At 42.2% G+C, this 117,664-nt stretch overlaps 4 protein-coding genes and 1 long non-coding RNA gene across 9 annotated transcripts; 2 read left to right on the top strand and 3 right to left on the bottom strand.

The window, feature by feature from the left end:
- The first annotated feature begins 2,467 nt into the window (after positions 1-2,467).
- Positions 2,468-5,079, top strand: LOC114843660 (uncharacterized). Of its 3 annotated transcripts, none has more exons than XM_055503470.1 (3): positions 2,468-2,898; positions 4,045-4,139; positions 4,955-5,079. In XM_055503470.1, exons 1-3 carry the CDS (start codon positions 2,745-2,747, stop codon positions 4,988-4,990), a joined length of 285 nt encoding a protein of 94 aa, XP_055359445.1. In that variant the 5' UTR covers positions 2,468-2,744; the 3' UTR covers positions 4,991-5,079. The 3 variants fall into 3 exon arrangements, with proteins under 3 accessions (XP_055359445.1, XP_028986289.1, XP_028986288.1); XM_029130456.3 differs by lacking the exon at positions 4,955-5,079 and adding an exon at positions 4,234-4,371; XM_029130455.3 differs by having other exon boundaries at positions 4,045-5,066.
- A 5,704-nt stretch (positions 5,080-10,783) lies between these two features.
- On the bottom strand, positions 10,784-40,638 carry snrka (SNF related kinase a). The gene is made up of 8 exons (XM_029128580.2): positions 40,409-40,638; positions 39,097-39,804; positions 30,263-30,404; positions 19,377-19,589; positions 16,569-16,703; positions 13,597-13,795; positions 13,412-13,512; positions 10,784-13,240 (listed from the first exon to the last, which is right to left on the bottom strand). The coding sequence occupies exons 2-8, from the start codon at positions 39,683-39,685 to the stop codon at positions 12,100-12,102; spliced, it is 2,520 nt and encodes an 839-aa protein (XP_028984413.1). The 5' UTR covers positions 39,686-39,804; positions 40,409-40,638; the 3' UTR covers positions 10,784-12,099.
- Positions 40,639-44,964: 4,326 nt separating this feature from the next.
- On the bottom strand, positions 44,965-46,238 carry LOC129603224 (uncharacterized). Its single transcript, XR_008692944.1, has 3 exons — positions 45,861-46,238; positions 45,349-45,444; positions 44,965-45,091 (listed from the first exon to the last, which is right to left on the bottom strand). It is a non-coding gene; the product is annotated as an uncharacterized LOC129603224 (long non-coding RNA).
- Positions 46,239-46,426: 188 nt separating this feature from the next.
- Positions 46,427-74,985, top strand: pomgnt2 (protein O-linked mannose N-acetylglucosaminyltransferase 2 (beta 1,4-)). The gene is made up of 2 exons (XM_029128662.3): positions 46,427-46,628; positions 71,790-74,985. Exon 2 carries the CDS (start codon positions 71,881-71,883, stop codon positions 73,687-73,689), a length of 1,809 nt encoding a protein of 602 aa, XP_028984495.1. The 5' UTR covers positions 46,427-46,628; positions 71,790-71,880; the 3' UTR covers positions 73,690-74,985.
- A 2,029-nt stretch (positions 74,986-77,014) lies between these two features.
- On the bottom strand, positions 77,015-117,257 carry gask1a (golgi associated kinase 1A). 3 transcript variants are annotated; one of them, XM_029128807.3, is made up of 8 exons: positions 116,823-117,236; positions 105,872-107,302; positions 105,715-105,777; positions 100,366-101,499; positions 99,257-99,673; positions 86,440-86,562; positions 86,227-86,330; positions 77,015-83,221 (listed from the first exon to the last, which is right to left on the bottom strand). In XM_029128807.3, exons 4-8 carry the CDS (start codon positions 101,407-101,409, stop codon positions 82,996-82,998), a joined length of 1,914 nt encoding a protein of 637 aa, XP_028984640.1. In that variant the 5' UTR covers positions 101,410-101,499; positions 105,715-105,777; positions 105,872-107,302; positions 116,823-117,236; the 3' UTR covers positions 77,015-82,995. The 3 variants fall into 3 exon arrangements, with proteins under 3 accessions (XP_028984640.1, XP_055359444.1, XP_055359443.1); XM_055503469.1 differs by lacking the exons at positions 105,715-105,777; positions 105,872-107,302 and having other exon boundaries at positions 99,257-99,670; positions 116,823-117,257; XM_055503468.1 differs by lacking the exons at positions 105,715-105,777; positions 105,872-107,302 and having other exon boundaries at positions 116,823-117,244.
- Between the last annotated feature and the right edge of the window lie 407 nt (positions 117,258-117,664).

Raw genomic sequence — 117,664 nt, forward strand, 5'->3', positions numbered from 1 at the left:
CAACCGTTCATGGGGACCCTAAAACCAGGGGGTGTCGGTGGCCAGCCCTAACCCTAACCAATTATTCATGGATTTAATTTGGGATAAAATACATATACATAAAAAGGGAAAAATAGAAAAAGGTCAAATAAATAAATAATTGGGATGGTAAAAATAATTAAATTTGGGTGGGGATGCCATTAAAATTACATTGTGGGAGCATTAAAAAGTAACGGGAGGTAAGGGTTAACAGAAGCGAAACTCAAGGGCAAAGACGAAATTAAATACAGGGAGCACATTTTTAAGCCGACAGGCGAGGTTATAAGCTCGGACGCACACAGAGAGCTCATTTCTGCTTTGACCATCGAAGGGACAACATCTATCCGGTCACTGCTCAAAGGGTTTTTTTTTCATTTGTGCCCATCCTGAAGAAGACCTTTATTGGTCGAACGTCGACTGGGCACTTTTTGTTTTTGGATTTAATTAAAGTTAATTAAAACTCTGGATAATTTTCACGGTTTTTATTTTGAGTTATTTTCATTACAAATTCATTAAATAACAATTAAAAACACATTAAAAACACAAACCTCGTGTACGTTTTGGAGTTTAGTTTATTTTTGTTTAAAAACTATTAAAAGCACAGACAGTGCACGCTTTGGATTTTATTTTATTTTCATTTAAAAACTATTAAAAGCACAAACGGTGCACGTTTTGGATTTTCATTCATTTCCATCATTGAATTTTTTTTGGGTTTATTAATATATATCAAAGGCGACACCAGTGATGAGCCACAGGGCTCAAAATGAGTGGACCGAGGTCCGATACGGGAAGAGGGGGCGCCGTCCTCCCATGACCTCGGGTGAACCACAGTGGGGGTACAGGAGGGGAACAGGAGCCCGGGGGATGGACTGTGCAGCTCCGGGGCCCTGGAAAAAACAGGGACCCCGTTCTCACCCTCCTCCTAGCCCGGGGGATGGACTGTGCAGCTCCGGGGCCCTGGAAAAAACAGGGACCCCGTTCTCACCCTCCTCCTAACCCTAACCCTAACCCTAACCCTAACCCTAACCCTAACCCCCTAACCCTAACCCTAACCCCCCTAACCCTAACCCTAACCCTAACCCCCTAACCCTAACCCTAACCCTTTTTGTTTTTGGATTTAATTAGAAGTTAATTAAAACTCTGGATAATTTTCACGGTTTTTATTTTGAGTTATTTTCATTATAAATTCATTAAATAACAATTAAAAACACATTAAAAACACAAACTTCGGGTACGTTTTGGAGTTTAGTTTATTTTTGTTTAAAAACTATTAAAAGCACAGACAGTGACGCTTTGGATTTTATTTTATTTCATTTAAAAACTATTAAAAGCACAAACGGTGCACGTTTTGGATTTTAATTCATTTCCATCATTGAATGTTTTGTTTGGGTTTATTAATATATATCAAAGGCGACACCAGTGATGAGCCACAGGGCTCAAAATGAGTGGACCGAGGTCCGATACGGGAAGAGGGGGCGCCGTCCTCCCATGACCTCGGGTGAACTACAGTGGGGGTACAGGAGGGGAACAGGAGCCCGGGGGATGGACTGTGCAGCTCCGGGGCCCTGGAAAAAACAGGGACCCCGTTCTCACCCTCCTCCTAACCCTAACCCTAACCCTCTCTCTTTCGAGGTCTCCTCTCCTTCTCATCCTATCCATTCTCTAACTTCCTCTCATCAACCTCACTTTCTCCATCCCTCCCTTACCTTACCCAACTTGCCTAATCCCAACCCTCCCCCCTTTTACTGCCTGACCCCAACCTTACTTATATCCTCCTACCTATCTCCCCACCCCCTCATCCCCTCCTAACCCTAATTACTCTCCCCCATCTCTTACCTCTCTCCCCATTCTGCCTAACCCTAAATAATTTACCCTCTTCTTGCTTCCTTCTTACAGAACAGAAACTGCAACTCAACTCCACATACATGACAGCCTCAAAAGAATAAAATAATAACAGCTACTATGGGCATACTGTCCCTGCGATATAAGACAGACTGCTAGAATAGCTTTGGTTCATTTCCCTATATCCTGTCAAAAAAGAACTGACCTCTGCTGCCCATCCAAAAGGGACCTGCTGAGAGGACCACAACCTGGGGGAGACCATCCCACTGCCCCACGGTCGATCTGAGCAGCACCTCTGGAGAAAGGTTTGGTGACTTCTTGGTGCTACCTGCAATGAGTAAAGCACAACAAGATACATGAAATGACCATACGGTTAATACTCACCTAGTTAGGCCTCATTCTCATCCTACTCTCCTTCTCAAACCTGAAAATGGAACACTCCATGACGGAGTATACCATTATTACCCTCAGTCAGAGAAACCTCCCCAACCCAAACAGGAAGTTGAACTACCCAGATCGTTTGGGGCGGGGACAACCATGTGGTCTCTCTCATATAGATGTGTGAGCCCTCACGCCACTTCCCTTAGTTCCCTCTGATGAAGCAGCATGCACTGCGAAACGTTAGGGAGTCTTAGATCATATTGAGTAAACTGCTCTCCTATTTAAGTTTTTTAAAAGTTTTTTAACTTTTTTATCTAAATAAAAGTGAGTTTTTAACACGCCGTCTTATGGAGGTTTTTAACCTTTAGTTACCTTTCACACTGAGTGGATTTTTATTCAACCACATTGTGGATTATGCGTTTAACCTTGGATTGGACATTTACCTGAGGACATTGAAACCCCCTTATGCCTCTGGGAGCGTTTTTTTCTGCTCCAGAAACCAGATGGACAGGAACGGGACCTGGAAGCACACCGACAGCCGGACAATGAGCCACAGGGAAGTGAGGCCTACAGACCTGAGGCCTAAGAAGCAGAGACTCCACGTCACCAGGCCCAGGACAAACCACATGGCGCAATCCTTCCACAACAAGGCTAAAGGTAGGACCTCCAATATGGACGGTGGGGCTCACTATGGGGAGACTGTTGCTCAATGTGACCTAGGCCACAGAGAGGAAAATCCAGAGGGCTCACACAATAACACTTACACCCACAACTCCTTACCTGAGGAGAGAGGTAGAGTTAAAAGACAAACTAAGATAAAACAGGTGCTAGATCCTAATACAAGAGACCTGGCTAAAAAGTATTTTAAACTCATCCAAGCCATTCATCATAAAAACATTACTGACCGGGCCATATCTACCGGCACTCCTCCCGCAGGCATGATGAGGCAGGTCAGAAGCTGTCCGGGTTCATCAAACCAGCAAGTCCTACAGAGGAAGTTAAAAACAAAATCACCACTAACACCAACAAGTGGATGGAGGAAAACCTGGTTATTTTACGGGATCACTACGCTAACATCATTTCTCAATATAGCCTAATAAATAGAAACAATTGCACTTCAAGTGGCAGTAAACTGGGCTGAAAAACGGTACAGGGGCAGGCTTGCTCCCACTACAGCCACGACAGTTGAGCGGGTACTGGCCGCAGCAGCAACAGCAGTGCAGAACCCAGATCCTCATTACACTCCTCCTTCTGTCTTATTGTCAAACCAGCCTTTGCTTTCCAACAGAGATTCAGAAGAGGAACCACCAACAGTCTCCAAGCCACTGGACGTAAAGAGCAGGGAGCAATTTCCACCGCTACCCAGGCCCAGTAGGAATTTACAAACTCTCTGTCTGGGCAATAGGCCCACTCTGCAGCAGCAGGTGATGGCAGCTCCACAAACTCAAATCCAGAACCAGCCACAAGCTGAATCAGCCACCACAAGCACGGACACACGGTCTAACCAGACCCACTATGTGCTGCAACAAACCTCCAAACTGACCAGGAGGAATTTCAAGTCTCATAATAGCTCAGCTTTAAAGACTCTCTCCCCTTTAAAGGTGCTGGAGTCTGCTCCCTGCTCTCGACTTCCTCCTCGTCATCACCGTCCTCCTCCACTTGCTGCCTCCTCCCCTTCGCCTGTCACCAACCTTTCTCCACAGGGCCCTGATCAGGACCAGTTTTCAATATCCCAGCTGACCCTTCACTTTTCATTAGACTCTCCTCCGGCACCGAGTGTAATTAATGATCCTTCCTTTACAGAACAGACGCCATACCACCCCATTAAGTCCAGTGTCTGTGATCCCGGAGGGGAAATTTACCAACCACAGGCAACGAATCGTAAACAGGGCTTACAGGTACGACAGGCCAGGGACTTAACAAATGTGGCAACACTCACCACAGGTGACATTGACCAGCTTTCCCCATCCTCTGCTGACCTCTGTCCTCCAGGTCACTCAGCCGTGCCATCCGCCCCCCTGCCAGGGAGCCAGCCGCCCAGACACCTTGATCGGTCCAGGCTAAAATTAAAAAACAAAGAGGTGGGAGGAAAAAGGACGAGAAAATGGAAAAACATCCAAGTTGAACAAACTGGACAAATCCACTCTGATACCTCCAAAAACACCTCGGTAGCAGTGCGGCTGGAGTCCTCACGGCAGGGGCACTTTGGGCGGGCTGAGGACGAGGAATGGGAGGATTTTACGTCAGGCAGTGAGAGAGAACAGAACCGTACCTTATTGTTTTTTCCCACCAGCCACAAGGCCCGGCCTTCACGCAAGCTGGAGGACTGGCACATTAGGGGTAAAAAACCTGTACTGATATTGGGGGACTCGAACCTTAACAGGATCCTTGAGTTTATGCACCCAGAGGTACAAATCGACAGCTACCCTGGTGCCAATTTCTACCACTTTTGGAAAGTGGTACAGAAAACTCCAGCACACCCCTCTGTCAAGGTTGTGGTCTTCTCAGTGGGACTCAATAATAGGGACCAGGACCCTCAGAAAACATCAATAAAACAACTTAGGGCGCTGTACAGGGCATCCAGAGTCGCATTTCCAAATGCCAGCATCTTTTTCCCCCTCATTAATTACTCACCATCCCTCACACAGATACAGAAACAGAACCTGGACACCATTAATACGTATATTACTAACTACTTACCTTCATTGCCTAGAATCCCACAGGACCGGTTCAGAACCAGAGCAGATAACATCCATTGGACCACGGCCACGGCACACAGCATCTTCGACCTCTGGTGTCAAAAGCTGAGCTTAAATTTACAGTAGGCCCCAACTCCAACCAGAGCACTGAGGTCAGGAGGCTCGAGCCTCCTGCCTCACACACGCACAACAGAAGGGAGGACAGTGGCTCTTCCCACTCAAATGTCCTCAACCTTTCTGAGCTCTTTTGGCCAACTGCCACACAGCTGAGCCTGCTGGAGAGGGGCCTGACATTTGTTCCACAAGACACACACACAGACATAGACAGACGGTGCTTGGCCTTAAATCGGCCACAAGAGGGCGCCATTAGCAACCTCTCAAAACACCTCACCGTTTCTGGCCTCGAATGGCAGGCCAACTGGACGGATGGGCAGCGGAAAAGAAGAGAGCAGCACTGGATACAAATGTTGGGCACCACAACGCCAACAGGCTTAAATGAAAAACAATAAAGCAACTTTGAATTCAGAATTAGACACAGAGTGGGGAGAGGAAGAGATACTCGAACTAGAAAAGCGTATAAGAAACAAAACAAAAAGTACCGTTTCTTGACAGATGAGAGGGTATAGCCAACTTCCATACAGCTTCCTGTGTGACAGAGAGGGAGAGGCATTACAAATTGAACATGAGCTTAATATTTGTTTTTTTCTTCTTTTTAATTATGGGATCACTTTACATATATATAATATATTGCATGAACCTTCTATTATCTATTGTCTATTAATAATGAATGTGGACTTTATTGCACATAGAGTGAATGAATGTTGACCAAAACATCTTAATGGTTGCCATTTGCATGACCCTACTGGCATTGTTATTCCTAAACAGAGGCCCAAGCACTTACCTTTTTGTTGGCACTTGATTGAGGATTACCCCCTCATCATATTTATTGTTATTTATTCCAAAGCATCTATGATCCAAAGGATAATAAATGATATTGCATGACCTCTCTTTTTCTATTAATAATGAATGTTGATTTTATTGCATGCAGAGTGAATTAATGAAGATAATGGCACTTAATAACTATTACTTTATTTGCATAGTCTATACTCTTAATTCTTAGACATAGTCTTTAAACACTTACCTCCTTTGGCACTTGCCATCATATGTATTTTATATTTATTAAAAAAAAAAAAAAAAAAAAAAAAATTCTATTTGTCTTGGTCAATCTCTAGGCTATTAGCTTGCTCCTGTTTTGGAAGATGGGTCGTCCGTCCGATCATAAGAAAAGGTATTCATCTTCCATGCCTCCTTCAGCCACCTGAGCCAGCGCACCTGAGATCCACACAGATAACAAATAACCCTGATCCAATCCTTCACCTAACCCTAACCCTTGCCACCAATACAAGACAAGGGAACCCACAATGGACCTCTATTCTCGGTTCTTAAATTTGTTAAAAACAGGGTGAACAACACAATATACAAAATTGATCAAGAATTCAAACCACAAACCAATAACTGCATTTACATGATCTCTTGTGCAAAATGCGGTATCCAATATGTCGGCGAGACTAGAAATTCAATCACAAAGAGGATGTGGCAACACACTTACAACATTAAACACAGAAAACGAACGGATACTCCAATAGTACAACACTTTATTAGACATGGGATACAGTCACTTCGAGTAGCAGGATTACAGAGTCACATATATTGGACAGACAAACAGAGGAAAACTTTGGAAAGACAATGGATTTATAAACTTAATACACGAGAACCAAATGGTCTCAATATTAAATATTAGTAAATAGTTACATAATAGGTTTAATGATCAGAGTAGAAATGACCAGCAGGATGGCAAATACAAGCTAAATTTAGGCCTTCACTCAAAACCACTGGGGTACGTCTGCTTTAGCCCTAACCGCAGACATAACAATTTTTTTTGCCTAAACCTAACCATTTATCTACTTTTTGCCTAACCCTAACCGTCATTATACTCTTTATTTAATCCCTAACCCCCCACCCATTCCATCACCCTAACCCTAACCGTCTTTGTATTTCTTGCCCTAACCCTAAACATTAATTTTTTTTAAACAGTATAATTAGGCAAATAAGACACCAAAATTTAGGTGGAACATAAATAGTTAATGAAAGTTAACAAAAGCAAATAATGCCAGCAAACAAAGTGGCACGGAATATAAGGGGTTAACACAAGGAAAATTTAAACAGTAAAAGGCAAATTAAGAATCACTAAAAAGTACAAGTACAGGGAATACAAGGGATTAATTGAAAATAAAACCTCAAGAGGCAAAGTAAAATCAAGTGGGAACAAACTTTTTTAAACAGCGTCAGGGGGCGGGCTATAAAAGGGGCACAGAACAGCCCAAGCTCTCATTTCTGCTCTGACCACCGCCCAGTGCAGATGGAAGCACAACAGCTCAACACTGCCTGAATATTGTGCCCAGCCTGAAGAAGACCTTGTTGGGGTCGAAACGTCGTTTTTGGGCACATTATAATTTCATATCACATTTTATTTAGTACTTTTATATAAAAACATTTTTTTTACAACACACATTTAAAAGAACTAAATATTATTGAAAAACAGAACTAAAAACAGTTGGAGTTCATTTTTTTATTTAGTAAAACACAAGTTGTGGCTTTATTTGGATTGTTTACACATGATTTACATTTGTTAAAAAAAACAACGGAGATTTATTTATTTGAAAACATAATTACCAATTCATTTATTTTTTATCAAATATATAACAAAGCAGAAAATATTGCGAATGAGCCACAACTGGACCGAGGTCCGCTATGGGCGGCGGGGACGTGGTCCAGAAGTGACCTTTGAGAACCCACGGTGGGGGGGCAGGAGGGGAGCAGGGGCCTGGGGGATGGACTGTGCAGCTCCGGGGCCCTGGAAAAAACAGGGACCCCGTTCTCACCCTCCTCCTAACCCTTTCCATATGTACCTCTATTACTCTTGCAGAGTGACTCAAGTATCAGGGAACATGAGTGACATGCGTCGGCCCGTGCATTGCCGCTGGCTCTCCACACCAAACTGCCTAGTCCACGGACGAAAGCGGGGAGAGTCATCTGTGTCTATTTCAATACTCCTAACCCTAACCATGGTGTCCCCATGCCTAAACCTCTAAGCTAACCAAACCTAGAGAGCCAACTCCAGAACCAACTCCGACCTGGTCTCTCTCCTACCCCAACAACCTCAGTTCATAATTTCACCTAAAGAGTTGATCAAACCTAGTCACCATTACAACCCAACCCATAGCTCCTTCTAAACTCAACCAATACAGGAACTAGTCTGAAACATCTAAGAGCATGTGTACATTTAATTTTTATCTGTGCCTTTCCATATGTACCTCTATTACTCTTGCAAAGTGACTCAAGTATCAGGGAACATGAGTGACATGCGTCGGCCCGTGCATTGCCGCTGGCTCTCCACACCAAACTGCCTAGTCCACGGACGAAAGCGGGGAGAGTCATCTGTGTCTATTTCAATACTCCTAACTCTCTGCAGAACACAGCTGTCCGTGTTGTGTCTGAAGTCTGACACTCTGACCTTCAGTGTGGGGGCCCCACAGGGGACTGTACTGGCCCCCTTCCTCTTCACCCTCTACACGTCAGGCTTCAGACACAACACAGACAGCTGTGTTCTGCAGAAGTTCTCTGATGACTCTGCAATTGTCGGACTGATCACCGATGATGACAATGCAGAGTACAGAGGACTCACTCAGAACTTTGTGGACTGGTGCCAGCAGAATCACCTCCTGACCAATGCAGGGAAAACGAAGGAGATGGTGGTGGATTTCCGCAGACAAAAGTCTGCTGTCATCCCACCAATGCACATCCAGGAAAGGGACATTGAAACATTGGTCTCTTACAAGTACCTGGGTGTGCATCTGAACAATAAACTGGACTGGACTCATAACACGGATGCACTGTACAGGAAGGGTCAGAGCAGACTCTACCTGTTGAGGAGACTGCGGTCTTTTGGAGTGAGGGGGCCACTCCTGAAGACCTAGAATGACTCTGTGGTGGCATCAGCCATCCTGTACGGTGTGGTCTGCTGGAGCAGTAGCATCATGGTGAGGGACAGGAAGAGACTGGACAGGATCATCAACAAGTCCAACTCTGTCCTGGGCTGCACTCTGGACACGGTGCAGGAGGTGGGTGAGAGAAGGGTCCTGGCTAAACTGACATCCATCATGGACCAGGTCTCTCACCCACTGGAGGACTCACTGTCTGCTCTGGAGAACAGCTTCAGTAGCAGACTGATCCACCCTCGCTGTGTGAAAGAGAGATATCGTAGATCTTTCCTACCTGCTGCTGTCAGACTGTAAAATGAGAACTGTTGACCACGTCCCACTACAGTCACTCACCTACTGCATCAGTGATTTTTATAGCAACCTGCTCTGCACCATATTTGTGCAAAATCTGTGAATAATCATTTATATTTTTAACGGTACAAATCCTATACTCATTACTGTGCAATAACGCTACAATGACCTCATACTCACTCCAACTGTACTGTACTGCTTTGTACTGTGCCAACACAAACTGTTCTGTAGCTGTACTCTCGCTTATCTGTACTGCTGTTGTGAGAAGTAATTTCCCCACTGCGGGACTATTGAAGGTTTTCTTATTCTTCTTAATAATAATAATAATACAATACAATATAATCAATATACACTTGAACCCTCCACTGAATTGCTCCTTCTGAGACACAGAAAGATGTTACAAGTGAAGTACTATTCTTTGAACCGTGGTAGCTAAATAATGAAGTTACACTGCAGCTACCCCTGTGACATTCAGCCTCTGCGCCGCTAGAGGCGCTCCTGGGACTTTTGGTGTGGGTCTGTGTTGAAGTTTAATTTCCTGTCTAATTAGTTGACCCACCTGTTTTTGGTTTGTTTTTAAGGCATGTCCTTGTGTTCCTACACCGTTGGTGTGTACGCGGTTGTAGCTGGATGCTACACCAAGTTACGTTTAAAGAGAGGAGAGTAAGGAGTGGAGTTCCTGTGTTTTGATTTGATGTCCTGTCACCACGTAAGGTTTGAGTGTCTTGTGTTTTATGTTTCATGTTTAGGATTTTCCCTGTGTTACGGAGCGTGTTTTCTTTAGCTTGTTGGACAGTGCAGTGTTTTTGATTTTAGTTGTCCTGTGTTATGTATTGTGTACATGTGTAGGGTTCTGCCCGTAGTGTACGGAGCATTAGTATTGATAGTGAGTTTAGGTTGTTAAATGTTTACCTTCATTGCAGTGACTTTTAGTTTTTCCCTTTTGTGTTGAACTGAGTCCTGCTGTGCAGAGAGTTTATGTTGTATTGAAATAAACCCTTTTATGTTAACTGTAAAGACACTGTGTTGGGTCGTGCATTTGGGGTTTTCCCTCTCCTGTGTTCCCTGCAACCTGGTCTGCCGATTGCGGCCAGGTGTCTGTAGGTTCCCTGTCGGTTCGGAACCGACGGGGCGAGTTCGTAACAGCCCCTTCTGTCACTCAGAGGCATGGGCCCTGACGAGACAGCCTGTAGTGTATGTTCTAGGATCCCGGATGGACACGGCCCGTGCTTTGTGAATACAAGATCAGGGAATGGTTGTGGCCTTAAGACAGCCACAGTAAGTGGCTCTGTCACTCTAATGCTGAATTATTTTAGTTTATTCATAGGTGTTTGGCCAAGAGGTATATGCTCCCTGTAGGTCAGCATCTGACCATCATTCTGAGGCCTTCTTTATGTTGTGTGCCAACAGAGGGGATCTGGTTTTTCACCATCCCCCTATGGGCCACACGTTCAGTCAGGCACAATAAGTCAAGAGCCAGAAGATCACGTGTCGAAGACAGTACTCCACATTTATTTTTTGGATATAATCATGGCTATATGTTACATCTGACAACAGGTAGCAACTACAGAATAATGAATGTTCCTGTCAGTTCCAATGCATGTCTTTCTCTTTTACTGCTTTTTGGTCGAGTAACATTTTTGCATTCACTCTTCAGAGTTGCTAAATGTCAAACACTGAAACACATGCACATCATTCACCTTGATAGAGCCAAGTAAGACAGTATGACCAGAATCATGTCACACACTAGATTACTGTACAGCTATGCACCAACAGCTTCTAGATATAAAGGAGGAGCACTGTATATACACACAAACCTCTGTACATTTGGTTTTCACAAAAATTCACACAAGAACCAAGATAAACTGAATCTAATGTAGCTTTCCTTTTTTCTGTGGCCACCATAAGGCTGCACACACTTGGAATAGAAAAAAATTTTTGAGATCAATAAAATTGTTTCTGTACAATTAGCTGCAACACACCGTTTAGCTTATTGCCCATTACCCTGTGTTCTCGAACGGCCAGCTGCTGAAAACCTATTCTTACCAGTGACACTCTACATGGGCTTTTTATCAACATTTAAAACAGAAGAGAATATTTTTTTAAAAATAAACTTTACTTTTCAACATACTTGTATATACATTCTCAGGACATGAGGAAACTCTAGGTGACAAAGAAAAAAGAGGCAGAGGTCAAATCAGAGCAAACTACCCTGATACAGCAACACAATGTCATGAATAGAAAAATAATAGCCCATATTTAAATATATGGTTAGCAGAAACACCTGCTGCTACAGCATAATCTTTTCTTGCTTTCCAATTTGAATTTTAAATTTAAAGAGTTTTGACAATGTAAAAATGGTTTTACCATATACACTAATAAAAGCAACGTAGATTGTCTGACTGCAGCATTGAGACTTAGAACAAACACCTGTCTACAGGTATAGCTGCTATGTGATCAGTGGTTCAGAGAAACTAAATGTCAGATGTGTTGTATGGTGTGTTGACAGACAAAGGTTGTGTAAAAGTGCTTGGTTTTCACTCTCAGTACAGCACAGTATTGGGGTTGTGTGAAAGGGAATAAACCCAAATATGTTTAATTCAAAAATGTTTACTGGCATTAAGTAAATCTGCTGAGGATCATCTCTGGTGGACTTCCCATTATGTAGCTACCATTAAGACAAACCTTCCAACAACAAACAAACAAACAACAAATGAAAGAGAAAACATGATAAGTTTTAACAGTGTGCGCAGCAGAAGGTGGAGCAATGTCCAGGTTTTCTTTTTGTCTGTGTGTGGAGGTGGGAGTTAAATGACCTGGCAGCAGCTGGCCGGAGCTGAGGTACAGAGCAGGCCGTCCCTGGAGTCCCCACCCCGCTGGATGTTGACAGAGATGGTTTTCTCACACAGAGGTAGTTGAAGCACGCCGTTTTTCAACGTGCTCAGGCTGCTGTGAGAATCTCTGGCCCCCGGCCCAGGGTAAAGTTTGGGGGGGGGGTGCGATGTGGTTTTGCGGTGGTTATAGTTCCGAGGCAGGGTGGTGGTGGGAAGAGTGATGGTGTCCAGGCTCCTATTGGAGCCAATGCACATTCTCCAGCTGGACCTTTCCTGGACCTTTTTCGCACTCCTTTCAGAAAGCTTGCAGGGGTCAATAAAGAACTTGCTGCCTCTTTGTCCAGCTTCTCGTACCCCCTGGCCCGCACGGATGTCCTGCAGCTGGGAGCTAAGGCAGAGACTCATGAGCTTTAGACTTTCCACCAGCTCTGTGCTGCAGCCTACTGTGCGGGATGGCCTAGACTGAGAGCTCATGGAGTTGTTACAACAGCTGGAGGGGCTGTCTTGTCCCTTATCACCACCTCCTCCCCCACTTCCCCCATTGTCCCTGCCCCCTCCACCTTCATTCCCTCCACCACCTGGAGGACTCCCCTTGTCTGGGCCAGAGGTGCCTCCCTCTCCAGGGGGCTTCCCTTGGCCTGAGCTGCTGCCTCCTCCATTGCCCCCTGAACTACCAGGTGGGCCCTCACTGCTGTCCCTTCTGTTCCAGCCATAAGTAAAGCCAGAGTCTTTGTCCAGACGTCTACGATGACTTTCTGAATCGTCGTCACTCGTCTCTGAGCTGGAACACGACGAGCCCCTTCCCTGGCTCTTTCGCCGATGGTAACGCTTTTGTGTGGATCCCGGGGACGAGGTGGAGCCAGCCCCAGAGCTCAGGCTGGTGGTGTTCCCTACCATTTTCATTTTGAGACGGCTGAGTTTAGGGGGCAGGCCTTCATCCATGTCAAAGTCATCATCTGACTCCCCCGCTTCCTCAAAGATCTGGTTAAGGACTGGGGCACTCTTCCTGGAAGTGAGGCGGTTGGTGATGGAAGGAGGCTTATGGCGTAGGATCACCTGGGTTGGGAGAGGAGAGGGGTCCTGCTCTTCTTCCTCCTCTTCATCCTCCTCCACCCTGAGAGGGACATTACATTGTTTTATTATGATCCTTAAAGAGCCACAACCAGTGACTTTAAAAAGAAATATAGATTTTTATCTAATAATCAATCAAAATGTTATGTTCAGCTTTGTCTGTCTTCTAAATATTTAACATCCATCAGGAACAGCCAGTAACACGACATCAGACCTGAACAAACAGGTGTGCTGCTTGGCAGCTGTTGAGTACAATGTGCTGATGGCCCCAGAGCCGGAACCAAAGTCAGAGGCTAAGGAAGCAGCACAGGCTCCCTGGAATGAGATCAGATGTAAACAGTGAGCACAGCTTCAGGAATGCAGACATCCTCCAGTGGGTGATAGTACAGATGTTTGTACCTGATCTGGTGGCCCTGTTAAGTCTGTCACCATCTCTTCTCGTCTGCTCAGCTCCATTCCACCTTTGGAGCGGTGTCCGTTGAGAAGGTTCTCAGCACTGCGGGCCGGAGACTGAGGGCCTCCAGCATGAGAGATGGAGGAAGCTGCCAAGCTGTCTTCCAAATCCTGATGCATGTCCACTCTAGAGGGCCATGACTGCCTGAGGAGAGACACAGAGAAGTCAAATAAGTCTAGTCACAAACCAGTGGTTAGCTGTAACCCCACCTTCTGTCAGATATGAAGATGCAAAAAAACCCCAGGAAGAAGAGACAGTAAGAAATAAAACACCCAACGTTTGAAAAGTACCACACATGGTAATAATGGTTTATTAATACAATAAATGAATTACAATGAATCAGCCCTCTGCTGTTGCTGAATCAGGTCAAAGCAGGAGTTAGATTATATGTTATTAAGGTTTGTAACTAAATATCATATACATGAAGACAATGCAAATGCTTATAGACAAAGGAATCGGCCAATTCTTTTGTAAGAATAAAAATAAATAAAATAGTAAAAAACATATGTATGTATGCTACTTGCATGTGCTATTTAATAAATGTACTGCACTGATAACAGTTAATATTATGTTATGCTGAGTCAGGAGCCTCCTGACAGCCTAGAAACTGTGCTTCAGTTATAGTGCGTGCAGTCAGGCTCCTGTAATAGTCTGCCGGAAGGTAGCAGGCGTTATAGTCTGTGTGCTGGGTGACTGTGGTCCTTAATGATGCTGCTTGCCTTTCGCAGGCACAGGTCTGTAAAAGATGTCCTCAATAGAGGGGGAGACTGCTTCCTGTGATGGTCTGTGCTGTCCACTCTCTGTAGTGTTTTCCGTGTCAGCAGGCTCTCAATCGTGGCCCTGTAGAAGTTGTTGAGGATGCTGATGTTAATGCCGAACCTCCTCAGTTCTCAGCTATTGGCCAGCTTTCCTGACCATGGTGTCTGTAAATGTATGTAAAGTCCTCTGTGATGTAGAGGCCGAGCAACTTAAAGCTGCTCTGTCCCAGCGTTGCCAATGTGGATCGTGGTGTATCTGACCCTCTGCTGTCTCTTGAAGTTCACTATTATCTCTTTGGTTTTTCTGACATTTAGGGAGAGGCTGTTGTCCTGACACCAGCTGGTCAGCGTTCTCCCCTCATCCCTGTAGACAGTTTCATCATTTTCCGTGGTGAGGCCCAGGGTGGTTGTGTCGTCAGCAAACTTAATGATAGAGTTTGAGCTGTGCCTGGCTGTACAGTCATGGGTGAACAGGGGCGAGCTAAGGACACCTGGTGTCCTGGTGTTGAAGTTCAGTATGGAAGAGATGTGAGAGCCGATTTTCACTGCCTGTGGCCTGTTGGTCAAGAAATCGACTATACATCTACAGATGGAATTTTCTAATCCCAGATTACTAAGATTCAAGATAAGCTTAGTAATAGTGTTAAATGCATATTTGTAATCAATGTGCAGCATTCTCACATGTGACATATCTTGTCCAGGTGGTTGAGAGCTGTGTGCGCTGCTAGAGCAATGGCGTCTTCTGTGGACCTCATAATGCATGAAGCCTGATCGTTTACTGTGAACGTAATTCTCCACTGTGATGTATTTAATAAATGAAGCAAGATCCTCCACTGATGACGGTAGCGTCTTTATTTTCCTGTGTCATATGAAAGCTTTTAGCCACCAGTATACATAAGCCTGAACAAAATCATAATTGGTAAAAAAACAACAGTTTAACAGTCTGTCCTTTGGCTCAGTAATTAGAGCCCTGGGTTCAAATCCCACCTTGGTCATGTGTTGGTAAAGCGTCCGGTACTACCACCACATCAAGTTTGAGCTACTCTACTCTTACTATAGAACATAATAGTTAAAGGTGATATACTGTCTAACAGTATACAAATAAAACCTTCTCTGCTCAGCAATGTTAATTCAAAAAATATCCTGAATTTAAGTTGTGTAAGTTCACGGCATAGATTGTCTAAATCTCTAGCTAGGGCAGAGAGAGTTAGAAAACCAGCAGGACAGTAGCTGTCGAGGACCAGGAATGAACGCCCCTGGTCTAAATGGTTAAGAGAGAGCTGCCTCATTTTAAAGCCAAGTCAGGTAAAGCACTGCAGGATTTATTGCTTTGGGGCAGAAGGAGAACGGTGTAAAAGGTCTTAGGTGAACACTCCCTCAGCCATATGTATGTATGTAACTGGTGCAGGCTGGTGGATGAGGGTCTGCTATTGGTCTTCTGGTCAGTTTAAATGTAATGAATAAAAGTAGGAAACACAATTTTTAAATAATTGTATTTTTTATTGACATTAGGCTCCTTAAAGCAAAACACCCACTTAGTGTGTGGGCGTCAAATGTCGTGCTGAAGGATACATGGTGACAGAGGCGGAGATCAAACTGGGTACTTTCTGGGCCAACACATTAATCAATCTGGTCTGCACAGTTCATTAATAACTATGCTACTTTAATTCCTTTCTCAATCATACAGAGCATAGGCAGTGTTCCAGCAGAAGCCTACTACTTATTCTAATATTCCACATTGCATGATTCTGTTTGTACGGTGCAAGAGCCACTAATTTGTTAATCTACGAAAGATATGTGGTTGCTTGTGTGGCTGCAGCAGGCACTTCTTTTTCTCATAGTTAGGCTGTAACAGATAATCTACATAATCTATTTTCTAGGCTTTCCATCTTTAGGAGAACTGGTCAAACACGCTTCATATACCTTACCAAGGAAATAAGAAACATGTAAACAAAAGAATTTAACAGTAAACATTACTTCCTTTGTTCTGTCTATGTTGAGCCCAGTCTGCAATGGCCTTTGGGGGTCTAAATCAGTCTTAAGAGATGGTTATGGTGATAAGCATTGACATTTATTAGTCATAAAAGGGTGACACTAAAATAAGAGCTGCAATGGTAACGTTTTCATGCTTCTTGAGTGAAGTTTGCACTTTTCGGTACCTGAAGTGCGCCTTGATGTTGCTGGGGCTAGACGACCGGGTCTGGACTTCCTTCTCCTGCTTTTCCCTCAAAATCCTCTCTGCTATTAAGTAGTATGTGGCTGTGATGTGGTTGTATTTATTGGTCTCCAGGGCTCTGAAACACAACCACATTAGTGACATGTATAAAGGTTATGCATATTGTACAAATCACAAGAAAAAGTACATGACATGTTTTAATCTCAATCTTTGTGATTACTCAACAAATACAACAGTGGATGAAAAATACCAAAACTTCAAAAATCTTAATCAATATTCATCTTACTTGTCCTACACATATATTTAGGGTATCTGTCATACATGTTAACAGAATAAAACATGAAAACAACAAAGTTTGGTATTTCTGCTAAACAAAATTTTATTTTATCAATACAAAAAATACTACATTTGACTACATAAAATTTGATAATTTTTGGGAAAAAATATGAATGTACAAGATCCAAGAAAATCCAAGAATAGATAGAAAGCAACATGACCTAGGTCAGGCACACAACTAGGTTCTACCCTAGTTGTGTGCCTGACGTGGGCCCTAAGTGAAGTTCATTTCCTGCAATAAATTTCATATAATTTGCCCTTCACGTACACCCTCGTTACGTTGCCCCACCCCGCTTGCCTACATGCCTCATGACACCGCCGGCCTCACAGCCTGTCCTCCTGCCCCTGAAGCCTCCATCCACCAGGTCCCGGTACTCTAAACAAAGAACAAGTGGATGGAGGGGTGCAAGAGGGTTCCACTACAGCAGTGGACTCCAACCTTTTTTGTGCCCACGGACCAGTTGAATCTCAAAATATTTTCGGACTGGTGGTAAATAAAGATAACACCCACACATCACAAACAGCTCAAAACTCATAAGTGTAGTTAAGCATCCACAAGAAAAAAAAATCTAATAGATTGTGATTGAAGATGAGCTTTGGGTTTTAATGTAGCTTTGAAAATTGGTACTCCTATCTACCCACCATGTGATGTTGCAGAGGTGTGTCAACCAACACAGAAACTAGACCATTCTCTGAAGCTCAAGGAAGTGACTCTAACCAGAGCTGTGTGTATGATGGATCTAAACCTTTATGCAGCTTATTTCTATTCAGGTGGTAACAAAGGGATTCATCACTTCTGGCATCACTTTACTGCTGGTTGGCTAGGTGCTGTCCTGCAAACGTGTGGGCTTCATGGATAATTGGGGCAGTTGTTGGGAAACCTTGGGTAATAAAAAAATGGCGTCCATCCCACAGTGGACAGAACCTCTCTACTTTCTAGCAACACGGCCAAGTTAGATTCCATACGCCGTAAAAGCTCAGAGTGGAGCGAAGGACACAGAGTCACAGTCTACACCCACTCTTAATTATCGCATAGAGACGTGCGTCTACTCCCCGACCCTAACATAAAAATAAAAGAGGAGTGACCTAATAATACTTAAAAGAATCAATAAACAACAATTAATAATCAACAAAAACAAGTTAATTAAACATACTTTATGTTTTTAACAATTTAAATATCAGCTCTCTCTAGTCTAAAAACCTGTTATTAAATGACTTCATAAGTGACCATCACATAGATCTGCTCTGTCTCAATGAAACCTGGCTGCAGCAGGATGAATGTTAGTTTGAATAAGTCGACTCTATCGACTCTACTATCATGTTCCTAGAAGTACAGGTCAAGGAGTAGCAGCAATTTCTAACTTAGTTATTAACTACTCCTAGACCTAAACATAGTGAGTGTGTGTGTGTGTGTGTGTGTGTGTGTGTGTGTGTGTGTGTGTGTGTGTGTGTGTGTGTGTGTGTGTGTGTGTCTGTGTGTGTGTGTGTGTGTGTATTGGGACATTAACAAGATGCGATTTAACTGCAGACTTTAATTTGAGGGTATTTACATCCAAATCAGGCGAACGGTGTAGGAATTCTAACAGTTTGCATGTGCCTCCCTGACTGTACAGAAATTACTGTATCTAGCGTAGAGCCTGTGGCCCTGCTTTAGTGTGATCTGGTGCCATGTCCTACTGAACAACCAAACCAGCATCTCTATAAGGCTTGTCCAGCAGAGGAAGCATGAATTTCTCTAGAAAAAAAACATGAACAAATGGCTCCCAAATCATCACTGAACGTAGACATTTCACACTGGACCTCAAGCAGCTTTGATTCTGTGCCTCCCCACTCTTCCTCCAGGCTCTAGGACCATGACTTTGAAATAAGGTGCAAAATGTTTTTTTTTCTGAAGAGAGCAACATTCAAGTTCTTTTTGTTTTTGTCACACAGTTTAACACAAGAAATGTGATATTTCCTGGATATGTCTATGTGTGGTGACTCCAGTCACAGTCCATTCCTTCGCTTTACAATTCTCTCTGGCTGCAATGTCAGCCCCGTGGCTTGTTGTGCCTTCCACTCAACTTTCGATTATTATGCTTGGATACTGTGTCTGTGAACAGATGCTTTAACAATAGCTTCTGTGTCCTCCCCTCATCGTGGAGGGGGACAACGTCGTCAGTCAACTGTGAGACTGTCAGTCTCCTCTGTGACAGTGAACTAAAGAGACAGATATTTTGAAACAAAGTAGCTGATTAGAGGCTGGGGTTTTTATTAGCTGGAAGCATACACATCAAAGTTAAATAAAATAACTGGTTAAAGTATGTCAGTGTGTGTAATGAATCAGTGTTATACGTGATTTACTTTTACTGATAATCATAGAAATAATTTAGATTAGAATATTGTGAAAATCTTAATGAAATGCAGCTTACCAGGACCTGTTTGTAACATCAGAAACTAGAGAGTCAAAACTTACTCCACTATGGCTTCTCGGTCGGCAATGTCTCCCATCACCATGCGCTGGATGATGTTATTGTGTTCTTCCTCAGACAGGTTCTTGTGAGAAACCAGGGGAGTGTTGTATTTGGTGGCTGGAGATGGGTCTACCCCCTGCAGCCAGGCATGGCTCTCAATTTCCTCCAGGGAAGCTCGCTGCTTGGGGTCCCTCTGAAGCATACGGTCTATCAGACTATAGCAATAAGGAAAATGAAGGGAAGAAAGAAAGAAAGAAAATTACAAGAGCACATATCTTAAATTGGACTGAATTTAAAAATCACTTAGATCATATTAATTATGACATTAAGGCATTATCTCACTATAACTAACTTTCAGTAATCAATGCAAAAATGTCATTACTTTAATAGATAATTTTGAACAATAATTAAAAAAATAAATAATAAAATAAAATTTGAAATACTAGTCTTTTCCTATTGCATTCAAAAAACAATTTTAGAACAGTCAGTGTGAATAAATAAATTTTGTATATATCCAGACGTGGGTATCCAGTTGAATGTCTCTGGAGAACTTCCCCTTTGTCATGGGCAGGCAAGGTGTAGAACCCAAAGCGCGAGGCAGGTGACAGTCTAAGGTTTATTGAAAACAGACTCGTCAATCAGGCAAAGGTCGGTACACAGGCTGCCAGCGTTAAACGGTACAGGCAGGGATGAGGCAAACAACAGACAGGATCAGGCAGTGGTTAGAGAGCACAGCAAACAGACTCCAAGGTGGCAAGGCAGGGCAGAGTCAAAAAAACAAGAACAAGATCTGATTCACAGGCTAGACTTACGGGGCATGCATGCGGGAGAGCTGACAAACAGGTAATAGGATTAAATACAGAGACTGACTACAGATTAAGTCAATTAAATAAAATTTTATTTATATAGCGCTAAATCACAAAAAGGTTATCTCAAGCCACTTTACAAGGTAAGGTTTAAGACCTCACACAACTACACCCAACAAATTCCACATACAGCAAGTCTTTAATTACAATTTGACAGCAAAAGTGGAGAGGAAAAACTCTTTAACGAGGACGAAACCTCCAGCAGAACCAGGCTGGATGCGGGAAAGCAACAAGCAACAAGAAGCACAACTACTGGAGAGAGAAAGAGAAAAGGTTAGTTAAACATGGAACAGTGATGGGAGATTATTAGATAGAAGGTAACAGAGGAGCTCTGTATAAATTAAGTCCCCATCCCAGCGGTCTGTGTCTATTGCAGCTTAACTAAGAGATGGTTTCTGTGACTAACAATCATTGCCAGTGACCTGAACCATCTCTAACTCTAAGTGTTATGAAAAAGTAAGGTTTTAAGCTTGGTCTTAAAGGTGGAGAGTGAGTCAGCTTCTACAGGGAGCTGGTTCCACAGCAGAGCTTGATAGCTAAAAGATTAGCAACAGCTGGAGAGATCACAAGACTGAGTGTAAAGCTAAGAACAACGCAAGCAGGAAATAAACCGGAAGTTATCTAAATAAAACAGGAAACTAGTGTTTGGGGACCTCATCTGTATAGTCTGTTATCAACAGAATTATTATTAAGGTCCCACATGCTCAGACAAAGGAAATACTGCGGCCTGCATGTAAAGTCCTCATCCTGATAGTAGTGAGTGAGAACAAAGAGATTTCAAATCTCAGCGCAAAAACCAGGCGCCAGGCTGGGGACCCATACCTGGCTCCCCCGCTGACACCCAACTCCCGCTGACACAAGCGACAAACGGCGGAGAAACTTGGACGTCAGCCGGAAGAACTTGGACGTCAGCCATCCTGATTGGACCAAACAATAGGACGGGCGTGACCAAAAACACGGTTATAAAAGTCGCCGTGACCGAAGACTCGTCCCTTGTTCTCTTAGATCTCGTCCTCCCTTGTTCTTTCCCTTGTTCTCTTCACACACCTGTGTGGAGAAAAGCTAATGGCTATCGGCATTCGAGCGGCTACAGGCAGGGAGCGATGGGTCTAGCTTTTAGCCTTTTTCTGCAATCACCTACACCCGGGGCGGGACTGCTGATAGCTCCAAGCCTTCGAGCGGCTACAGGCAAGGAGCGGTGGGTCTAGCTCGCTGTAGTAAGTACGTACTTGATATTTGTGATATCTAAATATGTTAGTTGGGTCTGTTTAAAATCTAGTAACCCACATGTGAGACAAGCTAATAGCTAGTTTTGCTAACGGCTATAGCCAGTCAACCGAGCCTTTGTCCCTTTTTAAATGTCCTATTCTGAGTTGTTGCAATCACACACCTGTGTGGGGAACAGCTAATAGCTATGGCCCTTGGATCGGCGACAGGCAGGAAGCCGTGGATCGAGCTTTTGTCCTGTTGACACGTGCTGCCGCTCCTATTTGTGTGTTGCATTAACATGCCGTTAGGCCTTTGCACCTTAGAGCTACAGCTGGTCGATCACTACAATAAGAAACTGCAGATGAACGCGGTTATGTTTGTTATTACCCCGTCCTGTGTCACAGCCTAAATCAACTTGTGATTTGGGGTTATGTTATTGTTCTATCAAATTCTAACATGATTAGTTGGAATGGTAACTGTGTTGTGTTGCAATCTTATTTGCTAATTAGTCACATCTCTACAATATTTGCTGCTTATCTGGTCAGTTACCTATAGCTTGTGTACCATAGCCATTATATTTGTAGGACCAATACAATTTACAATAAATGTAACGTTGTCTTTTCTATACTGTAGGGGGGCACATCCCAGTTACCCACATGCCAGGAGGTTTAAACAGAGAAATCACTGCAGACTGTTGGTAAACAGACATCTGCTGCCCAGCTCAGGAGTGAAGGTATGTACGTTTGTATGCACAAACAGTAAGATAGGCAATAGAAGATTATAATTTTAATTGGTATATACTGTTTAGATTTTATATTTGAATTGTAACAACTGTTTATCTGTTGTTTTAGCACAGGCAGTCCTGTCCTCTTGTTTGATTTATTTTTTTGTCTTATATTGTTACATTAGAGAAGGTTTTGACCTACATAATACTAAACATTTCACTAATCTACAATTCTGATTGCAGTACCTTTGTTTTGATGAGGTGATGGTGAGGACAGCCACAGCTTCCATCTGGTAGAGGACTGCTTCCGCTCAGTCTTCCAAATAGTGATAAGAACAAGGATCACCACATCTCCCTGGTCATCTGTCTACAACTATACCTGTCCTGCTGCAGAAACAAATCTCCAACATAACCAAGTGTACCCCCTACCCAGGACATGGACTGTTTACCCTACTTCCATCAAGCATTTCATCTGCAAGGCCCTGCAAAAGCTTTTGTCCTCAAACCCCCAGACTTCTTAATTAACTCAGTAACCTATACATTGCACATTGGAGTGTGAAGATAACAGTTTGTTATAGCTTTGGAGTAGTGGTGCATTTTTTTGGTTGACAATAAAGTTGGCTTTAACTATTACATATTTCACTGAACTCACAAAAAAACACTTTTATTCAGGAAATCATAGTATTGAAATTACATGCTTTTCTCTTTCTAATATGGTAAGCTATAAAGGTCAACCGTCCATAAATAAAAAGCATATAAATTATATATAAATAAAAAAAATCTAAATGGAGTATTGCACTCACAAAAAACACATTTCTACTCAAATGGTAAAAGAGTTATTCCACATACATCCATCATACAGTGATCATCATTTAGTGTTTTATATATCAGGAAACTGCCTTCATCTACAACCCAAGCATGAAGAGATGGCAACTCAGATTCTTCACCCCAGGAATCCCCAGCACCAGCTCACTAGCCTCTGTAGACTAGATACCTGTAACAACTTCAGATACAGAGACATATTACTGTCAGATTTATCAAGAGTGATCAAAAACACAATTAAAAGCAGTAAAAATACATCAGGTCAATATATAATTTGAACCAATGCTTTTTGTTCCCAGGTAGGTCATGCAGTGATTGCTCTGAATATTAATGCAAAATTATGTCAGAGCAGCAGCACAAGTAAGACAAAAACAGTGAAATGTGTAAATGTAAAATGTATTTATATTATTTCAGCTATGCTCGCAAACTTTTATTTATATAATGTAAGCTAAAGTAGTGATTTCTATTAGCGAGAGTTTTCCAGGTAAGTCATGTTGTAAATATTCAAGCCATTTAGCATAAGCATTAGCAACCGCTAGTTGCTTTGCAAATTACATAAATCAAATAAATTGAAGTAAATGCGACATTACCAATGACATACATCTGGCATCAGCCGAAATGTGGTCACAGCCTCCTCTTCAGCTTCTGGGTCAGCTTCGGGATCGTAGATGTATGGTTGTATTACGCTACCGAACCAGCTGGCTATTGTCGTGCAGTCCTCTAGTGGGTCGTCTACTGCCACCTATTGTATCCTAACCGTGCGGTGGCTCGTATCCAAGAAGCCAATTAAAAAAAAAAAAACAACAAAAAAGAGGTGTGGCGAGCTATGGGGTGCCGAATATAAAAGGAGCACCTATAACTAGTTTTCTCACATTTAACTAAATGACACAACATGTTTTCTCACATTTAGTTAAATGTGCAAAAATCTAAACGAAAATGTTAAATGTAAACGTTAAATGTAAATGTTAAATGTAAATGTAAATGCAAATGTTAAATGTAAATGTTAAATGTTCGCCGAGTGTAAACTGAATATTCATTAATGTGCAAGTAGACTCCACCCCTACCTTCAAACAGCGCTGGTCTAAGATCAGAGACGCAAACTCAATCACCTCAAACAGTGCGCGCAAACCCCGCCCACATCTGATCTGGAAACTTTTGTTTTTAGCCTGGACGTAACTTCGGCTAGCTAGTATAGTTAGCCGACTAATTCTCCACCGGCGCCACAGAAATATTCTATTCAAACCTACTTAACTCCCCATTAATGGTGTTTATGACAGAACAGCAGTTTGAAGCGGAGCCTCAGCCCGCACGTCGGCCGTTAAAGCCCGTTCAATCTCCCCCAACGGGAGGCCGTCGGAGCTGGCGGCCATGACGGCTTCGACTTCAGGCTTCTCTCCAGTATTTTCGTGCACCGATCCAGAGTCAGATGTGGGCGGGGCTATGCGTACTGTTTGACGTGTTGAGTCCGCGTCACTGATATAGGATAATAGGGGGTGGAATCCACTTAAATATTCAGTTCGATCATTTACCATTTACATTTATTAGCTTTGTGGCTAATTGGAGCACTTTTTGGGGAAAAACCTGGGCTGATTAGAAGAGACGGCGTCCATCCCAGGTTGAACGGAGCCTCTCTGCTTTCTAGTAACATGGCCATGTTGCTTAGCCTCCCCACTCCGTGACAACTCAGAGTGGAGCCCAGGAAGCAGAGTCACAGTCTTACACGCCTCTCTGCATGTTCTCTACAGCCGCCACCCACTCCTAGTCTTAGTTATCACATAGAGACTGTGTCTGCTTCTCGACCACCTAAACTATACAAGTCACAAACAAATCCAAGAGGAGTGACTTAGCAGAATTTAATAAACATCAAAACAGTTCCTCTTACGGAACAAAGTAACAGTAAGCTAATAAAGTGTGGTTTATTAAATATCAGATCTCTCTCATCTAAATCCTTTTTAATAAATGACTTGATAAGTGACCATCACATAGATCTGTTCTGTCTCACTGAAACCTGGCTGCAGCAGGATGAATATGTTACTTTAAATGAGTCGACTCCAATGAGTCATATCAACTATCATGTTTCAAGAAGTACAGGTAGAGGTGGAGGAGTAGCAGCAATTTATAAATCAGATTTATTAATTACTCCTAAACCTAAACATAGTTATAACTCATTTGAGAGCCTCACTCTGAGCCTTTCTCAGCCAGACTCTAAAACTCAGAAACCAGTTGTGTTTTGTATTGTTTACCGTCCTCCTACTCCAAATTCAGAGTTCTTAACTGAGTCTACTATCCCCTTAAATCTCAGCAGTAATGACTTTATGAACTACTTTACTAATAAAATTATCATCATTAGAAAAAACATTCAGCAGCGACTTCTTCCAAACGACAGAAAGCACTGTCTAGATCCATCAACTTTAAATTTATTAAATCCTCTGTCTTACCTAGACAGAGGAATCAGTGTAGTGAAGTGTTGTTTATAGAAGTATGACCGAGGCCGACCAAGATGTTTACATGCCAGTCCAACAGTTGTCCTTGAAGGTAGTCACAACAGGGGAAGAGGATAGATAGAGGCACAGCTGGTGAACTAGATTGGACCCGGGAAGAGAGGGGTGAGAGAGAATTTTAATGATCCATGACTAATTTGTCTAGATCAACACTCCAATCGGTCAGAACTCAGGGCTTCATCGCCTCTTGTGGGACCACCCGTGACATCTCCTCAAGCCTGTCAGACAAGGCTGTCACCATAGTAACCAAGTGTTCAGTCTGTCTGCAGATGTCATCCGTCTTTCTCTTGTCTTCCTCCGAACGGGCTGAGATCTTATTAGGCAGTCCTGCAATCTGGGCATCCGAACAGGCTGAGATGTTACTAATCAGTCCCTCCATCCGGGTCATCCTCTTATGCAAATCATCCGAACGAGCTGAGATGTTAATTGTCAGTCCTTCAATCTGGGCCATCCTCTGGTGTAATTCCGTCAGCCGAGTAACCATGGCCCCCATCGGCGTTTGCAGCTCCACGGCCAGTGGACACGCCGATGAGCCGGCCGCAGATCTTCCAATCTTCCAATAAAGCAGGGCACCACCAAAGCCAATCATGAGTAGCCCTGTTATCAAAGTCCAAAATATGAATAGATTCTCCGCATCCTCGATGGACAGAGGCTCCAGACACACGGGGCACCAGGAATCCCACGTGTCCCGCATGTAGCCGGAGGCAAAAGTCCCCAATGGGCAAAGTGGTTCTCCCGGAGATTCTTTTGAGAGAACATTTTGTCCAATGCGCTGAGTGACCGGGTGATTAGCTACATGTTCAAAAATGTTATTCCAGAATAGCAGATCAGGGTGCTCAGAAAAAGACAGGACAAGGACACTGCAAGCAAAAGCAGAGTGGGAGCAGAGAGAAAACACGTCTGCACTCCTCGAGAGGCGGAAGAAGAAAAGCTCTGCTAAAGGAGAAGAAGAGAGCATTTAAATCAGGGGACAGGAAGGAGCTGAGGAGAGTGCAGAAGGAGCTGAGGAGGAAAATCCGTGAGGGGAAGGCCAACTAAAGGAGGAAGATGGAGGAGCAGCTGCAGCAGAACAACGTCAGTGAGGTGTGGAGAAGCCTGAAAACCGTCCCTCCACACCCACAGGCTGAGGGGGACCTGAGCTGGGTCAATGAGCTGAACTCAAACTTCAATAGGTTTGACCAAGCACCCACTCACCCCCTACTGGCCCCCTGCCTCTTCACCCTCTATACGTCAGACTTCAGACACAACAGAGACAGCTACGTTCTGCAGAGGTTCTCTGACGACTCTGCGATAGTCGGACTGATCACCGATGATGACGATGCAGAGTACAGAGGACTCAACAAGAACTTGGAACCACCTCCTGATCAATGCAGGAAAAAGGAAGGAGATGGTGGTGGATTTCCTTAGACGGCAGCCTGCTATCATCCCACCGATGCACATCCAGGGAATGGACATTGAGAGAGTGGACTCTGGGTACCTGGGTTTGCATCTGAACAATAAACTGTACAGGAAGGGTAAGAGCAGATTCTACCTGCTGAGAAGACTGCGGTCTTTCGGAGTGAGGGGGCCACTCCTGATGACCTTCTATGACTCTGTGTTGGTATCAGCCATCCTGTACGGTGTGGTCTGCTGGAGCAGCAGCATCACAGTGAGGGTACAGGAAGAGACTGGACAGAGTCATCAAGAACTCCAGCCCTGTCCTGGGTTGCACTCTGGAAACGGTGCAGGAGGTGGGTGAGAGAAGGGTCCTGGCTAAACTCACATCCATACTGGACCAGGACTCTCACCCAATGAAGGATTAACTGTCTGCTCTGGATAGCATCTTCAGTGACAGACTGATCCACCCTCACTGTGTGAAAGAGAGATTCCGTAGATCATTCCTACCAGCTGCTATCAGACTGTATAACCAGAACTGTTAACCACGTCCCACTACAATCATTCACCCACTGCATCAGTGGTTTATATAGTAATCTGCTCTGCACAATATTTGTGCAAACTCTGAATTATCATTTATCTACTCTATATTTACACAATGTGCAACAAATAACAAATTTTCTGTGCAACATTTGCGCAAACCGGTACAAGACTTATATTCATTACTGTGCAATAACCCTTCAATGACCTCATCCTCATACTCACTCTACCTGCACTGTACTGCGTTTTACTGTGCCAACACAAACTGTTCTGTTGCTGTATTCTCTCTAATCTGTACTGCTGTTGTGAGAAGTAATTTCCCCACTGCGGGACTATTAAAGGTTTTATTATCTTATCTTATCTTCAGCCACAGCAATGAATAAGCTAATCAGCTGTGGGTCTCAGATGTATTGCTAGTATTTGATTGAGGATTTCCTGCCAGTTCTTGTGCAGTCTTCAGTTGTTGAGGCGACCAGATCTGACCCCAGAAGGCCGCAGGGTGGTGTTGAGTGGGGTCAGACGGGACCCCTAGAGAAGCTATGGGGTTTGAGTGATGTACTGGGGGGTAGGATTTAAGTCTTGTTTTGTTTATTGGTTTTGAAAAGTCTCTATCTGGTCTGACCACACACCTTTAGCAGCACTGCTTAAAAATGTACCATCTTAAAAACACCTTGAAGCTCGGGCAATTTCTTTGGCCACAATAAAGCTTCTATTATAATAAATTTCTGCAAAAATTTTCACTGCAGTTTTTGTGAGCACATTTTACTGCATTCCGCCTTCTTTGTTTGTCTTCTGTGTCACAACTGACACCGCCTTATAACACAAAAGACACCTTGAAGCACAAACATGAATTCATCTTCCCCATTGGTCCTGAAACTGCCTTACCTGTCAATTTTTCATTTCTTGGACTTTGCTGTAGTCTAGTGTTGAGATACTGTTACCTTGTCTGATAACAATCGACGCAATTATGCACCCCTCTAAAGCTTTTGCTCCAAACATTCAAGACCTGTGGACCTCAAGACACATGCTATATTCAAATGCAGATCTTTCTTGCTGAGAGACAAACATTGTAAACTTCGCACTGTATTGTATGTTGATGAAAGTAGGACTTCTTCAGGACTCATTTCTCAAGTACCTCTCAAGTACCTTGACATGTTGCGTGAGACGGCAGAGACAGTGTGTGATCGCTCATCTGCTAAACAGTATTAATCCAGCAAAACCATATGCCAATCACCTAAATACAAAAGCATGACGCTGGTGAACAATTGCTGTGAATTTCATGTTTGAGGACTGGTGTGAGGTGATAGTATATAATGTAATTTCCGGGCTATAAAGCACACCCGACTTTAAGATGCACACATTAGATTTTGATTTAAAAAAAGTTTTTTTTTTATAAATAGGCCACACCTGTCTATAAGCTGCAGGTGTCTACATCGTATTGTGAAATATTTACACAGAAAGATGATACACGATGATTTTTGTAACTTTTAATTAAATACGGTAAAAAGTGCCTGTAACACGGCTGGTTAAAAAAAATACAGCAACATACCACAAAAGTAATTGACCATTATCTACCGCTGCCTTCTGCGCATTATAACCACAAAAATTGTCGTCTTTAGTGTCTTAATTTAAACAGCCTCACAATTACTTTGCCAAAATCTTTCTGTCTTTTGTTTCACTGCTTCGTTGAGTTTTTCCTCATAGTGGAGGGAGTTACTGCCACTAAGCTAAGAGCTAACTCCTGCGTGGTTTGTGCGTTAGAATAAGTGAAACGCCTTCAATCTATTTTGGCGAGAGTAAGCCATTTATTTAAGGCATAAAGAAGAATCCACTTGTTGCCTCTGTCCATCAGATGCATTAAGCAAGTCTCATCATTTTAGCCGTGTTCGATGGCATGAAGCTCGTAAGCCAGTAAAAACCCAGAAATTAAGCACGCCGTTACTTAAGACGCAGGGTTCAAAGCGCGTACAAAAAGTAGTGGAAGTTTAGGTCTGGCATTATGCAGTAAAAGTACACGTATTTTTTAAGTGTGAGCTTTGTAGTTGTTTAGTAGTATTCTATACTTACAAAATATCAGACTTTGAATGGATAAGCCTGATAAGTGATGTTAGAATCTGATTTATCATGTTTACTGTTTGATACTTGCAGCAGAGTTTGAAGATTTTCAATCACCTATCTCTATAAAAATGACAATTGTGTTTTTAATAAATATAATAAAAAATAAAAGGTAAAGAGTACACTATAATTTGGTATGTGCCAAGAACAGCTAATTAACCATTAATAATTCCTTTAGTTGCTTATGTTGTCTTGAAGCTTTAACGTCTTACAATTAACATTACATTGACCTCTGACATTGAAGCGGTTACCTTTTATTGTGTAGAAAAAAGTTTGTAGTAACTCCAGACTGACTGACTGCAATACAGCCTTTCACACATTCGCTGGAGACCTGAACATTTCAGGACATTAAACAGAAAAAGAGTACTCTAGTTCAATGCTGAATGTCTGCATGGACAAATCAGCACTAGGTAGTGTACAACACACAACAGTCCAGACGGGTGAGGTTAGTTAGGTAGAGATTGTGAATGTCAAAGCAGCTAATGCCTAGACTAGAAAAAAATGCAGGAAAATCTAAAAGCATAAAAATAAGAGATGAGTGTTTTCCTTTTGTTGTCTAGTTAAAAAATATTATGTATTATGGACATTACAAGAAGTATAGTTTTACCCTTGTGCTTGCCTTGAAGAAATCAAAAGAGAGAATAGTCCTTCCAGGCAATGTTGAGTAATCCAACATAACGAGTTATGTTATACATGGTCATCATGTGAATATGTACCTGCACCTGCTTTATACTTACTCTTTGCAGACACTGGACACATGGGCTGGAACGGTGTATTTACAGTCCATGATCATGGTAAGAGTTTCACTGTCGTTGGCCTCCTGAAAGGGTGGTTGGCCACACACCAACATGAACAAGATCACACCAAGACTCCAAATATCTGAAGAAAGGGACGGCACACAACACAAAAAAATTCAGACTGTCAGCTAGAATGGAGCCATCAGACTACTCGCCAACACCAGTTGTGATGTGAGCTGTGATACTAAAATTTTGTTTGAGAGAAACATGTAAACTTGTGTTCTTGTATGTTTCCTAATGTATTTACAAAGGGTGACCAAAGAAGGAAAATACTTCCCAGTAGGGAAACAAGGAAACATATTTACAGTGCAGTAACAGAGATGAGGAATATTGTCAGTACCACGTCCCCCTCTGGGCTCCAACAATTAGGGTGTTTTAGGAAGAACATTCACATGCTGCAGTACATGTGGGCAATGGATGTCAGGTTCATACTGCATGAGTGTGCTCTTATTCAAATGGAATAAGAACAATGTGTAGCAATCCACTTCTGGACTGAGGTAACCTGACCTACATGTGAACTTAACTCCCTACTTTGAAGAGCCCCTACGTCCCTTTCAGTTCCCAGAGATAAGGGACCCTGAATCTTTCTCCACAACAGGATCTTCTATCACCACAGGCAGCAATTGACGCCAACATGTCAAACGTCCATATCAAAGAACCATGAGTCCACTTTGTTGATCTACCTGTAAATCCCTCAGGATTCTACCTCTGCTTATCATGCCAAAAGGAGAGGCTGTCACATTTATCACCAAGAAGCTGTCTCTCCCAGAACTGGGACCACCAGCCATAAAATGTGGAATGTGCTCATCAAAGAGAACGAGAGACTTTATTTGGACACAAGTTCTGGTTCAGACGCACCAGAGCTTTCAACCTCCATGAAACAGATGTCATTGTATTCTGTGGACAAAATGTTTTCATTTGATATTAGATTGGTTTCTGTGTGATGTTCAATGCCTGATCTACAGATTTGCCAGGAAATTCCTAAAGTTACAAAGGGACTTCAACTCATCACCATGCTTTCCTTTGTGTGTAAACACAAAGTTGAAATAGAGAGACTCACCTTCTTTACTTCTTTTAATCTGTGCAACATACACATGGACTATTTCCACCAGCTACAATTCGGTATCCTCATTATTGTATCACATTTTTAAGTGTTACAATTGTTTAATTAGTAATGTCCAGATTAGGTCATTTATAATTTGATTTTGCTTGCATTTATTATTCGTGTATGTTTTAGTGTTTACTGGGTGTTGCATAAGACAAGACCAGGCATCATGAATAACATTTAATTTGTTACAGCGTTGTAAGGGACCACATATAAGACCTTAAGATTCTATGCATTTAATGTTGCTGGTTAACCATTCTGACTTCTCTGCTCATTTGAGTGTCAAAGTGATCATTACATGTTTATTGTGTTATGGTGTGATGGAACTTTGAGCTTGATGAAAAGAGGAAAGCTTAGTTATCCCAGATTTAGGAGCGATCCAAACAAAATAGTTTGATTCCTGATCTGAAGAGGTGGAACTCTTCACCACTGGTTGAACTAAATTCTCCGCCCTGCAGTGACCACTGCCCCAGGGGTATTTAAACCAGTGACACCCAAGGCGAATCAGATTTCCCTCTATCTTCAAACTTCTTTCACCTTTTCTTTTTGCGTCGCATTACTTTTCTTTAATTTTCCTTTTTTCTTAAATTTTGTAAATCTAAGTTAAACTTAGAAACACGAACGAACAACGATTTTTGTTACGTTAGAAAGTCATCAAGAAACTCTGCGAAACTGAAACTATTACAACCAGTCCTTAATTGACTCGCTATTTTTGATCGAACTAATTAAATTAGATTCCAGCCGTTTCCTTTTTTTGGGCTGGTTTAAACAGCGCTGATGCTTTGAAACACCTTGGAAAGACCAGCCTGGCTGACTGTTACTTCGCTGAACCCGAGCCATCATCATTACCGCGGGCGACGATTCCTGGCTCAGAGGCCGTGGCACCTGGACCAGAGAGGGCACGCCTGCTCAACCAACCGGTAACGGGAGACGCTGCACAGCGGCTACATCTCCAAACTAAGGCAAGACAAACATCTCTAATCCTCTGAGAATTCTGGTGTTTCTCAAAGCGCTAAAATTGAACATCCCAAATTCATTAGTTATCCTTAGATTCGAACTAGTTAGAGACGAATACTCTTTTCGCTTGATCAAAGCCATCACACACTCAGGTCTTGACCATTCTTTGGGTTTCACTCATTGATTCATTCACTGTTCATCATCTCATTCTGATCGTTCTCTCATTTTCTGTTGTTTATTTGAGTATTTCCATATTATGTTATTCATATATCCAGTAGTGTTAGATTAATAAAACGTTAAAAGGAATCTGGTTTTGTGTGCATTGCTCTTCAAATTTAAGCAGAGGTCACTGAACCGTGACAAGAATTCACGGCATAAGAGACTGATTTGGTTATTGTCGTTCATGAGTGGTAACTCATTGAATTGATATCTGGCATTGACTAGATTGATACAAGCGTGGTTTCAGCTTTAAAACAAACCTGGTGCCCCAACTTCGAGGTATATTAATGTTTCTGCATTAATATCAAACTATTAATAATTTGAATCCGCTACAAATGTGATTAGTAACAACCGCTATGCATCACACGCTTGTACCACTTAAGCACCATTTTCATTCAACATACTGATAATCTTCATAGTTATCTGGTCTTCTTAGCACTTTGAGGCCCCACTCAGGGTTCTGATGCAGACGTCTTCATCGTCCACTTCTTGTCTCACGTGGACGTCTTAGGCTGAACAACGTTCACTGACCTCATGCTTGCTCTTCAGTCGGCTCCTACTTTGGGTCTTCCTGATCTGACTCTACGCAACCTTTCACTCAAACAGTGAATGAGAAATCAGGTTGTACGACTTCTTTTCTTTTGTCCTCATACTGTGTCTTTGATTCTTTTGGAATAGATCACATCTTTCTACAGCCCGACGGCTTAGATGCAACACCACCTTGCTCAACATGCTGAACATTGTTGTCAAGAGGCCGTCTTGAAGTCTGGCTCTTTGCTAAGACACTACTCTGCTCAGGCTGCAGAGTTGATCGCGTTGACTGAAGCTAGTAAACTAGCAGAAGGAGAGTCTGTTACCATCTACACAGACTCCACAGATGCTTGTGACACTTTGATGCTCTGTGGAAGCATAGGAAGCTTTTGAAGTTTGATTGCAAACCTATCTCACATCATGATTAGGTTGCTGCTTTGCTGGACGCTGTCCTGCTTCCTACAGCTATTGTTGTTTTTAACCGTCCCACTCACAACATCATTGACAACTTTGTTTCTGCCGACATGCAGCTGCAGACACTGCTGCGAAGGTCGCTGCCCAACAACCCCTCCCTCTCCTCATCCTTGTTCCCTCTCCAACTCTCTCTATCCTTTCCTTCCTCTCTCCCTGTGCTTTAAACATTTTCTACCTCACAGGAACGCAGACTCTGGCAGACGAATGGTTGCACCTGTAGCCATGGAGTCTGGTTTAGGCCTGATGACAAGACGTGCCGCCCAAACACTTTTTCCCCACAATTCAGATTTCCCAACAGGTGAAAACAGGCGACAGGACCATCACACCATCCAACCAGGGGACTGAGCGATTGTTAAGGAGTTCAGGAGGAAGCACTGGGACGGCTGTCAATGATGTTGTGAGTGGGACGGTTAAAAACAACAAAGGTGTGAGCCAAGCGCCGCCTGAAGCTGCGCCTTTGAATCACACTATCAGACCATACATCTACACACACGCTCCTGAGAAAACACACACACGAGCAGCCTTGAGTTGCCAACGCTGGACAACGTGTAGACTCTTCACATCACGGGAGTGACAGTGACTCAGACGACATTGGGAGGAAACCTGGTGGTGATAACAAATCCCAAGTGTCTCTGTGATCAGCTGATCACAACCTGAAGAACCCCAACGAACTGTCAATGCGTCAACACAGAGGTTGGAAACAATCTAACGCTACTGTTCAACAGGACGAAGCAGATTGTTATGAGACATCAATTGTGACCTTGTTTTGTAAAACTTCATTTTATGTTACTTGGATTGTTGCCTTTAGCATATGATGTTTCTATGTAACTTTACACAATACTTTTGAATGAGAAAATTTCACATAATTCACAACACTGAGTTTAAATATCCTAAAGTTGATTTGGTGTTTAATTTGCTCACAATCACTTTAGTCACTGCTACAATTACTTTTTATCCTTCATTTACAGATGACAGAGGTTATGAGACAAAACGCATCATCATTCTGATTAAATCCCTGATTCTCCTATTCTCTCTAGACCCAAATGTACAATTAAAGATCCGAAAGTATGAAATCTATCTTAAGAATATATGAAACAGAACCCCATCGGAAACCTATGGCTATCATACATTAATTGTCTTTATTACATTACAATTGAATGGCCGTAGACCATGGTTAGCAGAGAAAAGAGGCATTTGTGTTATGTTTGGAGACGCATGTTGTACTTGCATCCTGAATAACACTGATTCTAATGGTATTGTGGCGAAGGCGCTCCACAGCCTTCAGAATCTCAGCTAACTCTGGTATAGATTCTTCCTCTTGGAATTGGCTAGACGAAATATCTGGAAAATGGAAATCTGTTCTCATGTCCGCAGCTGTTTCCCTTATCATTGAGATGGCTGTGATTCTCTTTTTTGGTTGTTGCGTTATCCCACTGGTTAGAGGTCTCATCATGCGTGCAACCTCAGCAACACTCTCGTATGAAATGACACAATGCACTGTGTTACAATGTTCAAAAACCCCAACTCTAATTCACTTAATGACTTTGACGATGGTCTTAGGCTATCTGATCACAAAATATAATCTGATACAAATATGATCTTGGGCTTATTTTCTTCACATGCTTATACAGAAGTTATTCTATAACTACCCACCAAAACAGCTCCCAACCTTTTGTCCCTAAGTTACTTGCATTTTATGTGAAGGTGTATTTTGAATCTTGATGAGTTAAAACCCTTATTGTTTCATTTGCAAGAATGTGATGTTGACAATGTTTATTCTTTTATGGTTTGATTAATGTGTAATCAAAAGGGGGGAGTGTCATGGGAAAAATGGTCTCTTCCTTATTTCTATGTCTCTTCCTTATTTCTAATGCAGTTATTATATGATTTATGACTTATGTTCTGCAATTAATATCTTATGTTTTGTCTTACTGTATGCATTTGACATTTCACCTAGATTGTTCAATGGTTGTCTCTGCCTGATAGACTCTCAACTCTAGCTCCCAAACCCAAGGTCAGGGAGTTGTGTCTCTGTCTGTTGAGACTTGGTGCTCCTTTCTCACAGATAGTTGGCCGTCAGCGATGCAGGTGTGAGAATGTAAATATCTTCACACACACTGCGTCAGGGAGGAGATGGTGCATGTAATTTGATTGGGTTAGAAAGACACTCCACCCTAGTCGGACAGAGAAGCTAAAAGGCAGAAGCAACTTGAGGATCGTGGGCTCTTTGCATCACACCTTCGTGGTGTGTGCACTGATCTCCCCAGCTGGTTTTTGGTTTGTTGATGTGCACGATCAACATCCATGCTTTTATTTGCTTTCCCCATTATTTTTATTTTCTTTATTATTTCAATAAATCGCACAAAAGGACAACTCTCTCATCTGCTTCTTTATGGAAAATTTCCACCACAGCTGCTAGAACCACATATTATTCATCATTTATAGAGGAAAATAAAATCAAGCCCAGGTTTCTTTCATGCTCTGTAGCCACTGAGTAAGAGTCATAAATGTGTTAAACCCATTGTCCCTTTAAACCTTGACTTCAAGGACTTCATGAACTACTTTACTCATGAATTATTACTATTAGAGAAAGGGTCATTTAGTATCCTCCTAAAAATGACATAAACCTATGATCAGATCCATTAGTTTCAGATCTGCTGGTACCCACTGTCTTACTGAGATGCTTCTCCCCATAGGATTAACTCTTCCAAGTCTTCTACTTGTCTCTTGGACCCAAATTCAACTAGGTAACTCAAAGAAGTTCGACCTTTAATATAATAAATAAAATCAACCAATCTATGCTAACAGGCTATGTACCACGGGCTTCTAAGGAGACTGTGGAAACGCAAACACGCACTACAGTATGTAAACCAAAACCACTGCTTAGCTGGACAAAAGGTTCTAAACACAACATACATCAACCACAAACACTGCCAATGCAGGACATGAACTAACAAAATATAAAACAAACCCCTACTACATGAGAAAGACCACCTTAAATACACAAATCAAGACACAAGTGTGAGTGATGAACTAATTTACTACACATAGCCCGAGAACAAGCAGAGAGAGACAAGAACAACGAAGAAGACAAGAGTAAAAATGCAAACAGGAGCCTCGGGCATGCCGGAGGACCTCACTATCTTGTGCTATCCCAGCACGTGACCAGAAAGCTGCTGCTGTAGCATCCTTGGCTATGATGCAACTCTCAGTGGCTTTCAGCTGTTTTTCACAGCAACCAGGGTAATGGTTTACATCAAGCACAGGTCAGTACATGAGTTGAGTGCGCCTAAGGCATGTTTTTGACTAGTTACATTGAGACCACTCTCACCACCAGTAAAACAAAGGCTGTGTAACAGTACAGACAATCCTATTTTCTGCTTTCTGCGTTCTGACTGTAGGCAGAAGTGAAAGGCATTAGCAACACCAAACTAAAGCCTAATAAATGAGGTGTTCCAGAGACAACAGAATAACTATGTGTGAATGGAGGAATCACTGTTACATAAGCCAATGATTATTCAGTGTTGTTCATTTACATAGCACTAATTCACCATGAAGTATATAAATGCATATAGAAAGGCAGATGTTCACCCAAGCTGAGCTTGGTTCTGCTGGAGATGTTATTCATTAAAGGCTGTGTTTCCTCTTGGCCTAGTTGCCTTGTGCCAAAAAGATCTGTACAACACTATTCAACTGACATAATTGGACCATTTTATGCCAATGAAAAGTGTTTCACACTCTCCTTTAAATCTGAATGTCTCTTCCTAACAGCCCTTAATGGCCTCAACACAGGACCACAGGATGAGTCGCTGCATAGAATGAACATCATCTGCAGCTACACATGTTGTTAGTTGATGTTGATGTAACTGAAGTTTTCCTTTTTGCCATGAGCCCAGCTGATGACTAAGCGGTACTCCACTCACCCAGTAGACTGGCTGATAACATCTTAAAGCTTAATAATGAAGCCTGTATTTGTGCTCCTGCCAGTCTTGTTTGAAGATGCAGGCCAGCCTTGGTCCCTTCTGTTCATCTAGAAAATGCCAGATAGAAATCTTGAACTAAGCACCAGCTCTCATCAAACATATACAACTTGTGCCTGATTCATGTTTTGTCCAGTTGAGGAATATTGCAAATTATTGGCCTTGTGTGTTTAAAACAGATATGAATTATCATTATCAATGTATTTTTTCACCCAGTGCAAATTGCTCAAAGACATTTTTACCTTACAAAGCAAAAACTATGTTGAAGTTTGAAGGTTCAAGAGAGCTTCAGTTAATCACATAATTACGTCCTCTAAAAGGGGGCCAGGTAACAGGTTACCACACATGTATATATTAAACATCTGCTACCGTCTTACAGTACGTCCCCAGGGCGTTGACTGTAGACCCTCTAGATATCCTGCCAGGCCATGGTGAAGCTCCCTCATTTACTACTGGCTTCAATGTCTTTCTCCCTTTAGTAATTAAAAAGCATGCTCTACTATGTTAAGATCACATGACTTGATTTAGTCGAAGAATATACTATTTCTTTATCTTAAAAAAAACATACATTGCTTTTCTCCATTTGCAGTATGGCCACTGGCACCAAATAAATGACTGAATAAACAAAATATTAAATTAATCTGTTGTCATGTATCTCTACGTGTAAACTTGTATAAAAGCAATAAACACAATACCACTGAAGCTCAAAATCAGCCATGAGACCTAGTAATGAAGGTGCTGACACGAGGCCAGCAGATGCTTAGTGTTACACACATCAGTTAACATCACAATACAGCACTTAGACTCATTAAAAAGCAATACCCTACTCGCCTCATTTGAATCTAAGTGTTATGTGTGGGTTCATGTGTAAAGTTCAATAAAACAACTAGTTTCCTCAGGGGTTTGCATCTGCCCCATCTCTCAGGTACGCAGGAACCAATACAAAAATAAACATGCAAATAAAACCTTTTTCATTGCTTCTGGGTATGTCCTCTAGACACACAAACACCATGAGTCCTCCAGTATTAATGCTACATGAACAACTACATCAACTGAAAGACAAGCTTAACTGGGTACATTTCATTATACACTTGTGACAATCACAATGTCCTAAAAGTACAATTTTGGCTCTCACACAAACTATGGTGAACACCAAGATGTTAAAGATGTTGGAAGACTTCTAACCAAGACAATGCACCACTGTTCTACAACTACATTTTAACATCATATTAACAATAATTCCCAGTGCAGTTTGAAAGCAGAAGCACAATGCTTCATAAGGAAACTAGATAGTGAGTTGGTATAAAATGAAAGCTTACTGCTTTCAAAACAAAGCAGTCAATGGACCATGCAAGAAAAAATAGCTACTGTGCCCAGAGGAAAGCAACAGTTTCATACAAGCTGGGGTGCAGACTTTGCTAATATCCTGCCTGATGTTGACTAATTTTAGATGGTATGTAATTTACAGTTTGAAATAGAACATTCATCAATACACATGCTTTGCATACCTACAGCTGGAGCATCATACTCATCACCCAGAAGTATTTCTGGTGCAGAGTATGCCAGAGATCCACAACTGGTAGTCAGCTTTTTTCCTGGTTGAAACTTGTTACTGAATCCAAAGTCGGTCAGTTTGACCAGTCCTTGTTTTTCAAAAAATACCACATTCTCTGGCTTGAGGTCTCTGTGCACCACATGCAGTTGATGGCAGTAGGAAATAGCATGGACAATCTGGGCAAAATACTTTTTAGCCAATTCTTCATTAAGACCCTCCTCATGTTTCATGATGTAGTCAAACATATCGCCTCCATCACCAAGCTCCAAGATAAGGTAAAGTTTAGTCTGAGTGTCTATCACTTCATACAGACGCACAATGTTGGGATGCTGGACCAACTTCATGCAGCGCACTTCCTGAAAAAGGTGGCCGGTAGCTGCCGTGTCAAGCTTAGTCTTGTCAATCACTTTTACTGCCACTTGCTCCCCAGTGAAGACATGGCGGGCCAGTTTGACAACAGCAAAATGGCCTCGACCCAGTGTCTTGTCTAGATCGTACAAGCCCGCAATCTTGCCATCATAGCCCCGTTTAAAGCCTGCCATAGCTGGAGACGTCGATGGAAAGAAGGAAGCCCCCGCCGCAGGTAGGGGCTTATTCTTGGAGATGTGCGAGTCCAGCTTAGTTTAGTTCATCGAAGGGGGAAACCCATGGCTCCTGGTTCCTGAATGACACAAGACAAGACTTGTTTGTTTTCTTGCAATAACATTTTAATCATTGTTTTCACGGACAAAGCTAAAGCACATGCTGAGATAAAGCACAAACCATCAGGTATACAGTAAACCTTTGAGTACAATTGACAACAAGTCAGATGTATGCAGAACGTTCTCAGTACATAGCTTAACATAATGGCTTAACATCATCGGGCAGATAGTGTGCGTCACTAACGTTAGCTGCTTTATTAGAGTAAAACTGGAACAAAACAGTAAATATATACACGGCCTTGTTTACTCGCAGCTAAGACAACCTAACATTGGTCCGGAAACCGAATGATGGGCCCAGCAGCAGCGCAAACAACTCCCGATAACCTAGCCTAACGCTACCCGTGGCTAGCTTGTTGTTCATTGACTGATCAAAGCTTGTCGAAAGACTGCATCTTAACCTAAACCACAACGCAACTTACAGTTGTCTCTACCCAAAAACATCTTAGCCTCATAACAAAGCGTTGGTCGTACATTTTAAGAATACTCCTTCAATAGCACACGGCTCTCCACATTTAGCATTTAGCATATAGCAAGCTAACGTTTACTACAGCGTCTTCATTTTACCTCTCGATAAACATAAAGCCCTGCGCCCGGTGTTCCCCGGATGTCATGGGTCCTTTTCGGTGCTCCCTGAAGCAAACTATACTAAAGGATGATAGTGGTACAACCTCTTCAAGGTTGACACCTGTACTCAGAAGACGTCTAGCCCCATAGCTCCTCCGTAAAAAGTGGCATAGCATCGTTGCTCGGGACCGCTGTAACCTCCCAGCCGAGGCGGTAGGGCAGTGTTGCATTCAAGAGCTTAGAGACTGCGGTCATTTCCATATGTGTAAACCATATCGTATAGACTACACAGCATTACTGTAGTAGGGAACCACAGTCGTGGCCAAAATTCCTTACTTCACGTCAGGGGGTAAAGGCATGTATGCTATGCAGTGTTATGATTTCACCATTGTACTTGTCATTTTAATTTTAGGTAACAACAAACAGTAATTGAGATATTAATAAGTGGCTAATTGCATTGTAAACGTGTCACGAGAATTTTTACGAGGATTACTTGAAGGCATCATCATCAACCGCATTCGTTTCTGACGTCAAAGCCATTAGATTAAGAAGGGTGCTAAAGAACGACCAATAGCAGACCTCGAACTGTTATTACATACAGACACTCCTCATAATACAGATTAATACTGAGGTACCAAGTGTGTAACCTTAATAGTTTGAGTTGGTAAAAACATACATACTACCAAGTATGTATGTAAGTACAGGGCTTGTTACTGAGGTCAGAGCTATGCACAGGACAACGTGCAGATTTAGATTCACAGATGACTTTGCATTGCAAGATCTTAGGGGAAACTATGAACTCTAATTGTTACATTCAAATCAATATTTAGTCAATCTGTACAAATTGCATTATACTTTAAACTTAACTTGTAAACTTTATCATTATTGTAGTTGTAACAATTGTGCCTTTGTGCATTTTCTTATCCAACACATACATTATCATGTGCTGGTTAGGTACATTATTGAACATTCTTACACAAACACCTAAATTCTTGTGCCCTGTCGTACATAAAGTTTAAAACATCTGATGTTCCATTTGTGTTTGCCTTTTACACCCTGGTCTCTGGCTCCATCTAATCTGATTCCTCATCAGACCAAAGGCCGTAAAACCGAATGCATCTTGTCTTCGAAGCTTGTTAATCCTTCCTTTGGAAAACAAGACACGATGATGCAGAAGTGAGAATGCAAACATTCTTACTCACGGTGAGATAAGGTGGCACAAACAATTCTATTGGTGCAGAGAGACATTCCAGGGCCAGAGAAACGGGGTTAAAAGGCAGAGACAACTTGAGGATTGCGAGCTCTTTGCATCACACCTTTGTGGTGTATGCACTGGTTTTTGATGTGCACGATCAACATCCATGTTTTTGATTTGCTTTCCCCATTATTTTTATTTTCCTTTTAATTTTACAATAAATCTCACAAAAGACAACTCTCTCATTTGCCTCTTAATGTAAAATTTCCACCACAGTAGTGGACGTTAAGAGTAACAAATAACAGAATAACAGCAGAAAATAAGTATTGTATTGTATAATAAAGTATTGTGCCATTCAGTATGTGCAATACAATACCTGTATTAGTGTGTGATGGAGCCTTTGCCAGGTGTAGCGTTGGATTGTTGTTCCAAATAGAAGATAGGTAGCAACAATTTTGACTTGCATTCAAGTGTGTTTGTGCCTGTAAGCATCACTGTTTGAATAGAGAGTAAGAATGCCTTTATCAGTCCCACAGCAAGGAAATTGCACAAGAGCAACAGGACAGAAACAGAGAGAAATCATACAAACACACATCCATACACAGAGCAAATGCAGTTAACAGTTACTGTATGATTGTAGACTCTGATAGCAGCAGGTATAAAAGATCTGCGATATCACACAGCGAGGGTAGATTAGTCTGCTACTAAAGCTGCTCTCCAGAGCAGACAGTAAGTCCTCCAGGGGATGAGAGTCCTGGTCCACGATGAATGTGAGTTTAGCCAGGACCTTTCTCTCACGCACCTCCTGCACCGTGTCCAGAGTGCAGCCCAGGACAGAGTTGGACTTTTTGATGACCCTGTCACTGGTTTTTAAAAGGGGGCTGACCAAACGATGTCAGGTAAAAAAGTTATCATTTATACCTCCGGTAAGACACCTTGGCAGATGGTTTGCCGTGGGCTCAAAAACTAGTGGTCCCTGGTTTCCTCTGTACCTGCACCTTCAACAGTCTGGCTGAGAGGGGGGTGAAGCGAGCCTGCTGGAGTGCAACGGCTCTGTCCGCCGTTGTTTTCCCTCGCATACGCATACATCACTAATATTCAATGGACGAATGTCCTGTTGTAGATTATTTAGAAGACAGCTAGTTTTTCAGCACAGTCTGATATTTGTGGCAATACGCTGTATGGAGGAGTACGAAGCTGCCCACAGCAGAGAGCCGAGAGCTGGCGTCCGGCAGAGCCAAAGGCCGGCATCCCGCAACAGACAGTCAAGAGCCAGATGCATCGTGTCTCTGCGCTGATAAAAGCACAACTGAATATCCCAGTGCTGCAATGAATCGACTACTGCCAATTTCTCTTGGATGATGCTAAGGATTCTACTGTTGACTGTGTGTATTTGTTGTGATCAGTTTTGGGTTACATACGTTCAGAGGAGCTGGAAACAGCTTCAGTAAGCCAAGAGGAGACCAGAAAAAACAGTTTTGTGTTACATACGTTCAGAGGAGCTGGAAACAGCTTCAGGATTCCAAGAGGAAACCAGAAAAAACAGCCGGGACAGAACAGCCGAATGAGGACTGAGTAAGTAATATAATAGACCTTGTTTTAGCTTGCAAGGTACAACAATCTTGTTTTGCCAGCCACTAACAGCAGATGAAGAAAAGAAGAGTGTTTTGGCTGTCTGTGGCTTTCTAACAACTGTCTGCTTTGGTTCAAAATAAAAAGCTGCTAAACGACTTAGAAACAATGCATTTATTCAAACACAACTTTTGTTAAAAATGTAAAGCAATGTCTGGAGGTTTGTCTGTTAGATTCAGTTGCGCTTCTATCAACGCAGAGACAGAGAGAGGCATCTGGCTCTGCCCGTCTGATGCATCTGGCTCTGCCCACAGCCTTGTAAAACGATAAGAAGGAGTTTGTATACGTGGAGGTTTTTTTTCATGGATGTCCTGTGCTTTGTTCCTTGTGCAGGTTTCACTCTTTGTTTGTGACATTCATGTATACTTTGATTTAGTTTAGTAATTACAGTAATGTGTGTAAAAAGGTGTGTAATTGTGGTTCTCTATGAATAATAATATATCAGATATGGCAAATATGTTGATAGCCAGATGTTATAAACACTATATATTGTGCTTCTGCAATGTTTTTTACTACATCGAGGAGACATGTTTATCATTGATTTTTTATTTTGAAATCGTTTCTACAGAATGTGGCATTCACCACCTCTCCAGCTTTGGAGAAAAGCCGTTCACACGACACTAATGTCTGACTAATAAAGATATTTTAATTGTGATATAGAAATAATTCTTCTAGTTTGATTCAAATTCTGACATCACAGAAACAAGTATTTTAACCACATTAGTCATTGGAGAAACTGATGTCAAAGCCATAATTTATGGATATCTCTGGTTAGCATTGGGGTGGTTAGGTTAATCTACCTCCTGAATTCACGAGTCACCATGGAAATCCGAAGCGACACTATAATGGCAGTGTATTTCAACGGCGGAGTTGGAGGTTTAATGCAGAGAATGAAGAATTTGGGCAAATTATTCATAGAAAAAGCAACACAGCTGCATTGGCGAAGGAAAAAAAAAGATAAATAAACTACATTGAGTTTATTTATAAGTACCGTTATGTTGCCCCTCCTCTTTTATTGTAAAGGGAAATTTAACATAACTTCCACATCGTTTTGTACTTTTAATTCCATGATGATAATAATAATAATAATAATAATAATAATAATAATAATAATAATAATAATAATAATAATAATAATAATAATAATAATAATAATAATAATAATAATAATAATATTCTTGTTTGATAAGGTGTAATCCTTCTGGAGCAAGAGGAACTCTGTCCCAAGTCAAAATGAAACACAAAATCCTACAAAAAGGTAAGATTTGATTACACAATTACAGGATCTATATTTTGCATAGGATTCTACAATGTTGTAGTACTCTGACTTTATTTCACATTGATCTTATGGGTTGCCTTGTCTTGCAGTCACTGATGGACTTATTATTGGACCCTCCAGAAAGCACACAGTCTGGGACATTGTGTGAAGAAATGTAAATAATATTCCATTTTATTTTTTTAGGACATGAAGGAATGATGAGTGCTTTGGTGCAGAAACCTTAATAAAAGTTATTTTGACAAATCATGTGTCTCTTCCATCTCTGTGGTCTACTTGGTTCACTACTGGATCCTCATGGTCATCTTCAGCAGGACAAGGAGGGTGGCTCTCCTCGTATTGTGGCAATGTTGTGAAGGACAACACAAGCCACTATAATGTCACATGCCCTCTCTGGACTGACCCTGAGGCCACGCAGACACTAGAACCTCGCCTTCAGGATGCCTGTGGTCATCTCCACCTTGGCCGTGTTCTGCTGTGGGCCCGGTTGAACCGTATCTGTGGTCCAGGCTCAGGTTCAGGGTAGGGTGTCATCAAACAGGGCACCCTTTGTCCCCCAGCAAGAAGCCATTGTAGCGTCCTGTAATGATTGAAATGTGCAAAACAATGAAACAATACAGTAAAAACATGAACGTGTGTAAATTACAACATACCCTGTTGAAACATGTGACATACTGATGATTCCCTAAAGATTCTGGAATCATGCACTGACCCTGATCATTTGGCTTCAACATTAGTGATGAGATGGGTCATATCAAACATTACCTAGTTAATGGAAACAGTAATGAGTTTAATGGTTTTTAAACCAAAAGATTCTGAACAGGAAATAATTGTTACCTGCACATTGATATTGTGAAATGACTTCCTCTTAACATAGTCTTCCCCATTGGCTGATGGAGCTTTATTAGGAATGTGGGTGCCATCGATGAAACTCTGAAATGGAAAGTAATAAAGTAATACGGAAGGTGTATGTGTGCAGTACGTCCGAGGTGTACGTATTAAAATATGTGCCATAGATTATCATAGAAAGGATAAAACATGCCACTCAAAAATGTCCTGATGCAAAAAACGAAGAGCTACGTACAGAATGCTTTCTGTGTTAAGTGCCGACCCGCGTTTGAGATGCAATGCTTCAAATTGTTCATTAAATACATTAAAGATTCTTTAGAAAAAGGATAACGCTCCCTCCTTCAAATAATTCTCATATGAAAATCATATGAAAAAAACATCGATACCTGGCTTTATGACCTTCTCACGGTGGAAAAACCTATAATAAGCTACGCCTTCACGTCCACGGGCTCGTCATCAAACGGACACGTCCTGCTCAGTAACCTCCGAAACGAACTTACCCCCAAATAATAATAACCCGCTTTCTGGAACACACACCAGGACGAGGACACAGACGAAGGATGGCAGCAAGAAAGAGTAGCAGTGTGTGGCTATGTTTTTAAGCCGAAAATGAAACAATGGCAACCTATACAATCTGCAAAAGGCCGTTAAATACAGTTGGCAACACCACCAATTCATCTTTATTCATTCATTCATATTTATATTTACTGTTGAACGTTGTCTGGGTTTTATTAAATTAATAATACAATTTAGAACAAAACACGAAACACATGAAAGTCATGAAAATGTACTTATATTTGATAATGCATTATTTGTCAAAAAAGTATCAGTATTGGTATCGATATGGGCGATACTGGTCCAGTATTTTCTCAGTATCGTATTGTCACCAAAGTTTGCAGTATCGCCCACCCCTAGTTAGCAACTGTGCTGTGTTAAGTTATCAGCGCTGGTGCGTTTGGTGCCGCCTGTGGTCGACGTGAAGAGAAGCGTTGCTTGTCGCATCTTCGCCATCGCGATATCTGAGCGCGTGCTTTGCCTCGGTAGTACTTAGAGCGGCTAGTCCTGTCTGTCCGCGGTGTGCTAACAGCTAGGCTAGCTTATCAACAACAGTAGAAAGAGCCTTATGGCCGGAAGCGGTGACGCTGCCCGTGGCTGCCGGTGTTATTCTCCTCGTCTCAATCGCATTTCTTGTGCGCCTGTTCATTTGTGGATCAATGAGCTAATTACTGTCCTTAAAGACAAAGCGGCCGTTTACACAGACACTCAAGGTAAGAATCGCTGGACACAGCTCTTCTTGATCGTGCCTTTAGCACATGTAGGAGCCAACAATTCCAGAGGTTCGGAGCAGGTAAGTGGTATGGCAAGTAAGTATGTGAAAATCGTTGTGAATAGTACATGTTTAGCAACACGAAGCCCCTGCAATTCGCATTTACTATAGATGTGTTACGGCTGAGGAACTAAAGCGGACCTCCAGTCAGCCACATCTAATAGAACACCTCTGATACGACGAACAAGGCTCTGATCTCATTGCTCTGATCTGACATCTGATGATGAGATTTTATTAGTCAAACTACTTGCAAATGTTTATGCAGTGTAAACACACTGAAGGCTGACTGGAAGCTGCACCTCACAGCTCAGCTGCAGAAGGTAAATATTAGATCTGGTACTTTCTTTAGCATCACCTCATCATTCAAGTGATCTGTAAGGTGATATTTAAAAGTGATGTGAAGCAGCGAGATTAGAAAATGGCCTCGTGCTCTGAACTACAGAATAATAGAACCCCCTGGAAGAAATAAAATCCCTTGGATAAAACAGCAGAAAAAATAAAAACAACCCACAATGCGGTTAGTTAGGTTTGCAGAGTTTTTTCTATGTGGACAGTTTTTAAAAATGTCATATTTTCTTCAGCTTGTCATAATGGTTTCATGTCACACAATCAAAGAAACAATTTACCAAAAAAGCTTGGTACTAGTAATAAACCCCAAATCTGATTTTGGAAAACAAAAAACGCTTTCCAATAATTTCTCAAATTCTAGTGATTTTTTTAAAATCACTTTTTATATTAAATTTGTTATGTGTTATATTTTGGGGCGGCACGGTGGTGCGGTGGGTAGCACCGTCGCCTCACAGCAAGAAGACCCCGCATATGGGAATAAGCGGCTTGGAAAATGGATGGATGGATGGATGTTACATTATTATATTATATTATATTTTATGTATGTATGTAAGAGATTTTAAATAAGAAAAAAACGGTTTCTGTTTTCAGAGTTTTCAGAGCTTTAGTTCAGGGTAAATCAATATTAGAATTGTATGCAAATTAAACCTTTGAAAAATTGTGTACAATTGCTCCACACAGTCTCCTGTGTTTACTGTTTTATATTTTATTTTCGGAATGATGGCAAGTAGCACACAACAGACTTTAATATGGTTTTGCTTTACAGACCCAAATCTTGCATGCCCCTATCGTTATTAAACTTCCTTTTCTTGTTTTGCGGGAATAATTCCAAGTTGTTAGCTTCAAAGCTAAATTATTTTGTTGCTCGACTATTGTCAATCTATGTGGGGAAAAATAGCTTAATGGCACATCTGAGAATACACATTTGCATAACATACAAGTCAAAAAGTGCTTGTCTGAAATAAATTAATTTAGGTATTGTACATATTTTCTGTTTGCTGAGCAGGCTACTTGCATTCTCTCATCTACAGAGAGCCATCCTAGATGCAGAAGCTTGAACCAATGAAATTAATGAAATACCCCAACCGGTAGAGGCAGTTGGCCGCCCACATTCAACCTGGTTCTGCTGGAGGTTTCTTCCTCGTTAGAGAGGGAGTTTTCCTCTCCACTGATGCTGTTAAATTGTAATTATTACAATTAAAGCCTTGATGTATGTGGGATTTGTTGGGTTTAGTCATTTACCATCTTAAACCTTACCTTGTAAAGTGCCTTGAGATAAAATTTAATTTATTCAAATCAGAATTATAAAAAAGAGGGGAAAAAACAGACAGGCCTTGACAACAATGATAGTTTCCTAGAAAAGATGTTTGACCACAGAGACATGTTAAGTCATCACTGTGCTGTTTGGTGACATGGTGTGGACTAAACTAAACATAGACACAGGAACATTAAAAGAAATAGCTAAAGTGGGTGATAAATAAAACATATAGCTGAATATATTTATCTAAAAACAGAACAAAGGTGAACAGCTTCAAGCAAAAAGCTTAAATGACCAGTATTCCCTCTAATTTTTCATGTGTCTGAGCAAACACACAAACCCCCTGAGCAATCCCATGGACCACAGTGCGACATCAGACATGTACAACACTGGTAATCACTGTACCAACTAAGCTAAAAGGCCTTCTGTGAAACTTCAATCTTTCAAAGCTCAACTTTCTATTTAGGTGAGTGTCCATCATCCTGTCACGTTCGGGTTTTGGTCAAACAATTATCTTACTTGTAACTGCCTGGTCTGGCAGATCCTTAACTCTCTGACTTTCCCTCTGCCTCATATTAAATGAAGGCAATTACGTGCAATTTCATTATTACTGATACTATTTTACTTGCTATATGACACACACGTGGAGGCATACACGTTGAACAATACTTTAAGTAAGCAAGGGAACAAAAGTTGTGTCCACGAACAGTGTCCATGGAAAAGCAAACAGCGGCTTATTTGACCGCGGTTGTCATTTGCATTGATTTGCTCCGTAAATACATCTGTGAATCGCATCATTGGCTGGAGCAGCCAGTCACCGGTCACTCACATTGCAAAATAACACAGAATAAATTGGATGTTTTTTCCAGGGATCTCTTGTAGCCACTCCTCCAGTTTGGGGGTCACTGCCCGAGTGCTCCGATCACCACAGGCACCACTGTGGCCTTCACCTTCCAAGCCTTCTCCAGTTCTTCTCTGAGCCCTTGGTATTTCTCTAGTTTCTCATGTTCCTTTTTCCTGATGTTGCCATCGCTTGGTATTGCCACATCCACCACCACGGCTTTCCTGCTCTTTGTCCACCACCACAATGTCTGGTTGGTTCGCCATTACCATTCTGTCTGTCTGTATCTGGAAGTCCCACAGGATCTTGGCTCGCTCGTTCTCTACCACCTTGGGAGGTGTTTCCCACTTTGACCTTGGGGTCTCCAGTCCATACTCTGCGCAGATGTCCCTGTATACTATGCCAGCTACTTGGTTATGTCGTTCCATGTATGCTTTCCCTGCCAGCATCTTACACCCTGCAGTTGTATGTGCTGGACCGTCTCAGGGGCCTCTTTGCACAGTCTACACCTTGGGTCTTGTCTGGTGTGGTAGATCTGGGCCTCTATGGCTCTGGTGCTCAGGGCCTGCTCCTGTGCACCTGGACAGTTTTTGAAAATGTCATATTTTCTTCAGCTTGTCATAATGGTTTCATGTCACTAAATCAAAGAAATAATTTACCAAAAAAGCTTGGTACTAGTGATAAACCCAAAATCTGATTTTGGAAAACAAAAAGTGCTTTCTAATAATTTCTCAAATTCTAGTGATTTTTTTTTTTTTTAAATTATTAGGAGGTTTATGCATGAACATGACACAGGCAGGAATCAAACCCTGGTTTCCCGCTCGAGAGTGAAAAATTTATGCCATTGAGCCACAGTATATGATGAATTGGATTAATTGGGCAAAAAGCTAAAAGTTCTAACAATTCAAAAGTTGCAGCTATAATGTAAAACTGTTTATGCTAATGCCAAATCACACATTGCAAGGGTCACTTCTTCTCACAACAGTTTCTGTTAGAGTGCATCACCCATAATGCACTGCGCTCTATTTGCATACAATGCAGAATGCTGTAATGATTAATTTATTCATCCAGAAATATTGAAACATGAACTGAAAGTGGTTGATGAATAAAAAGAACAAAGCTGAACAGCTTCAAGCAAAAAGCTTATGTGATCATTCATATTTATTACAAGCAGGACAAAAAAAACATTGAAGATCAGACACCACTATACACTTACATGTTAATGTGAAAACAAAATTATCAGGAGTTCTCACATAGCAGAAGTGGACATTCTAAAGAAAGCTCACTTTGCAAGGGTCATTGCAAGGGTCAGTCCTTCTCACACAAGCTTCTGTTAGGGTGCCAGAATCACTCGTAATTGACCACTACCCATAATGCACTGTGCTCTAAGTTTGCGTATAATGCTGAATGCTGTAATATTGAGTTTAATCCTCAAGAAAAGCTTAAACATTCTAAAGGATAGCTAAAAGTGGTGGATACATTTCAAGTATAGCTGAATAGATTTATTTAAGAAAGGAACAAAGCTTAAAAGTGATTATGCATATTTATTACAGGCAGGAAAAAAATATAAGTACATTCTCACATAACATAGTGTGTGTTTACACTGTCACAAGTTACAAAGGTAGACTTTTGATGACTTCAAAACTGCAGTCTTTCAATCATTGCAATGGGTCACTCATTCTCACACAAGTTTCTGTTAGGGTGCCATAATTAGTCACAATTCAATACCCATGATGCATTGCGGTCTAAATTTACATATAATGCTGAATACTGTAATGTTTAATTTATTCATCAAAAAACACTGAAACATTAAAACAAATAGCTGAAAGTGGTTGATACAAAAGAGAACAGCTGGATATATTTATAAGTAAAAGGGCGAAGCCAAAGAGCATTCTCTGGATCAGAAAATATTTTGTGTAAATGTTTACTGATCTAGAGAAGATAGATACTGGTAATGAAACAAAAAGCTAAATCTTGCAACATTTTGAAAGGTACAGCTGTGATGTGATTGTGAAGATTGTAATGCAAAATCATGTATCAATTATTGCCAGGATAACGCCTTCATACACTGTTAGGGTGCATCCGCACTATTCCTGAATAATATTTGATATGTCAATGGTATCTGTAGCACAAAGCGTGTAGGACTAGTTAGGTGCCAATAAATGTTCTGAAGAAGCTATAATGAACTAGATAAAGCATTTACAGAGAAAATGCACAGTGAATGCTTCTATGCTAAATGTATTGATGAAGAATTGCTGAAAGTAGCTGAAGCATTTAAAGCATAGATGAATTTATCTGAAGAGAATTATGAGTTGTTTAAAGTTGATTATTTGGAGAAAAAGCTAAACCAGTTGAATTTCAAATTGAGTAAACTTGAAAAAGATTTGATGAAATTTAAGAACTGTTTTAAATGAAGGGTGTAAATGTTTGCTTAATTTTATTACAAATTTACATTAGCTTATAGTATTAAGCAGCTAAATATTATAATTAAAGTTTAGGTTCAAGAGCTGTAAGAATAGGTGTTGAAATATTTAATACATCTGAAAGTAGCTGCAAAGGAAGTAGGTAAATTTTAAATTGAGAAATGTTGGAGCTTTGAAGGAAGCATCTGCAGAAAATTGCTAAAGAGTAAAATAGTTTTATTAATTAATCATAATTAACCAGTAAACCAATTTCAGTTTGGCTGCCAACAGTTACTCACGATAGACTACCCAAAAAGCATTGCGCTGATAATCAGTATATATTGCTGAATGCTGTAATTTTGAAGTTAGTCCTCAAGGCTGAAACATTAAAACAAATAGCTGAAAGTGGTTGAGACAAGTATAGAAGTATAGTATATAGAGTATATAGAATATATCTATATATGAAAAACAAGGTGTTCAGAGGCTTTTTGCAGAGGAAGAAATGATAATTTCTCTGCATAGATAATATAGAGGAATCTCAGTGTCCCTTCATTCTTAAATACTACTTTATATTGTTTTGGTCAAGACTGAAAATCGGTGACGTTTTCCTTTTTAAGCAGTTTACAAATATATTTGGTTCTCATGAGTCAGGTGAGGTTATCTGAAAGTTAAGTCATATCAGCTGCTTCTTTTTAGAGCAGAAACGTTTCTCCAGCAGCAAAAAAATGTGTGTCATTTTAAACAAAGTGTCAGCATTTCAGGTAACAGCACTGTAGGGCTCTGATGCTTTGGTGAGAAGGGGGTTATGTAAAACCAGACTAAGTCTGGGTTGGTTGTTCTGTCAGAAAGGGTGCTTCTATTGTTATGCTTATCTAAGCTTGCTTAGAAGAGTCAAATGTTTTTGTTTTTTTTTTTGTTCATATTGAAAACAGCTCCGGGCGGCACGGTGGTGCGGTGGGTAGCACTGTCGCCTCACAGCAAGAAGGTTCTGGGTTCGATTCCCTGAGGCGGCCCTGGTCCCTTTCTGTGTGGAGTTTGCACGTTCTCCCCGTGTTTGCGTGGGTTCTCTCTGGGTTCTCCGGCTTCCTCCCACAGTCCAAAGACGTGCATTAGGTTGATTGGCTTCTCTCCATTGCCCGTAGGTGTGAGTGTGTGAGTGAATGGTTGTCTGTCTATGTGTTGCCCTGCGATGGACTGGCGACCTGTCCAGGGTGTACCCTGCCTCTCGCCCGTAGCCAGCTGGGATAGGCTCCAGCACCCCAGTGACCCCGCACTAGGGAGTAAGCGGTTAAGAAAATGGATGGATGGAAAACAGCTCCTGAAGTAGGCAGGTTGACAATCACTACACCCAAGTGGATAGGGTAATTTTCATTAGGTACATTTGTGTCCTATTCAGCCTATTACACCCAGCAACTGCTAAACCTCCAGAAGGTAGTTATGCTTATCAATGATAAAGTTCATATAATACTCAACTCTGACATGAATTCAACTTGTACAAAGTTTACTCAGTGTTTGATAATGAAATGATCAGCGCCCGTTTAAAGAAGAGTTCTCAGAGTCAGTTACTATGGCAACTTACTCTGTGAACCTAACCTGATTGGGAGCAGGTTTTGTTCGGGAAACCCAGAGTTTCCTTCGGTCCCCGCCCCATTTTAAAGTGAACTGTGTTTAAATAGGCTGACCTTGTTTAATCTTTCAGTACATTCATAGTTTGCGCCTGTTTCCATTGCGCAAAGACCAATATGGCATGTATGTTTCTAGAGGATCCTGTAGATGAGGCGGTTGTATTCATTCACACGGCATTAAATTTGGATTTTGACGCCCCAAGTGAATTTTCTGTCATATCATTTATTTGAGCGGTACTGTTTTTCTCAAGACTCCATAACATATGTCAATAATCTTATCCACCCATACATCAGACACATCACCCATAGTGGCTGTGCTCTTAAATCCGAGCAGATTCTTTGTGTTGCGTTACCTTATTTTTGAAAACAGTAGTTTTCTTCATAACATTGGAGATGCTGAGCACATTAGTAAAGTCAGTTTGCTTGCTACAAACTCATCAATTCAATTCAATTCAATTTTATTTATATAGCGCCAAATCACAACAAAGTTATTTCAAGGCACTTTACAAAGTAAGGTTTAAAACCTCACACAGCTAAACCCAACAAATCCCACATACAGCAAGCATTTAATTTGACAGCAACAGTGGAGAGGAAAAACTCCCTCTCTAACGAGGAAGAAACCTCCAGCAGAACCAGGCTGGATGTGGGCGGCCATCTGCCTCGGCCGGTTGGGGTGAGAGGATAGAGAGATAGAAAAGCACAGCAACAGCAACAAGCAACAACAAGCAACAACAGAGCACAGGCAGGAGGGTAGGACCAGGGACTGGATGCAGGCAGGATGGTTGGATCCGCAGCTGCCCATCACAGACACCAAACTTTGAGTCCAATGATACCTGTAGGTGAGGACAGAGAGGGAGAAAGAGTGGGGGTGGGGGGGGGGGGGGAGAGAAGCACAAATACTGGACAGAAAGAGACAAGGTTAGTTAAACATGGGACAATGATGGGAGGTTATGGGACAGAGGAGGTAGAAGGAAACAGTGTATAAATTAAGTCCCCCAGCAGTCTATGTCTATTGCAGCTTAACTAAGAGATGGTTCCTGTGACTAACAATAATTGCCAGTGACCTGAACCATCTCTAACTATAAGCTTTATCAAAAAGGAAGGTTTTAAGCCTAATCTTAAAGGTGGAGAGTGTGTCAGCTTCTCAAACCTGAAGAGGGAGCTGGTTCCAGAGGAGAGGAGCTTGGTAACTAAAAGCTCTGCCCCCTGTTCTACATTTAAACACTCTAGGAACCACAAGTAGCCCAGCGCTCTGAGAACGAAGTGTTCTGCTGGGAGCATAAGGAACTATAAGGTCTTTAAGATAGGAAGGAGCTTTATCATTGAGTACTTTGTATGTGAGTAGGAGAATTTTAAATTCTATCCTACATTTTACAGGCAGCCAGTGCAGAGAAGCTAATGTAGGAGAAATGTGATCTTTCTTTCTAAGTCCTGTCAGAACTCTGGCTGCAGCATTTTGAATGAGCTGTAGGCTTTTTAAGGAGCTGTTAGGACATCCTATGAGTAAGGAGTTACAGTAGTCCAGCCTAGAGGTAACAAATGCATGGATCAGTTTCTCTGCATCGCTCTGAGAGAGTATGCTTCTGATTTTAACTATATTTCTAAGGTGGAAGTAGGCGGTTCTGGAGATTTGTTTAATGTATGATGTAAAAGAGAGATCCTGGTCAAACATGACACCAAGGTTCCTCACAGTAGAATCTGAAGCTAATGTTATGCCATCCAGGGTGGCTATCTGACTCAATAGTGTCTCTCTCAGATTTTTAGGCCCAACCATAAGAATCTCGGTTTTATCTGAGTTTAGTTGAAGGAAGTTTTGGGACATCCAGGATTTGATGTCTTTTAAACAACCCTGAATTTCGACTAGTTGATCTGTTTCATTTGGTTCCAAGGACATATATAGCTGAGTATCATCTGCGTAAAAATGAAAATTAATAGAATGCTTTCTAATAATCTCACCTAGAGGAGACATGTATAGGCTAAACAGAATTGGACCCAGCACAGAACCCTGTGGAACTCCATAGCTAATCCTTGTGCGTGTGGAGAATATATCATTAACATGAACAAACTGGAATCTGTTCAACAAATAGGATTTAAACCATCCCAATGCTGTTCCATTAATCCCGATTCTATGTTCTAGTGTCTGTAATAGAATGTTATGATCAATTGTATCAAATGCAGCACTAAGATCTAACAGGACAAGGACAGAAACTAGACCATTGTCCGAAGCTAATAGAAGATCATTAGTGACTCTAACCAGAGCTGTTTCTGTGCTATGATGTTTTCTAAATCCTGACTGAAAATCTTCATACAGGTTATTCCCACTAAGGTGGTCAGATAATTGTTTAGCCACGATTTTTTCCAGAATCTTGGAAATAAAGGGTAAATTTGAAATGGGCCTATAGTTGGCTAGTTGTCCAGGGTCAAGGGTTGTTTTTTTCAATAGAGGTTTGACCACAGCCACCTTAAAAGCCTGTGGTACATAGCCTAGTTGTAAAGATTGGTTGATTTGATTTAATATGGATGAGCTGATTAAAGGTAGAACTTCTTTGAGTAATCTGGTTGGGATTGGATCTAAAAGACAAGTGGACGACTTGGAAGAGTTAATTATTGAGGTTAACTCCATATGAGTTATGGGGGAGAAGCTGTCTAGGTAAGACAGAGGATTTAATAAATTTAAAGTTGATGGATCTAGACAGTGCTTTCTGTCATTTGGAAGAAGTCGCTGCTGAATGTTTTTTCTAATGATGATAATTTTATTAGTCAAGTAGTTCATAAAGTCATTGCTGCTGAGATTTAAGGGGATAGTAGACTCAATACAGCTATGACTCTTTGTCAGCCTGGCTACAGTGCTGAAAAGAAACCTGGGGTTGTTTTTGTTTTCCTCAATTAGGGAGGAATAATATGTTTTTCTAGCAGCACAAAGTGCTTTTTTATATTTCATTAGACTGTCCTTCCATGCAATGCAGTTTACATTTATTTTGTTGGAACGCCACTGTCTTTCTAGTTGTCTAGTCCTTTGCTTTAGGCTGCGGATGTCTGAGTTATACCACGGAGCTAACCTCCTCTGATTTACTGTCTTCTTCTTCAGAGGAGCCACTGTGTCTAACATTGTACGTAGAGAAGCTGCAGCATCATCTACAAGACAGTCAACCTGTTCATAAGGATTAAGGTGACTGTTCTCTGTGTATCTACAAGACATTGAGGCAAAAGATGATGGAATCATCTGCTTGAATCTGGCAACAGCGTTGTCAGATAAACATCTGCTATAGTAACATTTCTTTCCAGCTGTTTCCAGGGTCAGTTGTGCTAAATTCAAAAGTTAATAAGAAATGGTCAGATCTAGGGTGTGGTTAAAACGATGAGTGGGTTCATTTACCTGCTGTGTAAAACCAATAGTGTCTATTAAGGAGTTAAAAGCAGTGCTGAGACAGTTGCTGTCAACATCTACATGAATGTTAAAGTCTCCCACTACAATGACTTTATCTGTGCTAAGAACTAAGTCAGATAAGAATTCAGAGAATTCAGTTAAGAACTCTGAATATGGAGCAGGAGGACGGTAAACAATACAAAACACAACTGGTTTCTGAGTTTTAGAGTCTGGGTGAGAAAGGCTCAGAGTGAGGCTCTCAAATGAGTTATAACTATGTTTAGGTTTAGGAGTAATTAATAAATCTGATTCATAAACTGCTGCTACTCCTCCACCTCTACCTGTACTTCTAGGAACATGATAGTTGATGTGACTCATTGGAGTCGACTCATTTAAAGTAACATATTCATCCTGCTGCAGCCAGGTTTCAGTGAGACAGAACAGATCTATGTGATGGTCACTTATCAAGTCATTTATTAAAAAGGATTTAGATGAGAGAGATCTGATATTTAATAAACCACACTTTATTAGCTTACTGTTACTATGCTCTGTTAGAGGAACTGTTTTGATGTTTATTAAATTCTGGTAAGTCATCAGAGCCATTAAAGAGGAGTTTCACATGATTGCAGGTATTTAATTCGTTTTTTTCAGTAAGGCTAATCTGAAAAATGATGATCAGTTAATAACATCTTGCAGTGACCTCTGGAAATAAACTAATAAATGTGCAGGTACACTGACTACTCTTCTAATGGTCACTGTAACTGACGTGTATCTTTTTTTTACACCACCAAGATCATATGTGATGCTGCACATATTATCACAAACGTGGAGGCCAAGTGGCTCAGCTTTGGTCATGACACATGAATATATCGTGAGTCAACCCTAAGTAACAGGCTGCACTATGGTAAGTACTTATTGCAATGCATGCACTACAACACTCAGGAGCACTTCTATGCAGCACTAAAGTAATGTGAACGTTCTTATAGGAGAGATTGACGGCTTTCTGCTGGAGATAGTGGTTACCCATGCCAGCCCACACTACTGACCACTTACCCAGAACCTGAAGCAGGCCCCCAGCAGCGCTTTAATGTGGCACACTGCAGGACAAGAGTCCGGGTGGAAATGAACAGAGGCCTGTTGAAAGCACATCTTCAGTGCCTACGTCACCTGAGAAGGCCTGTGACATTATTGTGACATGTGTTGTTCTCCACAATAGTGCAATTATTAGAGGGGAGCAACACCCTGCCCTACAAATACAAGACTTTGAGGAATACTCCATCCACCCTGCAGATTACCCAGATGGAAGGACAGTCAGGGATGTGATTTGCTTTAATGTCTTAATCAACCATCACCTCCACCACCACCAATAAAATAAATTGAATAAATGCAAATCATAACTTATTTGGTTTTCTTCATTTCCTACAAATAAAAGGCAATTCTTAGATTTTATGATTCTTCCAATAATTCAGACAATTCACCTTTTAACTATACACTCACCTCCAGCTTTTGTTTGAGAATTTCAATTCCTACATCTGTCTTTTCAATCTGGCGGTCCAAGTATAAGATTTCCTTGAGATTTAGTTTATACAACTCCTTAACCGGTAACTGAAAATACAGAAGATTTAGAGTTACAAGACATAATTCCTCATTACTCTTACAGAATTGAACTCTGGTGTTTACTGAACATCACTGACTCTGTGCATCTGTGCAGCAGAATGTGACTGACCTCCTCCTGCTGTTCTTCCACACTCTGGGACAGAGGGGAGATAATAATGTCAGTATACTTGGAGATCAAGTTGCATCATTTTGGCTATGCAACACAAACTATAGAAGTCATGTGATGTGTATAAACTTTATTAATATTGCACTTCATACTACTTATAATTTAAGCTTTATTTAGTAGTATATTTACAACAGCCTGGGCTTCTGTTGTGACAGGAGGATCCAAGAGGCTGATATTACCATCAGAATCTGTTAAGACCAACAAAGAACACTGATTAAAATGTAAACTTACAAATTGACTCGAGCAGCTATTTTTTTCCAAGCTAATTCTCTCTCTTTCGCCGCTGCATCCGTATTGCTTTTTCTACTGAATATAGGCTCATAGTCGCTATATGCTTGAGATATCATATCAATTTCCGAACCTCTTTTGTTGTCCCGTTGCCATGGTGACTCATAAAGAGAATCACTGATTGTTGACTGAAATCAGAAAATGAGACGCTCCATCTGTATCTGCCTCAAAGCACAGAGTTCTAGAATTCCTCCCATAGACTCGAATGCATTTGTCTGAGACTTTTGAGGAGAAGTGCAGAAGGTCTGAAATTTTTAAATCAAGACTGTGTTGGGGCAATGCCAGGGTGGTGGTAGTGCCAAATGAATTAGCAACATCACCTAGTCTCAGAAAGGGCTGAGTTTGATTAACCTCACAGGTTTGCACCAATTATGTTGGGGATATGCGAGGAGCACAAATTATAATAATTGGATTTATAGCTCTTGAGTGGAGATACCAATTATGTTTATAATTTAGATTCACAAATTTTGGTTATTGGCTTAAATATATATAACTAACTATATGACACAGTCTATAGTTTGGTAAGTGAAAAACTTAATTATTGATTATTAATTGAATTAATAATTACTTAATTTACGGGGCACCACCCTGTTTCCAGGGACCAATAACCAATTTGGAATAGCCAATACAGTCTCAATTGTATTTAAGTTAGTTGAAGGGTGAACTCCGTACCATAGCCGACTCAATTCACCAGTGCTGCAAAACCATACAAATAATCACAGACGACCAATTAAATTATGAACGCTTTATTAAACAATTAATATTAACTCTAGTGTCAACACTATCTTGAATAACTCAGCAAATCACAACTTAATCTTATGGTGTGTTCGTCTGGACGTACTATATGTGTATGCGCGTTACCTGAGATAAGAGGGGTGTGTGTGTGTGTGAGAGAGAGAGAGAAAAAGGAGGAGGGGGAGCGCGCCCCCCTTTAGGGGCGTGGTGAGGTGGCACAGCTGCGCGTGTGCCGGTGAGCCCTTTGAATGGAGCGCGCGTGTCTGGCGCTCACAGGGAAAGAAGCGTGTAAAGGAGTGTGAAGGGGGACTAGCGTGGATAAGGCTTGTGGTCACACAAACACGTGGGGCTATCCTGGTGAGAAGATCCGGCGTTGCGTGCGTGCGTGTTTGCGCTGTTGCGGTCTGATCCAGGTGTGCGTCGCGGTGATCGCGTTGTGATCAGCTGATGCAGCGGCGAGGGAGGCGGTTACGCTGGCGGTTTCCTGCCGGGTGGCTGGAAGTAGATGGGTGATCAGGCCCGTTCTCTGTGACGACGTCCACGGTAGTTCAGCTGTTGGCTGTAGTGGAGGCTCCAGGCGTGCAGAGGGAAGCTCCAGGTGGGGAAGGGAGGGGGTCGAAGAGAACAAGGGACGAGTCTTCGGTCACGGCGGCTTTTATAACCGTGTTTTTGGTCACGCCCCTCCTATTGTGTGATCCAATCAGGATGGCTGACATCCAAGTTTTTCCTCCGTTTGTTGCTTATGTCAGCGAGGTAGCCAGGTATGGGTCCCCAGCCTGGCGCCTGGTTTTGGTGCTGAGATTTGAAATCTCTTTGTTCTCACTCACTACTATCAGGATGAAGACATTACATGCAGACCTCCTTTCTGAGCATGTGGGACCTTAATAATAATTCTGTTAATAACAGATTATACAGATGAGGTCCCCCAACAACTGTGGCCTCCAATTTTATGACCACGACGTAGCTGCAGTAGTATCAGTGATTGAGCTCAGCAACAGTTTGACTTAGAAGTCAAACTTCTAATACTCAGTGTCCACAGCAGCTCTATGCATATTACTCATGAGTTCATTACATGGTTCACTTAATTAATATTTAAGCACACACCACCTCTATTTTTTTTTCAAAATAAAAGCACCCATTCAAATCCTAGTATTAAGTATTAGTATTAAATATTTTTTATTTTTATGACTAGTTAATGAGACTATTTTACAATTCAACAATTACCCAGACACACTTCCTCCAAATCCATTCAAAATAAAAACATTAATTCAACTCAGTTGCTTTAATAGCAAGATTTCTGATTCTGACTGGTTCCTTATAACTAGTTAATAGTTAGAGACTAAGTTTAAAACTTTCAGCTTAGCTTTTATTTTAATTACTAATGCTATAATGTGGCTGTTAGACATTTACAGCAATATTTATCAATCCAGAGAAAGATTTTCAGGAATTTTTAGCATTTCTTAAATTCAGTGTATTCAGTAAAGTATTTAAACACCCTGCTATTTTGCACGGTTGCCCACTTAGAAACCATTGAGCGGTCTGAAATCTTCACTTAGGTGCAAGTCCACTGTGAGAGACATAATCTAAAAAAAATAATTACTGTGATTTCTGGATTTTTCTATTTATTTGGATGATTCAGCTGCAAATAAGTATTTGAACACCTGAGAAAATGTGTTAATACTTCGTACATACTAATCAAGATCTTTAGTTTTTATAGTATTTTTGTCTGCTTTTTACTAGTCATGATTAGTTAAGACTGTATTACACTTTAGCAATTACCTACACACATTTCCTTTTAAAATAAAGGTACCAATTCAGATCTTCAGCTTTAAATAGCAATATTTCTGCTTTCAACTGGTTTATTATGACTAGATTATTAGTTTTACAGTTTTAGAAATTAGACACACACACTTCCTGCATGTTCTTTGAAAGTAAAAGCACCAATTATAATATTTAGCTTTTAATACTCCTTGCAAGTAAAATCCTGAAGAAGGTCTCAACTGATTGTGTCTGCTTTATTTAAGATTTAAAAAGGGAACTAACAATTTCCCTAACAAGTACGTGGGGGGTAATTGCTAAACAGTAAAATAGAAAAGGCAACTTCCTCTCACTAAAGAGAAGACAAGGATTCAGCTCATAATATGTATTCCATTCTGGGAGGTGCATAGTCAACCAGCACGTTGGAAATATTTGTGGTGGAAATTTCCCATAAAGAGGCAGATGAGAGAGTAGTCTTTTGTGAGATTTATTATAAAAATAAAGGGAAACAAAATAATGGGGAAAGCAAATCAAAAGCATGGATGTTGATCGTGCACATCAACAAACCAAAAACCAGCTGGGGAGATCAGTGCACACACCACGAAGGTGTGATGCAAAGAGCCCACAATCCTCAAGTTGCTTCTGCCTTTTAACCTCTCTGACCGACTACGGTGGAACGTCTGTGTAGCCCAATCAGACTACTACTACGACTTCTGAACATAGTGCATTGTGTCATTTGATACAAATGTGTTGTTGTTGAGGTCGCACGCATGATGAGTACTCTAACTAGTGGGATAACGCAACAACCAAACAAGAGAGTCACAGCCATCAAAATGATAAAGTAAACAGCTGTGGACGCGAAAACAGATTTCCATTTTCCAGACATCTCGTCCTAGCCAATTCCAAGCGGTAGAATCTATACCACAGTTAGCTGAGACTCTGAAGGCCGTGGAGCGTCTTCACCACAATACCATTAGAATCAGTGTTATTCAGGATGTAAATACAACATGCCTCTCCAAACATAACACAAACGCCTCTTTTCTCTGCTAACAACATGTCTACGGCCATTCGACTGTAATGTAATAAAGACAATTAATGTATGATAGCCATAAGTTTCCGGTGGGGTTCTCTTTCATATAATCTTAAAATAGTTTTCATGCTTTCGGATCTTTAATTGTACATTTGGGTCTAGAGTGAATAGGAGAATCACTAAACTCAGTGTTGTTGTGAAATTTTCTCATTCAGAAATAGTGTGTAAAGTTACATGGACACATCATATGATTAAGGCAATAATCAAAGTAACATAAAATGAAGTCTAACACAACAGGGTTACAATTGATATCTCAAAAGGATCAGCTTTGTCCTGTTGAACCGTAGTGTTAGATTGTTTCCAACCTGTGTGTTGACGCATTGACCGTTCGTTGGGGTCCTTCAGGTTGTGATCAGCTGATCAGAGACACATCAGAGAGACATTTTTTATTACCGCCAGGTTTCCTCCAAATGTCGTCTGAGTCTTTGTCACTTCCATGATGTGAAGAGTCTACACGTCTAGCGTCGGCAACTCAAGGCTGCTTGTGTGTCTGTTTTCTCAGGAGCGTGTGTGTTTTCACCTGTTGGGAAATCTGAATTGTGGGGAAAAAGTGTTTGGGCAGCACGGCTGCCCTCAGGCCCAAACCAGACTCCATGGCTACAGGTGGAACCATTCGTCTGCCAGAGTCTGCGTTCCTGTGAGGTAGAAAATGTTTAAAGCACAGGGAGAGAAGAGGAAAGAGAGGGTAGGAAGAGTTGGAGAGATGATCAGGGAGGAAACGAGGATCAGAAGAGGGTTGCCAGGCAGCGACCTTTGCAGCAGCGTCTGCAGCTGCATGTCAGCAGAAACAAAGTCATCACTGATGGTGTGAGCCGGTCAGTTACAAACAGCATTAGCTGTAGGTAGCAGAGCAGCGTCCAACAAAGCAGCAAACTTATCATGATGTAAGATAGGTTTGCAATTAGACTTCAAAAGTTTCCTATGCTTCCACAGAGCACCATGTGACAAACATGTGTGGAGTCTGTGTAGATGGTAACAGACTCTCCTTCTGCTAGTTTACTAGCTTCAGTCAACGCGATCAACTCTGCAGCCTGAGCAGAGTAGTGTCTTAGCAAAGCGCCAGACTTCAAGATGGCATCTTATAGTAGTAATAATAATGGTAATGTTCAGCATGTTGAGCAAGGTGGTGTTGTATCTAAGCCATCGGGCTGTAGAAAGATGGGATTTCAAAAGAATCAAAGACAGTATGAGGAACCAACAAAGTGACGTCAGAGTAGCCAACAATGTCACGTGATGCCAGCACGACTTTCTCTGCCGCAGCTACTGCTCATAGACACCGTGGACGTTCAGCAGCAGCTGGATGAAGCAGGAAAATAGGCTACAGGACAAAAGAACAGAAGTCGTACAACCTGATTTTTCATCCACTTGTTGAGTGAAAGGTTGCGTAGGGTCAGATCAGGAAGACTCAAAGTAGGAGCAGACTGAAGTTAGCTTGAGGTCGGTGAATGTTGTTCAGTCTCAGACGTCCATATGAGACAAGAAGTGGACGATGAAGATGTCTGCATCAGAACCCCGAGTGGGGCCTCAAAGACAGTAAAGTTACGAACGAAAGTCCTACAAGCTCCTAGAAAGTCCTAGAAAATATATCAGCTGTTTATATGTGCACGGTTTAGGCAGGTTTCAAATTACTTCAACTGTGTTGGGTGAGATGGATTTGCCATCAGCTGTAATTACAATGACCCGGAAAAATTACCTTTGTCTGAACAAACTGTAATTTAGACAGGCTCTCTTTGTGGCCTGTAGCATCAACTGTTTCGGTAGCTTAGTGGTGTCTGCAGTAACGCCATCTATGGCTTCCTTTAAGAGGGTGTTGTTGTTTACATGGTCTGTGGTCAGATTTAGGTGTGATGACCACTGGTTCACATCCTCTGATCATCACATCTGATTCTACATCATATCTGTCATATCATGTCATGTCATCTGTCTCCATCATGGTTTCACAGAGGGATGTGTGGAACTGTAGAATAAACATCAAAAATCTTTTTTTTTGTTAGTAAAAGAAATTGCAAGCGCAGACCTGTGTTCATCCCAAAAGAGAGAAGTTGAGATCAGTTTGTCAGTTCGTGTGTGTGTGAAATCATAACTCTTCAAACTTATCATCAGGACCAGAAGACACATGTGCTGTACAGGACAGGTAATATGCATCTCTGGAGGCCGTATCACATGGGGAAAGAAGCTGTCATGCAGCATGAGGGTCTCCATTACAGCCCCCCCCCCCCTAAACAGCCAATGATAAGAGCACAGCTGAGCTGAAGTTAACACCAACAAAAGAGGGAATATTTAGAATGTCTGTAGATGTGACCTGCACTCCGTCTGGAGTGGAAATCAATCAAATACCTAAACTACACGAGATCTCTTCCTAAGAATTTAACTGGGAAAGCAAAAAATTGAAAGCAAAAATGAATGTTACGGTCTCTTGCTGTCAGATGTTGCAAGTTTTTCTTTAATAGTCTGGTACGTACAGTAATTATTACTTCTCTCTAATAGTCGTCTTCCCTTTAATAGTCTAGTTCTATAGTCTGTTTTATTCTTTTCTTCTGCAGTCTGTTTTGTTTTCCTACAGTCTGGCCAGACAAACCTATAGTGTGCACAAATCTTTTTAGAGATATGAAGGATTTTATTACTGAATTTGTTGCAAATTGAAAAAGTTTAAACCCATCAGACTGTAAAGCCATGCAGCAGTTGTCATTTAGCTGTTTGTCATCTTTTAAATCACTCTGTTGGATGTTCTGAGCAAAAAGCGATTATTCATTGCAAGCAGATAAGCATGAACATGAATTTGAGCGTGTATCAGCTGTAAGCGTGTTGCTTCGTTGCGTGTATGAATGTGTATGTGTGTTTGCGGTACAGTCGTCTACGTCACATGAAAAGGAACTGTCACCTTCCTCCTTCCCCAACCATCAGTCTGATGTGAGCGCCAGTCTGGGTTAAGCCTGACGTAGCAGGGACAGTCTGTCCCAATGACAGACGTTTCCTGGATCCTCAGATGCAGCTCTATTGGGTCAATCACGTCTGAAGCCTTTCCTGTTGTTTCAACCAGTGTCTGTGACAGAGCACTTCTTCTCAGATGGAGCTCACTCTGCTGTTTCTCTTTCCTTGTTTTTCCTTTGCTGATTGTCATAAACAGGTGTCTGTGTCAGACATACATGCTTGTATGACAGTTTAACGGCCTCTGAAGCTTCAGACAATCAGTGGACTGGCAGTCTGACCAATGTTCCTCTTTACCACACTTAAAGCACACTGTTGCTAATTGTTAATTTCCTCTATGGTGGACAGTGGGCACAGTCTAGTTGTCCAGTTCAGAGCTACTCTCTTCCAGCCCGTCATTGAGCTGTATTCACACGTTTGTTGTGATAGCCAATCAAACTCTGTTAACAACCTCATCTGCAAGTTTTCCTTTCTGACAAAAATGGTTAGGCTAATTTGTGGGTAATCATGCATGTGCAGCAGCCTTTCACACAAGTACAGTTTTACTTGCGTAAACCGATCTGTGCATGTGTAACCAGATGCGTGTTTGTGTAGCCAGATCTGTGCGTGCATAAACCAATCTGTGCATGCGTAACTAGATGCGTGTTTGTGTAGCCAGATCTGTGCGTGCATAAACCAATCTGTGCGTGCGTAACCAGATTTGTACTTGTAGACTTAGTGGGGCTATACCATGCTTACACTTATAATTTGGGGCGTTAAAATTACGCACAAATTGTGGCTAAATTTACAAGTAACATAACGTGACCTTAATTTGCCTCCATGCTCTGATTGGCTAATGAACAAGGAAGTTGTCGCAGTCCTTTGATGTGGCACAGCAAATCCTGAAAGCTCCATACGCAGCAACAAGCTAGTCCACTGACTGATGATTTTAATTATATTTATATAATTATATATTATATTTATTTTATGATCTGACAGACATGATGGCTCATATTCATGTGTATGAAGTGTGACGTTACTCTTGTGATTTGTGGAAGTGATGCAGTTGTGCGAACGTTAAACTGGTGTTTCTATTATACGTGATGCAGCTGGAGTTAAGGTGGTTCCAGTAACGCTACCGTTGTGATTTTGTGTGATCGTTTATCAGACCACAATAAAAAACGTTTACTTTAACAATGCTTTTAAACAGCATGATATGCAATGTGGTTAGGCAGGCTAGGATTTCAGTGCAGGATCTTGGTGCTTCCCGCCCGACAACGTCCACATGGTCTGCGGCATGAGAGACAACCTGGTGTTCTCAGGATTCTAGAATAGCAGAGGAAAGCGCGGAAACCACAATTAAAAACTTTTTGCCGCAACAGATGAAGCTTCCAGCTGATGTTGTGGTTAACACCACGTTTCACCTCGCCCACCAACTGGGAGGAAGGCAACCAGTTGGTCAGCGCCCACGACCCGTTGTTGCCAAGTTTCATGACTTTAAGCAGAAGGAACTGGTTAAGAGCTGGGGCAGACAGCTGAAGGGAACCGATTATAGCGTCGACGATCAGTTCCCCAAGGAGATCCTCGACCACCGCCGATGACTGTTACCCATCTGTAAGAAGTTCATGGCGGATAGCTGCAGGGCTGTCATCAGCGTCTACAAACTGTACGTCAACGAAGAGCTCTACCAGGACCGGGGGAAGCATCTTTTCCTTCCACTTTAATTTAAGTAACTTTTATTATTTAAATTTAACACAGCAGTCAGGTAAGTTATGACACCAATGAAGATTGTCACTTGGAATGTACGTGGAATCCATAAGAAGGAGAAATGATTAAAAATATTTACCCATTTGAAAACCCTGCAAGCAGACATTGCCTTACTACAGGAAACTCATATTCCCAAAACTATAGATTACACTGTGGCACCACCAAAGTTCCTAGATGCTTACCTAGTCGGCTACAATTGTAAACAAAGAGGGGTCACCATCCTGATAAATAGAACGAATAACTTTATTCATAATGATACTATTATAGGTCCAGACGGAGGATATATAATCATTAATTTTGATACAAAACATTGAATATTGCATAGCTAATGAGTATGTTTCTAATGTTGACGACCCTTCTTTCTTTCACAGCTTCTTCAGATCACTGTCTGCTCACTCTGGTTCCAAACTTATAGAAGGAGGGGGCTTTAATTGAGTATTTAACCCAGAGTTGGACAGGCTCAGCAGAGCTGTGAGCAACAGAAATTGGCAATCAGTACCTTAAAACAGTACATGTTTTATTTTGGTCTCTGTGACACATTCTTTTCACCCCAACTCATTACTCAATGATCAAGACTTTATCATGACATTATGTAAGAAGAGAGTGGGCAACCTTTATGGAGAACAACAATACACCAGGAACCTCACCTTGTGTTCTCTGGGAGACTGGAAAGGCAGTTATGTGTGGTAGAATTATTTTATATTGATCACACAAGGGGAAAAAAGGACATATTACATTAATTAAAATTAGAACAAAGAATAAAATTTCTAGAGATTAAACATGCTGCCTTTCCAACCAATGATGTCCTAGAAGACAAAAAAATAATATAATTGATTGCAAAACTCTGTTTCAGATAGATCAGTTACGCTTAGAGAACTTTGACAACGCTAACAAATGTGGTAAATTTTTAGCCGACCAATTAAAAATAATAAGAAAAAACAAGCCATTCATTCAATAATTAATAAGAAAGGGAACATCACTCACGATCCCCATAAAATATGATACCTTTTAAAAACTTTTACCAAGATTTATATACTCCCCAAATAGATCTATCCACCTCAGCCATAGAGGTGTTTCTGAATAAACTAGAACTGCCAAAGTTAAAGTAAGAACAAACCACAATTCTAGACTCATTGTTGTCTTTGGCAGAAAGCCAAGAGATGCCAAATAACAAATTTAACTTCAACCTTCATAAGCTTGCTTCAAAAACCAGAAGACCCTACACTTCTATGAAGTTACAGACCAATTTCACTAATAAATGTAGATTTAAAAATAGTGTGTAAAGTACTTGCTAGAAGATTAGAAAAAGTCACTCCACCCGGAGGGGTGCCTCCCCCCTGGGGAGCTGACCCTGCTCGGGTGGGGCACTGCCTGCTCTGGTGGGCTACCCGGGCTGCGGTCTCTATTCGGCCCTGGGCGGGGGTTGGCTCTTAATGCACATTCGCATTATGAGTAAGAGTATGAGTGTAGATTTGAGTGGAAAACTACAAGGGTCGAGCATGAGCATGCTTGAGCAAGAGAATGGGTAAGTGTGACAGAGGGGTGAGGACGGTTCTGGCCGAGCTACTTGTGGTGCTTGGGGAGTAGTACCGCATTCCCTTGGGGCTCGAGAGGTGCTGCGGTCCCTGCCTGGGGCCACATGGGCGACAGGCCAAAGACCTACCCTTCCCATGAATTAGAATAAGCGAATGGTGTGGGTGTGAGAATGTATCAGAGAGTGCATGGGTTCACGCATGATTGAGTAGTTGTTTGTGGTAGTGTGTGTTGATGTGTGTGTCTATGTGAGTGTGTATGCGTGTGATGCGATTGGTGTATGGGGGGTCCGTTTACCGCTTGGGGTATGTGTCTGGGTGGTCTCTTTTGCCGACCCTCACCAATTGTTGACCTTGTGTTGCGGGCCCGATGTAGTGCCAGGAGATATGGTCGGGCCGATGTGGTAAGCCCCACTCCGCTCCTGTGGACTGGGAGTGTGCCTCACTCTGGGCGCAGGGGCATCGCCTGCTGGGCTCCTCTCTGGGGCTGACCCTCCCACTGGGGGGAGTGTTTGCCCCGGTGCTCATGGGGCGGACAGCATTGACCCACAGTGGTCCATTCTGACCTCGGTGTTGTTTCTGTGGCTGCTGCGGCTCTGCCTGGAGGTGTGTGGGCTCGCTGGCTACTGGGTTTCTTAGGTCCACTTGTTTGCCTGGGTGTAGCAGCCCAGCTCCTCGCATCACTCTGGCTTTCACAAGTGGCATTGTTCATGCTCCAACTTCAGCCTCACCTGTCCAGAAGGGGCTGAGATGCAACATCAGACAGGGAAAGGCGAGCTACAAGAGAAAGATAGAGGAGCAGCTGCAGCAGAACAACATCAGCGGAGTGTGGCGGGGGCTGCAAACCATCACTGGATACAAGGAGCACGGCACTCAGGCTAAGGGAGACCAGAAGTGGGTTAACGACCTGAATCTGTCTTTAATATATTCGACCAGTGCCCACCCCCACCCTGTCTCCACTGTTGCATTCAACGACCTCTACCCCCACTGTGAGACATTCCACCTCTGACTGCACAGCCCTCAGCCCCCTTCCCCCTCCATCCCTCACACTGACACCTCACAAAATCCCAGGTAAGAAAACAGCTCAGCAGAACCAAGGCAAGGAAGGCATCTGGAACAGATGGCATCAGCTCCAGGCTGCTCAAAAAATGTGCGGATGAACTGTGCAGCGTTATGCTGTACGTTTTTAGTCTGAGCTTGAAGCTGGGGAAGGTGCCATAGCTGTGGAAGACATCCTGCATGGTACCTGTACCAAAGACATTGCGGCCGACTGACCTCAAGGACTACAGACCGGTGGCGCTGACCTCTCGGATGAAGACGATGGAGAGGCTGGATCTGACTCTGCCAGGGGAACTACCTCCAGACTAATGCAGGGAAAACCAAGAAGCTGGTGGTAGACTTTCTTAGGCACATGCACTCTGTCTCTTCCCTGGATGTTCACCGGTGTTAGTGCATTGAGAGTGGACTCTTACAAGTACTTGGGTGTTCACCTCAACAATAAACTGGACTGGTCACACAATACAGACACGCTGTATAAAAAGCAGACACTATCTGTTAAGGAGACTGAGGTCTTTTGGAGTTCAGGGACCACTCCTAAAGACGTTTTATGACTCTGTTGTGGCATCAGCCAACTTTTATAGAGTGGTCTGCTGGTGCAGCAGCATCTCAGCAGCAGACAGGAAGTGACTGGAGAAGCTGGTTAGGAAGGCTAGCTCCGATGGTAGCTAAGCTATCATCTATGATAAAGAACGATGCCCACCCCCTGTATAAAACGGTGTCATCACTATTCAGCTCCTTCAGTGACAGACTGATACATCCTAAGTGTCTGAAGGAACAACACTAGGTCGTTTCTACCTGCTGCTGTAAGACTTACAACCTAAGCTGCTCCTAGTATATCACTGTTATGGTAATTGTTGCTACAATTGTCACCTTATACTGTAGTCACCATCCAAATGTTTGGGCAAACTTTTACCTTGTGCAATATCCGATCAATCCATGGTGGAATTACCCCCATTGTGGGACCAATAAAAAATCTTATCTTATCCTATCTTAATGCATTTGTCTGTGAGACATTTGGGGAGAAACAGTGAAGGACTGCCATTTTAAAATCACGACTGTCCACAATTTCATCTTCATGACAACGGAGCAGCAGCAGTTTGGCCGAGGGGTCAAATTCTCTATGCTCAGTGTAGCAGCTTTATCATATTACTGATTACACTGTTTGATTGTTTAGTAATTAATCACACACTTCCTTTGCTTTTGAATGGGTAATAGAGACTAGTTTTATAACACTATTTTAAAGTTTAGCTATTAGCACGCACATCTTCAAATCCTTTTAAAAGCATCAATTCAAAACTTCATCTTAAAAAGTGATTTTTCTGCCTTTGACTGGTTAATTATGACTTCTTTAGTAAGCCATTTTTACAGTTTAGCAACCTAGGACACGCTTTCTTTTAATCCTTTGAAAATAAAAGCACCAATCCAAATCTTAAGCTTCAGTAGCACTATTTCTGCTTTTGACTGGTTAATTATGACTAGTCAATGAGACTATTTTACTGTTTAAGCAGCAATTAGCTGCACATGCTTCCTTTAAAGCGCAAATGCTTCTTAATTTAAAATTCAACTACTTCTTCTGCAGCTTCTATCAGCTGTATTAATTGTTTCCACAACTTTGAACTATTCTTTCAGCTTTTGTAATCAAAACTATTTAATTTTAATGTTTAGCTGTTTTGATACATTTGATACATACATTTATCTATATTTAATCTAACTTTACATCCTACTTAAAATTTTTAAATCTCTTTCAACCTTCCATCCATCCATCCATCCATCCATCCATCCATCCATCCATCCATCCATCCATCCATCCATCCATCCATCCATCTATCTATCTCCTACCGCTAAATCCCGTTCGTAGGGTCACTGGGGGGGGGGGTCTGGGCTGGAGCCTATCCCAGCTGGCTATGGGCGAGAGGCGTAGTACACACCGGACAAGTCCCCAGGCCATCGCAGCACATAGACAGACAGACACACACACACACACACAGGCAATTTAGAGAGACCAATTAAAATGTTTTTTGGACCGTGGGAGGATGCCTGAGAACCAGAAGAGATCTCACGCGAACACGGGGAGAACATCCAAACTCCACACAGAAAGGCACCCGGTCCCGGGTGCCTTTCTTTAAGCAACTTCTATATCGGATACATTAATCTGTCTCCGCTACTTTCAGCAATACATTCAGCATGACAGCATTCATTGTGCATTTTCCTGTAAGTGCTTTATCTAGTTAATGACTTTTCTTTTTCTTGTTTTTTCCCAATTGATCCTCTTCTATCTCTTTCCTTTCTCTTTGTCAACCCCCACTACACCTTTCTCCATCATTACCTTCTTTCTTTTAAAGTTATTCTTAGGTGGCGACTATCTTGTTAGCTTCCTATGAGGTCAGGGGCCGGCTGGAGTCAGAAGGTGGTTCCTCAGCAGCAGCAGGAGTGATGCGGGCTTCAGTAGCAGGCTGCAGGATGAGCGTCGGTGCGCTTCTTAATGGGCTGCTTGTGTCTGTGGTCGCAGCTTTGCTGTGGAAGTATTCAAAGCTGAGTGAGCACACTGCCCTGCTAGAGGAAGAACTACACATGACACGGCAGTCCCAAGAGCTCTCACAGGCTCATATTGACTACCATGTTGCCCTCCAGGCTCTTCAAGAACACGGCACCCGCATGGTCTGCACAGGCAAGATGCACACGGACCGTATCTGTCGCTTTGACTACCTTTGCTACTGCTCAGAGGCAGAGGATTTTGTGTTTTTTCACTCCAACTCGTCAGTTATGCTGCCTAGCCTGGGCTCCAGGCGATTTCAACCTGCCCTGCTGGATTTTTCCTCAGTAGAGGATCACAATACCCAGTATTTTAACTTTTTAGAGCTTCCAGCTGCAGCTTTAAAGTTCATGCCCAAGCCTGTATTTGTACCAGATGTGACACTAATCCTTAATCGGTTTAACCCAGATAACCTAATGCATGTATTTCATGACGACCTACTCCCAGTCTTTTATACCATGAAACAGTATTTGGACTTGGATGATGAAGCCCGGCTGGTATTCATGGAGGGCTGGGCTGAAGGACCACACTTTGACCTCTATCGCCTTCTCAGCAACAAACAGCCTCTTCTCAAAGAACAGCTTAGAAACTTTGGCAAGCTGATGTGTTTCACTAAGTCTTATATCGGTTTGTCCAAAATGACAACATGGTATCAGTATGGCTTTGTCCAGCCACAGGGGCCTAAAGCCAACATTTTGGTCTCAGGAAATGAGATCAGGCACTTTGCCAGGGCTCTGATGGAGAAAATGAACATCTCTAGATTGGAGGACCCAGAGAAGGATGGAGGAAGTATTGAAGATGGGAAGGGGAAGGACAAGAAAGATGAATACATTGTAGTGTTTAGTCGATCAACAACAAGGCTTATTTTAAATGAAGCTGAGCTTATCTTGGCACTGGCTCAGGAGTTCCAAATGAAAGTCGTCACAGTATCTATGGAGGAACAATCTTTTCCTAGCATTGTTGAGGTGATCAGTGGTGCTTCTATGTTAGTCAGCATGCACGGAGCTCAACTCATCGCTTCGCTTTTCCTTCCCAGAGGAGCTGCTGTTGTCGAGCTGTTTCCATTTGCTGTGAATCCAGAGCAGTACACCCCATATAAAACTCTTGCATCCCTTCCAGGCATGGATCTTCATTATATCTCTTGGCAAAACAGTAAGGAGGACAACACTATTATTCACCCAGACAGGCCATGGGAGCAAGGTGGCATTGCTCACTTAGAGAAGGAGGAACAAGAAAAAATCCTGGCCAGTAAAAATGTTCCCAGGCACCTATGCTGCCGCAACCCAGAGTGGCTTTTCAGGATCTACCAGGACACTTTAGTAGACATCCCTTCCTTTTTGGAAGTTCTCAAAGTGGGCATGAAAACTAAGCCTAGCTTAAAGAAAGCAAGACCTTCTACAACTGTCCACCCAGGCCGGGTCAGAGAACCTCAGTGTCAGACATCAGTACTAACTCCTAATGAGGCTAAACTCACAGTCTCCTGGCAGATCCCCTGGAATCTAAAATACCTAAAGGTAAGAGAAGTGAAATATGAGGTTTGGATCCAGGAGCAAGGAGAAAACACCTACATGCCATATATTCTTCCTCACCAGAACTATACCTTTTCAGAGAACATTAAACCGTTCACTACTTACCTGGTGTGGGTCAGGTGTATCTTCAACAAAAACCTTCTAGGTCCATTTGCAGATGTTCTTATATGTAGGACCTAGCACAAACATGCTGTGCTGTGTATATTAAAATAAATTGAGCTTGTTTTAGTATATTGATTTGGAATGGTCAGCTAATTACAGTTTGACCATTCTATACTGGAAATATCCCAGTTTGTTTTACAGTCCTAGAACTATTGAACTCGGAACAGAACAATTGAGTTAATGGCTAGAAAAAATGGTATACTATATTCTCTGCACCTGTGGAGGGACAGAAGCCTGTGTTCCAAATAATAATAGTCAAATCACAGGGTTTCCTTTCATAATCTGCATTAGGGTTAACTGATGAATCATAGCGATGTTAATATCCACTATGAACACATCGCAGAAGACTATAACATCCTAGAAGTAGGGAAATACATTTTTGCATGTGATGCTATCTCCATCACCAAATTTCAGTCGGGTCAAGCCTCTTACACTGAGCAGCTTGGAAGTTAGCATTAGCTAGCGATGTAGCAAAGATTAAGCCATAACTGTACATCCGCCAGTCTACTCACCTCAAACAGCCGCCAGTCCCCAGGGTCGAGCTGTGGTTGTACTCTCCCACGGTCATTGGACCGTCAGGCCTCTGGGTGACACCTGCACATGGGAGACGCGCTCGTTTTCACTCTAAATACTAATAATACATTCTTATGTTGAATGAACTATAAAGCTTGCGTGTTCGTATTGTTAAGAGTTGTAAAGGAATACATATCACATAGTTTGAGTAATTTATGATGAAACATAATTATTACATGTGTAGTAATGATGTGATAGAAAGATTAAAGGTGGTCTGAAGTAAAGTACTTCAGAAAATCCTAACTGTGAATTTATATCCTCCATTGCCTACAAGTTAGATTGTTCACCTTCGTACATAGACATATGAGGCTTGTTGCCAGATTGTATTTGACCTTTTGAACCAATAAAAAAAATAAAAGGCGTTAGTAAGATGTAAGTACAGTGTAGAAACACGTTCCCTATGAAAGCACAGGCCATCATTACAATTCCACCTACATGGGTAACATTTTTAGAATCATGGTATTTGCTTTGAGCATTTTATCCATGATCAAATCACCTTCCAGCTTTTCAGTCTTCTGCTGTTTTTTTAAAGATCTCTGATGAACTTGTTTTTTCAGTGTATAATTAATTTTGAGCCATTGTCATCTGTGCAACAAACGCTTTAGACGTTTATATTCTTGAATAGTTTGTTGAATATGTGTGTGTGCACCTGAAGACATCATGTATGTGCTGAGTGAAGTGGGAGTATACTCAAATTTGGTTTCATTGAATGTGATTAAATAAAGGAGCTTAATTCTTGTGTTTTTAAATTTATTTTTTTAAGCTTCTGAGGGCAAATGGTTCCTTGTCATGTAGCCAACCAAAACCCTATGTTGAATCTTTCCACTATCAATACGAAAAAAGCAGTTGAAGAAGGCTGGGAACTCTCCTAACTTGGTGCTTTTCACATGCCGCAATGTAATGTGTTAATAGGAACATGAATGAAATTCAACAAGTTTTAAGACATGGATGGGGTGAAGTTTTGATTATGTAGCAAGTGTTTTTCCAACAGTCTAAGTCAAAATGTATTATTAGATTAGCAGTTTTTTTTATTTGTATATAAAACATATATGAAACAGTTCTGTACTAAATCTCAGGGTCACAGTCTTCTATGATCTATGTTTCAGTTTCCAGCCTGATGCCAGTTTGCCATCAACATCTATCACAAGATTGTTCCCAAACAACCAACTTTAGTGTGGCATTAGGTGGAAATATTCAGCAGTCAGACACATAAATGCTGTTACAGTATATACTGTATTTGGTACTAACTTATAAAGACTCAGCGTTAGCCTTTGTTTTTTTGCTGAATGAAATTAAATCCATCTAAAATACAACCTCACCTTCACAGCTTTCAATGATCAGCTTCATCCTGTCTTCCAGACCTTATAGCTTCTTGTGGTTCTTTCCAAGAGCTGGTTTCCTGGTGGTTCTAGAGGTTCTATAGAATGGAAGGCAAAACCTTTAGCTACCAAACTTCTCTGTGGAACCATTGTTAGTTCAGGACCTAGTTTCAGACCTGGTCTAGAACCTTCTTGTTAAAAAGTACTTTAAAATGATTTTTGTTGTTATCACTGCATAAGTAAATTGAATTCAGTGAAACAAGTTTACAGGACACTTTTGTTATGCCTCGCAGTCTAGGAGTAATCTGAGGTACAGCCTGAAGTGTGTCACCATACATTTCATACACAAACAGAACCAATCAAGGGTCTACTGGGAGCCTTTATTTCTCTTCAGAAATAAGCAATGCATTAACCCTACATACCAGCAATGAAAGTAGGAAAACAAAGACAGGCGTCTATCCTACTCTCCTAACCCTGATGGAAAACAAACCACCGGAAAGGGCATCTCACCCCTCAGGGCCGGCACTAGGGCCGGCCCTGAGGGGTGTGAGATCATGATTTTGCGCCCTATGCTTACCACCTCAATGAAGGGACAAACCCAGGGGTGTGTTCCAGAAAGCGGGTTATGTGACATACCCAGGTAAGTTTGAGGGTAAGTCAGTGATTAACCTCAGGTTTAGGTTCAAAAACGGAGGTAACTTTCAGGGTACGTTTGTAATCATAGCAACTTACTCTCTGAACATAACCTGCTCCGGAACAGGTTATGTTTCGGGGTAAGTTCGTTTCGGAGGTTACTGAACAGGGCATCCCCGTTTGATGACGAGCCCGTGGATGTGAAGGCGCAGCTAATTATATATTTTTTCCACCGTGAGAGGGTCAGAAAGCCACGTATCAATGTTTTTTTCATATGATTTTCATATGAGAATTATTTGAAGGAGGGAGAGTTATCGTTTTTGTTAATGTATTTAATGAACCATTTGAAACATTTCATCTCAAACCTAACAAACGCGGGTTGGCACTTACCACAAAAAGCATTCTGTATGTAGCTCTTCATTTTTTGCACCAGGACATTTTTGAGTGGCAGGTTTGTCCTTTCTATGATAATCTATGGCACATAGACCTCGGACGTACTACACACACGCACGCTTTCCGTATTACTTTATTACTTTCCATTCAGAGTTTCCAAACGTGATTGGGTGCATCGATGGCACCCACATTCCTATTAAAGCTCCATCAGCCAATGAGGGAGACTATGTTAAGAGGAAGTCATTTCACAATATCAGAATCTTTTGGTTTAAAGACCATTAAACTCTGTTTCCATTAACTAGGTAATATTTGATGCAACCCATCTCATCACTAATGTTGGAGCCAAATGATCAGCGTCAATGCATGATTCCAGAATCTTCAGGGAATATGTCACATGTTTCAACAGGGTATGTAATTCACACAAGTTCATGTTTTTACTGTATTGTTTTATTTATTTTTTATTGTTTTACACATTTCAATCATTACAGGACTTGCTGGGAGGGACAGAGGGTTCCCTTGTCTGCCCTATTTAATGACACCCTACCCTGAACCTGGACCACAGACACAGTTCAACCGGGCCCACAGCAGAACACGGCCAAGGTGAAGATGACCACAGGCATCCTGAAGGCGAGGTTCTAGTGTCTGCGTGGCCTCAGGGTCAGTCCAGAGAGGGCATATGTCATTATAGTGGGTTGTGTTGTCCTTCACAACGTTGCCACAATACGAGCAGAGCCACCCTCCTTGTCCTGCCGAAGATGACCAAGAGGATCCAGTAGTGAACCAAGTAGACTACAGAGATGGAAGACTCTTAAGACACATGATTTGTCAGAATCACTTTTATTAAGGTTTCTGCACCAAAGCACTCATCATTTCTTCATGTCCTAAAAAAATAAAATGGAATATTATTTACATTGCTTCACACAATGTCCCAGACTGTGTGCTTTCTGGAGGGTCCAATAATACAATCTGTCCATCAGTGACTGCAAGACAATGCAACCCATAAGATCAATTTGAAATAAAGTCAGAGTACTACAACATTGAAGCCTATGCAAAATATAGATCGTGCAATTTGTATTCAAATCTTACCTTTTTGTAGGATTTTGTGTTTCATTTTGACTTGGGACCGAGTTCCTCTTTCTCCAGAACGATTACACCTTATTATACTATCATCATTATTATTATTATTATTATTATTATTATTATTATATTCTCCTGGACTTAATAGTACAAAACAATGTGGAAGTTATGTTCAATTTTCCTTTACAATAAAAGAGAAGGCGCAACATAACGGTAATTAAATAAACTCAATTTAGTTTATTTTTCTTTTTTTCCTTCGCCAATGCAGCTGTGTTGATTTTTTTTATTAATAATCGGCTTAAATTCTTCATTCTCTGCATTAAAACCTCCAACTCCGCCGTTGAAATATGCTGCCATTATAGTGTCGCTTCGGATTTCCATGGTGACTCGTGAATTCGGCGATCTATTGACAATGTCTTCATATATACGCTGTGCACGTGCGTTAACTCTGGGTTACCGACAGGAGGTAGGTTAACCTAACTCCATCCATCCATCCATTTTCCAAGCCGCTTATTCCCATATGCGGGGTCGCGGGGGTGCTGGAACCTAACCCAGCTGGCTATGGGCGAGAGGCGTGGTACACCCTGGACGGGTCGCCAGTCCATTGCAGGATTAGCCTAACTCTTATCAGGTATTTTGGAACCGACATACTCAGGGTAAGCAGGTTCTGGTTCACAGCTAAGCTCCGACAGCTGAGGTCAGAGAAAGAATCTGCATTCAGAAGTGAGGACAGAGACAAACACAAAGAGGCCAAGCACAGATTTAGCAAGGTGAGAAAAACTAAATCAGCCCACGGTGAGAGAATGGAACAGCAGTTCTCAGCCAACGACTCTGCTTCTGTCTAGAAAGGGCTCAAGACAATCACCAACTACAAGCCCAGAGCCCCCCACTGTCTGAACGACCTGCGTCTGGCCAACGACCTCTATACATTCTACTGCTGCTTTGAGCAGGCAACCTGCTCCATGACAAACTCTCCCAGCTGAATGTGCCTGACTCCACCTGCAGATGGATCACAGACTTCCTCATGGACAGACAGCAGTATGTGAGGCTGAGGAAACCTGTCTCGGATACCCGGACCACAAGCACTGGATGCCCCCATGGCTGTCCTTTCACCCCTGTTATTCTCCCTGTACACAAAGAGCTGCACATCTGCACACCAGTCTGTCAAACCTGACCTGACCCTGTCCTGAAGTTTGCTGACGACACCACCGTCATCGGCCTTATCTCTGACGAAGATGAGTCACCCTACAGGAGTGAGATAGCCAGTCTTGTGTCATGGTGCAGCGCTAACAACCTGGAGCTCAATGCTCTGTACACCATGGAAAAGACAGTGGACTTCAGGAAGGACCCAGCCCCCCTCCTTCTGGCATCCTCTGTGACAACCTGGTGACCTCTGTGAAGTCCTTTCGCTTCCTGGGCACCATCATCGGCCTGGACCTCAATTGGGAGCAGAACATCCGCTCCATCACAAAGAAGGCTCAGCAGAGGATGTACTTCCTGAAGCAGCTGAAGAAGTTTCACCTCCCTGTAAAAATGTTGGTAAACTTCTACATTGCCATCATCAAATCAATCCTCACGTCCTCTGTCACAGTCTGGTTTGCTGCGGCCACAGCCAGAGATGTGATGTACTTAATGCATAGCTGCCTTGTTAAAACCCCCTAAATCTTTAAGAAATGACCTGCAATTGCACATTCTTGCACCAATTTTCAAGTTAACTCACTTTCTTGAAGTAGAAACATTACCAAAAGTGCAGGAACCTTCAGTCTGAGTAAAGTTACGTATTATCCTCTATTTACAATAGGCTTCACTTCACACCTGTAAAGAACTGGCTTATCAGTTGAAGAAAGGACTGTGAGAAGATGTGAAGACACCTTCCCCATTGTCAGGTTTTGGTGGAGATCGGACCCACATGCACAGCGAAACGCAGCAGACAGATGGAGTAAGTAAAAGGGCTTTAATGCGGGAATCGTAGTCTCAAAACAGTCCGGGTCATACACTTCAAAGCATGAAGGCATAGGCACAGAAGGAGCAGGCTAAATCACTTCCAGAGGACAGGCACGGGTCGGTAACAGAACTCACAGGATACAATACCAGGTCAGGATCAGGCGAGAATCAGAAGTCGAAAAAATACGGAGCGGGGTCAAACACGAAATAAGCTCTCAATGGAATGCTGGAAAGTGACGGTAGGGGTACAACGATCTGGCGGAGAACTAAGGACAGGTGGTGGTTAAATACAAGAGGTTGATTACTGATTTAAACAGGTGTGTGTAATGAGGACCGGGAGTAAAGCGGGAACTGCTGTGGTGTTACCAGAAACGGAAGTGCTTACAAAATAAAACCGGAAAATGGAACCAAACCTAACAAGGTAAAACAGAAAAGTCCTTTCAAAATAAAACTGAGAACGAAAACCTGACGCCCATGAAGGACATATAATGTAGAAGCTCCGTAAGAAACATTTCTGCTCTAAAAGAATGTAGATGCAATTACCCAACTTTCAGACAACCTGGTTTAGAAAAAGGTCAAATGAACTGGATGTTTATAAAACATAAATAGAATCTTCTGTTTAAGTAGTTCACAAATGTATCTGGTTACATCAGATCAGGTAACAGCACTGCAGAACTCTGATTCTTTGGGGAGAATGGGGTCGTGTGAAACCAATCTAACTAGTGCTGCGGATGGGTCGTTCTGTCTGAAAAGAGGCTCTCTTTTGTTATGTTCATTTAAGCTTGATTAGAAGATTTAAATGCTATAGAATAAGAATTTTACGAATTTCATTAGGTACATTTGTAGAGTTCAATTTAACCTAATACACCCAGTAACTGATAAACCACCAGAAGGTAGTTTGGCAGCTGTAGCAGTGTGAGCTGTCGATGCCTATCTATGATTTAAAAAAGTAAGTACAACATTCAACTCTGACATGAAAATTTTCTCAACTTTTTAGTGGACTGTTTAGACAGTCTGCCTGTCTGTCCTAGCAAACAGTGTAGAACTGACATTATCAGATATATGTCCTGTTCTCAGAACTGTGCCTATACTTGGTATTTGACCCTAACTCTACAGGTCAGATTCTAAAGCTCCTCCTTCTGGTTTTACCCTGGAATTGCGTCTTTGGTGGTAAAAATGGGGGTGGCCTCTTTAACATTTTAACACCTTCCCCAGACAGACCAAGGAGGGGGTGGGGAGTGGAGTGTTCGATCAGCGCAGAAAAGGTCACTGACAGTTGACTAAAATGAGCGAAAACCGCTCCATCTGTATATAGTCTGTTCATAACTTTTTAATTTATCCTTAATTGCACTATTAGTGGTACCATGCCATGTTGTATGGTGTACTGTCACCATGTTATGTTGTACTGTTACCATAACATGTTGTATGGTGTATCTTGTACTGTTTGTACATTTTTATGGTGAGACGCACCACCTGCCAACACCAAGTCAAATTCCTCATTCTATAAAGTGCTCTCTACAGGACCTGGAAATAAAGCTTCTGATTTAGATTAGGATTTCCAGATACAATCTACGCAAACAATTTTAGACCAGCAGTCAAACCTTGTGGCATCCTTGTCCAGTGTTTACCATCAAAGGTTAAAGCAAACCAGAACTGCGCATCAGGATGGACAGGATACTAATATATGCATTCATCAAATCTATAACTGAAAACCAACAAACGGCATTTTGAATCTGACATATCATTGTTGTTACATTAGGTACAGTTGGAGCTGTATGTTGGACTCTAGGACTGATCTCCAAATTCCATTTGCTTTCCTAACTCTAACAGGCAGTATAGGGGTGTTGCAGGGTGAAGGGGGGGGCTTTCCACTATGGCACCTTTGTCTGAGTGAGTGGATGAAAGGAGCAATGCCTCAGTGCCAATGCCAATTGATTGTATTCCATAGTTACGGCTGCCCTCAAAAAGACAAAGAAAGAAAATCAACACACAGAACAGACACCATAGAATAAACATCATACAGACAACACAGTACATGAAAAGGGTAAGATAAACATTATAGATACAGGCGCTGCTATTATAATTAGAATGTCATCAAAAAGTTTATTTATTTCACTAATTCCATTCAAATAGTGAAACAATTTATTACACATAGACTGATATATTTGAAATTATTATTTCTTTTAATTGTGATGAATAAACTGACAACTCATAAACCCCAAATTCACTATCTCAGAAAATTAGATTTCAAAATTAGAAATTTAGAATATTAATTAATGCCAATACAAATAATTGCATTGTATTGTGTGAGCATATAGGCAATCACATCTTGACATAGAGGGAGGCTCACAGCCAAGAGTTAGATCTTTTTTCCTACAGGGCAGCTCTCTGGCTCTCACTGTACAAATAGTGTCCAAGGTAACAATGTTAAAAAAAACTGGCAGACCCAGGGCGACAACCCCAACCTCTTCATGCATGTGGAGGGAGTGTTCCCAGCTCAGCATTAAATCTGTGAACCCTTGTCTTCCATCTTAACATTTACAATGTGCAACAACGTGCAAAAACGGGCCCCTATAAAATAAAACAATGATATATTTGATATCATAGTGTATAGGATGTATGTAAAAATACATTAAAAAATTTATTTTTACAAAAAAAATTAGACATTCTTCATTGTTCATTAAACAGCTGAAAACTTATATTGTATAAACAAGAATTAAAATCAATTTCTTTCCCCAAATCTGGAGGATTATTGACGGCAAATTTGGTTCAATTAGCGTCACATTGTGTGTAACATTTAAAGCACACAGGACAGAGCATTAGATATGTGTTTATATAAACCTCTTGCTGCCCAAAATAAAGCTAACTGTTTCAAAAGCAGTGTTCTCAAGGCCAATGACCTATAAAATATTAAACTGACTAAACAACATTAAACATCTAGGAAGATGTCCCAATAACATGAAATAATAATGATTTACTGGTCATTAGTCAGACAGTGGAAAGTTATAACTTTGTCCAAATGACTTATGGTCAATAATTGTGACGTTCAGCATTTAGAGACAAACCCTGACACCTGACAATGACTCATCGAGCAACACAACCATATTTGTAATGAAGTTAGAAAATGTAATCACTGTTTAGATGAAGCTGGTCTATTTATTATTGGCTCAGGAGGCTTGGATTTATTGGTGGCTCCTGTCCTATGTTGTCCTTAGGCGACGTGACTCCTCTCATTGGAGTGAGTCCAATGAGAAAAACAGGCTCATAGTGAGTCAGAGTGCAGTGGAAGGAGTATAGGGACAACATAACAGACTTGTGAGAGCCAGGAATCAATCCACTGACCTTGACTCCATCAATGACCTCCTCCACCTTTTCCCACACTGGTCTAAAATTTAGGCTCCTCCCTGTCATGTGTCCCTCTGGACCTGATCTTTTTGTCCCTAATGTGCTGGAGAAGAATCTTTCCTCTCTCCTCAACTTTGTTTATGAGAGGCCTCAGACCTGTGGTCCCACCTTGGCTTTCCCAGAACTCCTTGTCTGAGTGTAGGGAGCACAGAAGGAGCTTCCCCAGACAGCCTGACTGGAGCAATGACACTGCATGCTCTGGAAACCTGACAAAAGACAAGGGATTAGGTATGGTGTGTCTTAGGTTCAATGAGTCAATAAAAACTTAACTCTATTGACTCACAAGGCTCCTGATAATTTAAAAACTGCCACATTTGATCATGTGACTATATTACTAGGCCAAAAAACAACTAAATGTTTAAAGTTGATAATTTAATTTCGAATAATAATTGTGTGTGTGTCAAAAACAACTTTAAGCAGACTATTATTATAAATACCCCTCACTCCAACCAGTCGCCCACCCTGAGCCTGGTTCTGCTGGAAGCTGGAGGCGCCACTGTTGCGGTTTAATGTTAAAAAGCTAAACTAAAACCAGTTTGTATTATTTCAATACAATGCTAGTGTTAAGTAAGGACTACCATGTGTCCTTCTTGGTGTGTCTGGCGCATGAGTGTGAACCTAGTGGGCTCTCACTGTACAAATAATAATAATAATAATAGTGTTCAAGGTAACAGTGTTAAAAAGAACTGGCAGACCCAGGGCGCAGAGACCCTTGTCACACAGTTTTTCCGTAGGAACAAACAATGGAGGGAGAAAACTCCCACACACGATTGAGCTGCAGAGCTATGACAGAGATGTCAAATGTTCCATCTCACCCAGGACACCTCCTCAGTAGAGTACTGAGTTTGGGCCCAAAAAATTTAGAAACAATATAACAAAAAAAAGACAAAGCGAAAACACCTGACTAAGGCACCTAAAATAGACTCTACCCTGAAGTTAAATTAGACCCAGAGAGAAGGGCCTCTATGGACCAGAGCACACACTAGCTCAGATATGCAAAAAAGGGCTTGGAACGACTTAGTCTGACGAACATTCAATTCAATTTCAATTCAACATTATTTATATAGCGCCAAATCACAACAAGGTTATCTCAATGCCTTGATTACAATTTGACAGCAGAGGAAAAACTCCCTCTCTTATCAGGAATCTCTCTCCAGCAGAACCAGGCTGAATGTGGGTGGCCATCTACCTCGACCAGTTAGGGTGAGGGGATAGACAAAGAGAAAAGCACAGAAGCAACAACAAGCAAGAACAAAGCATAGGCAGGATGGTTGGATCTGCAGCTGCCTATCACAGACACATAGCTCTAAATCCAATGCAACCTGTAGGTGAGGACAGAGTGGGGGAGAGAGAAACACACATACTGGAGAGAAAGAGACAAGGTTAGTTAAACATGGAACAATGATGGGAGGTTATTGGATAGAAGAGATAGAAGGAATTAGAAGAGCTCAGTGTATAAATTAAGTTCCCCAGGAGTCTATGTCTATTGCAGCTTAACTAAGAGATGGTTCCTGTGACTAACAATCATTGGCAGTGACCTGAAGTGTTCTGCTGGGAGCATAAGGAATTATGAGGTCTTTAGGATAAGAAGGATCTTTATCATTAAGTGCTTTGTAAGTGAGTAGGGGAATTTTAAATTATTTCCTACATTTTACAGGCAACCAATGCAGAGAAGCTAGTAATCTGGTAGGGAGTGGGTCTAAAAGGCAAGTGGACCACTTGGAAGAGATAATTATTGAAATTAACTCTATATGAGTTATGGTGGAAAAGTAAGACAGACTTGGAAAGACTTGGAAAATTTATTAAAGTTGTTGGATCTAGACAGTAATTTCTGTCATTTGGAAGAAGTCACTAATGAATGTTTTCTCTAATAGTGATAATTTTATTAGTAAATTAGTTCATAAAAGCATTGTTGTGGAGATTTAATTAAGGGCATAGTAGGCTCAACACAGCTATGACTCTTAGTCAGCCTGGCTACAGTGCTAAAAAAACTGGGGTTGTTTTTGTTTTCCTCAATTGAGAAGGAATAATATGTTTTCCTAGCAGCACAAAGTTTTTTTTACCTAATAATAATAAGACTCTCCTTCCATGCAATTCCATGCAATGAAGTTTACATTTATTTTGTTGGAACTCCACTACCTTTCTAGTTGTCTTGTTCAGTGCTTTAGGCTGCGGATCTGAAGCTAACCTTCTGTGATTTACTGACTTCTTCTTCAAAGGGGTCACTGTCTAACATTGAACGCAGAGAAGCTGCAGCATCATCTACAAGACAGTTAACCTGTTCCAGCTGCTGCAAGGTCAATTATGGTCAATTTAAAAGTTATTAAGAAATGGTCAGATAGAAGGGGGTTTTGGGGAAAAACTAATAAATCAATTTCAACTCCATATGTACGGACAAGATCGAGGGTATGATTAAAACAGTGAGTAGTTTAATTTACATGCTGAGTAAAACCAATAGTGTCAAACAATGACTTTTTCTGTGCTAAGAACAATGTCAGATAAGAATTCAGAGAATTCAGTTAATAACTCTGAATATAGAGCATGAGGAGAGCGAACAATACAAAATATAACTGGCTTTTGAGTTTTAGATTCTGGGTGAGAAAGGCTCAGAGTGAAGCTCTCAAATGACCTATAACTATGTTTAGGTTTAGGAATAATTAGTAAATTTGAGTTATAAATTGCTTCTACTCCACCTAGATCTGTACTTCTAGGAACATGATAGTTGATGTGACTCATTGCAGTCCACTCATTTAAACCTGCAGCCAGGTTTCAGTGAGACAGAACAGCTCTATGTGATGGTCACTTATCAAGTCATTTAATAACAAATATTTGGTGAGCGAGATCTGATATTTAATAAACCACACTTGATTAACTGTTCCTTTGTTTTGTACTTTGTTTTTAATGAGTCTGGAGTAATAGAAAACTTTCTTGATTATCCATCTGGTTTTAAGTCTTAATATACTAAAAACCTTTAACCCAGCATTTTAAGAAGTGACAGTTTTCATTTCTATCATTTCTATCATCAACAGAGGCCTATGGATCTAATCAGATGAATATGGTAACAAATGCCTGATTTAAAAGGTATCGATGTGTGTTACAAAAGCCTCAGTGTAACAGAGTGCTTCTGCCTAAAGCCTCAAGCCTTCCAGCAGTGTGTGTTATTTGTGCCGCTAGTAGCTAAAGTACATGAAGGTACCAGTGTTTGACTCACTCATCAATGCCTTCCACTAGTCTGAAGTTCAGGTTGTCACTCGACTGCTGAGTTCTCCCAGCGTTGTCTATGAACACGAGTCTGGAGGGATCACCTTTCCTCACCTATGCACACACGCACACACGCAGTTGAGACACAGTCTCTCTCTAATTACAGATGAACATAAATAAAAAACATAAATAGAAAAAACTTTCCATTTCTTTAGCAACGTACCAAGATGTGAACCAGCAGCAGCTCCTTGGTGTTGCCACATTTGGTATTCAGTGAGTTCTCTACACACACATCTGCTGGGTCAGGTGTGAAACCACAGCAATATCTGTCCAGACGGTCATTTACCTGTGTGCAATACAAAAGAAAAATATTAACTAAGTAATATACCCCCAGCTCTCCCATATAAGGGAGAGATGGTCCAGACTGGCTCCCTTTGACTGAGTAAAGACATGTCTAACCTCAAATTAAACACTTGAACATGGGCTACAGCACTATAGAATAAAATAGAATGCCTTTATTAGTCCCACAGCGGGGACATTTCATCAGCAGCCAGCTTGACCGGCACCGAATCCGACAGTGGAAGCAAGTTGCAGTACAAACAATACAAAACAATACAAGCCAAAAACACATGCACATGCAGTGGCACACAGTACAAGTGGAAACCTTGCTAGAATTTTTTCTTGGGTACATCAGGACAGATAGATAAGGTCGGAGAGAGGAGACAGTGAGACTGTAAGGTCAGGGTGATGCGGTGGGGGGGTGTATCTGCATCAGTGTAGTGAAGTGTTGTTTATAGAAGTATGACCAGGCCGACCAAGATGTCCAGAGATGGCCAGTCCAACAGTTGTCCTTGAAGGGAGCCACAACGAGGGAAAGAGGATAGATAGAGGCACAGCTAGTAAGCTAGATTGGACACGGGAAGGGACAGTATAACACACAGCCCGTTCTAGTACATTTTAACAATCCATGACTAATTTGTCTAGATCAATAGTCTAATTGGTCAGAACTCCGTGGACCATGGGTTACCCGTGACATCTCCTCAAGCCTGTCAGACAAGGCTGTCACCATATTAACCAAGTGTTCAGTCTGACTGCAGATGTTATCCCTCAGTCTCTTGTCTTCCTCCGAACGGGCTGAGATCTTATTAGTCAGTCCTGCAATCCGGGTCATCATCTGATGCATATCATCCGAACGAGCTGAGATGTAACTTGTCAGTCCATCAATCCAGGCTGACTTCTGGTGTAATTCCATCAGCCGAGTAACCATGGCCCCCAGCGGCGTTTGTAGCTCCACAGCGGGTGGACATGCCAATAAGCCGGACGCAGATTTTCCAATCTTCCGATGAAGCAGGGCACCACCAAGGCCTATCATGAGAAGCCCTGTTATCAAAGTCCAAAATATAAATACATCCTCCGCATCCTTGATGGACAGAGGCTCCAGACACACGGGGCACCAGGAATCCCATGTATCCCACACGTAGTCGGAGGCAAAAGTCCCCAAGGGGCAGAGTGGTTCTCCCGGAGATTCTTTTCTTTGTGAGAAAACTTTGTCCAATGCGTTGAGTGACCAGTTGATTAGCTCCATGTTCAAAAATGTTATTCCAGAATAGCAGATCAGGGTGCTCAGAAAAGACAGAACAAGAACACTGCAATCAAAAGCAGAATGGGAGCAGAGAGAAAACACGTCTGCACTCCTCGAGAGGCGGAAGTATATAAACGTCTTTTAGGTGTATAAAACACGAGCGCAAACAAAGCAACATCGTTGTCCGTCTCATCTTTGTGCAAACGGTTTTGCAGGTCAGTAATGCCATAAGCATGTGGCTGGTGGTCTTTTAGTCTTGGCATCATACTAAGACAGTTATGGTTTGACAGGCTAGCTTGGGTCTGGAGGACTGAGTTTATTGCCGCTGCTTTAACCAATCCTAGCCTGGTACATCATCTCATGCAGTGCGACAGCAGATAAAAGTGACATTCTGTGTCAGTGACTAAACAGAACTAAGGGTTACACATTAATTCAGCATGGTTATCACTTAAAATACAGTCACAGCATACAAACTTCTCTAGCAGTTGACAGCAGAACAGGAAATGTTGCTGTGAGAGGACAACAAAATTGACACAAGTGATATAATGTGAATTGGAAGTGATAGGAAGTGAAGTGACTTTTGTCCAGCACATTGCACACTGAGCAACCAGCAGAACTCACTGTTCTGTACACACCACCGTAACAACCAAAAGAACCATTACCAGCTTGGACTGTCTCACTAGAATCATCTCCCTCATCAGACACATCCTCACTGACCCAGCTCCTCACATGTTCTACCTCCCGCAGTTCTCTGGAACAAAGTGACTATAGTGTGTTTACAGATCGCTCCGCTTGTATCTTCTTTTTTTGGATTTTAAACAGCATGTCATGGAACCTAAACATAACAAAGGTTCAGACCAGGGATCAGTTTTAAGGTTTCACACCTCACCTTCCTGGAGGATGGCTGCTATTCAGTAGCAGTGTAGAAGACAGCTTGAATGAACTGAAATCGGCTTCTTCCAGTGCAGGAGTGAAATGAGACAGAAGGAGTACTCTATCCTCACAACATTACGCAATTGAGAAGATGCAGTTAAGCGTATCTTTAAGTCACACAATCTTGATCAATTGCACTAATTCGTAAAAAACTGACTTTTAATGTACATCAGAAATTAGAGGCTCACACAGATCAGGCTCTCTCACATTCTCACTGCAGCCTGCGATTCTCCACAGCAGGTGATACATCTTTACCTAAACTAGTCATTTAGGGGGCATTTGTAGATGAAACATTTAAGACATAGCTGAAAATAGCTGAAGCATGTAACTCATAGATGAATGGAAAAACACAGCTGATTATGTGAAAAAGAAGCTAAAGTAGTTGAATTTTAAATGGTGTAAACTTGGTGGTGTAATGGTGTAAAAAGGTTCGCTGAAATTAAAAAACTGCTGAAAATCAAGGGCGTGTGTAAAGGTTTGCTTAGGTTGATGGAATATAGCTTAATGGATCAAAACAATGTTATAATTAAATAGTTTTGGGTTGAAGTGATGAAAGAATAGCTCAAAGTTGTATAAATATATAATATAGCTGAAATTTGCTGCAGAGGAAGTAGTTTAAGTAATTTAAATTGAGAAAAGTTGGCGCTCTGGAGGAAACATCTTCAAGTAATTGCTAAACAGTCAAACAGTCTCATTAATTAGTTAGCATTAACCAGCCAGAAGCAGAAATAGTACTATTAGAGCTAAAGATTTGGATGGGTGTTTTTATTTCGAAAGGATATAGAAGCAGCATGTGTACGTAATTGCTAAATTGTAAAAATTGTAAAATAGTCATAAGGTTTGGATTAGTGCTTTTATTTTGAAAGGATTCAGAGGAAGTATGTGATGAATTACTAAACAATCAAACAGTGTGATGAACTAATCAGTAACATGCAGAGAGCTGCTCCACTGAGCATCGGGAGTTTGACCTGTCAGTCAAAGCTGCAGCTGTGTTGTTGTCATGGAGACAAAAGGCGGGATAAGCAGGTTCATTCTGCTCTGTAAAAGCCGAATTGCACCCCTGCTAAACAGACCATAATATGTATCAAAAAATAACTTTATGAATGCCAAGTCTTTAATGAGCAACTGGTATAAGTTTTATGTTTGAAGACTAAAAATCGTGGCAGCTGTTGCGATTTCAAAATGTTGTACTTCTGTGTTTCTTTGAAAAAGTCTCAGACAAATGCATTAGAGTCTATAGGAAGAATTTTGGAACTCTCGAGTATGACTAGTTCCAGTGAAACAATTATGTCCAAATTGTCACTGTAATGATGAGTTATAGACAGAAGTTCTGTCTTAAAAAACATGCCCTCGCATTCTAGTCATGACATCATGCACTCTAGCTCATCCAATACACACTAACGGAAAAGCTAAATATTGACCAAAAACCACCCAATATTTAAATGCTTACAAGTTGAAAACTATAGAGGGTACGAGGACGCTGATTTACATTGATAAAGTTTAAAGAGAATACACGCTTTTGAAGTCGAAATTACGTTTCGCCAAAATATTATGATGGCAGACGCTGATGAAAAGAGACAAATTGACAAAAAACTTGATTCCCATAGGAGTTGAATAACGTTAAAAGTTGAAAAGCTGAAAATGTGAAAAGTAATAGCCCCCATCTCCTAAAGATGACACACGTTTAGGAAGTACAGTGATCCTACGATAAAGCGTTGAGATGATGAAACCGGGGCGAAATAATAAGAAGAATTCAATTCAATTCAATTTTATTTATATAGCGCCATATCACAACAAAGTTATCTCAAGGCACTTTACAAAGTAAGGTTTAAGACCTCACACAACTAAACCCAACAAATCCAACATACAGCAAGCATTTAATTTGACCTCAGCAGAACCAGGCTGGATGTGGGCGGCCATCTGCCTCGACTGGTTTGGGTGAGGGGAGAGAGAGAGAGAAAAGCATGGCAACAAAAACAAGCAACAACAGAACACAGGCAGGACGGTTGGACCAAGGACTGGACATAGGCAGGATGGTTGGACCAGGGACTGGATACAGGCGGATGGTTTGATCCACAGCTGCCCATCACAGACACCAAACTTTGAGTCCAATGATACCTGTAGGTGAGGACAGAGTGGAGGAGAGAGAGAGAGAGAGAGAGAGAGAGAGAGAGAGAGAGAGAGAGAGAGAGAGAGAGCAGGAGAGAAGCACAACTACTGGAGAGAAGGTTAGTTGAACATAGAACAATGATGGGAGGTTATTGGACAGAAGAGATAGAAGGAAACAGAGGAGCTCAGTGTATAAATTAAGTCCCCCAGCAGTCTATGTCTATTGCAGCTTAACTAAGAGATGGTTCCTGTGACTAACAATCATTGCCAGTGACCTGAACCATCTCTAACTATAAGCTTTATCAAAAAGGAAGGTTTTAAGTCTAATCTTAAAGGTGGAGAGTGTTTCAGCTTCTCAAACCTGAAGAGGGAGCTGGTTCCAGAGGAGAGGAGCTTTGTAGCTAAAAGCTCTGCCTCCCGTTCTACATTTAAAGAAGAAGAAGAAGAAGACCTAGATAAAGCATTTCCATAGAAAATGCTCAGTGACTGTGCTGCCTTAATCAGGACTTGAACCAGAGTCTTCAAGGTCAGACTCAAACACTTAACCACTGAGCCACAGTAAATGCTGACAATACAACTCTAAGCAGCACTATTCATACTATTTGAAAAACTACTAAACTGAATGTTTTGCTGAGGGATTGCTGAAAGTAGCTGGAAAATTGAAAACATAGTTTAAAATAGCTGAAAAGTTGAATGCATAAATAAATATATCTAACGATTATTTTTTTTAAAAAAGAGCTGTATGTGCACAAAGGAAACAAAAATGCTTGAATTTAAGGTAAAGAATTACTATTTACTTCTACTACTTTACAACCATTAGATTAGAGGTTTATGTTGCACAAAAGAAACAAAAATAGTTTAATTTAAGCTAAAGAATGTTACAATGGCACAATGGTGGAACGACCCAAATGCACAGCGTGGCTTGGATAAACGAGTATTTAATGAGAAAGTAGTCAGGCAGGCAATGGCCATACACAGCTTTGGCAAAAACAAGATCCGACAAGGCGTAGGCAAAGACGTAGTCAAAAGACAAGCAGAGTTCAAAAACACTAGACTGGACTTTCAGAGACTGGGCTAGAAACAGGACGGGTTTACCAAACAAGATCATGCATGGGAACTGGAGTAACGGCAACGCTGGAATGCTGGTCATGGATGGACGCAGACAATCTGGCAAAGTAACATGGCTAAGGGTGGTGCTTAAGTACTGGGTCAATGATGACTATATAGGTTGCAGGTGAGTTAATTGAAACCGGAAGTAAAGCTGGCTGCAACTAAAAGTTACTGGAACAGGAAGTTGTAAGAACATAAACTCGGTAATAAACAAAAACAGGGATGTAATGACTGAGTCTGTGACAGAACCCCCTCGTCTAGGGCGGATTCCCAGATGGCCCAGGGAGGTCCGGTGAGCTTGGTGAAACTCTTGGATAAGGCTGGGGTCCAAGATGTCTCGGGTGGGGACCCACGATCACTCCTCAGGTCTGTATCCCTCCCAGTCCACTAGATACTGAAGTCCGCGGCCTTGGCAGCGGCTGTTTAGCTGGGAACGGACGGTGTAGACCGGACCGCCATCGACTAGGCGAGGTGGAGGTGGTAGTGGAGTGGGCGGTACCATTGGGCTTGACAGGAATGGCTTGATTCAGCTCACGTGGAAAGTAGGATGAATCCTCATGGTTCTGGGAAGAATGAGTCTGACCGATGCGGGATTAATAATGCGTTCCATGGAAAAAGGTCAGATGAATCTCTGTGACAGCTTAAGTGATTGAGTCTTGATTGGCAGGTCCCGAGTAGATAACCAGACACGCTGGCCGACGGTGTAGGTGGGTGCTTGAGATCGGTGTTGATCCGCCAATCTCTTGTAGCGAGCTTGTGACTGCATCATGGCTCTCCTGGCTAGGGCCCAAGTGCGTCGGCAGCGTCTAAGCAAGACATGAGCTGAGGGGATGATTATCTCTTTCTCCAAAGATGGAAAGAGAGGTGGTTGGTAGCCGTATGCGCACTGGAAGGGTGACATGCCAGTGGATGTGCATGGTAATTTATTGTGCGCATACTCTACCCAGAGGAGCTGCTGGGACCACGTAGATGGGTTGGTAGATGCTAGAAGGCGGAGACCGGTCTCAAGTTGTTGATTCGTTCGTGCGGTCTGACCATTAGACTCTGGATGATACCCGGAGGTCAGGCTGACCTAGGCCCCCAACAGATTGCAGAACTCACTCCAGAAACGTGACACGAACTCTGGACCTCGGTCAGACACGACATCCTTCGGGAACCCATGTAGGCGCAAAACGTGCTCAGGACTGCTTGGGCTGTGTGCTTGGCTGTGGGAAGTTTTGGAAGGGGTACAAAGTGGGTAAGTCTGGAAAATCGGTCAATTACCATAAGCACAACGGTGTTTCCTCTGGATGGTGGAAGTCCGGTCACGAAATCCAGGGCGATGTGGGACCAAGGACAATGTGGAACGGGAAGAGGCTGGACGAACCCAGGAGGTGGTCTATGTGAAGGCTTGTGGGCTGAACAGACAGGACAGGCGGTTACATACTCCCGAACATCCTTCAGCACTGACGGCCACCAGAACCGGCTGCCGATGACGAAGGCTGTCCGCTGAACCCCAGGGTTGCAACTGAAGGATGATGTGTGGGCCCAGTGGACTACCTCCCCCCGAAGCTCCGGAGGGACGAACAGCCGATTAGGTGGGCAGGCTGGTGGAACTGGCAGAACCCGCGTTGCTTCTTGGACTCTACTTTCTATGGACCATGTAACTGCGCCTACTAGGCAAGATGCAGGGAGGATCGTGGTGGGTTCCATGACTATGGATTCAGCCTCATGAATATGGGACAAGAATAGAGCCCAACGGGCTTGGCGAGAGTTCAGGCGTTTGGCGGTGTTTAGGTATTCAAAATTTTTGTGATCTGTGAACACGTGGAACGGCTGTTCTGCCCCCTCCAGCCAGTGACGCCACTCCTCCAGGGCTACTTTGATAGCTAGAAGTTCCTTTTTTCCGATGTCGTAGTTTCGCTCGGCAGGGGACAGTTTCCTGGACAACAAAGCACAAGGGTGTATTCACCCAACTTCCATGGTTCGCTGGGACAGGATCCCTCCACCTCCAGAGTCTGAGGCATCAACTTCCACCAAACTGCCTACGAAGCTACATACAAAGAATGGGTGCTGTGGTGAAAGCTGCCTTGAGCTGCTGGAAAGCTGCCTCGGCCTCTGGTGACCACTGAAAAGTGACTTGGGATGAAGTTAGAGCGTGAAGAGGTGACGCGATTGTGCTGAACCGATGGATAAACTGACGGTAGAAGTTAGCAAAACCAAGGAAACGTTGCACATCTCGGCGACACTGTGGTTGTTGCCAATTTGCTACGGCCTCGGTCTTGGCGGGGTCCATCTGGATACCTTCAGGAGATACAATGAAACCCAGAAAAGAGATGGTGGTGACGTGAAACTCACATTTTTCTGCCTTAACATAAAGGTTGTGTTCCATAAGCTTTTTAAGGACCTGGCGGACGTGGTTTTTGTGTTCGTCTTCATCTCAGGAGAAAACTAAGATGTCATCCAAACATACGAAAACAAAGACATTTATCATGGGGCTCAACATGTCATTTACCATTGCTTGAAAAATTGCTGGAGCATTGGTGAGGCCGAAAAGCACGACAAGGTACTCGTAATGTCCTGTAGGTGTGTTAAAAGCCGTCTTCCATTCGTCGCCCTCACGAATGCGGACCAGATGGTAGGCGTTTCGAAGGTTGAGCTTAGTGAATATCTTTGCTTTCCTCTACTTTCCAACTCCTTGCAGAGGCAAAGGTAAGGGGTAAGAGTCTTGATGACCGTGATGGCGTTCAGGCCCCGGTAATCGATGCATGGATGAAGTGAACCATCTTTTTTGCAGACGAAAAAGAAACCAGCTCCCACAGGTGAGGACGAGTGCCGGATGATTCCTGCGGCCAAAGACTGCTCGATGTACTCTGACATGGCCTTGCGTTCTGGACCTGAGAGAGAAAACAATCTCCCCTTGGGGGGTGTGGTGCCTGGAGGCAACTCAATGCAGCAGTAATATGAAGGTGGAAGCCCTCGCCTTGCTGAACACTCTGCTGAGGTCATGATAACAGGATGGGACTGTGGATAGGTCGATCTACTCCTCAGGTGGGGCAGGATTCGGGCTAGTCTGGGAATCTAAACTTGACGAAAAACATGAATCTTGGCAGGATGCTCCCCAACCCATCACCTCCCCATATATACCCCAATACCACAGGAAATGCAGACGACTCAACCATGTGGAAATGGATCTGCTCAGCATGAGAATCTGGAAAGACCATGGTGATTGGACCGGTGCTGTGTGTTACCTTCCAAAGGTGATGACCATCTAGTGCTGTGGCTTCCATTGATGCAGGTAAGGGGACAATGGGAACTCCCAGGCGTCTGACCAGGTTAGCGTCCATAAGGCTGGCTTCAGCGCCCGAGTCCACGAGCACCGCCTGCTGGACGGACTGGTCACCTACTGTGAAAGTGGCCACAGGTAACGGTCAAGTGGAGGCCTTACACAGGGCAGACTGGCTCACCACTATCCTCCGTGCTAGTGGTGAGCATTGTCTTTTACTGGACATGACACGGCGATGTGACCAGGTTGGCCACAATATAAGCACAGGCCTGAACTTTCGCTCCTTCTCCCTCTCCTTCTCCGCTGGTGAGGCGAATCCTCCCTAGCTCCATGGGTTGAGCCGCGGGAGCAGCATCGGCTGGCTTCGCGGTCACTTCCCGCTCGAGTGTGGAAAGGCGGCGTTTGTTGCTGGAAGGATTGCACGGGGGTGCGTTCAGGTGCGCTGGAAACTCTGGTCACTGGCTGTACTGCAAGTCTGGAACGTCTTGACAGCGCCACGCGTTCCTCCTTGCGGCGTTCAATGACACTGGTCCACAAACATCGATCGACTTTGATTACAAGTGCGAGTTAAAAAACTTCCAAAGTTGACCAAGGTGAAAAGATGTCAAGGAATAAAAAGTTAACCAAGGTGCTTTGTTGACAATTATAAATAGGCTGACTAGCTTTTTGATTTGAAGAAAGTATTTGTAATTAATTCTTTAACTGTGTAATAATTTATTAACTAGTCAAAATTTACCAGTCAGAAACAAAAATCTTGCAATTAAAGGTAATACATTACATTGACGCTTTCATTTTGAAAGAATTTAGAGGTTGTGTGTGAGTGATTACTAAACTATAAAATATTCGTCATAATTTATCTTTCAAAAGCAAAAATAGCCCTATTAAAGCAAAAAACTTAGATTAGGCCCTTTCAGAATAAAGGCATCATGAGTGAGTTATTTACTGAACTGTATTATCAATTGGTAATTATTCAGAACCAGACATTTTTAGAAAATCTTGCCATTAAAGGTAATAAATTGCATCGGTGCTTTTATTTCGAAAGGATTTAGAGGAAATGTGTGGGGGTAATAACGTAACTGTCAATTAGTCTTTAAATAGTCATAATTAACCATTCAAAGGCAAAACAAGTGCAGTTAAAGCTAACAAATTGCATTGGTGGTTTTATTTTGAAAGGACATAGCGGAAGCATGCGGGGGTAATTACTAAACTGTTAATCTATTTTTAAATAGTTATAATTACCCAACTAAATCTATCTTTAAATAGTTATAAGTACCCAACTAAAAGCAGAGATATTGCTATTAAAGCTAATTATTTGGCTTGCTGCTTTTATTTTGAAAGGATTTAAAGGAAGTGTGTGCTTAATTACGACACAATCCAATAGTCTAGTTAACTAATCAGTAATAAGCATGGAACTGTTGCCAGCTCTCCCACTAATAAAGATACAATACAGTGAATGCTGGAAGATAATAATAATAATCTAAACATATGTGAATGTGTTCAATTGTGTCCACATCTATCGCTGTACAGGCCACTGGGAGGGGCAGGTGTCTGTGCCGCCATATTTCTGCCTAATAACAATTGACTGTGGCCAGTGAGGTGTCTTTTTACTTGATATAAGCTATGGAATTGACCAAAAAACACTAACACCAGATTGACAGGACTGGCCAGTAAGAATGGCTGATTGCATTTTATGGCCCTGGTGCAATAAAAAAACATCATCAAATGGCCCCGCAATATATCACTTTGGACAAGCTCTGTGGTCTGTGGGAGGGTAGAAAGTAACAGAGTGGGCAACCTCCCAGAAGGTAGGAATAACAGAATGCAATCAGTTTGCCAGTAATATGGACTTTGTGTGACGATATTTGAATGTGTACATTGTTTATTAGCTAGTGATTAGGTTAGCGTATGTCTAGGTTAGACAGAGGACTTGGTAAATTTAAAATTGATTGCTCTAGACAGTGATTTCTGTCATTTGGAGAAAGTCGCTGCTGAATGTCTTATCTAATGCCCTGCCACATACGTTGAGGGTCAAAGTTGGAAAAATGCTCCTCTAGCTTTAGTTTGTAGCAGTGCTTGGCCTTTTCGATGCCCCTCTTCAGATTTACCCTCGAAGTGCTGTAGGCATCTGCCTCACCTGATCTGAAGGGGGCATTACCTGCCTTCAGCAGGAGGTGCACCTTCTTGTTCATCTATGGCTTCTGATTTGGGTATGTAGTGATCTGCTTTCAGGTTGTAACGCAATGTAACAACGTAGAAATTATGTTTTTATTTAAACACAGTTCAAATATAACCTTTAGTTAAAAATGTAAAGCAATGTTGAAACATTTGTCTGAAAACTGGAGGAGTAACACGAATCAGGTAGGTCGAGTCGCTGCAGCTCAGGAGATTTGTGGAAGCACATTGCATTATGGGTGTTGTAGGATATAATACACATAGTAATTAATTCACTTTACAAAGTAAGGTTTGAGACCTTACACAATTAAACCCAACGGATCCCACATACAGCAAGCCTTTAATATGACAGCAACAGTGGAGAGGAAAAACTCTCTAATGAGGAAAAAACCTCCAGCACAACCAGGCTGGATGTGGGCGGCCATCTGCCTCGACCGGTTGAGGTGAGGGGAGAGAGAGAGAGAGAGAGAGAGGAGCACAGCAACAACAACAAGCAACAACAAGCAGCAACAAGCAACAACAGAGCACAGGTAAAATGGTTGGACGCGCAGCTGCCCATCACAAACACAAAGCTCTGAGTCCAATGACACCTGTAGGTGAGGACAGAGTGGAGGAGAGAAAGAGAGCGGGGGAGAAGCACATCTACTGGAGAGAAAGAGACAAGGTTAATTAAGCATGGAAGAATGATGGGAGATTATTGGACAGAAGAGGTAGAAGAAAACAGAGGAGCTTGGTGTATAAATGAAGTCCCCCAGCAGTCCATGTCTATTGCAGCTTAATTAAGAGAAGAGTCCTGTGACTAACAATCACTGCCAGTGACCAGAACCATCTGTAACTATAAGCTTTATCCAAAAGGAAGTTTTTAAGCCCAACCTAAAAGGTGGAGAGTCTGTCAGCTCCTCGAACCTGAAGAGGGAGCTGGTTCCCTAGAAGAGGAGCTTGGTAGCTAAAAGCTCTGCCTCCCGTTCTACATTTAAAGACTCTAGGAACCACAAGTAGCCCAGCGCTCTGTAACGAAGTGTTCTGCTGGGAGCATAAGGAACTATGAGGTCTTTAAAATAAGAAGGAGCTTTATCATTGAGTACTTTGTAGGTGAGTAGGAGAATTTTAAATTTTATCCTACATTTTGCAGACAGCCAGTGCAGAGAAGCTAATGTGGAAGAAATGTGATCTCTCTTTCTAAGTCCTGTCAGACCTCTGGCTGCAGCATTTGAATTAGCTGTAGGCTTTTTAAGGAGCTGTTAGGACATCATATGAGTTAGGAGTTACACTAGTCTAGGCTAGAGGTAACAAATGCATAGATCAGTTTATCTGCATCGCTCTGTGAGAGGATGCTTCTAATTTTAGCTATAAAATTAAAATAAAAGCTTTCTATATTACTCAACTCTATTTGAGAGGTAGAATTCAAACTACTTCAGAGACGACCCAGAAAGACCAGCATGTATACTGTAGATGGTGGAGAAGAGTTTTGTGGTCAACTGTGTCAAATGCAGCTGTGTGATCTAAGAGGATGAGAAGTGAAGGTTCCTGAAGCAACAAAATCAAGCAAGCAGTTGCGTTTGCGAAGCAACAAAATCGAACAAGCGGTTCCTGAAGCAACAAAATCAAGCATCACTATAATAAGTGTATAAATAATACTGCAAATACAGAAAACAAAGAGCTGCATGATGAGAGTGTTTCTTAGACAAAACAGCACCATGTAAAGCTGTGTCTGATACTGTAGATATTATCAGTTAATGTCACTTGACACGCCTTCCTGTACGGTGGGAATGCTCCCTCTCACCGATACAGTTATTGACGTTCTACAATAATTATCAGATTTGAGTAGTTGCACTTGTTAGCAGGAACAAAGACAAACACTTTTCTTACCTGTAACAGGAAGTCAAAGAGAGCCAGCCTCCCCCATTCTGAATGATGAACTCCCACACAGGGAGCTGACCTCAGTTCTGTTCTACTCCCACAGTGGACCTGCAGAAGTTTCTGGTACTGAACCCAGCTTATTGGTATTGAGTTTTGGTCATTGTCTGTGTCAGACAGATGTTGAATATCCGGGTCCCACCATACTACAGGTCTAGGGGCACCGCTGGTGTATCGGTACGGTAAAATGTCACTATTAAAAGTTCTCAGCACTGCAGGGAGACTTCTGTTGAGTCCCAGCACTCTGTCCAGGTGGAAGGCAAAAACCTCAAACCAGTCTTCAGTGCGTTTGGTCAGGGCGCAGTGGCCCTGCCTGCAGCGTTCTTTGTGGGTTTGTGGAGGTCCCTGCCCAGGTGCATTTCTCATCTTCTGTGATAGAAAAATAAAGTTACATAAAGCTTTCTATTGGTTATTGAGTACACTAGATCTAGAGCCCCGGCCTTTAACAATGACAAGTGGTAAAATAGATCATGAAAAATAATATATATATAATAATCAAACTATAACCATGTAGTGGCAATGGAGGCACATAGAGGGTGTAGCTACTGTATGAGGGTCAGTGGTTCAGCAGCTTCTCTACGGATTCCTGTCCTTTCTGCTTCCTCTGTCAGGAGAAGACCTGGATGGACTCAGGAGACCATGCACCACCTCATCAGAAGCATGCCCAGGCAATGTAGGGAGGTCATACAGGAATGTGGAGGCCACATGCACTACTGAGTGTCATTATGGCTTGATTTAAGGACATCCAACTACATCAAAGTTGAATCAGCCAGTAGTGTGCTTTTTCATTACAATTTTGAGTGTGACTCCAAATGCAGACCTCTGTGTGTTAAATGGGTTAATAAATTTGAATTAAATTTGTGTGATTTTTGTTATCAGCACATTCAACTATGAAAACAACAAAGTATTTGATAAGAATTTGTCATTCAGATCTAGGATGTTATTTTAGTGTTCCCTTAATTTTTGTAGCAGTTTATTTTATCAATGTAACGATGCCTTCATTTATACCGTTAGGACATTTCCTAAACTACATATTTTTAATATCACTAAGTGCCACAGACCTGATGGTGTGCAGGAGGATCCAGAGCTACTTGAAGCACTTGTCCATGTGCAGGTACCCTGGCTGTGCTAACCACCTCACCCCCGGCAAGCAGGCCCATCTTCCGAAGGTCGTCCTCACTGAACCATGGAAGAGGCCAAAGATCTTTGCTGAATCTGATTCCTCCGCCATGGTCACTGTCGGTGAACTCTTGCTCTGTCATGTTTCGACACCAGTCTCTAACATCTTTCTTTAGAGGTGCAGGAAGTTTGGCCAAAGTCTTCGTATGGTTCAGTGGCCAAGATTTTGTGGTCTTCGCTTGAGAGGGACCCTCTGAAACATGCTGGTGTTCTTGGACATGTCTGAAGGCCTTTTTCACGGCTGGCTGCTCTTTGCTGACAAACCTCCCAGAGTGCATTGTTGCTGCTGTGATTTTTTTCAAAGAATAGTGAGGTTTTGTATGGCTGAGAAGAATTTGTGTTTCCAAAGTCCTGTTTGTCTGTCTGTTACCCCACAGTCCTGCCCATTTGTCTGCAGTTTTTCTGTCACTTATTACCACACCCACTGGAGCAAGGATATGATGTTTGATGGACTGACTCTTCTGAGGAGTGATGTCTGTAGTAGTGTATATATGTGCAGTGTGCTTTACCTCAGCACTGTGGGTTTGGGACTTAATTATAGGCGTGGGCCTTGTGTTGTTGGCTCTAAACCGCGATAGACTAGCACGGCGATGACTGCTCGGATGCTGGATGGCGCCTACAAACATTATTCTTTTGGAAGAAATCTCTTTAATGTTGTGTTTATTTCTGTGGATGCCTGTATGACTGTTCTCTTGTTGTCTTTTGATCTTGCCTTTATCACCAGCTGTGTCCCAAAAGGATTTAGTTGGCAGATAAGATTTAAATGTGTCTTTTGCACTAATGGCCCCACTGTGGGTTTGAGGAAGTGGCTGCAGGAAGGCAGTATATGGAAGATTCATAAACCTGGGCCCAGCAGAGCTTAGGACATGAGACACCCGCCAGCCAATGTTAGAGGGTGGTAAAAGCAGCAGCAGAGTGAGTGCCATCACACATACTGTGAGAACAAGGAGGAAAAACGGTGAGACGAGTAGTAGCCATTTTTGAGCACAGCAGAGTCTGGACCAACCTCTCCAGGCCTGCAAATAGTAACAGAAAAAAGAGATTAGACACTGAACCAACATTATAACAGAGCAGTAACATGACATTTGCTCCAACATGAGGGAACTTGGATTCCTAGAGGATTAACGAGAGGCTGCTCTTAGCTGAAGGCAAATAATCATGCTTTTTCAAAGAATCCTGGTGTGTTTTGTGATTTCACACTAGTCATTAGTCATTATAACTACAACCAGGTGTGGTCAGTCAATCATCAGCTAACTGGCATGGACCATCCTGGTAGTCCTGCTGGTCAAAACTAGACCTGGGCCGTAAACCCACCCCTGGGTTAAATATAAAGCTGATAAAAGCATAAATCAAATCAGAAGTTTTGCAGTTCCTCTGCAGAGTGAAAAGACAAAGTGGTGGTGGAAGCATAGACCACCTACCGCATCACAGTAGTAATGAAGCTGCCATTCATTTCCAAAAACTGGAATTTTGCCCAAACAACACGAGAGGCTGAAGCATGAACCAGAGAGAGTCCATTCTGAGTATGTGTAAGTGACCCCGTTTATCTTCAGGATGACCCAAGCAACTGCAGCCTGTTCCACTTCCCTGATGAACCGAAGCTCACAACAAAGAAGCATTGGGTAATTATGAACGCTGAATACACAGTAAGGGCTTACACCACTGTCTGGAACACATCAAAATGCTGGTCCTGTCATTTTCAGCATCTTCACTTCCACTTTCAATGCTGTCACGACACCAGACTCGTGTACTGTTTTCTAGCTACTTCCAGTTTTATTTTGTTACTACTTTCGTTTCTAGAAGTGGAGACTCCACGTCTCCAGCCTAGCCCTTGCTACACCTGCCAGAGAGTTAAATACAATATAAATAAAATCAATCAACTCAGGTTTTGACAGCTCTAGGTCAAAGGTCACTTGACCTTTTCATCCTTCACCCTGCAATGTCAAAGTGTATGTGTTCTTTGACCCCAAAAGTGAAAGTGTACCTATTCTTTGATGCCGAAAGTCAAAGTGTACCTGTTCTTCAACCCCGAAAGTCAGAGGTGCTTTTTTTTCTTTCACCCTCAGTGTTAAAGGGCGCTGTGATCATCAGAACGCCGCTGTTATGTGACACATCCGCTATATATACAGATGGAGAGGCAAATTTCAGCTGCCTCGTTGATTTCACGCTGATCTTGTCATGACATTAGCATGACTTAGGTACCATTCCACCAAGCCCCCTACACCAGTCATGACCCCCCACTTTGATGTACTTAATGCGTAGCTGCCTTGTTGTGCGCCCTCTAAACCCAAGTTCCACATGGATATTTTATTTGTTCTAATTATACTATGTAATACTTTATTGTAATGATTAGCACTAAAATTACTGGCATTTTTTTCAACCAGCCAGGAATAAATGACAACTGACAAAGACCAAACGTTTCCTCAGTCTGAGGGAAGTTCCATATTATCCTCCAGGTTGGCTTCACTTCACACCTGCAAAGAACTGGCTCGTTACGTGAACAAAAGACACAAAAGTGAGTAGGTGTGATGAACCCTCCCCCAAGAAGGACACCAGACTGAAAGAGTTGACATGATTCAACTTCCACACAACTTCACCTGAGCCATGAAAATCAGATATATTTGTAAACTGCTTAAAAATGAAATTCTTCATGGATCCATAACTTTAAAGGTTCCACTCAAATCAAGGCTCTGTTAACATAATGCTGTATGAAGAAATTTAGTGTCTGACCATACAGTAGGTCACCCTCAAAGGACCAACAGCATAGTGGTTAAGGCACAGAAGCTCCCAGCTAGAGACTCCTGGTGTAAACCTGCCTCTGGTGTCTTTTGTTTACCGCACAAATTCAAGTGACACAAAATACAGAGATCTGTGCACCCCATTTTCTGATGACAAGGCGAGAAGAATCAAACAAGGCAAAGCACATCAGTGCCTCCAGAATGGAGAAACGTTGGGCCTGGTTGTACAGCAGGAAATCAGCATCCTCATCCACTATATCCAGTAATAAATTGACATCTGAATACATGTGTTACCAGAGTTATGCCAGTTGATATTCTTTCAGTTCTGTGTCATTTCAATCACCTTTACTGCCAAATGTTACCACAATCGGCTGATTGTGACGGCTCAATAATTTTTAAGTTAACCCAGACTTTTAACCCAGTAGAAAAATTACCAATTGCACCTTTACCATAAGTAAAGTTAGGCATTATCCTCTATTTACAATAGGCTTCACTTCACACCTGTAAAGAACTGGCTCATCAGTTGAACAAAGGACTGAGAAGGTGTGAAGACCACATCCCCCATGAAGGACGTATAATGTAGAAGCTCCTTGAGAAGCATTTCTGCTCTAAAAGAATGTACCCAACTTTCAGACAACCTGGTTTAGAAAATGGTCAAGTGGATGTTTATAAAATCTGTAAATAAAACTTGTTAAAAAGAAAGCGTTAAGTTTTTGACTTGAGGATATAAAAGTTTTTTATATTAAACCACCAACTAACAAAAACGGGTGGTTTAAAAAACTGTGGGTGGGAAGTTGTGTGCTTTAACCACTAGGCTATTTGAAGTAATGGATCTCTGAAGAATCGTCTGTTTAAGTAGTTCACAAATGTATCTGGTTACATCACATCAGGTAACAGCACTGCAGGACTCCTAACCTAACTAGTGCTGTGGATTGGTCGTTCTGTCTGAAAAGAGGCTCTCTATTGTTATGTTCATCTAAGCTTGATTAGAAGATTTATATGCTCATTTTTTAATTTAAAACAGCTCCTGGAGCAGGCAGACTGACACACACTACATCCAAGTGAATATGGCCGAATATATAGAATGAGAATTTAAAAATGTCATTAGGTACATTAGTAAAGTCCAATTCAACCTAATACACCCAGTAATTGATAAACCTCCAGAAAGTAGTTTGGCAGCTGTGGCAGCGTGAGCTGCCAATTTGTTTTTATGATTAAAAAAAAGTAAGTTCAATATTCAACTCTAACATGAAGTCAACTTTTCAAGTTTTCTCAACTTTTTTTCTCAACTTTTTTAGTCAGACTATTATCTGTCGGTCTGTCTGTCTGTTTGTCTGTCTGCCCTAGCAAACAGTGTAGAACTTACATATTATTACACATTATCAGATCTATGTCCTGTTCTCAGAACTGTGCCTATACTTGATATTTGACCCAGGTCAGATATACAGATATACCGGTCTAACTGTATATAATCTATTATAAAGCATAATATGATGATGATTATGGTTAAATTAAATACCGCTTTAACCTCCTTGAAAAAACATTAGTAGAGAGGTGTTAAGGTGTCAGTGGGGACAGAGCCTCAGCAGGGGGGTCGGGGTGCCACACCTGTAAAACCATTTGACCAGTTTTTTGAGCGGCTTCTATGGAGAAAATTGGTATAAATATAGTCGGGGTTCAAGTGCCAGAATCATCGCGAGCCCAGGCCTTCGCCATAGATCTTCGTCCGACGTTGAAACAGCGGCATAATTCAAGGTAAAGCTCCGGCTGATCTTATTTCTCTGTTTCTCCTAAAAATATGCGCTAACAAATTCCATTCGCATCAGCTTCAACATCTCACATAGCCAGTGGAGGGCATCTGACAGAGAGCGCTCAACTCCTTAAGTATGACTTACCTTTCTTTAATGTCATCGTCAGATCGCCTTGCACTAAAGCGCACAGCGGAGCCAGGAATTTAAACTACAGTATAGGCGTCAGTCTGCTCAACAAGCATTTAACGCCTTCGAGACCGGACCGACCCTTAGATTTGTTGGTCAGTTATTACATAATATAGGCTGATCAACATTAGAGCGTGTTGAAAATTTATCTTTTCTAAAAAGATGTGGAGATTTATCAGCCACCACAGATCAACCACAGTCTCAACAGTGAGTATGGATATTGTGAAACATGATTATATTGTTTGTATTCCGATGGTTCTGTTGTAATAAGGTCTCCTTTTTATTCTTAGTATCAGACGACACGCTTATGGAGGCCTTACCAGACCCGGGAAAGATGTTCACAGTCAGCGAGTGCGTCGCCGATGCGCCACAACCCAACCGCATCAACAACAACAACAACAACAACAACAGCAGAGAGTCTGATCGGCGAGTTGGAAGCGGGTATTGTCCCGACAGCCGAGCCGAACATATTAAGACATCACAAGTATCAATCTCCAGGCATCTCCTGGCGAGCTCCCTACGGACCTAATCTTGGTCAAACGGTCAGGTACGTTACCAGTCTTTCCACGGCAAAAGTACAGGCAAGGAGCAGGCAGGAATCCGAAGTCAAGGTATGAAACTGAAAGAGACAAAAGCTCGGTTGACTCGCTGTAGCCGTTAGCAACGCTAGCTATTAGCTTGCTATTAGCTTGTCTCATATGTGGGTTACTGACCGTGGGTCCTCGGGCTCCACTCTTTCAGGCCAACCCTCCCGCCGGGGGGGATAGTTTGCCCCTGGTTCTCATGGGGCGGACAGCGTTGACCCACGGTGACCACTCTGACCTCGGGTTCTGTCTCCGTGGCTGCTGCAGCTCTGCCTGGGGGGCTCTGTGTGGGCGGCTTGGGTCGCAACACCTGCCCTCCTGGAACTGAAGGTGTGTGGGCTCCCTGGCTGCTAGGATTCCTTCCTCTGCTTGCTGGATGGGCGTAGTGGCCGAGCCCCTCATATCACCCTGGCTTCCACAAGTGGCATTGTTCATGCACCAACGTCTGCCTCACCCTTTGGGTGAATAATATTAAGCTACAGCCTTACTAACCTTGTAGTGGGACACTTTCCAAATCCAACTGTAAGTATTATTGATACTTATCACTACCAATATCAAAAATGTGTGAATATGGAATTTGTGGTGTTGTATGTCATGACTTTTATATTACAAGGGATGGGATATGTATAATAATGCACATATGTATGTATATTATATGTATATGTTTGTATGAGTATGTGCACATACCTTAGCACTATTATTGGTATTAGTTTTAATCTCCAAGGTAAACCACAGTACAAAAGTTGTTTAGTTATGAATGTGTTAGCCTAAGGTACATCCCTGCTTCTTTATTTTTTTCCGATTGTTTACTTAACAGATTTGCTTGGTTTCAGCAGCTGGTTGCACCCCTTACCCCCCCACCCTCCCGCATACACACCCTACAGCAGAAACCTAACCTGTCCACCAACACAGCAACATCACACACATTTTGGATTAGCTAAATAAACCATCAAATAAACCATAAATCAGGAAGAGTATATACATTATATATATACTCTTCTTGTTAAAGCAAAGCTGTCCATCGTAATATATGCTGCTTGCTAAACTGCTGGACAGAAAAAAAAAAAAAAAAAAAGATGTGTTAGCTTTGATATCCGGTGGCCAAAGAGGGTTTCATGGTGTAAATAAAACCACCAAAAATTTTGATCGTTGGATGAATTGGTCAATGATTTGGAAGCGTTGGAAGTGTGTATCCGGTCTACTCCCCGAGTTGCGACTATAATTGTCCTAGCACGGGTAATGAGTATGTTTCTAAATGGAACGATTAGAACAGTCTGTAAACCGCTTCATTGAGAGAAAAAATCTTAGCCCCGCACAGAGGAATAATGAAGTCCAGTCAGAGGAGGGCGCACCCGTGAGCGGAGACAATGACGAGGCGGCCACTGTTGTGTCAGTCGTGGACGGCGTGGATTTTTCCCAGTTTCAGGACCTGTTGGACGGCGCTGTTCAGTCCAATCTGGAAGTGTTGAAGGACGGCAGCTTGGAGCTGGTGATTCAAGTGGGGCGCAACCCCCGAGGGGTGGTAAAAGGCTGCTGGCAAAGACCCTAGACTGCGAAAATCTTCAAAAGAAGCAGAGGTTCATGTACATTTTCAACAATCAGGATAATCACCATCAACCTGGCTCATCTGCTCTATTCTGCTAGGAATTACAGACGCTGAGGCCGAAAAAAGGGGGAGCGAACAGGCCGGTTTAACAGCGCAGACGCCTGTGTGTTTCATGCACGTGGAGAAGTTTAAAGAGCTTGTTCAGTGTCGGATTGTAATCTTTTACAGAAAGATTTGAAGCATCTCAACACATTTCACACTGCAAAGCAGCAGCCTGGTGAGTCTTTATACATGTTTCTTTTCGAGAATCATTATTACGGTCTAAAGAACGATTGCGCTTTCATAGGAATGAGATTTTTGTGCAGTCATTGCTACACCATTGTAACGTGTGCCTTGATGCCTCGTGCACAGCCGCGCGTCCGGCAGCCGGTGGGGGCGTAGTGTGTGAATATTGTAACCGGTGGTGTGCCTCGACCTATTGTCTTGCAAAACACAGGGAGGTGGTTTCTGAGGCATGCGCCCCATGCCTCAGAAACACGCTAGCATGTGTGACATTCACAAAAAATGTCACCGCTGCGGACTTTATTACGTCTCCCTGATTAAAATACCAAAGCCGCATGAATGCCAAGACGTTAAATGCTGCATCTGTGGCGGGGTCATCTATGCAGGAACGACCGAGCCTCACGAGTGTTACATACAAAGTCTGCCAATTCCTGAATCGACCCCGGACGTTATTCCAAATAAGTAGCTGGTTTTCTATGACTTTGAGACGTATCCTGATGAGAATGGCATGCACGTGCCCTTTTATGTTTGTGTGATTAGGGGTAATAATAGCCCCCAGTGGGGCTATTATGGGCCCGACTGCGCCGTAAAGCTTCTCAGGCGCTTCAGGGCTAAAAAGTCTTTTCTGCTCAAAGATTCAGTGTTTTTGGCTCACAATTCGAAAGGTTTTGACGGGCATATTCTTTTGAGCGCCATGGTGTCACTGGGAATTACCACTCACGTAATACAAGTTTCTAAACTGGTATTTTTCAAAGAGCCTTATTATAATCTCAAATTTATAGATTCAATGAGCTTTTTACCTTTCCCCCTGACCTCCCTGCCAAAAGCTCTGCGCTTTCAGGATGCTGAAAAGGGTCATTTCCCTCAAGTTCAGCTCTAAGGAGAATCTGAATTATGTTGGACCATACCCCGCTCCTGAATATTATGGTTGCCAACAAATGACTCCAAAGAAACGCAAGTATTTCATGGCGTGGTACACCCTAGTTTCTCTCGGGACATTTAATTTTAAAGAGGAGGCAAGGAAGCGCTGCTGCCAAAATGACACACAGATTCTCATGAAAGCGTGCTTTGCATTTCGAGAGTGCTTTGTGATCAAGAAAAATCTAGACCCCTTCAAGCAATCAACCATCACCTCCGCGTGCATGTTTGTTTTCAGAAAATGTTTCTTAAAGAAAACACTCTTGCCAATCCCTGTCTGTACGACTACAAGTATGGGTGCAAGCGCTTTTCAGACGTGTGTGTGCAGTGGTTAGAATGGGTGATGGTCAGAGTCAAAGTGTTTATCCAGCAATGGCGGTGAACGGAGATTTGGGCGCATGCGAGTGGATGGCTATTGTGAGTCAGGCAGGGTAAAGGCTGCGTATGAATTTCTGGGCTGCTTCTACCCCGGTTGCTTGGAGTGTTTCTCAGGCAGCAGCGTTCATGCCTTAACTGGGAAAACTTTTGAAAAATTGCACGTCGAAACGCAGACGAGATTGGTAAAGCTGAGGTCAGAGTACAGGCTCCGTGTGATTATCATGAAGGAGCACTGCTGGGATTTGTTGAAAACGTCGTACCAGGGTGTGAAGGCATTCCTGAAAGCTTACAAAGGACCCTAAGCCTCTAGCCCCATGTGATGCTCTGTACGGAGCAGGTGAGGTCGTAAGATACGTTGATTTTACATCCCTGTATCCTTACGTCAACTACACGTGTCCTTATCCTCTGGGACACCCACAGATCATATTCAGAGATTTCCAGCCACTGGTATCTTATTTCAGGCTCATTAAGGTGACGCTGTATCCTCCCCGCGGCCTGTTTTTCCCTGTGCTTTCTTACTGATCCAGCAAAGGGCGCCTAGTGTTTACTCTATGCAGAAGTTGTGCTGAGCTGAACCATCAGGACGGCCCCTGTAACCACAGTGATGCGGAGCGCAATCTGACAGGAGTCTGGCCTTCCCTCGAGATTCTAAAGGCTCTGGAGAAGGGTTACAGAGTAGTCAAGGTCATAGTGGTTTGGCATTTTAAAGAGTAGAGTACCTCTCTCTTTAAAGAATACATCTCAGCCTTTCTCAAGGGGAGGCAGGTAGCTAGTGGCTATCCGGAAGAGCTATGGACACAGAGAGCAGGCAAAAATACATTGATGACTACAATATGCCGAAAATCTGGGGTCTTAGATCCGGCAAATACTGTGTTAAACCCTCCTAAAAGACAAGTAGGGAAATTATGCCCGAACAGTTTTTGGGGGAAGCTGAGTCAGAGGTGTAATTTAGTTCAGACTGATAGTGGAAAGGACTGAAGATTTTTTTCAAGCTGCTATTTTCAGGAGACACTGAGGTAAAGTATTTTACTTTTCTAAACAACAAGGTGGCACTGATTCAACACTGCAGCAGCGAGCGGGTCGTAGCTCGTCACAATCGATCAGACAACGTATTTGTTGCCGCATTGACCAGCTGTTACGCCCGACTGAAATTGTACAGCTGCCTGGAGCAGCTTGAGAGGTGCGTTCTGTATTATGACACCGATAGCGTAATCTACTGTTTAAAACCCGGTGAAGCCAAGCTCCCTTTGGGTAAATACCTGGGAGATTTGACGGATGAGCTAAAGTCTGACTCTATTAAAAAATTAATTAAATTAAAATTTAAAAGGTTTGTCTCCTCAGGAGGCAGAGTGACGGTTAAAGTCAGGGGCATCACACAGACTTTTGAATGTTGTAAGAGCATCAATTTCGACTCTGATAAAAACCTGGTGGAGAACTATATTGAAAAGAGCGGCATCCTGACGGCGGCTAAATACAACATTGCCCGTGACAAAAAGACCTTTGATTTAAAACGTCTTGGTCGACAAGAAATTCACAGTGGTGTTTGCACCGCAGACGATGGATAACGGGTGCTGCAACTGTCTGTTGTGATAATAAATGGCTTTAGAGTCCTTTTCCAGTAATTGTAACATAATTTGAGGGTAGTAGGGGCAGTCCAGTGCTAGTCCGTAGCTGTCAAAGAATGCGGCATCGCCGCTCTCTCCAAGAATCAGTGCGAGCCAGTGCTCTCCGGGCAGGTGCCGTGGGTGGGTGTTCACAATAATATAGAAGGGCCTCTTAAACACCTGCAGCGACAGTCCATCAGAGGCCCACACTCCCTGTAACATGTCTGCCAGTAGGGGACGCCTAATGTTTTCCAGTTGAATGCTGTTCATCTAGTCTTATTAGTCTGTCTCTATCTCTCTTAGTCTAGTCTCTATTGAAACACAGAGGCTGGTCTTTCAGGTGCCACCTGGTAGCGGTGATTAAGCTATATATACTCTCTGACAGAGGAGCTGTGCTCAAAATCAGCAGCGCTTTTTCCGGAATCTGTCTCCCGAGTCTGCATAAAGCTAGAATCTCTAGATTGGCGTGGATAAACCTGAAAGGGATCATAGTACTCAGCCCTATAACCACATATTTCGGTAGAGTGCCCAGAAAAAGACAGTCACTTTCTTTACAGACAGAGAAAAGCCCAGCACATGCAGCTTAAAATTAGCATTTGCCGCGTGCATCTCGCCTTTTGCCTGATGCACGCGGGAGATCAGTCGATCCCCCAGAGTCACGTCGCATTGGCTGAATATTGTATTCTGAGGATAGTTGATAGTGCCCACATCCGCACCCGCCGCTAGATCGGTTCCGTCCACGTTTGTAATTTTCAGCCCTAAAAACAGCAGCGTCTCATTTAGATCTAGGTACCGCTCCCCCTCCGCTGCTACATAAAATTCAATAGGGCCGCCGTCTGTTATGGAGGAGATTGGGGAAATCGCCACATATTGTTTGTCCTCTATGCTGAGCTGTGAAAACGGGCATGAAAACAAGTCCAACTCTGACATGACGCATTCTGACGACTTCTCGTGTAACAGAGCCATGATGACTAGAAAATGTCCCTGCTCTTTACAGCGGAGCTCCCCTTTTTACGCCCGCCCGGGATGACTGATTTTTTATTATGAGCGGGTCTTCTTTTGGAGACTCCTGGTAGACGCTGCCCCGGGGGGCATTTCCTGGATCTACGGGCTAAAACCATAATACCAGAGCCCTCCTGCGGCTCTTCAGACTGCTTACAGCTTTGCTCTTTCTAATATTACAACGTTTTTTTCTTCTTTTGAAATTCCCTCTGTCTTTAAACTTGTTTCACCTTTCTTTTTGCATCACATTACTTTTCTTTCCTATACTTTATTCAAATATTTTGTTAACTCAAGAAACTCCAACAAAACTAAAACTATAACCAACAGTCCTTAATTGACTCGTTATTTTTTATTTAATTAATTAAATTTGATTCCAGACCGTTTTTCTTTTTGGGCTAGTTTAAGTAGCGCTGCCACTTTGAAAAACCTTGGAAAATTCAACCAGCTGACTGACTGTAACCTTGCTTCCCCCCGAACCATCTTCATCACCGCGGGCGACAGTTCCTGGCCTAGAGGCTATGGCACTTGGATCAGAGAGGGCACGGCTTGCTCAACCAAGCCGGTAACGGGCGACGCTGTCCAGTGGCCTACAGCTCCAAACTAAGGCAAGACAAACATCTCTTCTCAAAGCGCTAAAATTAAATATTTCAAAATCATTAGTTATCCTTAGGATTTATAAGTTAGAAACAATTACTCTATTCTCTTGATCAAAGCCATCACACACTTCGGTATTGATGCTGTGTTTACTGTGATTGTGTTTACCACATGTTCATTAATTGCCATTAACATTATCTGTCACATAAAGCTTCCATCACACACACACACCCTCATTTACCATCATTCTGTTCTCTATTCATTCATTGCTAATAATTTCATGCTCATTGTTTGCTCATTCCTTGTTCTGTTGGAGTATTTTAATATTATTTTATTCCTATATCCAATAGTATTTGATTAATAAAACGGTAAAAGGAATCTGGCCAGATGCCATTCTCATTAAATTGACCTCTGGCATTTGACTAGATTAATAAAAGCGTGGTTTTAGCTTTAAAACAAACCTGGTGCCCCCAATTTCGACGAATGTTAATGTTTCTGCATTAATATCAAACTATTAATTTAAATCCGCTACAATAGCATTGTACATTGAGCCAACACACAACTCATCTTAATAGTTCAGGTGTCTAATGCTTTAGCTCCCAGATGAAGGCTGCAGGGAAGGTATGCAATATTAAGTCGAGACATGCAGCAAGTGCTGCAAAAAGCCAGCTTGCCCCAGGAGAATTAACTTTCCTCCTCCTCTAATCAGTTCACTTAAAGTGACAGGACAAAGCCCTCCAGAAGAAAAACAAAGAAAAAACATAATCATTAGGTACAGTACGTTCCCAGAAGTGCTGTCCTTCCCCTCCCATAAGGAGAGAACAATTGTTTAAACTGCCTGGGTCCACCACTATTTCTAGTTTCAGTTGTCTCTGGATCAGTTTAACTTAAGCTTATTCTGCTGGAGGTTTCTACATCTGTTTCATTTTATTATAAAGAATATTTAGCTCTGCTCCGCTCTTGGACCATATGCCAGACGATAGGGGTGACTTTTCTCCAACCACAGCTGACCACATGCTCCATGGAGTGTGGTCACTCTATGCTGTGTTAAACTAAGAATGTTGAATGTATATATGAATTTCAACCAGCTGTGATGTTCTATACTTTCTTTCTCTACACTACTCTGAGTTAACCTTCAGTCTGGAGTAGTAATGGGTCGTTCGTGAACGATTTGTTCAATATGAACTAATCTTTTATATGACTTGGGAGGAATGAGTCCTCTCAGTGAACGATTTGTTCACTTTCATGCAGTAACTTCTCCTGCTGCCACATGGCAGCAGTTGCTTAAGCTCAGTCAGCAGGACAGGAAACAGAAATGATACGTTCACGACTCACTGAACTGAGCTTCTGTCCTCAGAGATGTATTCTTTTGTATGTTTGTAAATCAATACTTTCGAACATTATATCAACATGTTTATTCTGAGGTATACTCACAATCAATCAATAAAATAATAATAATAATGTCATATTTTGGACACAATAAATGCACCAAGTAAACATTTTAGGGAACATATTGCTATATTTGCTTTAAAAGTCTCACTAATTGTCAAAATGAGTTTTACTTTCACTTGTTCACTACCAGCCGTCATGTAAAAGGCAGCTCGGGCTGCACGGTTTAGTTCATCGTTGTAGAACGGGGGGCAGAGCTTTTAGCTACCAAGCTCGTCTCCTCTGGAACCAGCTCCCTCTTCAGGTTCGAGAAGCTGACACACTCTCCACCTTTAAAATCAGGCTTAAAACCTTCCTTTTTGATAAAGCTTATAGTTAGAGATGGTTCAGGTCAGTGGCAATGATTCTTAGTCACAGGAACCATCTCTTAGTTAAGCTGCAATAGACATAAACTGCTAGGGGACTTAATTTATACACTGAGCTCCTCTGTTTCCTTCTACCTCTTCTGTCCAATAACCTCCCATCATTGTCCCATGTGTAACTAACCTTGTCTCTTTCTCTCCAGTAGTTGTGCTTCTCTCCCGCTCTCTCTCTCTCTCCCACTCTGTCCTCACCTACAGGTATCATTGGACTCAAAGTTTGGTGTTTTGGTGACTGTATCCAGTCCCTGGTCTAACCATCCTGACTGTGCTCTGCTTGTTGTTGTTGCTGTGCTTTTCTCTCTCTCTATCCTCCCACCCCAACCGGTGGAGGCAGATGGCCGCCCACATCCAGCCTGGTTCTGCTGGAGGTTTCTTCCTCGTTAGAGAGGGAGTTTTTCCTCTCCACTCTTGCTGTCAAATTAAATGCTTTCTGTATGTGGGATTTGTTGGGTTTAGTTGTGTGAGGTTTTTTGTAAAGTGCCTCGAGATAACTTTGTTGTGATTTGGTGCTATTTAAATAAAATTTGAATTGAATTGAATCGTTCCTGTCATTGTTCACAGCTCAGGCTCTGTGGCGAGCAGCAAGCGCTCCAGTTTGTCCGTGATTCTTTATACGGATTGTTCCTTCATTTGCCATGTGACAGCCAAGCCGCGCAGGCTCTGCAGAAAGCAATCACTCCAGTTCGTTCTAATTTGTTCCTAGTACCAAGTGACTGTTGCACTGTGAAAAAAACAATGGCAGGGAAGATGCAGGACATAAGTCACGTTAATGTGGTGAGTATTTGTTAGGTTTTCACATGGTTTGAATTGCTTGTGGCATTTTGTGATTATAATTGTCCGCTAAAGCAAACCATGCGGTCTTCAGTATATATTGTTTGGGACCCGTGACAATTTTTACAACGCCCACAGCGCCGCCTGTTGTAAATGAACGAATGACTCGGAATGATTTGTTTACTTTACTGTTCGAGAGTTAAAGATCCGAGTCAGTTAAAGAATAAAACTTCCCATTTTTAGTCTGCAGGTATTTTGTGTTGCACTTACTTTTGTCCTTCTCTCCTCTTCTCCACAACCATGTCATCTTCCAGCTCAACCAAGATGCTTTTCCTGCTCATCAGACATTGCTCTGCAGACATTACTCCAGCTGTGCTAACCCTCCGGCTGCTACCCTGTCATGGGGAGTGTAGAAACCACAGAACCATTCTCCACTCGCCATTATACACACTGTCACGCTCATCTGCCTGTGTCCTCTATTTTTCTCACCCCCACCATCCACCCTGGCCCTTGGTTGACCTTCCCAACCTGGTGCTTTAGGATAGATTCAAGTTTGGTTTCTTTGGTTCTTACTTTTTTCCTCTCTAGTGTTCCTACTTCCTGACATCCACCTGCAGCTACCAATACGTTATATATTAGTTTGAAACAAAAAACTGAGCTTTGGGTAAATTTTCTGCTAGTGCAGTGCTGAATGTCCATAAGATGCATTTTTTCCTTTTAACAGCATTGCAGCTTTCCAAACCACAGACCCTAACCACGATCATCTGAACATCTTGCTCATTTGCAGCCTATCCCACCTGTCACTAGACCAAAGTGGGATACACAAAACAGACACCCACTCACACAGTTTCCCTGACTGCATGTCTTCAGAGTTTAGAACGACACCTGGCTGGCAGAGCTAACTGCTACACCACGGTGTATATCCATGTACATCCATATACATGTTTTCTTACACTGTGCCTCCTTTGGCTCTGTCCTCCGGTGAGTTTTAGGTATTTCACTGCCACAGAACCATCAACAAAACAACAAGCTGTGGGAGCTTTTCTGAAAACTGCACATTCTAAAACGCTGCTGCACTAGTGTCAGTACAATAGTAACACAGAAGATGAGATAAACCTTACTGATCCCACAGTGGGAATATGCAATTGTTAAAGCAGCTACAAAACAGTGAGGTGCAAAAGAATGAATGTAGAAAATGTATAAAAAGTTTGGAAAAGAAAAACACATTTTACAAATACTGTACATTGAATAAAACAGATTGAACTATGAGACGATGAGCTAAAAATACATTCTGTATGTGAAAAGTCTGAGTCTGTAAGAGTGTTGAGTTGTACAGTTTGACACGCTTTGTTCCAGCCTGAAGCCCAGGTCCGGCTCCAAGCTGACATATCTTGTGACAATTTAATGGTTTGTGTATTTACTTTAAAACACATAATATCCCTGCAGAGTGGCAAACATTGAGAGCTTCATCTTTTACCTCTGACAAAGCCTCTCCAGTCTGATCAGTCACTGCTTATCACATGCAGATGTGGAGCACAGGGAGTGAGGCTTGCTATGCCCAGCACTGAATTCCAGCCACGTCTCAACTGTTGCATTCTATTAAGAAGCTTTGATTTAAGGCACACATAAATTACCTTCCACTGCTGCAGTGGGGCTGGTCTAAGTACTGTATGGTTCTGAGTTTCCTTCAATCAGTCTAGGAGCTTGCGTGCTCTGCATATGGAACTAATTAGAAATGGGAGAGTGCTTGAAAGACTGATGCTCAGACCTCAGAGGCAGATAACACAGAGGCAGTCCACACTGTGTGTGTGTGTGTGTGTATCTACCCCTGGTTTCCATCTGAAGTTCTAGATGATAAATATAAATTATTTAACTCTTGCCGATATGCTGTAGCTAGACATGCCATAGCTACAAACCTGGAGCTGAAGAAGGAATTTTATTTCATCCATTTTAGCGTGACTGCCGTTCTTTTGTGGCTTCTTCGGCACAGCTAACTACGCTTGCTGAAGTACTTTAACGTGTGCTCACTTCTCTGAAACAAACCCCAGCCTTTTATAGCTACCGTTAGCCCGATGCTTCAGGGCTGAGTCACAGCGCAGTGCTGGTTCTGGTGCTGATCACAATCTGTCCGCTCAGCACGTTTACAGCAAACTTGCCACGGTTTCCGCTCTTACCATGTCGGCGACCGAGAGCATTCCAGTTCAGCGTCCAGTTTGACGGGCTCCACGCAAACACCGCTGCGGGTGCTCCTCTGGCTGAAGCGTTCCCTGGAAGCCGCCTGAGGTCGTCCCAGTAGAACACGCGGCCAACTGTTCGCGTCAGCCTCTGAGACCTCAGCGCGAGCGTGTGGAAAACGCATTTCAAAGTAAAAGCCGGAAAAAGTCCTCCCATCGGAGCCCGATCCGCACAGAGAAATACACATGCTGGTGACCGTTCTAAGAGGTAACTCCATTCGGCTTAATCCCGTCAGGGGTCGCCACAGCGTATGATTCGCATGGTTGATTTGGCAAGCTTTTACGCCGGACGCCCTTCCTGACGCAACCTCTCACTAAGAGAATTGAACCTACGACCTGGGCGACAGGAGCGTGACGCGCTAAGCCCAGTGGTTAGCGCGTTGGTGACCGTTTTAACAGACAGTCCCAAATATATCGCGAAAGAAAAATAATACATTTAGTGTGTCGTTTTTGTATTCAACCTTTACTCTCAACCTCTAGCTAAAATCCAGAGCAACCAGTCGCCTTGAAGTAATTTAATCTCAATATAAAGACAGCTGTTGTGTGAAGCCGTCTGTTTGTTACAGAACACACACCAGTTTATAGCAGGGTGGTTAAAGCACTCTTGTTGGGAACATCACCTAAGAAGACCCTGAAGAAGCTGTTCCTAAAGGTGGAGGAAAACAATCTCATCTCGGAAACAAGAAAATCCAGAAGAATTCCAACAATCATGGGACAAAGCAAACTTGTGAAAACCTGGGGTTTTGGGTTTAAGCACATCACTTCCAATATGTCACTATAAG

Source organism: Betta splendens, chromosome 16, assembly GCF_900634795.4.
Source record: "Betta splendens chromosome 16, fBetSpl5.4, whole genome shotgun sequence".
NCBI classification, from domain to species: Eukaryota; Metazoa; Chordata; class Actinopteri; order Anabantiformes; family Osphronemidae; genus Betta; species Betta splendens.

Coding starts and splice junctions, on each gene's coding strand:
- LOC114843660 (XM_029130455.3), top strand. CDS start 2,745: ATGGACAGGAACGGGACCTGGAAGCACACCGACAGCCGGACAATGAGC. Junction 2,899..4,044: donor CTTCCACAACAAGGCTAAAG/GTAGGACCTCCA, acceptor CTTCCTTTACAG/AACAGACGCCATACCACCCC.
- snrka (XM_029128580.2), bottom strand. CDS start 39,685: ATGGCAGGCTTTAAACGGGGCTATGATGGCAAGATTGCGGGCTTGTAC. Junction 30,405..39,096: donor GTATGATGCTCCAGCTGTAG/GTATGCAAAGCA, acceptor CCCTTTCTTCAG/ATATTTGGAGTCTTGGTGTG. Junction 16,704..19,376: donor GACCGAGAAGCCATAGTGGA/GTAAGTTTTGAC, acceptor GTTGTGTTTCAG/AGCCCTGGAGACCAATAAAT.
- pomgnt2 (XM_029128662.3), top strand. CDS start 71,881: ATGCGGGCTTCAGTAGCAGGCTGCAGGATGAGCGTCGGTGCGCTTCTT.
- gask1a (XM_055503468.1), bottom strand. CDS start 116,843: ATGCTCTCGGTCGCCGACATG. Junction 86,563..99,256: donor TCTTTGACTTCCTGTTACAG/GTAAGAAAAGTG, acceptor TATTGCACACAG/GTAAATGACCGTCTGGACAG. Junction 83,222..86,226: donor CTAGTGGAAGGCATTGATGA/GTGAGTCAAACA, acceptor GTCTTTTGTCAG/GTTTCCAGAGCATGCAGTGT.